The sequence below is a fragment of the Centropristis striata genome, chromosome 5, assembly GCF_030273125.1.
Source record: "Centropristis striata isolate RG_2023a ecotype Rhode Island chromosome 5, C.striata_1.0, whole genome shotgun sequence".
In the NCBI taxonomy this organism is placed as follows: Eukaryota; Metazoa; Chordata; class Actinopteri; order Perciformes; family Serranidae; genus Centropristis; species Centropristis striata.
Genome location: NC_081521.1, coordinates 21,349,047 through 21,483,765, shown reverse-complemented (window position 1 = coordinate 21,483,765; position 134,719 = coordinate 21,349,047). Strand labels below are relative to the sequence as shown.

Sequence of the window (134,719 nt, the reverse complement as noted above, 5' to 3'; positions counted from 1 at the left end):
ATGTTTACTGAGGTAATAAATAAGCCGGAGACCAACTCCTTATTATCCCTGCTGCTTTCAAGAAGAATAAGCTTTAATGCACAAGCAATATGACCAAGGACAACAAAGCTGAACAGAGGTAACACAAAAAATTATTTTAAAAAGAGTGTACAGTCTAAAAAGCAGCAACACAATGTGGAACATATGTAAATGGAAATACAGTAGGCTTGTGCAATGTGCAGAGGGAGCTGGGATAAATATGTAATATTTAATGTAACAGGTTGTTTTTATATATTTGAGCTAAGTGGATATGACCTGTGGTGGAAAGTAACTAAGTACATTACTCAAGTACTGTACTTAAGTACAATCTTGAGGTACTTGTAACTTTATACTTCTGCTTCACAACATTTTGAGGCAAATATTGTACTTTTTATTCCACTACATTTAGCCAACAGCTTTAGTTACTTTTCAGGTGGAGATTTAACACAAAAATATGATAGTGATGTTAAGAATATAATTCTTTTATGCTTTCATATCAATCAATAATAATCATCAAATAATATATATGGAATATATATAACAATCTGAGTGGGTCCATTCTGCATAACGAGTACTTTTACTTTTGATACTTTAAGTACATTTTGATGCTGATACTTTCATGCTTTTTCTTAAGTTTTAAATGCAGGACTTTTACTTATAGTGGAGTAATTTTACAGTGAGATATTAGTACTTCTACTTAAGTAAAGGATCTGAATACTTCTACCACCACTGGATATGAAAGTATATAAAGTGATGCTTATGTTTATACTGATAGGGATAATAGCATGTTAAAGGAAGAGTATTTGAACAAATGCAGTTTGTGTCCAAGATGTGAAGGGTCTGCACTGATGTTACTGTTACTATACGTAGCAGTAAGATCACATCAATTCTATGGGGAGATTTTTCCCAAACAACAACCTCCAGTTTCAAGTCTTCAATGCAACATGATGTTTATTTAATAAATGATGGCTCCTTCTAGAGTAAAATAAATAATAAGGCAGGGTATGCTTTTAGGCATGGCTGCCTTGTAATTGACAGGTCGCCTGCATGGTCCACTGTGTGTTTTCATCTTTGAACTTTGACCCCTTCACTTTGAAACATTTTGGTCGCTTGGAAATGTCTTGTTCAGTGTTCGGTTGGAATTCACTGCATATATAAATCTGGAGAGACATAAATGCAAACTGCAACTGAACTGATGGCAGAGGCATACAACCATGAGGCTTTAATTTTAGTTAGAAATGGTTCATGTGCCCCAAAGTGAGAGAAAGATCAGCACATAAATCAAGCTTCCTCTGGATGCAGTCAGTGTCTGTTTGGAGCAGAGAACACAGGACAGTGTGTGTGTGTGTGTGTGTGTGTGTGTGTGTGTGTGTGTGACCTGCATGACGACCGAGAATATTGCTCAATGAACACAATTTAACTGATATTAATATTAAAAAGCAAGGCACGACACGCATTCCACAAAAAACACCAATTTAAACGGTAATGACAGATTATTTCACGCTTGAAGTGGCCTGTAGAAATTGTGCTTTATAACTCACGATAAAAATGAAAGCGGAGAAAACACAAGAATGAGTTTGAAGTTAGTGCAGCTTTAAATGTTGGGTTTTTTTCCCCAGCATTTTAACACATGAGCTGCATCAAGTGAATAAAACAGTTTTATGTAGCTGCTATCCACAAGGAAATAGGCTGTTTATTCTGCTTTATTGGAGAGAGGGAAAAACTTAACACACAGACAACTTCATAATGGGCATCTTTTTAGGAAAAAGTGTAGTTTTAATGGCCTGGAGCAATTTGAAGCCAACAAACAAGAAGCTTTTATTCATTTTTTGCATCCAATATTTATTATTGTCTGCTTCTTTTTTACCCTTATTTATTGAGGGAACATTTATTTTCACAGCCCATTTTGAAGCCATGACTAAGCCCTTTTTATGCTTAACCATGTTTACTGGCAGTTAACTTGGCCCTTCAGGAAGGAGCCCTTTTATTATCACCACTCCTTAATGACTGTTAGAAATTAACGTAAATATCTTATCACAACTGAGCTACTCGGAAAACCCCACCGCTAAACTTTTTCCTTATCTGACGCACCTAATCCAGGAATAAATAAAGGCTACTTCCTGTCCAGACCAAGGATTGCTTTGCTTTTATTGTCATGTGTTGAAGGTTCACACAGGGAGGAAATGACAAACGGCAGTCAGTAAATGACGCCACTGTTTTGCAGTTTCACCATGAAACTAATACTTTACTTTTTAATTTGCAATCAAGCACGTCAAGAGCTGCTGTTGAACACAGATTAAACCACTAACCAGTGCTGCACTAAATTTAGTTTTTAAAAGAAAGTTCATGACTTTTTCTGAGCAGACACTGTGGATGTTGGACTTTTAGATAAAGAAAAATGTAATGTACTTATGCGTAGTTAGCCTATCATTGTTTGAAATTTTTACTTTCTTACTAAATTAATGCTATTATTATTTACCTATATCGCTGTCAAAAACCCATAGGAAATCCAGAATGATAACTAGATACTTAACAAGAAAATGCTCTCAGACTTCCCCCAATGAGGCAGTTCACTGAGGAGTAATGATTAAAAACTGTGAAACGTCATTAAATATGCTAAATACAAAAGCACATTTTTATTCCACCTCACATTTTCTGAATTTCTCCGGGCTGGAGGCTTTGGCCTGCATGTGGCCCGTTTGCTGCCAGTTGATGATCGCTGACCTAGGAGATCCTCTAAAACAGCTCGAACATGGTCCTGGATGTGGTTACTTTGTCTTGTCTGTTCTAAACCATCTGCAGTGCATCTTTGTGTTTCCATCTTGCGGGTCCTGTAGACTCCGCTGTAGCCACGGTGACCAGGTGCCAACAAGCCAAATGTGGGACAAAGAGTATGTTTGTGTGGGACAATGTGGGACATGTTACCGTGATACCAAGAGGTAGTTTAGATTTGCCTTCATTGCCGTCATTTTGTTCTTGATCCATAATCTGGGCAGAACTTTGTTCTTATCTGGTGTCCAAGGATCATTGTGTGCTTGGTCAGAAATTTGAATTTGAATGAGATGTATGCCGCCCTATTAGGACTTCCCAGGGGTTCTGCAGAGAAGTTTCTCGACAAGCATGAAATGTCCTGGCCAAGGAGAACTTTTGTCTTGTTCTTGCCACCTCAAGAACAAGAACAACATTCTTGTGGAGTATGTAAAGGCACAAGAGTCCGAGACCTCCCTTTCAAAGTCTGACAGTAGTAAATATTAGTGAGTCAACCACCTGTGTTCAAGGCAACGGGACAACGAGGATAGACATGCAAAAGAAGATTTCATAGGTTCTTTATGTTGTAGAGAAAAGTAATTTGACACAGTGTTGAGTGGCTGTTATACTGCCCCCTGGTGATGGCTTTTGTACGTTGTTCTGTTCTGAATAAAAAAACACGTGAGACCACAATAGGTTATGGGCCCAGAGCGTCGCTAAAAAGCCTTGTTGTGATATAAACAGTGTTGTGGGATTCACAATGGAAGATAAACTGTTTATTGACAAGCTGAGCGGACCAGAGAACTGGGCAACATGGAAATTTCAGTTGGAGCACTTGCTGAAGGCAAAAGGACTGTGGGGCATGGTAATGGAAACGGATGTGCTAGCAACAGGAGCTAATGCTGCTGCACAAGCTGAGTTTCAACGACGGAAAGAAAAGGCATTTTCCGTCTTGGTGCTGAATGTAAGTACACCCCAGCTGTACCTGATAACAAGCTGTCAGACCCCAAAAGAAGCGTGGGATACGCTCAAAGGACATTTTGAGAGAGACACTCTTGCAAATAAACTGTTCCTAAAGAAAAAATACTTCAGATGTGAAATGAAGGAAGGAGAAAGTTTAATTGAACATTTAAAACGAATGAAGGAACTGACTGACAAGCTTGGAGCAATAGGTGCTGTAATTGAAGAGGAAGACCAGATTGTAACTCTCCTGGGTAGTTTGCCATCAAGCTATGCTACTATTGTCACTGCATTAGAAACAAAGATGGACAATTTGACACTGCAGTTTGTTCAGCAAGCATTAATAAATGAAGAACAAAAGAAAGTGCAAGCAGATGATAATGGAGCTGCATCAGGTGGTGCATCAGCCATGTCAACGCAAGTTCGTGGAGATATGCAGCCTAATTCTAAGGCAGTCGGAGCTGACACATCCAGCTCATGGAGATGTTACAAATGTGGAAAAGAAGGTCATATAAAGCGTGACTGTCCAAGAGGAAAAAAGAAAAATAAAACCCACAAGGCCAAAAGCATGATGTGTGAGGATACTGAAGAGAGTGCTTTTGTAGTTAAAGAGACTAATCAGAATGAGATGTCACAACAGGCTCAGTGGTTGATTGACTCTGGAGCATCAAAGCACATGACTTGCTACAAAGAGTGCATTCAAGACTACCAACAGTTTTCAGAACCACAATCTGTAAAACATGGTGACGGCAGGGTGGTGGATGCACTAGGACTTGGCAACATCAAACTCAAAATGACATTCAAAGTCAGTGATGTAAAAAATATCACAATGTACGATGTGCTGTATGTTCCCAAGTTATCCGGAAATCTTTTCTCAGTGGGAGCTGCTACAAGAAAAGGAAATACAGTGCAGTTCAAGAAGTCTCGCTGCTACATACGTGGAAAAGATGGAACTCTCCATGGAATGGGAACACAAAGATCTGATGGGCTGTATCAGCTGGACGTCGAGGGAAGTTTGCCTGTGTGTCACGGTGCATCAAGTGCATCAGTAACAGCCAGCCTGTGGCATCAGCGCCTGGGTCACACCAGCAAATTAAAGGAACTCAAAAATCTGGCAAGTGGAGTGGACTTTACTGCAGAGAAAGAAGCTACCTTCTGTGAAGCCTGTGTGGAGGGCAAGCTGTCTAGAAAACCACACAAGCCAGTGGGAGAGATTCGCTCCAAACGTAAGTTGCAGTTGATTCATAGTGATGTCTGTGGTCCCATGCAGACTGAGTCAATAGGTGGAGCAAAGTACTTTGTGACTTTCATTGATGATTATTCCAGATGTTGCAAGGTCTACTTCCTGAAACAAAAAAGTGAGGTTCTCAGCAAATTCAAGGAATTTGAAAAAACATTCTCCAATGAGTGTGGACACAAAGTCACAAGGCTGAGAACAGATAATGGTGGGGAATACACATCCAGTGAATTCCAAGAATACTTGAAAGCTCAAGGTATCCACCATGAGATGACTGTACCTCACACACCTCAGCAAAATGGTGTTGCTGAAAGAAAAAACAGAACACTGATTGAAGCAGCCAGAAGTATGCTGTCTCATGCTAAGTTGCCAAAAATGTACTGGGCAGAGGCTGTAGCAACTGCAGCATATATACAGAACAGGTTGCCCACATCTGTTCTGAAGAAAGCGACACCCTACCAGAGATGGAGTGGCAAAAAGCCGGACATGAGTCACATGAGAGTATTTGGCTGTGTTGCGAATGCACATGTTCCAGACACAGAGAGAAGAAAACTGGACAAGAAAGCTGTGAAGCTTCGCTTCATGGGATACGCAAACAATGCAAAGGGCTACCGTCTCTTCGACGAAGAAAAAAGGAGGATTCTCATTCGTCGAGATGTCATCTTCAATGAATCTGACTTCGGCTGGAAACAGGAAGTGGATGTATCCTGTTCAGAGAAGGAAACATGCATCAATACTGATGAACGGGAGACATCATCTGACGAAGCCACCGTCAGTGAATCTGCTAGAGAAAGCAGCAGAATCAGGAAGCCTCCAAAGAGATATGGATATGATGAGTTTGCTGACAAAGTAACTGTTGATCATATTGCCAATGTGTGTTGTGTTACAGAGCCAAGCACACTAAAAGAGGCATTAATGAGTCCAAATGCAAAGGAATGGCAGGAAGCGGCTGACTTGGAATATGAGTCACTGCTAGAAAATGAGACGTGGGACTTAGTGGATTTACCAAAAGATCGCAAGGCAATAGGATCGAGGTGGGTGTTCAAAGTCAAGCATCACAGTGACGGACGAGTGGAGAGACACAAGTGCAGACTCGTTGCTAAAGGCTACTCACAGATGTATGGTGCTGACTATGATGAAACTTTTTCACCTGTGGTACGATTCAGCTCGATTCGTACATTACTGTCTTTTGCTGTCCAGAATAATCTACATGTACACCAGATGGATGTAGTAACTGCGTTCCTAAATGGACATCTGGAGGAAGAAATCTACATGGAGCAACCAGAGGGATACATCAAAGCAGGACAGGAACATCTTGTGTGCAAACTGAAGAAGTCAATATATGGACTGAAACAGTCTCCTCGCTGCTGGAGCAAGGCTTTCACAGAGTTCATGAAAGACATTGGCTTTAAACAAAGCACATCAGACCCATGTGTGTTTGTGAGATCTCGACAGGAGCTGGAGATTCTAGCTGTGTATGTTGATGATCTGATTTTGATCACAGAATCAACAGAAAGCATGGATGAGTTGAAACAAGCTCTGAAAAGGCGCTACAAAATGAAGGACATGGGGGAGCTGTCCTATATCCTGGGCATCTCTGTTGTTCAAGACCGAGCAAAGAAGTGCGTCTTTCTGCATCAGAAGCATTACATTGAAACCATTCTCCAGAAGTATGGAATGAGCAATGCTAATCCCATTTCAACCCCTGCTGATGCAAATGTGAAGCTAAGAAAAGATGATGGTGTCAGTAAACCTGTGAACCCAAGTACTTATCAGTCCATGGTAGGTAGTTTGTTGTATGCAGCAATGGCCACACGGCCAGACATAGCACAAGCAGTGAGTGTTGTGTCAAAGTTCAATGCAAATCCAAACACTGCACATCTGACGGCTGTGAAGAGAATTCTTCGATACTTAAAGGGAACAGTGAATCTTGCCCTCAAGTATGAGCAGTCAGAGTCAGGAACTTTGATTGGTTTCTCAGATGCTGATTGGGCCGGAGATCAGGATGACCGTCGCTCAACAACTGGAAATATGTTTTTCCTGAGTGGAGGAGCAGTGAGTTGGTTCAGCAAGAAACAGTCAACAGTTGCACTGTCAACAGCAGAAGCCGAGTATATTGCACTCAGCCAAGGAGCTCAAGAAGGTACCTGGCTGAAGCGATTACTGACTGAACTTGGAATGAGTGATTCGCCTGCAGTGATCCTAGAGGACAATCAAGGAGCCATCGCAATCGCAAAGAATCCAGTCAATCACTCAAGAACTAAACACATAGACATTCGCTACCATTACATTCGTGAATGTGTGCAGAATGGGGAAATACAAGTACAGTATTGTCCAACAGCTGATATGAAAGCAGATATCTTGACCAAGCCACTGACAAGACAAAGGTTTGAATACCTTAGGAGAGGGATCGGACTTTATCCTGTTTAAATCTGTGTAACATGCTTACTGTACTGTCTATTGTTCAATATGTTATGAAAACAGTACACAGGGTAACAGATAATAAGAGAAAAAGTAATAAGAAAAAACTTTTGCAAGTTTGGAAGGATTTATTATTTTTGGCATTATTTGTGAGGTTGAGCACTGATCTTAGTTATGGAAATTAAGTGCTTTAATGCCAGTGTAAAATTAAGTGGGAGTGTTGTAGAGAAAAGTAATTTGACACAGTGTTGAGTGGCTGTTATACTGCCCCCTGGTGATGGCTTTTGTACGTTGTTCTGTTCTGAATAAAAAAACACGTGAGACCACAATACTTTAGTGTCTTTTGTAGTCATTTTGTATGTCTTTGTGGTTGTTTTGCCTTATCTATAGTTGTTGCGAGTCCCTATGTGTCTCTTTGCAGCTTTCTGTCAACTCTATGTGGCTGAGATAGTCTTGGTTTAAGTGGCTTGTCTTAAGCAAGTAACCTTGTCTTTGTAACCTCAGATCACACCAGACTGACACATACCAATAACAAATACTCAGTATTTTTCGAACAGGGACTCATGCATTCTGGACTGGCTAATAGATCAACAAAACAATCTGTCATGTCCAAAAAATGAAATTACATTATTCAACACTAGTGTTTCATGTTTCAATTCAGTTGTCCAATGCGTGGCCCTTCACTTACTTTATCTAAGTCAGTGTGGTAATTTTGCGTCTCCTCCTGGTTGGCCTGTGTCTCTCTGAGTGACACGTTGAAGGTCAAGGCTCAGGAGGCCCACCCCTGATAGGCTTGTTCAGTAACCTGTCCATGTTTGGATGAGGTCGAGTTCAAACCGTTGTCCTCAGTTGACATCGTTGTTTGGGCAGTGTCATGCTATGCACCATGTGTCTTGTGCATCATTTTGTGTTGTACAGTTCCTGAATGTTAATGCCTGGTTTTGTTCCCTGCCTTACTATTCTAAGAGAAGGTCTGAGGTACCAGATTGTGGAACCATGAGAGGGAGGCATAATTTAGTGATAGACTGAGAGTTTATTCATAATCAGTGTAGTCTGTATCTAAAAATCTTAAAAGAACCCTTTCCTGATATTGTGACTACTGTTTCCTGTGTATTCACAGTGTGTACTGTGGTCATTTTTGTTCTCCCCTATATGAAATACCTCCCTGTTCCTCCCTGTTCTTGTGGGTTGTGACGACCCCTCCTGTGTCCGTGCTCTGCCTGGCCTGTTTGTGTTTTCTGTCCTTGCATGTAAGGGGCTGCTGGCTCACTTGCTCTAATGATCTCACAGTTACAAAACTCTCAGTCTTGAGGGAATTTATTATTTTGGGTATTGTCTCCCAGATTATATCACAATAACGTTTTTAATCAAAGTCCACGGATGTTTGTACATGAATGGATAAGTCAGAGTTGGTGCGTAAACCTACTTAACCATGTGTTTAAAACAATAATCAAGGAGAAACTGTGTTTCCCTTAGTTGAGAATAAAGTTTTGTTGTATGGAAACATAATTTTTAGGAGACAGGAATGCCCGCTGGCACTCAGTAGCCTGGTTTATGGCTTTATTGACAGTGGAGAGATAGAGAGAGACAGAGGGGAAGACGTGCATTCTGCTTGTGAGGACAAAACCTCTGTGGTATGCATGCTACCAGGTCTGCCACTTGGAAACTCTTTTTGATAAAACATTTTTTAAAAAGTGCATAAAAGTTCTTAAGCTTGCTTGAGGTGTTTTTTGTCTTTTTCTAAAAAATAGTTGAAATAATAGATGAAAAAGCTTTTTGCCCTCTTTTTTGTTGTTTTTTTCTCTCTTGTGCAATCTCTTCTTCTCCTGTTTACTGATGGATTAGCCTACAGCAAAACATTGCACTGCCATCTTCTGACAAAAGTATGTCACTGCAGCTTTGTTTATTCACTCTAAACCAGCTGATGAAAACGTCCCTAATTCACATTTTCTTCAATGTGACATCTAAGAATTTTGCTTCAGAATTCGCTTCGACCATGAGCCTGTTCAGTACATGACAAAAAAATCACAATCAAATTATATCAATCTAAATAATAAGGTTTTCGTGCACACATGTTCAGTTATACCCCAGAAACATCAACTGAGCTGATGTCTCACTTTTTTATTGTGGTTCTGTAAACAAGGACATATCAAAACACATAAATCAAATGTACAATATATAAAGTTTGAGTTAGCAGTTGGCACATGAGGTTTACATTCACTTTCTTTTTTGACAGAACTTTTTGTCTTTCTATGAATTGTAATGGTTTTTTTTTTTACACCCAATTGGATATTTGCAAAGCAAAGTTCACATCAACTTCACTGTTCACAACGGTGAGTTTTTTACACAAATCAACCCACTCATGTTCTCTGTTATTTGATACTCTGCCAAATGTCAGAATATGACAACATGTTCCATCAAGCCAGTTAGACCAGAAACTCCTGTCTAATGTCAAACTACAGGTGTTGATTTAAGTGCAAAAATGAGATTTCTGTGCCTGTCAGAGTTCATCTCCATCTTCAACTTCCAGCTTTTTAGAGTTAAAGTTTATCTTTATGTGATGTTATATTCTAATTTTAAAAAACAACTTAATTCAAATGAGTCTGATGGCATATGACAATATAATGCAATATCCAGTGAAAATTGGTGCAGACGATCACTCTAAGAAGTCTACATTTAGTGGCTTTAATGTTTTTAAAGTGGTTAAAAGTCTGAGGCGTTGGTCGTTGTGTGTGGCAATAACATAGACTTATAAAAGCAATTATAAACAAAACAAAAAAAACAATGTCAGAGATGTCATATACAATATTATATACACTTTGAGTAAAGTCCAGTCAGTCTGTAAGGTTACTCTGTTAGACCAGGTGGCTTGCTGAACGTGGTGGTGGTGGTTGGTGTGGTACTGGGCTGTGGGTGGACGCTCTCTCGCATACAGCGCATGTTCCCAGTGCTGAATACACACTGCAATGGCCACAACACAACTACAACAAGCAGCACCATGAGCAGGACGAAGAGCACCATCCTCTTCCAGTCCGCCAGCCGGCCCATCAGGCTATAAGTCTGGGGCTGCGTCTGGATCGGAGGGTCCACCACCTTGCTGGCCCCAATGTCAATGCAGATGCAGAAGGCGGGGGGGCTGTCAGGGGCGTCGGAGCCGGCGTCGTCCCTGGAGCTCTTGTAGCACAGCTTCTCCCCCTCCAGCCACACGGGCTCCTCCCGCTGCTGGTGGCTGGGCAGCTTGCAGAGGACCTCGCGGCTGGTCGTCAGAGCCGGGGGTCCCTCCTCGGGGAGCATGGTGGGGTGACGGCAGAAGGGGCAAGAGAGGCGGGTGCTGCCGGCGTTACCGTCACGGTCAGCCAGCGAGACTGCCATAAGGCGGGAGAGACACTCCAGGCAGAAGGTGTGGGTGCACTCCAGCAGCTTGGGTGTTTTGAAGACATTGTCATAGGTGTTGTAGCAGATGGAGCACTCCGGCTGGTTCGTGACTGACACCTTCTTTTTGACCTCTCCAGCAGCGTCCTGGCAGTCGACCTGCATGTGCCAAACCTGCGGCTGTTCCATCTTCAGAAATATAGGCCTCCCCTCTCCTTTGTTGTCTCCTTTGGCCTTTTTTTTGTCCCACTTCCTGGTCTGTCCTTAACTTCTGGATGACCTTAAAGGAGAACAGATGACAAGTAGAGATTAGTTTTCATACAGATGATATCACACTGCTTGGTTCATGCAAACTGTGCAAGCAAGTAAGACATGCACAATCATAATCCCCACAAGCTAACAAGATTTCAGTCAGTCGGTGCACATTTTATACAGTCCAGTTGAACGTTGAACCTTGAACTATTTTCACACTCGCATGGAACACACGTAATATTGCAAAGCTGACAGGATTTAGGTCTGTCAATGAGTAATTCAGTCACGGATGGATGTGTTGCAAAAATGGGACCAATGGGTTTGAGTATTGTGGATTTACTGAGGCGACAGCAACAAGCACAAACAAATGAGTCAGTGAGTGGCATGCCCAAATAGGAACAGAACAAGCATTACCCACCCTATCTATAGTGTGGGCAGCACTGATGAAACACTTTATATACAAACTGAACGAGTGTTATTGCTTACATAACACAAATAGAGAGAAATATTTGCCAAGCATGATCACATTTTACACCCTGATTGCTAAAAAGTTGTCTAAAACATAAATTAAACAGAAATAATGATAATTTGCTCAACTGTACAAAGGTATATTTAATGTTCAAACCAAAACTTTGTTTTTTTGTAAATATTAGAGGTGAGAATCATCAGAGGCCCCACGATACGACTTTATCCCAATACTTGAGTCACGATACGATATTATTGCAATTTTGCGTGATGGTGAGTATTGCCATACAATATTTTGCAATCTAATTGTTTAACTACATTTTGTGTCCTCAAAATTAAATTTAATCAAGATTTTTTTGTCAAATAAGAGAAAATTCTCAGTTCTGAATTGGGAGGTAGCCATGTCTGTAAAGAGGAGACTTGTGTGAACTCAGAGAGCCAATTTTCATTTAGATAGCATGACGTCAGAGGTCACTTGACAGCTTTGAAAATCACCTTAAAACATCAAAAAATAGCCTAACTTTACAGCATTTTTTCGACAAATTCCCGGCACGATATCCTGACATGGTGCCTATTGATTCCTTAGATCTTCTAGTTTCATATGATACCATATTATCTCCAGTATATTCCTAAACGTGACCCGCTACGGCCTCCAGAACGGTGAAAACGGCAGGCTGTCGGAACGCTAAATATCGATACTTGGCGGCCATAAATTGATACAATATTGGTACACAAAATATTGCAATATTATGCTATATCAATTGTTTTCCCCACCTTTAGTAAATATATACTCTAAATCTTGAATTTGGAACAAGAAAAGCCAACTGAAGCCATGTTCAAGACCCTTGATTCAAGCATAAGCTATAAATATGACATACCTCTGCTGACTAACAATAAGAGCTCCTGTTGGTACAAATTTGTGTTGTAATGTTTCACTGGGGACTGACTGTCATATCGTATCTCTTATTTGCTGAGCATCGTGTCAGTGCTCCATGGATCAGCTGATTGAGCCTATCAATATGAGCAGGTCATTGTAAACATGGTCACACTGGACGATTTGTGCTCCACCTGAGCAAAGAGTTAATCAGAGTGCAAACAGTCTCAGGCTACGTAGTTTAATAGATGAGGAAGGATACATTATGTACAATGTATTGTTGGGGTCAGATAAGCCTCAAGAGGGAAAGCTTTACATTCAAATATTTCTCTGTCAATGTAGGTGGTGAAAACTCAAAAATCTATGTCATCAACAATTCAGCAAGTTTTGTAAAATAAGAGTCTAGGCCAAGTGCTATCTTGGTAGCTATTTAAGCTATGTATATGTTCACTGCCTCTGTTAACCCTGTAACAACCTGCTTATTAGATTATTTTTGAAGCATTTTTTTTGCCATTATTTGATAGTACAGCTGAAAGTTGACAGGAAAGGGGGGAGAGTTGGGACCAATCTTTCATCAGCTGTTCAATGCAAGAACAAGGACAGTCTGTACGAGCTGCTGAACGTTTCTCTGGTGTTATAAGCAAACTTTAAAACACTGAAGTCTTTTGAATACCTGTAAACAACACAAGCAATCTGTTGGAGAAATGCTGTCAGTGACTGCTATTTAGCTGCTGAGCAGTATGTGAATGTGCCGATAGATTAGACTTTTGTATATTCCTTCATTGTGTTTATTAAAAAGAAAAAGATCATGGTATCAGGGGATCCCCTGTAGCTCATCTGGTAGAGCATGAGCCCTATATACTGAGACTGAGTCCTTACAGCAGGGACCAGGTTTCAAGGGGATACTCCAAATTACTAAAAATGACAAAGAACTATATCTACAAAACTACGAACTTAAAAAGATGCAAACAAACAGACAAAAGATGACTACAAAACAAAGTGACCCACAACAACTACATAGACAAGAGACTCAAATAACTATGAAAAGGGGTGATACAACCACAAAGAGACACAAAACAACAGCAAAAAAGGCTTAACTATTAAAATCTATAAAATCATGCCACTTTTTGTAGTTGCTTTGACTCTTTGTGATCATTTTGTGTCTCTTTGTTGTTGTTTTCTCCCATTACATAGCTGTTGAGAGCCTCTTTTTGTACTGTTGTGTCTCTTTAGAGTTGTTTTAAGTTTCCCTGTGGTCATTTTCAGTCTCTTCCTCGTCCCTGGTCCCTGCTGTAAGGATTCAATCTCAGTATATGGGGCTCATGCTCTACTTAGTAGAGTCTACTGGGTGAGCTTCTTGTTTTTTTATTTGAAAGTCTGATCTATTGGCACATTCATATTCTGCTCAGCAGCTAAATAGCATTCACTGACAGCATTTCTCCAGCAGATTGCTTTGTGCTGTTTACAGGTATTCAAAAGACTTGGAGTGTTTTAAAGTTTACAGTCCCGTTTGCATATAACTGTAGTCAAACGTTCACCAGCTGGTGAACAGTCTGTCCTTGGGCTCTTCCTGCATCAAACAGCTGATGAAAGATTGTTTTGAGGTAGTTACAGTACGTGGCCCTACCTGGAACAGAATCAGCCATAAACACAGGCTGCTTTGTTAATGTAACTTTTTGAGCGTGTGTGTTTAAATCTGCAGAGTACAGGAGCTGCAGAGTTTAGAGAAGCTAATAGAGCAGGTTTTGGAGGTCACCACAGCTAGGTTTGAGGACTTGACTTTTTCTTCTTAGTCGGGTGTTTTTGTCTAATTCTTTTAGCATGATGAGGATGCTACATGGCAATAAGCCACCTGCTGCTGTTGTGGGTTTGGTATTAAAAGCCCCTAATGTGAACTAGACTGTGTTGTTGTGTGTTAGGAGTGATGGATAGCCGGAGCACAGGTGTTCTCTATGCCCTCAGGACCGGTCCTGCCCCAGTGCTCCCATCGACACAAAGTCCCTGCTTGTTCTCCGTCTAATCGCTCCATCTACCCTTGAAATTCCTGCTCCACCACCAGCTCTCTCAACTCTCTCTCCGCTTTAGGAGGATGAGGACGGATTTTTCTGTATAATTACACCTGTCTTATCGGTCTAAAGCCTCCTCTCATCACTGATCAAGATTTCCGTCATGCTCAAATTGGAATTCTATAACGAGGTGTGGTCATTTACTGGAGCCTCTTGTACAGAAGTGTTCTCAGATCAAATTTAACCAATAACGATGGATTATTTATTAACCCCACCTCACCAGCCACTTAGAAGGAAATACCTGTAAGGGAACAGCTAACTGAAAAAATTCAAGGAAGTGCTCCAAGCATTCAAATATTTACACAGTGGCCTCTCTTTTTCAAAGTGCTGTAAGTGTACTACAATGGATAGAGGCAAAAGAGAAGAAAAGAGATATAAACCATAAAAAGGAGCATACCTTTGACAAATATTACATTTTTAACTTTAATAAAGTACTAGAAATGCACACAGTCAGGTGCAGCTAGCATTACCTTTGTCTCTCTAAAGCTACGCTGTTGTCATTCTGGACATATTCACAGTATTGTCTGAGCCGGTACAAAGTGTTCATTCACAGCCATAAAGGTTCATATCAGGTTATTCAGTATATGTTTCACATCATTCACGGGACACACAGATCAAGCTCAAGGTGTTTAAAAGGACTGACTTTTTCACAAAGCCCCGGGCCATGTTACCTGTAGAACAAACGCTAAATAAATAGCAACCAGCCGAGCACAGAACAACAACACATTGTGAAAAGCCAATGAGGTGAAAGCCGTTTTAGAGGCAGCCTCGGGCTGCAGTTTGTTGTGCTCCTAATGACTCTACAAACAGAACACCAGGCTCGAACGTAACAGAGTTAACTAAAATATTTTTTTTAAACTTGTAGGCTCAGATCCCACATCTTATTTAATGTGCTTTATTATGACGTCTGGTGTTGATGCAGTAATTTCCCATGTTGGATGATTAAGTAATCTTCCTCTTAACCTCTCCTGTGAAGCCGAAATTTATCCCCAGTGGATCTCCATGTCTAGTTATTTGGTAACACATTTGGCTTGTATCTAATTGAACAGTTTTTAATCAGCTGGCTGCTCAGAAAGAATGCACCCAATACATTGTTCCACAGCTCTCTATCTAAAAACTTCCTGCCGATCTTATTTACAAATGTATAAAATATGCTGCTGGCATCATGGTCTGACCCTCTGACGATCTTTTACACATTCCTCCTGGCACATTTGTGAGAACTGTTACTAAGTTATTAAATTATTTCCCTCCAGTGGTGAAATATATCCCCCTAGTTTTCAGAAGATTAAGAAATGGATAGTGTTGTGGCTGTTTGTAAGATAGTTCTTTCATTTTTTAAAACTTGCACAAAAGACCACTGATGCACCAGTTCGATTAGTTTGTACTCAAGCAAAGAGAAGTCCATTGTCGGGGCAGGATTCAAATTTCGGTTCATTTTATTTCCAGTTTGAAGCAAACAAACATTTCATGCTGCCTCCATTTGTTCTATTATTTAAAAAAAAATGTTTCCCTTCTGGTGCATTACCTGTCATTACCACATGCTACCTTTATCAATACCCAATACATGTTTGATCTGGTGCTTAGTGCCCCTAGTGTACACAAAGATAAATGCAAAATAAACAATAATTATATAATAATCTAACTACTGAAATAGCTCCTAGAGTTAGTCTAAATTATAGTGTTGGTGAAGAGATACTTGTCTGGGAAGCAAGTGTAGTTTCAGACTGTGTAAGTTTTGAAAGTTGTCAAGTAATTTTTTCAAATTTAACAACATTTCTGAAATGAGCAACTAAATGCACCCATGCAAGAATCAATACACTCAGGGGTTTTACTGCTGCAGCCTTGTTTGGTCAGCTATGACCCGTAAAATTTAATTGTACATCTTAAGCAAACCTTTGACATCCCTCAGCTGGTTTGGTGCGATAAAGAAGGCTATGGCTTGGTTTGGTCAGAGGCTGGCGCTGTGGACAATGTACAGAAGACTGTGACAGTATCTAGAGGAGAGGAAGTGGAGGTTGTAAACTGGAAACCAAAGAAAAAATTTGCCTTGGCCACCAGAATTTAGTTAAACTGGGAAAGTTTTAAAGTTGCAGTTTGGAAGAAGGAAGGAGAGGAAGGAGAAGAAGAATTGTCTTTTTTCCCAGGTCATCCTATACTGATGCTTTGGTTGATGTATTAGACAAGACTTCAAAATGCACAAATAAGTAGGTGAATGGAAACCTGAGATTCTTTCTTTTTACCAATGAAAAGTTAAATTAAAGGTATTAAATGGACACATGCCAACCCAGTCATCAGAATGAATGTTGCTATTTTTACGTTTCTGCAAACCACAGATATGTTGAGTCAACATTTCTGAAATGCTGCAAGCCCTCATTTGCTTAAAACACATTGTAAACAGGTGACAATCGCTGTTTTAAACAAACAAAAAAAAACTACTTTAAAAACACTTGAGTTAAGGTACAGGTTAGACTGGTCTCCATATTTAAATCCTGGATCGGTTGGTGCTATCACAGTGCTTTGTCCCCGGACAAAAAGAGGTTTCAGGCCAATTTATCTTTGGTTTGCAGAAATGTAAAATGTGTGCTGTTACTGCATGTTTTAGCATTTATTATTATCTAGTAATTGGCCAAAGGGGACACTCTTTAGTTAAAGTTAGTCTTGCTCTAAGGGAGGGAAGGTCTAATTTCCTGAACTGCCCGTTTACACAACAACAGACTGCTTTAAGAGAAATGTTAAAAGCACATGGAAACCTTGCTGTCATATTTAAAGAAATATACTGTTCATAGTCCAAGTAGAGAAAAGGTAATCCATAAGGCTTTGGGGTCAAACTAAAGGGTCGTACACTGTACAACAGCAGAGTCAAATATTAACTCAGACTTGCTGAACCCAAACTTCAAACATGGGAGAGGTCATTTTATTGTCTTACAGTATTTAGTATAGTTTATGGTCCCTGATCGTTATCAATGGAATGCGTTTTTCTCACCTGTCCTACTGACCCATTGGTACAAATCATGGCTCGTCTGTCACGAGACTTAATTCACAATGAAGTGCTCTTTTCAAGCTTCATTTAAATATCATAGCTTTCAGCCTCTTTGTGTCAGCTGTGTGTATTTTTTCAGCTCAACCGTCATCCACAATGCCGCCCCAACCTGTTCTCAGTTTGAAAAGTCAATGAAACCTGATCTCTAATGATCTTCCTGCCGTTTGTATCAGGGTGGGAGTGCTGTGGACGGTTTAACTGAACGTGAGGCGGGCGGCATGTTCAGATTGCACATGTGTAAACACAACAGAGCATGCAGGAAACAGCTTACGCTTCAGAATCTTAACTGAATATGAACGGAAACTACTCATGATTGGGGTATCTATCTGCACTAACACATTTATATTAAACTGAATAAAGTTAAAGAAATAAGGTAAAGATAATTTAAAACAGATGAATCCAGTGGTTCTTAAAAAGAGTCAGGTCTTTTTAAATTCTTCACTTCAAAATGAACAATAGTTGCAGTCAAACAGGTTTTAAAGTCATTCTAACTTTCATTCTAACAACAGTAAGCCACAAAAATGGTATAAAAAGCACAAAAAGTTCAGTTTACCTGTGAAGATGTCAGATGATCCTCTCTTTATCTTTCTCTCAGCTCACTCCCTTTGCACACAAGAATGCATTTTTCTGGAGTCAAAATCAACTAACTTGTGAAACGCTGGGTTGTTATTGTGCCTCTCCCCTGCCAAGGTCCTCCTCCGTACTGGTCTGCTCGAGTCACAGGTGTGTGAGTGTGTGTGTGTAACAGCTTGCTGTGTGAGAGTATCAGTTCTGGGTCCTCCTTCCTCTGTGTCCGTTGGCCGCTATCACCTGCCCTGCTCTGTCAGCTCCCTTTTTAGCACTTCATGTAAATGTGGTCAGACAGCGCCTCGGCCTTGAAGTGGTGTCTGGAAGAGGGGGAGGAGGAGGAGGAGGAGGTGGGGAAAGGAGGAGGAGGAGGAGGAAGGGGGAAGAAGCCTCAATATTTCAAGGAGGGTTATACACATTCTTGCCCTCTCATCACCCCTCCCTATTTCATTCTATCTTGATATCTTTCTATTTTTCCTCCTCACCTCTTTCTTTTGTCCCCCTCCCCCTCAGAAAAACACACATAATGCAAATACCCCTCAGCTACACCTCAGTAAACAAACACATGCAGGATAATAGGTTCTTTTAACTGACAGCTCCAGTTACTTTCTTCTCTGGAACAATGTATTGAGGCACTTTTCTCCAATTCCAACATTTTTTTTAAAACTCTCCAGGCTGCACCTTTTTCTGTGCAAACTGAACAAGAAAGCCGATGTGGTGTAACACTGGGCTGCACTGGACGTTTAACACAAAAGACACACTAACCACACAGCCTTTGCATCCGCCAGTAGGCTGCATCATACAGTACATATAAATTTCCATTTAGTGAGTGATAAGGTAACAGGTGGCGATATGGAACTGTCTTCCCACTGGAGCGACACTCTTTGTCTGTTGTTCCACTTCCTTACTGGCATACAGTGTTGCCGGTCAGCTAGTCACATCAGCACAGGCCATTTTGTTCCCAGAGTGTGGAATCTGAGTAGTAACTTCTGATTTACTGCTTTATAATGCTTATTTTTGAAAACTTTCCCAGCAAGGTTTCACAAGGTAAAGAGTTGGTAACACTTTATATGAGAGCCTAAAAACACACTTATAATACATTTTAATCGGCTTTTACCACTGTATATTGTTTGTGTACACTGTAAAAAGATATTTGTAGAAATTGCAGTAAAACAGTGTCAAACTGCATCAGAAATAAGGCGTGAAATAAAATATTGAATTTACCCTTAGTAGTAGTAGTAGACACTTTTAATTACCATAAATCAAGGAATAGCACAAAACTTTTAAACTGAAAAATGTAAAATTAAAGGAGAAATACCATACATTAGTTATTCACTCAAAATGTCACATACAATAAACATAGCACATTATAATGACATTATCAACTGAATCTTATATTACTATTCTCACTTTGCCATTGGTTATAACACTAATTATAATGCAGTATAAAAATATTATAATGTATTAAAACTATGAGTATTATCATAAACTATAACAATCTTTATCCAGTATTATGATACTTGACTTTATGTCATTTTTCAATGTTTTATTTATTATTTTTGTTGAAATTGTTATAATACATTATGAATATTTGAGTGCTAGTTACTATTGGCATACAGCACTATAAGCAAATTATGATGCGTTCATATATTTATTTGTTTTATGTCTATTGTGTATGTTACAAAAACACTTTTTGTATTTTATATTTATACTATATTTATCTGATATTCCAGAGTACAATGACTGTGAGGCAATGCAATGGAAATTCATAAAAATGTGCAGATTTTTTATGTATAACTGAATGACCATAAAGTCTGTCCATTTCTGTCTATTCTAAGTATGTTTATAATGCATTATAGACATAGGTGTCATAGAAAGTGCTTGTAATGACAAGAATTATGTCATATTTTTCTCTTGGATGGTGACCATTAAGCAGAAAGGAACATTTTGTGCATTTCAGGGACTTTTTTACAATCGTTCAATATTTAATTCTGGAGATAAACATAAAAATAACAAATGTACATCCAGCAGGAAGAGGCTCCTGCTCATTAAGCCAACTTGAAGTATGTGTGTTAGACTTTTTATTTGACTACTCATTTTATTTTATGGTAATGACTAATGGCTCCGGGCCATTAGCAATAGCATGTCTGTGCAATAACAGCTGCCTAACTGACTCGGTTCTTTAGTAACCCCAACACAAATACTGCCGTATCATATCAGCAAAGTAATTTATTGGGTGTTGAGTTGTGAGTGCTTTGAGGAAGGAGATGGTATACAATCAAAAGCTGTTTTATTCCCCTTCCTGGAATCCATGAACTTGGCTTTATAATAAATATGTCAAAGATTTAGTGTCTTGCTGGGTGAAAGTAATAAGCTACGGTAAGTTATCTTGTGGGATGGAGGGTTGGGTAAAGCTGAGGCTGGGGAGGGGAACACGTGAGCAGGAAGATGTGTGTGTGTGCTGGCAGGCTATAAAATGACACAATGTTGACTGTCTCTCCACGCTGCACTAGAGACTATTAACGCTAGAGAGCAAAGATGATATTTTCAAGGCCATTTTTTTCAGGGTAAAACATACAATGTTTCGTCTGGGGCAGCTGTAGAGTTTGTGTCCTGTTTAACTGTAATATTGACCAGAGTTTGGTCAATATTGTTTACTTCTGATATGATGTTTTTTGATTGACATTTTTAAGAACTGATCAGTACTATTCTAGCACGTCTACATGGGCATCATTAGTTGCACAAAGCACATCAAAACGGTAACTGTTACTCGGTTTATTGTCATGTTCGCTGTAGGGTGTCAGTCTGTTATCCTCCCTCTCGCTTTCTACCGTCAACTCCAAACACCATCTCTCTCTCACCGGCTCCCGTGAGTCAAACTGAGGCACAGAGATGGAGAGAAACCGTCCCGCTGTGATTTTGTTTCAATAAACCATGATATACACTAGGTGTGTTTCCATTTGTTACTTTTCCCTCTGGTGAGCCGCTATGGGTGTGACTTGGGAGAGAGGATCCACCCAAGATCCGCCCAACTACACTGGTTAGCGGCTCAGAAAGTACCTGCTCCGGGTAGGTACTTCTCTGAGCCGCTACTAACTAGTCAACGCTGATTAGATACGATTGAGCCGGCAATTTCGCGCATGCGTAATTATTTTTTAATTTTTAATTAGACGTAATTATTAGACTAGACATTCCTCTAGTGCCACTGCAACTTTCACTTGTACAAAAAGAAGATCAAGTGACATCATGATAGAATACTGAGCACATCCATCTTCCCCCGGAGAAGAAAAAACATTTCCTAGCATAGTGTTAACTTCTTGTGTTAGTTGTCTAAATATGAACTTTGCTCTGAAGATGCATCTTTATATGACTTTTTTTCCCTACAGAAATGACCTAAGGGCAAGCTTCACTTTTTTGCCCTAATCTGATAGAATTCAGAAGAGAATTTGACAGAAAATGTGACTGCAAAGAGAGAGGTCAATGACATCCAGCAAAGATCCCCAGCTAGAGTTGAACTAGGGTCACTGCTGATATGTAATGTGTTATGTCTTTGACCACTAGGTCACCTCTAAACTTTTGACATTTACTCTTCATTCTGAAGAGTCAGCTTTTTCAAAAACCAACAAGGCTCAGGTCAAATTTCTTTTCAAAACATAACTTCTCATTTCTTCTCTGACATGATTTTGACATCAGATAAATGCTACCACTACACTTCATAGTGATGTTTGTTCAATGTATAAAATGAAGGATGTAAAAAAAAAAAAGGCATGCCTTGTGATTAGTCGAAAAATCAGACTTTTCCAGAGAGATTTGTAGCTTTGTGGAGTTCATCTCATCTTTTGGGGGGATTCTCCTCCTTTCTTGCCTGCTAAACATAACATAACTTCACCTACAAGCTAAAACAGTGCTGCTTTATGATAATAGATATTTTATCAATCTAAAATCTCTATAATATATTTTTGTTGTGAAGCATTTATTCTTGATGTTCTTTTCATTAGATGATAGTTAAATTCTCACTTGTAGGAATAGTGTCTTTACTAATACATTAAGGAAGACTGGGGACAACAACTATAAGACTTTTTTTGTGATTTTCCCAGAAATTCAAAAAACAATTTGCTGTATTATAAATATCAGTGTTCCAACTACTGAAACAATGTATCTAAGTGGTTTTATGAAATGTGTACAGGTTGCAAAATTTATTTAAATGCAGTCAGTCCACTGTTACAATTGTACAGAGATGGTTGCAACACATTTAAAATATACATAACTGATCAATCAGATACCAAATATTAAGATTATTTATCATTTACTTTATTGAAACCATTCATTTCTTTAAAAACAACAACTAATGATGACCTTTTTTCACACAAGGCTTACAGTGGCTTGCAAAAGTATTCATACCCCTTGGATGTTTCACCCTTTTGTTGCTTTTACATATGAAATCATGGTCGATATAATTTGGCCTTTTTAAAAAGAATTTGCAAAAAAAACTCTCTTTAATAAAAAAATAGTATAAATGAATTAAAAATCTATAAGTTAAAATAAATGATTGCATAAGTATTCATCCCCTTTAAAGTAACTGACCTAATTCAACAAAGTTCCAGCTAGTTGATGCAGCAGTGTCACAGTTAGTGAAATGGAGATCACCTGAGTACAGCTGATGTGTGTCAAGTGATCGTAGTATAAAAAAACATGTGTCTGGGAGGTCCAGTCTCTGTTCATCACTATTCCTGCTACAATTGTACCATGAAGACAAAAGAACACTCCTATTAACTCAGAGAAAACATCATTGAACAGTAGAAGTCAGGAGATGACTACAAAAAAATGTTTTAAACTCACTGGACATCACAAAGAGTTCAGTTAAACCATCATTAAGAAGTATGGAGCTTGTTTAAATCTGCCTAGAGATGGCCGTCCTTACAATCTGAGTGACCTGACAAGAAGACACACACACACACACACACTCATATATATATATATATATATATATATATACATATATTTATATATATTTCTCATAGACTTCTATGTAGAACACACATCCAGGTTTTTGAAATATAACTGACTTGGTTCAGAGCATTACAAATGTCCCAGTATAACCTGCCATGTTTTCACCTCATGTGAACCAGCACGTCTGCATGTCTGACACATTAGACATGTGTAGTGTTCGCTTACACAACATTGATTCTAATAATACATGTTTTGATTCCTAGGTTTCCAAACTGGGCGTGGGAACCCTCGGGGGAGGGGCTCGGAGATATAAAAAGTGGGGCGCCAGGCTAAATATACATAATGTCTAGTTCTGCACTGCAAGCAAGATTCTGGAGAAGTGAGGAGGAAACCGGACACTTCAAGGTGGCTTTTCACCGTCCAGTACCCATCTGCCTCTTTACACCCCAGCAGCATTATGTCACTTTCTATTCCCTCGGGCCGGCAACAGCCAAGGCAGGGCCCGGGGGAGTAATGTAGTCGAGTTGCCTGTCTGTACCACTTTTGTGAACGCGACATCTCTGGAATGCATGAAAATTTCTGCAAATTTGGCACAAATGTCCGAACTGAGTAGATGTTGGAGGTCAAAGGTCAAAGTGGCTGTACTGTGAACCAGTGTCTGTCCCATTCTCATGAAGCTGATATCTCACGAAAATTCTTTACATTTGGCTCAAACGTTCACATCGACTCACAGGTAAACTGAGTAGATTTTGGAGGTCAAAGGTCAAGGAGTTAGACCAAAACGTAGTTTCAGTTTTTAGCCACATGCTTAACAAGCAAAATTGTAGAAGATATAACCTTTCAAATTAGAGGCGGGAATCAGCAGAGGCCCCATGATACGATTTTATCCCGATATTGAGTCATGATACTATATTCTTGCGATTTAACTGCATTTTGTGTCCACAAAATTACATTTAAATTAAGAATTGTTTTGTTAAATTTGAAAATTCTCAGTTCTGAATTGGGAAGCAGCCATGTATGTAAAGAAGAGACTTGTGGGGACCCAGAGAGCCAATTTTCATTGAGATAGCAAGACGAATATCACCATGAAACATAAAAGATTGCATTGTTATTTCGACAACTTCCAGACACGATATCCTGACATACTTGGCAATGTTTCTTCCTTAGATATTCTAGTTTCATATGATACCAGTATCTCCAGTATAGTCCTTAAAGTGAGCCCACTACGGCCTCCGGAACGGTGAGAACATCAGGCCGTCGGAACGCTAAATACTACTAATACTTGAAAACCATTAATCAATATGATATTGATACGCAAAATATTGTGATACTATGCTCTATCGATTTTTTCCCCCCACCTCTATTTCAAATGCATTTTGGCCTTACAGTTCTTCTGTTGTAAGCTTTGATTCTAATCTTAACCCTTTTCTTACCCATCAACCTACAGGGCAGGTGGGTTTTAAGGGGTTGATGTTCAAACTTCCAATATTTGTAAAGAATTATATCAAGTCTTTTTCCTTTTAAGACAGCATCCCAACTTCTCTGAAATTGTGGTTGTACGTAATCTCTCATCTGTTGTTTAGATGTCTATGCGAGATCTAGTCTGCAATAAATCACAACTCTCAGAAATACAAACACATTAGATTGTATATTACATTTAGTTCCTGTCTCCTATTTCTCAGACAACCGGGAACAGAGTCATTTCTTTACTAGTGATGTTCAAAGGACTGCAAAACCAAACAGGTAATCACAGGAAATATTGGTTTACACGTTTATGAGGGTCTGTTTTACAGTTTACTGTACGCCGTTTGAGGTCATATCTTTATTGCCCACAACTGCTAAACAATCACGTTCTTCTTCAAAGAATCTTTGGCCCTGCAGCTCTGACTGATTTCTTGCCAAGTAATGTATAAAGGAAGAAGGAAATGTTATTTACTATCATAATAAATAAATTAATAAAAGCTTACCAATCTATGTAGAGCGGGTTACCAAAAGGTTATCACAGTTCTAAAAAGTCCTTGTGGTATATTCCTGTTACACTGACCTTCCCTGTCAACATGTGGCTTTTATGGTTTTATTCATGCTGAGTCTATTTCTTTTGCATAAATGCATGCAGGCAAAATGACAATTGGAAAATGATGACAAAAAAACCTGTTGTCACACACTTCCTGTCACATTGTGGACATAAATATTTGACAACATGGAGTGGATGCAGCTTATCTTTTTTTCAAGAATATTTCACTAAATCTTTAAGTGTGTTCTTTCTGTCTGGAGATGAGTGAAAGACTCCCTGGAGTTTGCTAAGTCACACTGCAAAGCCCCATATTAGCTTTTATTAACTGAAGTGTAAGATAGATTTTTTTGGAATGGGAAAAGAAAAAAACATTACCAAGAGAAAAGGTGCTCCAGTGTACTTATGTTCATGTCAACTCATCCTTTAAAGCAGCTTTTTGATCAACTGAACAAGGACAAATGGAGATAAATGTTAAATTTAAATTAACTTTTCAGCAAAGTGGGGAACTGCCCCGAAGCCTCAGGTGATAATTTGTTTCTGTAATTTGATTAATTTGTGTGGTGATATGCACAAATAAAGCTCAGTGTTAACCAGTTGTGGAATGTAACTGAGTACATTTACTCAAGTACTGTACTTAAGTACAATTTTGAGGTTCCATTTTATGTAACATTATACACATTTTGAGGCAAATATTGTACTTTATACTCCACGACATTTAGCTGCCAGCTTTATTTACATTTCAGGTTGAGATTTAACATAAAAAAGATAATAAATTTAAACTGACATTTTTTTTACATCATAACAGTATATTAAGTAGTTAAATCAGCCCTGTCTTTACAAAATTAAAGCGCTTACTTAAATGCTTCAATAATAATAATCTAATAATATATTTAGAGTATATAAAACAATCTGTGTGGGGCCATTCGGCAAAATGAGTACTATTACTTTTGATACTTTAAGTACATTTTGATGCTGATACGAGTAATTTCACACTGTGGTTATTAGTACTTTTACTTAAGTAAGAGATCTGAATACTTCTTCCACCACTGGTGTTAACTGATTTGGCCTTGAGATGGTTCTAACAGTGTTACCTACTCCTAAGAAAAGTTTCAAGTTCTTTCAGTCGTGCATACTGCTAAAAAATAAATCAATAAATACGTAGAATATTATAGCGATGGCAGGACAATCATAGGACACAGTGTACTGCTTGGTTCCAGTACAGCCATGCACAGTGCCTGGTGAGTAAAGCAACATGGTACATACAGTTCACAGTGCAGAGACAGTGGGAGGAATGTGTGGGCAGGTCATGAGAGGCCAACAGATAATTTCTGCCAGGAGACCCAACAGCAGTGTAATCCAGCCTTTCAGTCTCGCTTGGAAGCAGCAGCAGAAAACAAGTGTAGTAGTTGTAGTATGTGTAGTAGCAGTTAAAGTAAGTAGCAGTATTTATGTAGCATTTTCTGATATGGCAAAAATGGATATAATTGCAGTAAAACAACATAACATACATAAACATAACTTAACTTCCAGGAACTCTATATTTGAAAAAATGCAGGTTATTTCAATATATATATATATATATATATATATATATATATATATATATATATATATATATATATATATATATATTGAAAGAAATAAATAAAATATTAAAATAATTATGCTATAGTAGGTCTTTATGTCAAATTTTTGACATCTCAAAATATGGTGGTTTTTTTTGTTATTTCTGGACAAGCCACCCTCCTTTCCTTTTTTTTGACAAAAATCGACAGTATGACTTTTTTTGAGGGGGACATTTTTGGACATCCCATAATACGGTATTTTTTCACTATTTTTGGACAAACTATACTACGACATGTATCAACAGACTATAATAAGACCATTTGAGAGTATCGGGGCATTTAAAAATGTTATGACTTTTAAATAGTATGACTTTTTTTTTCTTCAAATTTTGGACATCTAAAAATATGGTGTTATTCTGTTATTTCTGAAAAAAAAAACATAATGCTACATATATTAACAGAGTATAATTGACCAATTTTAAGCATTTTTAGGAATTTTAAAATTATAATTTTTTTTGACAAAAATCGACAGTATGACTTTTTTGGAGGGGGACATTTTTGGACATCCCATAATACGGTATTTTTTCACTATTTTTGGACAAACTATACTACGACATGTATCAACAGACTATAATTGACCTATTTTAAGCATTTTGAGGTATTTTAAAAGTTGACCGTTTTTGACAAAAATTGACATGCCATGCCAATGGACATCCCATAATATGGTGACTTTTTTTTTAAGCCACCCTCCTAAAACAGACTATAATAAGACTATAATAAGAAGATTTTGAGAGTATTGGGGCATCTAAAAATGTTATGACTCTTTCACAAAAAAATTCGACATGCTATAGTATGACTTTTTTGAGGGGATCATTTTTGGACATCCCATAATATGGGTTTTTTTGTGTTATTTTTGGACAAACTATGCAACTACATGTATCAACAGACTGTAATCGACCCATTTTAAGCTCTTGAGCTCTATATTCAAAATTGCATGTTCTGCATATTTATGGCTTCATTTTGATTCATATTGTAATATGGACAATTTCATGTCTGGCAATGTTTCTCACAGTTTTGTTCAACTGTTTTTCTTAATCAAACTGTAGTTTGAAGCATAAGAGGGCAACCATCTGGTAGGATCGCACCAATCCGATTTTTTTCCAGTCCTGATACCTATAACTGGGCTTCTGATACCGATCCAGAACATATAATTAGCCGTATGCCTCACTGTGTAGAAGACTGGCATTGTTAGTTTTTACGTGTGAGAAAAAATAAGTTTTCAGTTCTCACTTTTTAAAACAAAATGTAATAAATAAATAAATAGAGATATACACCCCACATTCCAACAAAATTGGGAGAGTGTCAAAACTTAATTTGCTAATCCTTTCTTGACATTATGTTCTATTGAATGTTTGAACTGGAAAACTGTAAATATCCAGTCTGAATTATGAATTTGATGCATTATATATATTTACGTTTTACACAGTAAACGTAATCACAGCTGTTTTGGAATCGGGCTTGTACATATACTGAATTGTTATTTATTATTAAAATGATAAATCATGCAACAAGGATTTGGTAAAAGAAAAGAAAATTAACAGGAATTATAATTCAAGTATAAACCTTTGAAATGCTTTGAAATTAGTCAAGACTTAAACTTAATTAAAATTCCAGTATATAATGTATAAACATAGAATATAGTTTACCAGATGGGCCCTATTGTCATCCATGCGAGCTATTTGAGTCAGAATCGTCCTGATATCAGTATCAGATCAGTGCATCCTGGTCAGGGGCCCTACACTAAATAAACAGGTGATATGCTGTACTGTACTGAAGGTGGGTGACTCTCTCTGCACTGCCCCCAGAGGACCAAGAGACTGTTATCCCAGCATGACTCCCCTGATTAGATTAAGTGACTCCAGGTGTGTTCAGATGAGCCCTAGACCAGGGTCTCACTCCTCCAGTCCCAGCTCCTTCAGGATCACTGTTAGTTTTCCTTTTTTATTGTTGATTTGTTATTGTCTGAATTCCGCTGTGGTTGATGTACACCTGATCTAATTTCCATCTTATTTATTGATGAAACTATGCACTGAGTTCAGTTGAACCAGAAAAATGGACCAGTGATTTTTCTTTTAAAAACTCTTTAATGAGGCTTTTTAAGCCACCAGATCTGATACACGTGCCTATTTAACAAGCTGTATGCCTCATTGTGTGAATAATAAGGGCAACATCAGGCTCGACTTAAACATTGTTTTCCATATTTTATAAAAATGTAACAAATAAATACATAGATATACACAACTGATTAAAATATAACATTATTATTATATTATATTAATAATGATAAAAAGAAAAAGTTGTGCACCAGTAAACTGGGTAAAATCGTTTTTTTAAACAGGCATTACAATTCAAGTACAAAACAATAACAAACTGAAGAAGCTTAAACTTAAAAGTACCATTACAATGATGTAAAAATACTCCACCATAAGTAAAAGTAGCAGAAGTATTATTGACTTAGTCAGTCAGCTGTAGGTCTCTTTAACTCTCCTGTTGATAAATTAAGATTAATGACTTTATTAATCCCACAATGGGGAAATTCAACCTCTGCATTTAACTGATCCTTTTTTACACAGATTTTTGCGATTTTGTGGGCAATGTGTTACTGGAATAGTTAATGATACTGTCTATGATGTGAATATTTTGGATATTAGTAGTTATTTTGCTTTTGTACCTGTAATAATACACTAAATGATATAATAAACCTTAGAGGTACAATAGCACCTTTGCACCACTTAGTGTTTGGGCCCTAATAAATTAAGTTTACTGAGTGAAGTAAAAGCTCTGTCCTTATGCGGTTACTGACAACATGTTTGAAAACAGGTGGTGGATGAGCAGCCCCGCCCCCTGAACAAACTGACCACAGTCACACATACACACCCGTGTGTAGGGCTGTCCTCGGCAGTCAGCCAAAAACTTTCTCTGGATTTTAATATACAAGAACCAGGATTTTGAGATTTTGGTCTCCTCAAGGTTAAATGCTGTGAATGTCACAGTTGCATGTTCACTGGTAGTGTTGCCTGTTTCCACCAAAAAATATGGGAACAGGTCATTCTGTGAGCACCAAAGAGTCATTGAACACCTTAAAAAGATCAACTTTGAAATTGTTGTACAGCTCCATTTTTTTACTCAGTAGACACTATAACAATATTTTCCACAAACCTGTCTTTATTTATTGGCATTGAATTGAGTTGCTATAAGTAAATCATCAGGACTTGTGTAATTTATCAAATCTCTCCTAAAGGCAGGCTCCAGCCATTCATCAAGGGAAGTGAGATGAAACTGTCTGTCTCTAAGGGTGAGGCCTTGGCAGATAATAAATGTGCGTAAATTTGCATTAGGCCTCTGTGACTCTCAGTTTGGCAGTGTTCTGTATTTTTTGTTATTGTCTACAAACCAACAACAAGCCTTTTTTACGGCAGACACAGAGTTTTCAAAGCAGGAAAGACACAAGTGAAGTCTTTAAAGCTGGCTCAGTTAAATTACTGCCTTAAATAAGATAAATACTATAAACACTATTAATTATTGTACTTCATAAAGACTAAATCGTTTACTAAAACAGCTGGGAACAGTAGTCTCTAAGCAGACTTCATTAAATTCAGCAGCAGATTATATCATATCCCCAGATTTAGGGACAGTTCACCCCAAAAATCAAAAATGTTTTTTTCCCTCTTACCTGTAGTGCTATTTATCTACAAGATGTTTTTGGTAAGAGTATGAGCTGAGTGTTGGAAATATTGGCTGCAGGTGTCTGCCTCAAATATAAAGGAAGATAAGGTTTTAAATCCACAGACCTCGTTGCGAGCAGTTTCATGTAGGAACTGTCTAGAGAGAAAAGAGTTCCTACAGGAAACTGCTCACAACAAGGTCTGGTGATAATCTTGAGTAACCAGGTCATGATTTCTGATAAGAAACATTGCTGGTGAGCTTTTAAAATAAATTGTTTTGGCACCACAAGCCGAGTGCCATCCAGTTACATTATATTTGAGAGATGGGCGAAATCTCTATGGCACATCAAATCAAATACATAGCACAGATAAGAGGAAAAATATGTATTTTTGATTTTGGGGTGTAGTGTCTGTCGTCTGGTGGCCCAAGGTCATAGTGTAAAATTTTAAACCAATAATTTTTTTTTGAGGGGGGAATTTTTGGAGATCTCATAATATGGTGTTTTTCTGTAATTTGACCCATTTTAAGCTTTTAGACATTTGAAAATTTGAAAAATGTTGACAAAAATCGACAGGCTATAGTATGACTTTTTTGAGGGGATGATTTTTGGAATTCCCATAATATGGTGGGTTTTCTGTTCTATTTGGACAAACTATACAGCTGCATATATCAACAGACTATAAATTACCAATTTCTACCTTTTTTTTTTTTTTTTAAGGGCTCATTTTCGATAACTAAACAGTTCATACTAGTAATAGTTTTTCTTCCTATTTCTAGTCTAGGTATAATTGATTAAATACCAATCATATAATATCTGAGATGCTTATGTTGATGTACTGAAACAGAAAAGTTGCAGGAAGACTTTCAGGGCTTTGGACTGAAGACTCGACTGTGCAGGACTTCTTCTGTCAGTCACATGGAGACAGTGCCCCCATGTGGTCACCTTGGATAGTCTTCTATTAAATGATAGAACTTAATAAGAGAGGTGATTTTATTGACCTGAAATTAGCCTCTCAGGCTGAGCTTACTCTTGTGTTTCATTTCGACAAGCTCCACCATTTATATATTTGTACTTTGGTACAAACTGGTCTGGTAGGGGCCCATGTTTTAGGTTTAAGGATCTCAGTAAAGGAAGTGAGAGATGATGCAGCACCGGCCAGAGAGGAAGTTGTGCCTGGGAGGCCTAACGTAGGGCATAAAAACCTCCAGTTTAAGAACTCGTTCTGCAGGAATCCTTCATCCCTGCTCTGCCAGGGTGTGTCTTTCAGTCTCAGCAGACATTGTTTTCCAAACTAAATTAGTCAGGTGACTCCCTTTTTTCGGTTTCAGGTCCCTAATTCTATGAATTGGACATAATAAATGGGGTGAGGTCAGAGATATATGCTGAAGCAGCACTTTCAGATCATCTGCGGGTAAATGTAAATATTGGAGGCAATGTGTAATGCTTTGAACATCACACTTGCCAAATAGGTATGGCAAAAGATACAACAAGATATAACTTTATTTATCCAGAGGAACTCTAATAATTGGAACCTGTAAAAATTAATCAAGTAACTTTTCACAAAACAAACTACTAAAGTTAAACAAATGAACACAATTCAAATGACATAATGAGAACATTTGTATAAAACTAATTTTATTACACATAACAATCCCAAACTGAAACTTTTCTCAGTATATATAAAAATCTCAAAACATAGAATGTATGAAAATATTCAACAAAACTAACACGTCTCAGGGGAGAATGTATTTGTTTGTTTATTCTTATGTGTGACGAGGAAGAGAAGGAGGAAGCTGATGTCCCCAGTGTTGTTCTTCCTGCCGCTCTTCTTCTATGACCTGTTGTGCAATTGACCCATTATTAGTAGGTATTTTAAATTGGACCATTTTTGACAAAAATGGACATACTATACCATAACTTTTTTGAGGGGGGCATTTTTGGCGATATTATGTATGTATCATCAGACTATAATTGACCCATTTTAAGCATTTTTAGGCATTTTAAAATATATATTTTACATATTTTGACAAAAATGAACATACTATAGTAGGACTTTTTTTGACGGGGTGACTTTTGGATATCCCATAATATGTTGTTTTTCTGTCATTTCTGACCATATTATGCTCTAATATATATTAAAAGACTATAATTGACCCACTTTAAGCATTTTAAAATTTGACCATTTTCGACAAAAATCGACATGCTAAACTATGACTTTTTTTTGAGGGAGTAATTTTAGGACATCCCATGATATGTTGTTTTTCTGTCATTTCTGGCCATATTATGCTCTTCTATATATTAAAAGAATATAAATTACCCGTTTTAAGCATTTTATGGCATTTTAAATTTTGACAATTTTTGACAAAAATCGACATACTAGTATACGGTGTTTTTTCGCTATTTATGACAAACTATACTGCTACATGTAACAACAGACTGTAAATTACCCATATCTATCATATCTATCCATTTTGAGGCATTTAAAATAAAATTCCTCCCTCGGCCTCCTGTCGCCTCTCACTGCTGCCCTCTTTGCTCTTTCTGCAGCTTTCAGTTTGCTCTCATGCCGGCTGAGGCTGAGGAGCTAAAAGGGTTATAGTGTTTGTTTTTTTAGCTCTGGCTTGTTTTTGCTGTTTCCAGGCGGCAGCAGGGGTGGATGAGACGACCATGGCCTGTTCAAAGTGGGAACGCACCTCCTTTGACTGGAGCATGTCGTCCTCGTGCTGCTATCACAGCCCTGACCCCTCCGGTCAGCTGGCCATGGGAGAGGCATCGGCTGGGCTGACGAGGTCGATTACATCTACTGCAGAAACAGGTAGCCTACACTTTCCTCAGGTAGAAAGCTTTGCCCATCTGCACAAGCCCAAGGTCGGACTTGTTCACTGTTCATAACACCTTTTGATGACAGTACACTGTGACTTTTTTATTATTATTTTTAATGATACTATGATTTTTTTTACTATACCAATTTCTTCCTGATTTATTATACAGTGATTTCATTTTAATGACATACTATACTATGACCTATTGTTTTATATTTCTTATGGCATGCAAAACTATGACTTTATTCATTTTTTGACATTTTTTTATTGACATATTATACTACTGGTTTTAGGTTTGTTATGATGGGTCATGACATACTCTACTATGCCTTTTTATTACTCTGTACTGTGATTTTTTTATGGTACTCTACTATGATGTAGGTTGGTTTTTTTATGTCAACAGTCTAAAATAAGACCATTTTGAGAGTATCAGGGCATTTAAAAATGTTATGACTTTCACAAACAAATTTCAACACACCATGTTATAACTTTTTTTTCAAATTTTGGACATCTCAAAGTATGGTGTTTTTTTGTTATTTCTGGAAAAACCTACTATTACATGTATCAACAGACTATAATTGACTCATTTCTAGTATATTAAGGCTTTTTAAAATTTTAATTTTTGACAAAAATGAACATACGTATGACTTTTTTTTGAGGAGTTAATTTTTGGACATCCCATAATATGGTGTTCTTTCGCTATTTTTGGACAAACTATACTACTTCATGTATCAACAGACTGATTGACCCATTAAAGCATTTGACCTTTCTCTCTGAGGGGTGTTTTTCTGTCATTTCTGGTCATATGATGCTCTAATATGTATCAGAAGACTATGTTGAAACATGTAAGAGGATGGCTTTTCCAAAAACAAAACAAAAAACACAATATACAATAACAATAACATTTCATAACATTTTTAAATGCCACGATACTCTCATAATGGTCTAAATATAGTCTGTTGATACATGTAGGAGGGTGGCTTTTCCAGAAATATAAAAAAACACCGTATTAAGGGGTATCCAGAAATGACCCCCTCAAAAAAAAAGTCTTACGCGTGTCCATTTTTGTTGAAAATGGTCAAATTTTAAAATGCCCAAATTTGGTCAATTATAGTTTGTTAAGACATATTACTGCATAATATGGCCAGAAATTACAGAAAAACAACCCATTATAAGATGTCAAAAAAAAAATACCCATACTAGTATGTCGATTTTTGTCCGAAATGGTCAAATTTTAAAATGCCTAAAAATGCTTATTATTGTCTGTTAAATGTTGTCCTCTGGAACCCATTTATTTAATATCAGACAGATCATGCTTTAATACAAAAATATTCCAAATACTGTACACTGGTTCTCAACATTGTGCAAAATGTAAAAAAGAAATATTTACAATTCCAGTTAACAAGGAGAAAGTCAAGGACAGAAGAAAAAAAAAAACTTAATTTCAGAATGTAAATACTTGAATTGATTGATGAAGTTAACACCGTGAGATATTTTCATCAGTTAATAGACATCTACTTGATTTGAAATGTAAACAAATAGAACACAGTAAACAACTCTTTTTTTTTTTTTTTTTTTTAGAGTTTGTGCTGAAGTTAATGGAATTTTACACAGGGCCAATTTTAAACAGGTCAGATTGGAACCACCAATAATTTCCAGTTGTAAAGAACTTAGAAGTTTGATAAATCAGATTTGCATTTCCTTTGAAATGGTCACATTGTAAACAAGTTTCCAGTCAAGGAGAAAACAGTTGCAAAAGACACAGTGCCTTGTCCTCAAGGTTTTCATAAAAACAATGTAAGAAAAGAAATGGCCTTTCCAGTCTTCGTCCAATAAAAAGTGCATTGCTCTGACATGCATACATGGCTATAAGATCAACCTGGTCCTCTCACACCCAAAGTCTTCACCATCCCATTCACATCCAAACTCTTTTCCTCAACAAGTGTTCTGTTTCTGATACGTCTTTAATTGTAAAGTCAGGCTGTTGGTCCGTTCTCATTTTATTTGTAGGAGCTTCATCTTGTTTCCTGAAAAAAAGGAAAAACCATTAGCCATTGAAGAATCAAATCTGAAAGTGAAGATTTGATGAAAGAGCAATGCTTACCCAGTCCTTTGAGAAATTTGTTCACACCACTTGGCTCCGGCTCAGGGTACGACTCTAGGTACTCAGACACTCTGAGTTCAAAGAGACCTGGGAGAAAGTTGGAAATGTTTAGCCACAAGACAGAATTTGCATGCACAGAATTATTTTTATGTTTTAGGTCACGTCTGGTTTGGTATGATTGAATAACCCATTAAATTAATTAAGTGGAAACATCTGACTTCTTTTTCTCCAATTTTAATCTTTTCTATGTGTATAAGCTTTGTTTGCACAGCATTATAAGAATATTAAAAGGTGGGGACATTTTGAGCAGCAGTGACATCTAATGTATCTAAAACTCACTCATAAAAGTCATTATATTGTGAAACTCAAATGAATGACTTAGGCGAAGGTCCAAACTAACATACTATAAAGTATGCAAACAACACTACACTGGCATAAATATCCCACAATGCAATGTGGTGCTGTTGACAACATTAATAATAGATAATGGCAGGCAGCAACCAAAGCTTTTTTTTTCTATTCTACTCTAGATTTTTATTAGTTTGATACTGCTTATGGTTTTGATGTTTTCTAAGGTCATACCTCTCCAACCTGCCAGGAGGCTCTCAGGAAGTGGCATGGTAATTGCTGTTCAATTACTCAAAAGTGGGTTGAACGTGCACAAACTGAGTATTTAGTGCAGCGCTAGTTACATAAAAATGAGAAATACAAATTAAAGACTTGGTTCTAGAATTATTGAGTCAGTTATTTAAAAATATGATTTTAAAGCCCCCCTCCAGCAAGTATTCGTTCCTGTTTAATGGTTAATGTTCTCTCTCAGACAGAATTGTTAATAATCATCCATTACTCTGGCACACAGAGTTAGTTTTTCCAACTGACCAGCTATTCACAGTAGCTTGAAAGCAGCTATATGGCAATAAATCTTGTGAATTTACAGTTTATCAGACCATTTTTTCACTGTGTAGGAACACATGGTGCAAACCTCCAACACCGCAATCAAAACAGCAGACCTCAGCAACATCTACCACCGGTCGCTCAGCACCAACATAATGATAACTTTCTTTGAAAAATAAGTAATTGAAGATGTCATTCATTTCAAAATAATAGCTTTCAAACATGTCAGTGCATCTTATTTGAAGCAGAGAAAATATTCCCTATCAGATAAACCCTTATGGACTGTTGGCACGGTTGCATCAACACAATTACCTCTTCCTCCTCCCTTGCGCAGCTCTTTGTCCTGAATAAAGCCGGCGAACATCTGAGTATCCATGAAGAGCTGCAGGAACTGGCGAACTCCACGTGAGGGGTGAGATTTACGGAAGCTGTCACGCTGGAGCTCCCTGCTTCCATTGGAGGACTCGGCCATGTGCAGAGGATAGTGGCCTACCAGCTCCACGAAGAACCGCACGAAACCTTCTGACAGCAGAGAGCTCAGATCAGCCTGCAGACCTGCACAGGACACAAATGGGTTGATTACAGACTCTCAAAACTGATGAATTGTACCATAGTTTTAAGACCATCTAACTGATGTATTTGCTACAAGTTCTGGAACATGTTAAAGGCTTTGCTTACACTATGACTTAATATTGAAAACATACTTACTGTGGCTATTATTAAATAACAAAAGCATCAGATCATTAACTGCAATACACAATGGAACATGTGATGTCAGTTTATACCAACCTCCACAACTGTCTCCAGCCTCCTGCCTCAGGATATCTTCCCTCTCCTCCAGGATCTGCTGCAGAGCTGCCTGCAGTTTACTGGGCAGGATGCAGTCTTCATCCCCCAGCTGTGGCACATCACAGGAAGGGTCAACAGGAGTCACATGATGCCATTCACAAACATTCATCTAAACTGTCCCGCACACTGTCAAAACACACATTTCTGACATTTTTTTGTCCTTATAGGTACCTACAGTATTTGACTGAGAGTGTTGGATTTCTGGATGTATTGATTAAATTTAGCCAATCTGTTGTGATGAATTAACAGCTGTATATTTTTGATTAGGAATTATATTTTGTGCTGTGATGCAAAAATATTAATTTTAAATCTGCTGTACAAAAACAAACACTAATGCTGTTAAGCACTAAAGTCAGCTAATGTTGGAGTGGCAAGTCAATCACTGCATGTCCCATTAGCTTAAAGTTAATAGAGAAAAAGACTGTGCCTGAAAGATAAAGTTAAATGAAAATGTCAAATAGGAACCCAGTCAAATTAAGACGTAAATATAAGCACAAGCAAACAAAAACTAATTTGTCATTAATTAAATAGACTGACTTCTGTTGACTGACAAACCCACAGCTCTGAATCAGCTGCACAACAACCTTCGTGTTTGCATCAGGACATTTTTTGGTCTGGGATTACATCCTATATTATTTCGTGTCAGCAGCACTTGTGGGCGTAACATAATTTACCATGTCACTCTCAAAAAATTCTGCATGCAAACAAGGGACAAGTGTAGGCAAAGCCATCTTTCCCCACTGGGGCCACACCTATCATTCCCTTTATACACTGCTGTGTACACACCTGAATGACAAACTTGTCTGCACACAGATCCACTATGAGCACCTGGGAAGACAGCGAGAGGGGAAAAAATGACAGTTACTGACTGCAGGAGTTTACTGTTTCGCAACAACAGTTATAAAAAGGTGAGGTACAGTCTCTTCAGGGTGTTTCTCCACTATGACTCATACACAGTGGAAGTTACTATAGAGCCCTGACTGGTTCATTCACAATATGCAGTCAAAGGTTGGTACTAACACAACTACAGGTAAACACAATAAATTAGAATTTCATAGAAAGGTTTGTCAGTAATTCAATTCAAAAAGTGGAAATAACACATTGTATAGATCCATTACACACAGAATGAAACATGTCATGTCTTAATTTATTTGTATGTCCATCTATATGCACTCAGTACTTGGTTGGGGCTATTTGACTTGAACTACTGGAAATGGACCTTTCCATTATATTCTATATTATTGAGATGCACCTGTATGTAAACCAGTCTATTTCATTCAAATAGAACAATGACAAAACACTTGATGACCGACCTCCTCGATGGGCAGCTCCAGCAGCTCTGGCAGGCAGGGTGCCAGGACCCCAATGAGGAACGGGGTGGGGGAGCAGCTGATGTCCAGCATGCTGGCCGGTAGCACAGGCACAAATGTATGCTGCCAGGTGAAGGGGTAGAGCAGCGCCAGCACTGCATGGCTACACCGAGACAACACACTGCAGTGAACAGGGGAGGAGAGAAACACAAAAACACTATTGAGTTCTCACACAGATCATATGACACAAAGATATCAATCATAGCATGGTCACACTATTATAATGTTTTCCAGCAGGTTTTTCAAAGTGACCAATTGCAAAAGCTTTCAGCAAACAGTAACAGTAGAAAGACTCCTCCCAAAATGCATCTGGCCTATGTTCACACTGTAAGGCCCAGGTCACACTGCCTGTGTGAGCAGTGCATCTGCGTCACTGAACCTCCTGAGTTTTATTTCTGCAGCGCAGCGAGAGATCTAGAGATTCGGGGTCTCATCTATTTTTTCTGTGTGATGTGTGTGGTTCTCAGAAACCTTGCAGAATCTGTTCATTTGTTAACACAGGGCTTTAAAATCTGAAATATTTACAGGGAATTGCCGGACTCCATAACTTATTAGAATACCAGTTTAAAATTGTTGAAATATGATGGCAGAAATTAAATGATACATTCTGTTATTTCAAAGTTGATGGCAGGCAGCACAAGGGAGCCATCACTGCAGTATCTACGACTATGTCAGAGAACACTTCTTGTCCTCTTTAGATGAACATTTCTTGGATCAAAATTCAAATTCTCAAACTATTTGTTCCACTTTCACAATGTTTCATCGCTTTTGCACATACATGAAAACGATTACGTACAATTGTCTGCCGTTTCTTAAGATAAGATATTCCTTTATTGATCCCCATGGGGGAAATTCAGGTGTTGCAGAAGCACAAGTACATTACAAGTTTCTTATTTCATACTGATCAAAATGTATTATACTGGTTCTCTGTTAAATAGTCTTACCACCATAACATCTGGGCATGAGTTGGTGAACTTGACTTTCACTTTTCAAGATCAAGATCAACCACTGATCAACCAGTTCTCTATAAATAGCTCAGAGGTGCATTTGATGAACCTTGAATCGGCGAGCTTTCATAGACAGAGTACAATACTGTGTTACAACTTTTAACAAAGAAACTGTAATGCCCTAAACAGCGTTGCATGTCCAACTCTGCCTAAAAACCGTTCTCTATGTTCTGGTTAAATTACAAACAGTAAAAGGCATTAAATGTGAATCCTGTTCATTCTCTTGCAATCAGTCTCCTACATAATGGAAACTGTTGAAATTCATAGATGTCACACAGTAAAAGTGCATCCTTTGATTTTCATCACTGAAATTGATGATATTATACTGATATTGTTATATAATACCTTTTAACTTTCCTTTTACAAAATTAGCAACCATTTTATATCATATCAACTGATGATAATGTCTATTTGTTGACCTTTTTTTTAATCAGTTTTAGATTACTTTGCAGCACAGACGCTGCTTTAACATACATGCATTTAACTTTTATAATTAAAGATACAAATTTAAGTTTATTATTCAACTGAGAAATGTTCTGCCAAACAATAATCACCTTGGGATCAGGTAGGACATATTACTGTGGACCTGTGGATCCCACTGACACACTGTAAGTGATACTGGGCTGTACAAATAACCTGACTTGACTTGCCATTGGAACTTTGCCATAGCTTACCATTGAGGCCAAGGTACACAAATAAATGACTCTGGCACTGGGTCTGTGTGTTGTCATTAAGCATCGATAACAGCTGACACACATTAAGGGTAGTCTATTTTTTAAAACTGGTGATATCATTATTTTTTAAATTGGGACTATATATTTTCCTTATAAATGCTGAGGGTTAAGTGGCCCTGCAGTGTACCTGAGTTTGTCGGCGATGAAGATGACCCTCCTCTCAAGCAGAAGGGAAGCAAACACCTGCAGGAGATTCCCGACACTGAGGCACTGCAGCAGACTGTCAAAGTCCACGTGCTCCAGTCTGGAGTCCACTGGTCGGCACAAAGTCAGTACCTGGCAAAGCAACAAGATCACATGGAGTCAGATAAAGTGTAAATATAGTGGTATAACTTGTAGTTTTTTTACACTGCGTCACTCATTATCGTTTTGATATCAGGGAAAATGCTTTGGGTTCTTCGCTCCTACAGCCATCAGGCTGTCTAATTCAGAGCCAACAGACTAACTGAATTTCCCCTCGGGGATGATAAAGTAATTTTGATTTGATTTGATTATTTCTTTGAACCAATTTACAATCATCTTGGGCGGTGCTAAGCCCAAAAGGGAGTGATTGTGCCTCAGCAAAATAGATAGCAGATGGAGAGGGAAAATGCTGCGTGAGAGACTCAACCAATGGCTACATCCGGCTGTGAGTCAAACAAACCTCAGACTGCTGATACATTATCAAATTGACCATCATAACGTTTTCCTGGAACATATTAAGCTGTGATGGAGTAGAGGACGTTGAGCAAACTGTTGTCTATCATAACCTATCATAACCTCAACCACCCTCTCCACCGCTGTCACAAGGACTGCTATAGGAAGTCTTTCCTCCCACAAGCAATTAAACTGTATAACACTTCACCTCTGTCTGACAGATGACACTGGACTCTCATACAACTGCACTTACTGATTATTTATGCTTAGTATTTGGATTTGTTTGTTGTACAGTTATTTTTGGATAGTCTGTTTTTCATATTCTTTTATACTTATAATATATTGTATGGTGTGTTTGGTGTTTTAATTTTTGCTGCTACTATAACACAGTTATTTCCCAGTTTGGGATCAATGAAGTCCAACTAATTAACTAACTATCAATATGTACAACTAAATTGTGCTAAAATACATTTACATTACATCAGAATCACTAACAATCCCCCGGGGGGAATTGCTTTCATTACAGAGACTCTCTTACAGAGACAGAGCGAAAATATTAAGAATTATGAGATACATTAAATTAAATGAAATAAAATAAGAATAAAAAAAACTAAAAACAAATATACAATTTGGATACAAAGAATATACAATATGCACACAATATAATATATACATATATACAGTTATCAGAGTCCAGGTAAGTCTACTGACTGAGGGTGTCAGACTCTCTGAGGGAGGAGTTGGAGATGGACCAAATTTTGTCCAACAACATTAGTATCTTGCATCCAAAGCCAGCCCAAACATTTGTGACGGACTTTAAGTTTACATGTTTACAAACGCCTGAGACCAAATATACAAATTATAGGAAAATGAAATAGAATATTCTGTATGCCCAAATACATACATTTAATGAAATAATCTCATATTCTATGCCTGTGTTATATTGTGTCTTGTTAGCCTAAACTAACATAAATATCTTATTCATGTGACCTATTTTTTATTATGGTCCTAACACAAGCAAATCATTCCTGACCACCACCCATGGTTTTAACCCAGGGTCATTTAATCTATAACAATGATTCACTTGTATTCAAAGAACCATGGCACTCTCATTATAACTGCTGTTTATCATAAAGGTGTGATTTAATGTATAAGATGCTGTCTTTCGAAACTAATTCAGACAGTGACATTGCAGGTGACTCGATGATGAACTAGCTAATGCTGAATACGAGTTAGCAAACCTGTTAAAGTTACACTACTACACTACCAGCGCAGACTACACTCAAAAGCTAGGACAAGGTAAAGTTACCAGTGGCATTATAAGGGTCAACAGCGATGTATATATAAGTGTGCAGTGAACGGGTCGCTTGAGGCTTGTTTACAAGGGAAGTCTGTGTATGTTAAGTTCGCTTGTTTACAGTTAGCTAGCTAGTATATTCCACCCAATATTTCCACGGCATCTTATGACTCTAATGCAAGTATTAATGGATAGAGCAAATAAGTTACCTGCATTATTTGTACAAAAACAACATAACTTACCCTCCATCTGTGGAAAATATATTCACATGCATTATGAGCTTACCCAAGTGTGCGTTTCTACTTTGCTACATCCTGCAAAAACATGCCCATCCAGGTAAATAAGACCAGAAATACGTCATCGGCATATGTAGAGGCTGAAGGGTCATTATGGCAATCAAACTGAGAAGAGATCAGGTTCAGCTAGGTCACAGATTTCTTTTTTTTATTATTAAACATGTCTATAGAACAAACGTTTGTTTAAAAGGAGATAATACAAACACGGTGAGTGCCTGAAATCTTTGAATTAAGTGAAACATTTTTTCTTTTTTTGATACATCCAGGTGGAGGATGGAGTTCAGAGACACATAAGTGGAAACTTAAGTTGGCATCTTAAGAGGGGAAATACTGCAAAATCACTACTTTATTCTGTTTCAGCAGTTAGGTGGGAAGGTGAGTTTTGGGAAGGGTCATTACTTCACTTCTTGAGTCTGCAAACAGTAATGACTAAACTGATTATTGTTGACTGCTATAATACATATAGCTGTCCCAACATGAACCCTTAAAGCTGAAATAGCTATCCCTGTTGTTTACTCAGATAACCTCCCATTCTGAGTCACTCTAAGTCTGCAGAAAGGAGTGGTTAGCAGGAACAAAACTACTAATTAACATTTCCTCTTTTGGTTTCAGAGTTACCTCATTCCCAGAGCCAGGGAGGAAGCTCTTGACGGTGACTGTGCGTCCGGGGGCTGGAAAAGGGGCCTCCATCACACTGCGCATAAAAGGGTAAACCAGCGCTGGGGAGATCTCCCTGCGCCTTTCAACCTCCTCCAAAATCTTGACAGACAGAGACAGGGAAATCACCATGTGTGTGTGAAGAGAACGAGTGTTGATTACAGTACAAACAATAGAACAGAGCCAAGATGCAGCTAAGTGATATTTTCCTGGCCACATTCACACTTAGTGTTTGTAAATTTCACTTGGCCAACTGGAAAATGGGTGTGACATAAGCTGCATAGTATTTCTCTTTTGAAAAAAACACACCCAGGGATTGCTCAGGATTATCTCCTATAGTGGCTTCTTTCCATGCTAATGCATGCAAGGAGTTTCAAGGCAGAAGCTTTCAAACACTTCAAGAGGATACCCATTGAACTTTAGCAAGTCCAGCTCCTTTCATCTCCCTAGAAACATGTCTATCGGCAAAAAAGCGGGACCAGAGGCATTGTAGAGTTGCCTTACCTTTGCAAAGAGGTTGAAACAGCCCAGCTTGCTGACAATACAGTGCACCTCAGGAAGCCTTTTCCCTTTTCCAATGGGCTTAAAGACACACATAGTTTCACACGTCATAAAGCATGTAACAACAGAGATAATAATGCCAAAAAACACATCAGGTTCTCATCAGGAGCCTATTTTCCTTTTTAATGTGTTTAATAGTATTTTCAATGAGAACAGTGTCATTAGGAAGAGAGAAGAGTCTTAAGTCTAAACTTTTATGATAGCAGCAGTGAGCTTATCTACTAAGAAAACTAATGATAAAACTCCTCATGTTAGCTTTGGCCTAACTGTCTACAATAAAGATAGAATATGACCACATTACCTTCACAATAGGAACAAACACACACACACACACACACACACACACACACACACACACACACACACACACACAAAACGATAGAAAAAGTAGATATACCACATAATTTCAGCCTAAAATAATGTGTTTCGAAAATTGTCTTAAAAAGGCCCAAAGCAGCACTCCTTGTGAGGCAAAAGAAAGAGGGGAATTATGAAATTCTTCTTGCTTTCCGTCATTGATTCAGAAGTGGTTTATGGTCTGTGATTCACATGTACTGATTCACATCTCCTCCGAGATGTTGAGTAAGCATGTGGCTGGCTGCCATGTCATCACACACACAAACACAGGCGCTGGAGTCAATGATTCAGATGTTAACACATCCAAACTCACTCACCAAGATCTTACGGCAGTAACAAAACCAGCGGCTGCCATCCTCTCCAGTCAGGACAAAGGAGAAGGTCTCACTGTAAACATAAACAACATTTCAATTTACTTTATACTGCCTTAAAAATGTAAAACTGTCTATAGTTTCCTTGCAAAAATGCTAAAACCCCCCCAGATATTTTCCAGGATATACATGATGAAAAAACAAAACATCAAACAAAAAAACTATGTGGGTGATTAATATCAAGACAGTCTAATCTATGAAGATTCTACGATTCTATGAGTGTAGAGTGTATATAAACTAGCTAAATTAATGACTTTTGAATATTTCCACTACTACAGATAAGTGTTTAAAAGATAGGGAGGCAAAGTAAATTGAGATCATAACCCACATTACAACAATGAGCCATATCTGGTCAGAAAAGAAAGAGAAGAATGCCAAATGCCCCTGAGCACTCAGAGATTTAATTAGATCAGTTGAAATTTTAATGATCCCCGTGGGGAATTTGAGTTGTTGTAGCAAGAATTTATGGGTTATAGCTGAGGATATAAATAGGAAAAGAGGAAATGGGGGTAAAAAAACCAACTATTAATTAGGGTGCTGGAACTTAGCTGAATACTGTACAGGAAAGAAAAGCCAGACATTTGTTAGAGCATGTGAAATTACCGTACATAATCATACAGACAACAAAAGAAAATACCAGCATAAAAGAAAAAAAAATACAGTGTCATGTTACTATTGTGTCATTGTCACAGCCATTGAGATCCAGTTACATCTGTGTACTGTAAAAATAGCATGCTTTAGAAATATTACTGGAGTGTGTGTGCAGACCTTGGCCCATGTGAAGAGGGTTTCCAGTCCTGTGAGTCGGGGAAGCAGAACTTGGGAATGACCTTCAGCTGATCCTCCGCCTCTCTGGAGAGCCGGGATGACTTCTCAAACTGAAACAGAGGAGCTACAGTTACAGCACTGGTTCTCCAGGAGGACCCAGGTGAAATCAGCAGTAATTTAATTGCATTATAATATAATTTAATAGAACTTATCTTAATTAAATATGAAATAGTAAAAATGACTCATGCAAGGTAAGGGAATACACTTTCAAATCTGACTGGGCCCCAATTCTCAAGCTTCAACTATCTTATCAGTGTCTCCCATTTCACATAATTCCATTGTGTTTTATGATTGTCTTTTGTGAATATAAACACTGAACTGAACTTTTACTTGTCCTGAGCATTTTTGCCTAATCACTTGTTCAAAGTCACTACCAAATATCTTCCCATTTAGATGCCTGAAACAAAACCTTTTCTTAAGAAAAAATGGCCAAATTTTATCATCACAACAACATAACAATATTTTGAAGTAACTAAAAATAAAATAATAATAATAATAATAATAATCAGGAAAAACCAAAACCAACAACATCTTCATGAAAGCTCTTGAAAAAAATCCCCTTGAAATGATTCCTCATCACAATATAGAAATAATGTTCTTTAATTTTTGCCAAACAAGATCATATTTGGGGCATGAAATTGTCCTAATTGCACAAAGTACCATTCAGTTAAAGCACAATGATCAAAGAACAGGTCTGTCCTTTGCCTACAAAAAGGGTGGGGTTATGTTAAAAGCTCCTTCTAACCAGTTTGGGGAACTGCTGTGTGATTTCAGGCGAGTAAGTGTTTCCTGGGGAGCCTTTTCTCAGCGACACCACCACAAAGATCTGGAAAAGCTGCTGCTGCTGCAGCTGGATCAGGTCTCTCTCCAGGGTGCGGTAGCCTGGCCGACGTTTCAGTGTAGACTGGATGTAAACTGATCTCCTGGAGCCTGCTGGACACCACACAATGAGACTATATGGTGAATGCTTGTCCTGGTACAAATCCCACCCAGCAGCACACTGGAGCAATATGAGGCATTTTAAGATCAATATACAGGATAATTGTGAAGTTAACTTAGATTACACAGAGATTACAGAGTATCCAAAACAATGTTTATGGATATCATGTAGTCTGAATGTTACAGCAGTGGTATTATTTTAGTTAAAACAACATTTCCTAGCAGCCTCATTGTTATTGCAAAGATGATATTGCTTGAATGTGCCTTTGTTTTAATTGACTTTCCTTGGGAGGCTAAAAAATCTGTACTATTCCTTTAAGGATGATAACATCAGTCAGTCAACCACTTTGGTCCAGAGTAATACATCTGAAGAAATATTGTATTAGATGAATTTACATAAAATCTGTTACCAACAAATGTTCCCCAGATGATGAAATGTAATAACTTTGGTGAATCTAGAAATGTTCTAGTGAATCTGCAAAAGTTTTATTCTGTCAAAAACTTTGGTTTACGGCCAAATACCTGCAAAACTGATATCCCCATTAGCTCAGATCAGCTGTACTTATTGAACATCAGTATGTTGTTATTTTGATTTGTTTTGAATGTTGTCAACTAGCTCAAAGCTTCTTAGGGCCCAAGTACAGCCTCACAGAGCTGCTAGCATGGTTGTAGACGATGAACAGAGATACAGCAGATCCTCACATTGGATGGGCTAAAACCAGTAAGCACTTGGTATCTTTTTATTAGTAAATGACCAGTTGTTTCATCACGTATAATCAGGTTTTTCTCCCACTATGGTTGTTTGTCACTTGATTGGACAGAAATATGTATTATGGTTGGCATTAACAATAACTTAAGAGCCATACTAACTTCCTGGAGCAAATAAATTCTCCAGAGATGCTATGAATCTTTCTTTTGTTTTAAGCTGCTACATGTCAAAAATAAATACCGACTGTCAAAACTAAGACTTCATTTATCTAAACATTAAAGGCATTCTATGCAGGAATTGCCGCTCACAGTTTTGTTTCATTTTGCCTCGCTATGTTTGCAATTTTTTTCTGCGCTGTGTATTTGCTTGGCTTTATGCACAATGGGTGAGGCCCAGAAATGTCCCAAACACAGCAAAATGAAAAGAATCAAGAAAATTAAAGCAGATGGCAGGGTCTCTGCAGCCACAGACATCACAACTCACATCTTTTGGGTCATAAGTGATGATTGAGAGGAACCATTTTTGTATGTTTACAGCTGTTAAAAACTGCTTAAAAACCAGACTTAACATAAAGGGACGTCTCAGACAAACATCACTATGGTAATACCTTTTGTGTTGTCCTCAGGGTCACTCTCTGTCCCACTGGTGTCCTCTTTTGAAATGAATTAGAGGAGAGAGAGATTAGGGAGAAGCAGAGGAATGGAAAAGACTTGAGAAGCCATAATCAGATGCAGACAGTCAGCCTTTGTTTCATAATCAGCGGCTTCGCCTGCTGCAGCTGGCCGTGTGTACCATCAAAAGCTGGGTATTTCCACCAAGAGGCTCAACTTAATCTTATTGAAGTGTTGATGTGAGTGACATTTGGGAATCTGTGACAGTCTATGCGCGTGTGCTTTACCTCGAACTGAGACTCCTTGGTTCTTTACTCTTTTCCTCCCTCGCTTGTCGTCAAAGATGGTCTCAATCTTGTTGACGTACTGTGTAGTAGAACACACACAGGTACTTGTCATCCCCGTAATTTCACAGCCATTATAGAATCATGATTACAGGGAATCATGATATAACAACCACTAAGTACATAATTGTATTATAGATTTTCAGCATTTTTCAACCTCACATTCCTGCATTCTTCTTGTTAATGCCCTCACAAAACACAGTTAAATATCTATGCACAGAGTTTTGGGCTCAACACATAAACAGACACTCACAGGAAGCTGAAAGTTATCTTTAAGAGGACACAGTGTACTGCCAGTTGAGGAGTCAAACTTGTATGACAGTGTATTGAAAGAGTAAAAATCCCCTGCTAAGATAATGGTACTGTTGTTAAGCAGAAAAACGCATAATGATGTGTTATTATGCCTTTGCCCATTTTTTGTGTTTTACCATCAAAGAAAGTGATCTAAAAAAGTTTAAAGGACAGCATTACAACTAAATGTTATGTTTTATCATTACTGTTTTGTTGGTCTGCTGGCTTTGAGGCGATAAGTCAACTGATTGGTTGTTTTGGTCTTAGTCAACTAAGATTTATTTAGGCAAGGCAAGTTTATTGGTATAGCACCTTTCAACAACAGGGCAATTCAAAGTGCTTTACACAAAACATAAAAGCGTTTAAAAGAGACATATATAAAATGACATTCAAATATAAAAATGTAAGGCAAATAAAATATTTAGGAAAAAAATATAAAAGTAGATTCAAATATTACATTTTAAAATGGAAAGCGAGCTGATAAAAAACATTTTAAATATCAAAGGAATAAAAGTTACAGTGCAGTAAAGGTAGACAGAAACGTATTTAGTCTTGATTTAAATGAGCTGAGAGTTGCAGCAGACCTGCAACTCTGGGAGTTTGTTCCAGATATGTGGTGCATAAAAACTGAACACTGCCTCTCCAGGTTTAGTTTTAAATCTGGGAACACAGAGCAGACCAGTCCCTGATGCCCAGTTCTAAACTGGTTCAGAACCTACCTTCAGGACAGACAGTTTTACGTTTCCATCGGTGAATTTCATTCAAACAAAATGAACATTACATGCGGGGTACCACAAGGGTCAATTCTAGGACCACTACTGTTTAATCTCTACATGCTTCCACTCTCACATGTCATACGCAAACATAAAATAAGTTATCATAATTATGCAGATGATTCACAACTTTACATTTCACTACACCCCGATGACCTATCACCCATAACATCCCTCACTCAGTGTATCAAAGACATTAATCAATGGATGTCACACAATTTTTTACAACTAAACAAAGACAAAACAGAAATACTCATCTTTGGTGCACAGGCTCATAGACTGAAAATTGCAGCACACCTCAACTCTCTCTCCCTTGACAGCAAAACTGAAGCAAGAAATCTGGGTGTAATTATCGACAGCAATTTAAATTTCAGAAGTCATATCAACCACATCACCAGATCATCTTTCTACCATCTCAAAAATATCTCTAAATTGAGAGGCTTTCTGTCAAAATCTGACTCAGAAAAATTAATCCACGCATTTATAACAAGTAGACTAGATTACTGTAATGGTTTATTCACTGGAATCTCCAAATCAAGCATTCAAAGGTTACAACTAATTCAAAATGCAGCTGCACGTATTCTCACTGGCACCAAGAAATATCAACACATCACACCCGTTCTTAAGTCCTTGCATTGGTTACCCGTTAGAACAAGAATTGATTTCAAAATACTGCTCCTGGTTTATAAAGCACAACACGGCCTTGCACCTCAGTACATCACAGATATGCTCATCACCTACACCCCAGCAAGAACACTTCGGTCAACAGGCAGTGGCAACTTACTCATCCCTCACACCAGATCCAAAGAAGGAGAAGCAGCTTTTAGTGTTTATGCCCCAAGAAAGTGGAACACCCTGCCTGACACAGTTAAACTTGCCACATCAGTAGCCATTTTTAAAAACAGATTAAAAACCTATCTTTTCTCTACAGCATTTGGTTGAATTGTGTGCATGTGTGGTTGTGGGAGTGGGTGCACATGTGTGAGTAAGTAAGTGTATATGTGGTGAATATGGCATGGCTTGTCTACCTGCACTCTTCAATTAATTTGTAATCGATTTGTTTGATTTTTCTGTGTTTTTTGTTGTTGTTGTTGTTTTAAACTGTAATTATGTGTATTGTGAAGCACATTGAGTCTGCCTTGTGCATGAAATGCGCTCTATAAATAAAGTTGAATTGAATTGAATTGAATTGATGATCTGAGAGTTCTGGGTGGTTCATAGCCAAGCAGAAGATCAGAAATGTATTTCAGCCATAAACCATTCAGTGCTTTGTAGACCAACAATAGTATTTTTAAATCAATTCTTTGACAGACAGGAATCCAAGGTAAGGACCTCAGAACTGGAGTAATATGATCTACTTTTTTGGTCTTAGTCAGGATTTAGTTGAAGTCTTTTTTTTTTCATGCTGTATAAAACTTGATTGCAAAAAATGTATGAGCACATATCTGGTAAACACAAAAGGTTTAAAGCAGTGCTCCTGCATGACTGTTTGTGGAGAAACTCAGTTGTAAAGATCTGTTGATTAAATCAACCAATTGACAAAATCTTACAAGTGTTAGTCGACTAAGCTTGGTTGAGGACAGCCCTACTATTCTAGCTATTTATTCTAACAAATAAAGTTACATAATGGAAAAAAAAACAGGTCAACAAAGACATCTAGCTAAATTCCATCCACAAATAGCTCTGATTGTCAAACCTGCTGGTACACAGAGCACAAGTGTCATGGAGGGTTTCAAGCTATAATTCTTTTGCAGTCATCCTCTTAACAGAAATCTATGTTACACCTCGGTTTAGTTATTGTACCTCATCAAAGTCCCTCAGTGTCGCCGCTCTTCCCTCTGCCATGAGTCGTATGTTCAAATTCATGTGCTCTATCTGAATTGTCATGGAGCATTCTTACATGTTGCTCTACCACTATCTATTGCTTTCAGCGTCCTCTCCTTCCTGCTCGACAAGTCACGCCCCCTTCTGTGCTTTCCAACGTGACAAATGATTCACCATTCAGTAGAGTGCATAACACTTAGTTTGTCTAGCATAGGGCATTGTAAAAAAGACAAAACCTCTCAGTCAGCCAATGTATCTGAATACAATGACTAATATAATTTACCTGAGGTGGCCGCTGTATTTTCTGAGTGCTTGCACGTCGGGGTGTAACTGATTTTGGAGCGAGTGTTGTGGATTTGGATGGCGTTTGGAACTTCTTCCCCTGCACTTTGCTAGTGTAGCCTTGCAACGTTTGGGGTTTAGGAGGCAGCTGGAAGACAAGAAGTGTGGAGTCACAGCTTGGTTTTAGGTAATTACATGGTATCATCAAACTACAATACTTCCTCCTTCCTTCCCAAGAATCTCAGGTTAGGCAGGGCTCATTTGATACATCCGTTAACAACTAATGAAAGCACTTGTGGAGTTTGAAAAGGAGACATAATTGGTATATCTTTCAGTACCTTTGGGCGGCTTGCAATAGGGAGACACATGGGAGATAGCTTGACATCCTCATAGGGGTTATCTCTGGTCGCTTCACCTGGGGGAGGAGAGAGTGATGGGAGAGATAAAACAGGCTGACTGGATGATTCATGAGATAAATATTTCACCACACCAAATGCTTACTACATAAGCAAATTAATCATAGTTCCAAATCATTTCCATTGCCACTTCAGTGAATATTGATACGTAAAGGTCAGGGACTAGCAAATACTTCAATTATTAATTAAATAGTAAATTACTATCATGATTAATCATTCTGCCCATAAATATTTAGCCAGGTATCGCTGGACGAATTTGCAAATGTGTATTAGTCTGGAACCACCAAGTTAATTTTTGATTTTAAGGGTTGTTATAAGCAAGCACATAATGAAAAGGATAAACCTACAACCAATCTCAGCAATAAATGCTGACCGCCCCCCCCCCCAACAAATCATAGCAACAAAAGGTATGACTTCGCGCTCAGTGACACATAAGTTAAGTTCGTAAGTTGGGGCTGTGGGTCCGTTTTAAAACAGAAAAATACAGCGGCCTGGTCACAAACAGTCTCAAGTTACAAATTAACAATACAACAAAATGTGTTCCTGAAACATTTGAGGAGAAAAAAACAGCTTCATATTTAATCAGCACTGTATAGTTTGTAAGTAAGTAGTAGTAACAGACTGATCTAAGTTTGGTGAGATTGGCTGGACAACAGTCAGCAGAGGTGGGACCAAATCATTGTTTTGCAAGTCACAAGTAAGTCTCAAGTCTTTGCCCTCAAGTCCAGAGTCAAGTCCCAAGTCAAGACAGCAAAGTCCCGAGTCAAGTCCCAAGTTCTACAGTTTGAGTTTCGAGTAATTTTAACAACAGAGTTATAATATTTACACAGATCATGTATGCCGTTTTTTGATAGTTCTTCTTCATTGGTTGTCCTGCAATTTGATTGGATTGATGATGTCGGATCAAAACAACGTGGATCGAATTTGATTGGATGTGGTGCCAACAGCACACATCACACACACACAGACAGACACAGTGAGAGATGCACACATTTAAACTAAGAAAGATAGAGCGGTCCTTAGTAACGTACTTCTTAACCTTTGTGTTTTAGGGGAAAGTAGTCTTTTCAAGTCAAAAGGCTCAAGACCAAGTGAAGTCACAAGTTATTAGTCCAAGTCGAGTTGCAAGTCTCTTTACATTTAATCAAGTTTAGTCAAAAGTCATCAAATTCATCACTTGAGTCTGACTCCAGTCCAAGTCATGTAACTCGAGTCCACACCTCTGCCAGTCAGTGTATCAAATCATCAGCCCCATATGAGATAAAGTGTTGTGAGTGGACCAGCGAAGGCCAGGCCCTCTGGAAATTATTCTGAATGATAAGAGCATCTGCCAGAGCAAGAGGATTGACTGGTTTCCAGGCTACATAATAGCGAAAGATGCTGTGTATAATTATGCAAGGACCAAGGTAGTGATGTTTCAGATCCATCAACAGTCCAAACCCCAAATATATTCAGTTTAATATCAGATATAACAAAGAAAAGCACATGTGAAAAGCTGCAATTTGCAATGTCAATTATTTTTTGCTTAAAAATTACTTGATTGAATTGATTATCAAAATAGCCAAATATTTTTCAGTTGATCAGTACACCTCCAAGTACAGATACATTCAATGTCACTGCACTACAATGTGTCTAGTTTCTACCATTGGAGGTTACTAAACTGCAATGGCTTATGCAGATGCTTTCTGTCCAAAAAAGCAATATTTTTTTTATTACCTGTCCTGATTTATTACAAATCACTGTATCCATCTTGAATATAACTCTCAAAATGTCACAATATTCCAGAAACTGTGAGACCTGTGGGGAATCAGGAGTAGGAAACAGGCCCCTTTCCCAAATGCTCTACAATTACTTTTCCTGATTGTTTCACTAGTCCTCTATGTAATTGTAATATATTAAGTTCTAAATAGGGAAATTAAAGTATCGGAACTGTACCAGGCACCCAACAGTCTTTATGATATCCTGTCTTTGTCTAGTTTTAAACAAAACCTGTTCTATGTTAAGTGGTTTTAAAATACATGACAGCCAGACAGTCAGTGTAATGATCAAAAGCTCCAGAAGTTCATTCACATCATCATCAGCTTATATGACACAGGGAGTTTAACTTACAAACGATGTCCTCATAAATATTGTCGTCAGAGTAGGCATGGTAGAGGCCTGAGTGTCTATCCTCGCCTCCCAGTGTGCCTTGTTTCGCCGTCAGACGCGCCGCATCCTCATACTCAAAGGACTTCCTGTGGCAGGGAGGGAAGGGAAGGAGAGGCAGTGAAAAGAGAGGCCTGGATGCTGTCCTAAAGATAGCCACCATGCTATTGTCTCACTCTATTGTCTTTTGTTCAGTCAGCGTCCCGCCACAAAATTCCTTATGTTGATATCAAATACAGCAAGACACAGAGAGTGTGATAAACTTTCATGAAAGGAAATGACTGAGCATATGGCACAAAAGGGTTTTTTTTAAAGCAAAACCAGGAAAAGACTATGACAAGATTTCGACACAGATAGCAGTTGGCAATATAACAATGCCAGCTGTCCTAGTAAAAATTAGGTCACAGTGCAACTCCACTGAAAATGAAGATATGGCTTCATTTTATTTTATGTTTTTTTATATGTACTTTTTTAAGTTGTATCACTAATGCACATGAGTGCTGAAACAGAGACTGTTAAAGCAGTCACAGTTCAGTGTGATGTAATACCGATTCCCATGGAGGAATTTCATAATACACTGAAATGAATGACAGTTAGAGACAGACTCTGAGGTTGGTAAACAAGGAGACCTGTAGGATCATGTTAACTGTGTGTAGACATGGCAGACAGGGTATTGACTTCAACAAACGATAAAAGTGTGGACCACACACTTGCAACTTAAGAGGTATAATGGCAATACTGTACTGTAGGTATTTTTATGGTATAAAAGAGTATGCTTAATAAAATATAACTTAAAGCAAGTGCTGCAAGATTTGGCTACTTTTAATGAATTGATTGGGCTAAAATTGTGATAATTTGGCTATCTTTTTGTACCATTTGGGCAGTTTCCCACACTAAAAGTCACGTTTTATTCCTATAACCGGCCTCTACTCTCCATGAGTAGTATGACTGAAATTGACAGGGCTCTGAGTTTAATGACTGATAAATATATTCTCTATATATTCTAATAAAGCTGGGTTCATGAACTTATATTCATATACACAATATGCCCCACCCTACCAGCTTTAAATTTGAAAACCAACCTCATAAATACTTATTTAGCTGCCAGTTTATTGGGTACATTGTGTTAAAACGAATGCGGTCCAATAAAAAGCACTGCAACACATCCAACCTTTTTGAAGGTTATAATGTTCCGTTTCAGAGAGGTGCTAATTCAACTGTATGGTTATTTCTTAGTGTGTAGTTTGTTGTGCAGTTGAACCGCATGGCATTATACTGACAGGTGTTTCCATTATTTTGCCCATCCCATTCATGTAAATGAAAGTAAGTTAAATAACAGACTCAAAGGTCAAAAATATTATGAGGCTTAAAGTGTTTTTGTTTTTTAAATTTTGAATTAAAAAGTGTGATGATCAATCAACAAGTTCTAGACAATGTTTAGATGACAGTTACAGAGAAAAGTCACCTATTAAGTCCTGAGCTAAATGTATACATGGGTACCAAGTTATGTCTTGTTTTGCTTTACATTTGTGAAAGAGCGAGTATGAGAGTGCGAGTGTGTGCATGTCTGTAGAAGATGACCCTGGACCTGTGGCTAGTGAGGAACTAGGCCACATCCAGACAATAGAGAACAACACTGCCAGATATCATGTGACATCACACCTGGACCCCAGCCAACAATTAGACTTGGTATCCTCCACAAAACTCCCATAAAAACACTGCTGATTCTCAACAGAATCTCTGTTTAGTGGAAAGCAGAATGTTTCATGTTATTCTATCAGCAGGAGCTGTTTTCTTAAAAAAATGGTTGGATAAAATAAAGCACTGCAAGAAATCCCATTCCCTTTCAATTTGTATTAATGTTTTCAAGTTAATGTGCTATGCTTTTAGTGCATTGCCTCACCTGTTCTTTTTATGCCTTGAAAGCCCATTGGTATTTCCTACTGGACACGGAGGAGGTGGGAAGCTGGGTGGGTGGGCCACCCTCCTACTCCTCGTGTTGGAGTGGTTCTTATGAGGGGCTCTGCTGTCTGTGTTCCCTGTGTTGTTGTTGTTGGCTCCCTGATACTGGAATGTCCGCAGAGGTTTGGGAGGAGGCTGGGCTTCACCTGAAGACTCCCTGCCTTTCTCCCACAGCAGCCTGTCCCCCTCAAGTTTGCGCCAGAAACCCCGCGAAGTGTAGAAGTTTCCAGCAGGCATGTTGTCTTCTTGGTCGTCAGTTGATAGAGGTAGAAGTTTAGAAACTACTTCAACATCCAAGATGCAATTTGTTTTTTGGTTGCCATTGGCAGTGAAGATTTGTTTACCTGTAGAGTAAACTGTGTTAGCCTCCACTTTGGGAGATTCAAATGTTTGTGCTGTAAGTGGTTTATTTCCTGGGGTTGTGGTTGAAAATTGAGTGGAACATTTCTGAAGAGGTTCTGACTTCCTACTAACCACACCATGTCCAGCTTGTGCTGGGGATTCCCGAAAATCTGAGTCCAAGCTCTTAGCTTTGGCGAGGCTGGGTTTTGCCTGAAGCCTCCCTCTCGATCCCTGATTGGAACATCCGTTGCCCAGAACATCTCCCGACAGACTCCGGGATACGGTCGAAGGATGTGCTTTCACCCCGGCGGCATCCTGGCTGCTGCCCTGCTGGCTGCGACCTTCCCACTGGGAGATCTTCTCCCTGATGCTAATGCTCTGCTCCTGAGCAGACGGCCTCCCTGACTGCCGGCCCTGCCGAGCCACAGTGGCTCCTTTCTGCAGGCGATCGACTTCACCGCCTCCTCGCCTGCCCTGCTCTAGCCTCAGAGCCAGCATGTTGAGAGGGGGCAAGTGAATGCATCGGGGATATCCTCAAAACGACAGACAGGCAAAGCCACGTAATCTGTGGCCAATTAATCCAGAAATAATAAGTAAAAGCAGGAGTGTCACGAGGTTTATGGTTGTAATAAATCCTTTATGCGTCTTCTTGTGCTAGCAGAGTGTCATTTCCGCCTTGTCTCTTTTTGTAAACAACCTAAAAAGAAGGCAAGACACAAAAATTACTCATCAATCACTGCACTTAAAAACAAGTCCAGACAGCACATGGCAGGGTCAAAGGGAGGAAGAGACATAGAGATGGTCAGGAAGGACGTGCTATGTCAAGGTTGGTTTCCAAAAATAAATCTGGTAAGAATAAGGAAAGCCAGTGACAGGAACAAGGTTACCACAATTTTTGGCTGTTGTGTGTCTGTGTCTTGAGCTGCCCCAACCCTCCTCAAGCCCCAGGGGAATTCTGTGTTCTTTGTAGCTGTCGCTCTAAACCGCAAGGCTGGCTAAATATGAAATGCCAGCCATACAGCAAAGCATTAAATCTAATTTAGTATTCTTGCCAAAGCTATCTCTCAGATGACTGGGAAGAATGCGCATTTTAGACAATTTCAAAGAGCTTTAGAGACAAGAAAACACATGACTCTCAAGGCGTATAGTAAAGAGCGAGCGACAATTAGGTGAATTATTGAAAACATTTTAACCGCACCTATCTACGCAGTGGAATAAAAGATCCTCAAAAGGTTTAGCCATTTATCAGATGCAAGATAAAAACATACAGAATTATAGAATCTGATTATCCTTTTGCTAGGATTAGAATAGGTATGATAGAGCTATAATTTCTGGTCTTGCTCCCTCTCTCCAAATGCTATCAAACACTGAGAACTGATGCAAAGTTCTGCACTGGCATCCATCCAGACTCATATGCCCTGAGTCGACATCAATGCAGTCACTGTGCAGCTCCTGGCTTGCTGGAACCAAACCATTTGGACACGTTGCACATTAGGACCGAGGCTGAGAGAATGTGGAGTAGGGGAGACATGGTAAAATTCCACTGACTGCACAGCTCATGATCATAATAACTCTATGAGCTGCATTCCTGCAGAGTTGTACAAGAGGGTGGCGGGGTGGGGGGGTCGGGGAATAAATTTAACTAGAGACAGTCGGTCAGTCAGTCTTGCAAGTGACGCCTTTGTTTGGTTTGACCTAAATCAAATGTATGTGTATGCACTGGAATGCTGCTCGATCATTACCAGACCATGCAATGACAATGCGACTCCAAAACTGACCCACTTGCATTATTTGTCTGTGTGCGGTATGTTGTACAGGAAGGCATGAGTTGCACTTCCTGAACTGCAGGAAGAAGGATCAGCAGACTGTCCATAATTATGGTGTGGAGAGATTTTGCACCCAGTGGAAACCACTGATTTGAGTTATTTTGGATCATCTATATTCAGATCCTGTGACGGTAATCAAACACTGTCTTTGAAATGCAGTAAATCCAGAAATACGCCAGCTACTAACCGGTTACAGTAACATTTGAAAACATGTCTAAAACTGTCAGCTCCCCAGGATATACAGTCAAAATTAAATGTTATTGCCAGTGAGGCACACCACGAGGTGCTATCAAGTGACAAAGCTAAGGCGTCAAAATTAATTTGACTGACATTTATTAGGGTCAGACTGTCAGCTCTGCAGAAAGGTATCCCTAGATTTTCTAGTGAAACTCACTGACACATCTAAGTAGAAACCAGACAGAGGACCCATAAAGCCCAAATACCCCGTCATCACTTGGCAGGTAAATCAAACCTAATTGCACCTTCACAACCACGACTAAACGCCCTCCTTAAGAAGTGTGGCATGACACAACATGTTGTAGGTGAGGTATTGTACAACAGTGGTTCACCCTCAACAGTGACAGTTAAAGCTATAATGGAAGAAAAATGTGGGTCTGCTAAATGCCAGAGTAAAAGGACACACCAGGATTAAGTGCCTGAAAATGACTGATTCATCACCAGCCACCAGAACAGTTTGTGTGCAACCAAAAAGATTCATTTGACAGCACTGTGAGTGATAGACACTTTAACACGGCAAGTTCCATCATTTGTTGCCATTTTTCGTGGATATTATTTGCTGAAAATGTCTCCAAAATATCTTATACACTCAAGACTTGTTTTGTCTGAGTGTTTCTGGTGTTGATTTGACTGTTTTAAGTGGGGGGTTAGTGCAATATACTTCTCAAATGCTTTTAATTATAGTCAGTTATTCATTAACTCAACTGCTTTTCCTACAGTTGACAACACCTGCAGAAGATTTCCATACAGTCGCTGTACTCCCTGCATTGAAGTTCAGTGACCTTAGCCAACTCTGCGACCTGAATAATAATTCTTGGTATTGCTGCATAACATGTGCAGATAATAAATTACTTAACTGCAGAAAAATGAGAATAGATGCAGGAGTAGAAAACAAATTAGCCTCTGCAAATCGGCATTCTACAAAGAAATACGAATTCAAAGCTTTTACTTTAAAATAGCAGTTTTTCATGTAGTGCATTACTTAGTGGTTGTTTGTTATTATGTGTCCTCAGTTTTGTATGTAAATTGAATCATTCGTTCCAAGTAATATTCACTAAACCAGTTCATTGGCTTAATCAGTTGATATTTCCAAGTAAAATGTAATTGAGGGACATCAGTGAATCTGAAATTTACTTGTGTATTTTCATTTAAAAAAATAAGTGGTTATGTTAAATAATTATTACTTAGAAACAGCCTGAGTAAAGATTACAAACACTTTATGTGTGGAAAAACTTGCCTAGCTTATTTAAAGTAAATGTCACTCCAATTTTTTTCAGTGTAGTAAACTGCTCGCTTCCTACCGCCACCAGTTTCAGCTGTCTGTTGGATGGGCGATACAGGATATATGCTACGTTTTTGTTACCTCTGGAGATTTAAATTGCACTATAAAGTAGAGTTTAACGCACGGGGTAACGTTAAATAAAATGTGTTTGATACTTAAATTGAACTATAACTATGACTTTTCACTGTAGGGGGAAAACCGCAAGTATTGTGGGGAAATAGTTGAGCTAACTGCACATTTTATGGACAGCAAGCTAGGTAATGTTAAATTACTGGAGGAAGCCAAAACACCCGTAAACTCATTTATTGCAAGCTCGCGTTTAGTTAACGGTAGAAGATAAAGTCAGAAGAGTTGTGCGATATCAAAACAACACTAACGTTGGCACACTAACACCACATGGGAAGATGTACAAACCGCACTTACCTCTAGCAGTTTAAAATGACGAGAAAAACTAATGTTCTTTCCTCATTTTCCTTTCGATAAAATAAAAAACAATTAAAATCCGAGTCGCATCGCTCACACCGGAGAGGTTTGCAGTCTGATTCAGCCGTCGAAGTCCGCGGACAGTTATTAGTTACTAATTACCATTATAAAAATGACTTTTATGAGACATACAAACGTCTCTCTTATACAACATAACAACACACAACAACAAAGAAAGTGTCCATATAGCAGAGAAAAATAAAGCAGAACACTCCTCGGCCTCCCTCAGGACGGTTAGCTAGTGTCAAGTCAGAAAGAAAATGTAGGACTTCCGGTTACAACTTCCAAAATAATATCCTTAGTAGACTAAAGCACTGTTTAAAGTTGTCCGACGTTTTATTAACTTTTAAAACGAAATTAGTTGTATCTTTGCGTTTGAAATCTCCGTTTTGTATTATTTCCATTTCGATATTTTTATCAACATACTTTCAGAGTTCATCTGTCTGTATGTTGTAAAATTATATGCAAATGTGGTGGTAGGGGGTATTCTGGTTTAGTGTCTTAATATGTGATGATTAGCATATTACCTGCCACTGAAGCTTGGGAAGGCCTAAATTCCCATTGTATGTCAAATGGGAAGGGGAAGACGAGAAAAAAATATGAAAAAAATTGTAGATTTCAATCTGCTACATCACAATCAATAGAGGACAATGGTTTACAGCACACAGTGTTGTAGTCTAGTAAAAAAAAGTACACATCAATTCAAGGTAAACCGGCACTGCTGGAGGTGATCAACAATAGTTGGTGGTTATGCCTTTTAATTCGATTTATATTTATTTATTTATTTTTTAAACAGAAATTCAATTTACCGTAAACTAATTTCATGTATTTTTTTTATTTTTTATAATTTAGCTACTTTAATTTTCTAGGCAAATCATTCAATTTCCGGTTGTACTGTGTGTTTCTGTGGAGCTTGACGCAGCTGTGACTGTGAGAAAGTTTGGTTGAATCCTCCCGATCCAAGAGGGAAGACGTCATCACATCAACTCCTGCAGCTGTCAACGATGAATAAATACTGTTGTCTTCAAGTGTCCTGGGAAATATAGATACTGTTTTATGAGCTGCACCTGCGCGCATCCACGAGTAAATTAATATGACGGGGACTTAAATTTAATTTATAAAGTAAGAAGATAAAATGTGATGTTTTGGTGCTGGAAAGTGCCGAAACTGTTGTGAAAACACACTGTAACTTTGATGTGTTTATTCAGTTCACCTAACTCCAACTAATTTCAAAGTCAATTTAATGTCTATTTTGCAGCAGGTGCTATTTATAAGCAGAATTTTGAAAATATACATCGACGCATATTCTACATAGTTCAGTTATTTCAGACAATTGCCATGGTAAATAGCACATATTGGAAGGCTCTGTCAATAACTAATGGTAAATGTGATGCATTTTCCAAGCACAGTCTAAATCTGCATACATTTGCATGACTCTTGCACATTTCCTCTTTCACTCTGATGATACAGCTAAATATCTATAGAGTTGAAGTAAACACAGCCATCAGAAAGGTCAGGGATTATGAGGAACATTTGAACGCAGCAGCGGCTCTGCCAGGTCACAAAATCAACACAACTAGACAAGATCCTGCTGCCAACTAAATAGTGTTGCAATGTAAAACTGATTAAATCATGAAATGCATCAACAGGGCAGCTCCCACACAAAGACACTTGTTATTTCACATTTTATTTCCTTTTATTCTCATACGTGATGTTTCCACACATGAATACACATGCTATAATGTAAACGTCAATTGGACAGGGTGTGCAGATGATATACAATTAAGGTTGCTTCCTCCAAAAGAGAGTACATCAGTGTGTAAGAAGGTCAGTTTCTTTAAGATTTAATTGTTTAAGAGTTACTAGTGAAAAACAAATGTAGAAATTTGTTTACGTCACAATAGAGATGATCAGGTGTAAATCGGATTGGAGTCTTTACTCGGACTTCAAACCCTCCTTGATGAGGTTGAGCTCGTAGCACAGGGTCTCATAGCGGTATGCCATGCGGATCTGGGCTACGTTGGTCTTACGGATGTCGTTGCCCTCTGGACCCTCCTTCAGGTAGTCCTTACCCAGGAAGTGTTGCTTCTCCTGGAACACAGAGCACACCAAGAGCATGTGTTGGTGTGAGTATAAAATCAACTCTCTGCATGCTGTGACGATGAAACAATGTGCTCATGCAAAAGGCCACAACAACCAATCAATACACACAGACTTTAGAGTTGTTTAGCTTCTTTTTGTTGTTTGTGTCTGTTTGTGGTAAGTTTGTGTCTCTTTGTAGTTGTTTTGTGTCTCTTTGTGGTCAATTAGACTATTTTTGTAGTTGCTTTGTGTTTTTTTCACGTCATGTTGTGTCTGTATGGTTGTTTTGCTTCTTTCACTGTCGCTGTTAGTCTCTTTGTGTCTCTTTGCAGCTGTTTTATTATTATTTTTTGTTTGTTTTTGTCACTTTGTAGTCATTCTGTGTCTCTTTGTGGTGATTTTGTGTCACTTTGTAGTCATTTTAAGCGTCTTTGTAATTGTTTTGGTCTCTTTGTGGTATTTTTTGTCTGTGGTTGTTTTGTCTCTTTGTAGTAGACTATCTTTGTAGTTGCTTTGTGTTTTTTCAAGTCATTTTGTGTATCTTTATGGTTGTTTTGTCTCTTTGTAGTCATTTTGAGTGTTTTTGTAGTTATTTTGTGTGACTGTAATTGTTTTGCTGTTTGTTTTTGTCTCATTTTGTAGTCATTTTTGTCTCTTTGTAGTTGTTTAATGTCTCTTTGTGGTCAATTAGATTTTCTTTGTAGTTACTTTGTGTTTTTCAAGTCTTTATGGTTGTTTTTCTTTTTTTCCACTGTCCCCATAAGTCTCCTTATGTCTCTTTGCAGCTGTTTTGTATTTTTCATAGTGGTTTAGGTCTCTTTGTAGTCATTATGTGTCTCTTTGTGGTAATTTTGTATCCCCTTTTAGTCATTTTGTGTCTCTTTGTGGTCAATAAGACTATTTTTGTAGATGTTTTGGGTCTCTTTGTAGTTTTTTTGTGTCTCTTTTTGGTCGTTCTGAGTCTCTCCCTGGCTGGTGTGTGTCTCCTTGAGTGACATTTTGCAGGTGAAAGCCTGATAGGCCCGTTCCATCATTCATCCATGCCTCTATGTGGGACAAGATGTATAATCTCTTTGATTCAAAAGTAGCATGTACAATTCTGGATAGGATCTGTGTGTCTTTCAGAAGATTTAACAAGAAGCTTCTAAGCGTAGAAACACCCCTACAACTGCTGCTTTTCACCAACAATGTGGCCAATAAAAAAAATTAAGACAAATCTTGCAGATGACATATCAAATGAGGTAAAATGTCACCAAAGCATAACCACATTTAAAGTTCAGTATTAGACGTGTTACCTCGTTAGACAAGGAGCTCTGTATAACACTGTTCCTGGAGATCTCACACATGTCGCAGGTACTCAGTTTGAAGACCTGGGCTGCAATGGCGTACTCTTCCATCAGAGGTTCCTGTGGACATAAAGCCAAGAAGATAAAGCTGCCACCAGCTATAAAATATATGAGTATCATTAACTGGCATTTGTGTAGTATACAGGATGTGTATATGCAATTCATATTATAAAACAGCTAATTTTGCACATAAAGACTTGTTTATATGCTCATTCTCTGCATCTGCTACCAAATACCTGTTTGAGAGTGCTATAAATAACTTTTCCTGTACAATGTGACTACAAAAATGCATTATTCTGTAGATGTTCTGTACATAATACAATACTCATTATACACAGCAGTATGTGCCATTGTCTGCTCCCTCCATGTGCTCAGACCTTGGTGTAGTGGAACTGCATGGGGTCGTCAGTGGACAGAGAAACCACCAGGCCTTTCTTGTGGAACTCCAGCAGAGGGTTCTTGGCGTACTCCAGGAACAAGCTGTTGTTGCTGAGAGGGGACATGGCGATGGGGATCTGGGTCAGGAAGTACAGGTACTGCAGCACAGGGCCCTGGTGGTGAAGATTGATAGATTGGTTTATTTACAAGATCAGTCAACTGGTGATATGAGGGGCCGTATGGGCCTTCCCTCTCATATACACAAAAATACCTCTCACATTCACAATTTTTTGTATCCTCCATTTGCACTACTATGTATATATTTATATAAAAATGTGTGTATATATGTGTGTATGTATGTATATATGTGTGTATATGTATGTATATGTATATATATATATATCTACTTGCAATAATGTACAGTTAGATCTGCATTTATTATTTCTATACCTATATATATATATATACTGCATTTTTATACAATTCATTCCTGTATATATTGCAATATGATGGTTAGATGCTATCTGCATTTTGTTGCTTTGTACTTGTGACATGTGCAATGACAATAAAGTTGAATCTTATCTAATCTAATCTAAATTTACCTCTCACATACACAATTTTACCTCTCACATTCACAATTTTACCTCTCACATTCACACTTTTACCTCTCACATTCACACATTTTTTGTGAATGTGAGAGGTATTTTGTGTATGTGAAAGGTGAATTAAGAATGAATGAAGGCCCTTACAGCTCCTGACGTGATGACATTAATTGTCAAAGCCTGGCATTTTCCTCTTGTTTTTTATTTTTAACAATAAAGCTAACTTAATTACTTAACAGGCATTAAGTGACGTATTAAGTACAAGATCATACTCATAGGATGAATCTCAGATCTGAGATTGCACTTGACATTTTATTTTCAACTCTACAGTAGATATCCTCTTATAGACTGAGCCTGAAATCACTTAAAGATTGTTGTGATAACTCATCAGCAGCTAATACAACTAAGGTGTTGAGAGCAGTAGAATATAATAAGGAAGATTTGGGATAACCACACTTTGATCTGCTTTCAAACATTAAAAATATATTTCCTCCCTCTGGCGCTTTTGCCTTTTAATCAGATATAAGACAATCTAATATATATCAAGTTAAAACATCTTACTGTACTCTTAGATACGAGATATTATCAAGAAAAAAAATCTTTGTTAATTGGTTTTCATGCTTCCAGTGTAGAGAAGCACTATCACACTATCCATACTATCTTACAGTTTAGACAGAATACTGGGTGTAGAGATTACAGAAGATGAGGTCATGGTCAAGTATTTTTTCTTCCTTTTCTTTTGTGTGTTTTTATAGTAATACATAGTGTATATGTTTTCTTACAGTATATTTTTTAACATAGCTTTGTATGTAGTTCTAAAAAGAAATGTAAAAATATTGAGACAATCTGACAGTTATTTAGTGTTGTGTATTGTAACAGTAAAGACTGTGCTCTGTCTCAAAAATATAATTTAATGTATCATCTGCTGACAAGTGAAACCTGAGCAGGAAGTATTCAGATCCTTTTCTTCAGTAAAAGTACTAGTACCACACTGTAAAATTGCTCCAATACAAGTAAAAACCCTGCATTGAAAACTTACTGAAGTAAAAGTACATAATTGTCAACATCAAAATGTTTGCATGCTATGCAGAATTGCCCCACGCAGATTGTTTTATATATTTAAAATATATTATTTGACTATTTGTATTGATGCATTTATGTAAGCAGTGCTTTAATTGTATGTAAAGGTAGGGCTCATTTATCTACTTTATATACTGTTAAATTTAAATTTAAATGAAATTGGGAAAAAAGTATTTTTTATGTTAAATCTCGACCTGAAAAGTCACTAAAGCTGTCAGCTAAATGTAGTGGAGTAAAAAGTTCAATATTTACCTCAAAATGTAGTGAAGTAGAAGTATAAAATCACATAAAATGGAAATACTCAAGTGAAGAACAAGTGCCTTAAAATTGCACTTAAATTCAGTACTTGAGTAAATGTGCTTGACAAAATGATCCTACTTCTCACTTGATTCATTACCTCAGTACACATTTGTCTAACGAGTTTATGGTCTCTATTGCTAATTTCAAGTTTCAATAAAACATGATGAAATTATGATCCCATTTAGAGCAAAATAGACCATAAAGCAGAGAATGCTTGATCGTGTGTAATGGATGCATGAGTGCTGCTGAATTAAAGTGTTAATTAACAGGAGGAGGTGAAGAGAGGACTGACCTTCTTGAGGTTGAGGCCGTGAGAGATGTTGTCAGCAGTCATGAAGGCAGCCAGCAGATGGGTGATGGCACCGGCCTCGCCGCAGTGAGGCCTGAACATGAATGTGTTCATCCCCCTCTGTCTGGAGAGCAGAAGGTAAACAAGCATTTTATTATGGAGAGTAGTGGTGGAAGAAGTACTCAGATCTCTTACTTAAGTAGAAGTACTAATACCACACTGTGAAATTACTCCACTACAAGTAAAAGTCCTGCATTCAAAACTTACTGAAGTAAAAGTACAAAAGTATCAGCATCAAAATGTACTTAAAGTATGAAAAGTAAACATACTTGTTTTGCAGAATGAACCCACCCCACTTGTTTTATATATTCTAAATATATTATTAGATTACTTTTATTGATTTAAGTATGCATTTATTTAAGCAATGTTCAAATTTTGTAAAGACAGGGTTCATTTAACTAGTTAAAATACTGTTATGTGATTTAATTAAATAGATGTCTAATTGCTTTGAATTGAAAAAAAAATAAAAAAAATTGTATGTTAAATCTCGACCTTAAAAGTAACTAAAGCTGGCAGCTAAATGTAGTGGAGTAGAAGTATAAATATTTCTATGTTATTCTACTCTTTCTGTACACAGTGATGGAAGAAGTATTCAGATTCCCCACTTAAGTAAAAGTACTAATACCACACTGTGAAATTAAAAGTAAAAGTCCTGCATTCAAAAGTACAAAAGTACCAGCATCAGAAAGTACTTAAAGTATTAAAAGTAAAAGTACTCGTTATGCAGAACTGCCAGACTCAGATTATTATAAATATTCCAAATATATTATTAGATTATTATTATTATTGATGCATTTATGTAAGCAGTGTTTTAATTTTCTCAAGGCTCCTTTAAACTACTTAATATACTGTCCTTATGAGGTTTAATTTGTATCATGTTTTTCATGTTAAATCTCAACCTGAAAAGTAACTATAGCTGTCAGCTAAATGTAGTGGAGTAAAAAGTATAATATTTGTGGAGTATAAGTATAAAGTTACATAAAATAGAAATACTCAAGTAAAGTACAAGTGCCTCAAAATTGTACTTGAGTAAATGTACTTAGTTACATTCCACCACTGATGAAGAGGATACATATTCTTAGAGGAAATTATTGTTCTGTCAGACTTATCATCCCATAACACTCACTGAGAGTATTTACAGAGATAAAAAGAAACACAAAATGGCAGGAATCTCTCATGAAAAAAACATTAAATAATCGTATTCGTGCACTACGAGCTTATACTAAAAAACTGTGCAGGGAAACAGAGTTACTGACCTGCGGAGCTGGTTGAGCACAGCGATGTTGGCATACATGTAGTAGATGTAGTAGGTGTAGGAGGGGTTCTTGCTGATGTCCCACTCCTCTGGTTTGGGGCTCTTGGTGGAGAACATGTGACCACTGTGCTTAGACTCATCATCCACACTGTCGAAACCTGTCACCTAAACACACAGCACAGGAGGCAAACGCTTCATTAACCCTGTCAACCCCACCAACACACCGACAGGATTGAAAAGTATGTTTTCTTACAGAAATCACCAAAAATAGAACTTATTTACCGTAGAAAGAAACACTGAATACTGGCATTATCAGAATTTCAGACAGTCCTTCATAGTTTACAAACGTTTCCGTTGGAAAAAGGAACCAAAACAAAGCCTAAAAAATGTTTTTGATATTTCTGTTTGGAATAATTAGATCCTGTTAAAATCATTAAATTCTGCTCCTCAGAGACACTGTGAAGCCATTAATTGATTCTGCTGAGATGACCGGTCACGTGACAAATATTCACTGAAAATCAGACAGAACAGCAGGTTGCTTACACAGAGCAGAGAGGAGAGGACAGGAGAGGTTGTAAGTAAAGGTTATAGTAGTTATTTAGTTCAATATGAAGAGCACACGGAGACACAATTTTCAAATAAATATCACATTCGTCATGATGTTTGCTAGAAATATATTATTGTTTGATATTTTTGGAAGGTATGGGAGGCTTTTTTTAAAGTCCTTAATTCATGGCAAAGAAATCTATCCTTTAACCAAGATGCGAGCTGGTATCTTATGTGTGTCCGAGCTCTCATGATCATTCCAGTTACATGTGAATGTCTTTTTGTGTTTCTGACTCACATGCTGGAGGAAGATGCTGAGCTCTGGGTTTGAGTGTGGGTCGATGGTGGCCTCGAACACGGGGAGGAAAATGTTCTCCAACATTTTGCCAAAGTGGGGCACAAAGTTCCTGCCTCTGAAGATATCGCTGAGATAGAAGAGGGACAAAACAAACACATTTAGATATGAATTCAAACCATCTTTTCACACCGTTTTATATATTTTACACTTGACTGAATAGCATTACTCACTAGATCCTTGGGACTTGAATCATCCATTTGAGCTGTGGGGAGAAAACTCTGTTTTTGACGAACCAGCTGGCGAGCTTGGTCCACTCGGTGGGGTTGCAGCCGTAGATGGACAGACGAGGCTCGGCATACTGGTACTTGGCATCTTCCAGGTCGTTGGCTACTTCCTGGTTTACACAATGGTCAAATCATTCCAAAATCACATGAAGTGCAGCAGATTAAAGGTTATCTATTTGGCAGATCATTCAGCTGCTTTATAGAAAACAGAAAGCTGTAAAATCTCTTTTAGTTTTTGTTTTTTTTACACCTACTGTATTTGAATATTTGTGCATACTGAGGTCCCTAAACAGGCTTTGAATGACATAAACTGGGTATCAATGGAAAGCTGAGGCTCTTGTGGATTTAATGAGCCCAGTGTTCTTCATGTGGGATGATGTTGGTCATCAGTAGTAGCCAGTTCATTGCAGTGAGGGCATTTCTTGAGTCTTGACCTCACTGTATAAAATGAGCTGCTGTGACCTCGAAGATAATCACAGCCTCATGAAATTTTACAACCATAGACTAGAGACCTAGAGCACCCAGAGATTGTGCAGCTTTCCTATGTATGTTGACAATAAGGGGGTTTCTAAGCAGTTTAAAGAACAGAAGTGCTCGTCATCCAATCGCTGAAAATACAGAAATCTCCGAAATGACTAAAGTTTTTGAACCCAAATCACAGCATGAATTCTTCTATGTTGTTCCAAAGGTCTTGATATATTGATGTAATATTCTGGAGGGTTTTTTGACCATTTTTATCCATTCTCTATATGAATAAAATGTGTCAACAGGATGTCACGCTGACCTTGATGATGGTGGCAAAGTACTCTCCACCGATGTGGTTCTCTGTCTTCATGTACAGGTCACGCAGCTCGCTGGCTCCCACAGGGTTGTACTTGGCGTTGAACTTATCAAAACGCTGGAAGGTTTGTCTTCCCTTCAGAGAAACAGCAAAGAAAAGAGATTTAGATCATGGAAGGTTGGCTGCAGGGACAACAGAGACAATAAATGCAGATGTTGCAATTATAGCAAATTACTTTAAGAAGTCATTACCCAAATATATCTTTAAAGGTGTCCTTTAGAGGTTAAATTGTGGCAATTTTATGTATTTATTTCATTGTGTTCCATTGAATATAAAACCCTATAATTTTAACAAATTCTGAAAAAAAATTTGATTTTTAATATATTTATTTTTCCTGAAAAACTTGGCCCCCTTTATAGAATTTGTTAAGAATCTATATTTTACTTTATATCGTCATAACATTTTTTTAAATTTTTTTTTTACACATGTGGGATATCCAGCTGGATCTAGGCTGATGACTAATGATTTTATTGTTTAATGATTCACAATGTTGTGTTGTGTAGTGTCCCTTTCATGCATTTTATATATAATATTAAGCTCATGTTACATGTCTAATTATTAGCCCTCTTATTAGTATTTTATTGTATTTTATTATTATGATTATTATAATTATCATCACAATTATTGTTATATTATTAGCATTATAATTAGCATTATCATTATTATTATTATTATCATCATTATTATCATCATTATTATATTTATTTAGATCGGTGGGGTTGTATCATTGATGTTTATCTGTATTTTAATCTGAAAAACTATAAATAAAATCTAATTACCTACAATAAGAAATTGAATACAATATATACTTCTGAGAGAACGGAAAGCAACTAAGTGTCTCCTTCAACATGGTAATAAAATTCATTGTTATGCATTGTTATTATTCTATCATCTAAAAGAACAAATGTTTTAATAAGTGAGTGACGTAACGTACAGCGTGCACATCCAGGGAGTCCACAGTGAGGTCATAGGGATGCAGGTGGAGGGACTCGAACAGCTCCTTCATGGTGACCTCTTTCCCGTTCAGTTTGTGCACGACACGGTCGGCGTCCACGCGGTAAGACTTCTTGATGAAGCGCAGCAGGTGCTTCTGGTTCATGCAGGCAGCAGCGTGGATGTGGGTGTCCACCTGAAAAGGCAGAGGAGAAGAGAGAATAGTGGATCAGTCACTCTGTTTTATCACAAGAGGGAGCTAAAGACACGCACATAGTGCACGGCAGGGACACCAAACTGAGTGGGAAATAGAAATGTATACAACAAGATTATACTTTTGGATGTGTTGTCACATATGTGGCATAAACTGTACGGAGGAGGATTGGGGCCTGGTAGGAGAAAAAAATAAGAGGATGAATTTTTTTTCCATTATGCAGTTCGAGAATACTTTTTGTGTTCGGTAAAGTTGGAAAGATAAAGTCATAAATTAAGCAATAACAACAATATTTAAGGGTGTAGTAGTACTACAATCCCCTGAAACATAAATTTGCTGTTCTTGGTAGTAGGCTACCACAACTATGGTTCCGGGAAAATCCTGACATGCTTTTATGTAATTTATGTTAATATTTTAGACATAAATTAAACATTTTAAGTAAAAATCAGGTTGTAGCTTTGAAAAAAATAATGAGAGGATGATTGTTTCACCATTATGCAGTTTGTGAATAAAGTTGAAATGACAAGAATAAAGTCAACTTTTTGTGTTCGGTAAAGTTGGAAAGATAAAGTCATAAAATAAGCAATAACCACAATATTTAAAAGTGTAATTAGTACTAAAATCCCTCTACACGTAAATGAGCTGTTCTTGGTAGTAGGGTACCACAACTATTGTTTTGGGAAAATCTGCTTTTACGTAATTTATGTGAGTTTTTTAGACATAAATTAGACGTTTTGAGAAAAATCAGGTTGTAGCTTGAAGTCTATTTTACCAAACTCAAAAAGTTGACATAATTCTAATTATTTTTAGGTTTTTCTCGACATTGTTGTTCAACATTTTTTCTTGAAGTGCATAATTTATTTTTTCCCCCTCCTCTCATTATTTTTTTTCTCTCCTACCCAGCCCTAATCCTCTGCCATAAAGCTGAAGTAAGACTGAAGTTGGTTGAAGAAAAATCATAGTGAAAATGGAAAATAATATATGTATGTATATAAAATAATGGTAATAATTTACAGCAGTTTCACAAAGGAGACATTTCTGTCCTCTAAGGTCATTTTTTTTTTAAATTGACAATAAAATGTAGCAAAAAAAATGTGGCTAATCACTGGACTATCCAAGATTGGGAATACAATACAATTTTCTCCCATAAATATTCATAACAACAGTGGTGTTTCATAAACAAACAATGAATATTTGATGGTTATGGTCAGGACTGATGCTGATTAAAAAATGTAACTCTACTTGCAACTTTTTGAAAGTGAGGCACAAGGGTTGAATTTTTAAAAAATAATATTTTTTTTAAGCATTTATGTACATATGCATATTTGAAATGGAAAAAAAACTAGTAAAATGATTAAGTACACTGAAAATGTTGATATTCAGATTTTCCCTCTCAAATGTTTTGGTTGTCGAATTGCTGTTTTTAATTTTTTCCCCCTGCATGATTTTAATGTATGTTTTGTGTGACATACAATACCAAGCTCTCCATTGAAAATCAGTTTTAAGATTTGTCTAGAGTATGTAGGTTCATTAAGATGACTAGAAGTGTATGATCTTCAGTTATTTTTGTGCCTTTCGTGTTTTAAAGCCAAATTAAAAGCAGTGTTTGTGCTCTGTGCTTTTCATGGCTACCTTCCTGCAGTTGTAGAAGTCCCTGTGGGGGTTCAGCTTCAGCTCCTTCATCTCCTCCATCTCATTCAGCATCTCATGCACATTGAACTTGGACATGAGGAACTTCAGACGGCGGTGAGTGTAAGTCTTACTGCAGGACAAATAGATTAACACATGAGCTGCACGGTGAGGTGATAAACATGCAGCTGTCAAATAGCATACATTTGTCAGATACATTTCATAAATGTTTGTCAAAAAGAAAATGTTTATTTAAAGCTTCTGTTAAAAACAATAAATTGCACTCTTTAGTGCAACTAGGAAAACATGGCTGATTTTGCTGAGATGAATAGTCACGTGTCAAATATTCCCTGAAATTCTAATAGAACTACAGTCTGTTCACACAGAGCAAAGGGGAGAGGACAGGAGAGGTTGCAACGGAGGCTGTAAAAAGGCAAATATAGCATAAAGAGACCCAATCCTTCTTTTTTTTAAATATTCATGATACTTGTCAGTGTTGCATATGTAAATTCCATATTATTACAATTTTTAAAAAATAATTTACCAGAGAAATATGAACTTGTGTTTTTCTTTTTTTTAATGACATTTATGTCATTATTACTGTGTAATTCCGCACAAAAGACACTTATGAGAGGTTTCCACTTCTAGCCATGACTGTGCTGGTGCAGGACTTAAATCGACTTAATTCTTGAAGTGCATATTACATATAAGTACATATAAATGCATTATATATATATATATATATATATATATATATAAAATTTACAGCAGTTTCACCAAGAAGACATTTCTTTCCTCTAATGTCACTTTTTAAAAATTGACACTCAATAAAGATTGCGACTTATATAGTGCAGTGAAATACAAGGCCACAGTGAGTAAAATGAGCAAAAAATGCCCTGAAATGCCTTGTTGGGGTTCAGAGGGTAAACAATTCTAGATTCTGGATTATGCAGAAAATTGGAAATGGACAAAATCATGCAAAGTTAACAGAAATCTCTTTTCATAGGACTCACGTTGGGCCCTGTGCAATGAGAGCGATGAGGAAGTTCATGTCGTCGATGAAGGTGTTGTAGTCGGGGCAGGGCAGGTCTTTGGGCTGATGTTTGTCAGCAGCTGCAGCGTCGTTGTACACGTAGATGAGACCGTCCTTCATACGGGCAACGTAGCCCAGATTCTTTGGCAGGTTCTTGGTATCGAAGGGGTCTTCTCCGTTCTTTGGAGGAGCTGTGAAGACTGATGGGTGGATATAACATATGAAATTATCAGAAAACATGTTGGATAATCCCAACTATTTAAGAGAACACGCTCCAGGCAAAGACGTAAATTTTTACATCCACTGGTCAATTTTGAAACTTTGACCTATTTTGCCTCCATAATGTTTTCTTTCAAACTAGTGGAATGAAAACATCCAAAATACACATTTAGGTGTATACTGTATAGTGTATATACTACACTATTTACATCTGTAGATTTCTCAATTTACAAAAAAATATGCATTAGATAATGCCTCTTTTGCATATTTGAAGAAACATTTTTAGTAAACTTGAAACAAATAAATGATTTTGAAAAATATATCATAATGTAAGCAATCAGATGGGGAAGTTAAATGTTGATATCTATTTTATTTTTATGATTTTATTCTTTTTTTAAAAAATGTTTTATTATTATTATTATTATTTTATTTTTTTTATCGTATTCACATGTAAAAAGTATGGAAGGATGTTTTTTTCAAAATAAGTTTTTTTCAAAAAAATATTTTCTCATACTCTGAACCAGAAATCTCCACTTCAGCAACACTGGTGCTGGTCCCTCCCCTGTGACTTCCACACCGAAATGAAGTCTACAGGACTAAGTGATAAATAGCAGTGTACATTTTATTTCAGGGATTGTGTTTTGTTTTGCTTTGTTTTGTTTTGTTTTGTTTTGTTTTGTTTTGTTTTGTTTTGTTTTGTTTTGTTTGAGTAGTTTGGACATACATGTCTATTAAAATACCAAAAAAAGGTTTAAAATTTGCTCACTTAAACATCTGCAGTCTGAAAAATAAGGTTAATGAGTTAAGCTCAATATTGCATGACAATGACATCCACATAATGGCCATATCTGAAACCCATTTAGATAGCACAATAGCAGATTCAGTAGTTTCTATACAGGGGTACAACTTGTTTAGACTGGATAGGGATAGATTTGGTGGTGGCACTGCTTTCTTTCTGAAAGAGCACATTCCAGCGAAGATCAGAAATGATTTGAGTAGGAATGGTGTGGAGGCCTTATGGCTTCAAATTCACATTCCTTATTGTAAACCAATATTAATATGTTGTTGTTATAGGCCACCTTGTTCAAATGTGGAATATTTAGACAATATATGTAGTATGCTACAGAATGTGACTGACAAAAACTTTGAGGTCTTTTTTGTTGGAGATATGAATATCAACTGGTTTAATTGTAATTGTGCTTTGAGGAAAAGGCTGAGTGATGCAGCTGCTGTATGTAACCTTTCTCAGATCATAAATATGCCAACTAGAATTAATATTAATAGGCAAGGCTCACTGTCATCAACTTGCATAGATCACCTCTTTACAAATAACCCAGAGAAATGTTCGAAAGCAGTGTCTGTACCTGTAGGATTCAGTGACCACAACATAATTGCACTAACGATAAAAACAAAGGTACCAAAAACTGGACCAAAAGTAATACTAAGAAGAATTTATAAAACTTTTTCAGAAAAAGACTTTACAGATGATCTAAAAAATGTAAACTGGCACACTGTTCTGGATTGTTTACACCCAGTAAACAATTGCTGCATTAGTCAATTTTATGAAATTATTCTCAGGGGTTTGTGATAAACATGCTCCCATTAGAAAGCTATCAGTGAGATCAGTTAAAGCACCCTGGATTGACAAAGAATTAAAAACCTATATTAAAGAAAGAAACCTACTAAAGAAGTCTGCTATTGAAAATGGAAACCCAGAGGAATGGCACGCTTACCTTGCACTGAGGAACAAAATCACTAAAATGAACAAACAAAAGAAAAAACAATACTATAGAGCTAAATTTGCAGAATGTAGGGATGATAACAAAAAAATGTGGAGAATACTTAATGAAGTTGTGGGTAAAGTAAAAAATAAATCTACATTTATTGAATGTGATGGTGTATTTATAACAAAACCAATGGACATTGCAAATTATTTCAACGATTATTTCATTAAAAAAGTTGACGCAATCAGATCACAAATGCTGCCTAGGCGTGGCACGCTATCAGATTCCATTATTAAAAAAGAGATTATGTTGGGCTAGGAATGCAGCTTGAGTTTCAGCATGATCAAGGAAGAAGAGCTAGAGAAATTTCTGTTATCAATTAAATGTGATAATCCCTGTGGCATTGATAATCTAAATGCCAGACTATTGCAGTTATCGGCTAGAATAGTGGTAAGGCCGATCTTTCATATTTTTAAGTTGTGTTTCGATGTATGTGTCTTTCCTCAGCAGTAGAAAATTGCAAAGATTACTCCATTGTCGAAAAAGAATAGAGAGCCTCTATCAGGACCTAACAGCAGACCAATTAGTATTTTGCCTGTTTTAGGCAAAATAATGGAGAAAATCATGTTTATTCAAATTCAGAAGTATTTTGACAAAAATTGCATTAGTTCTGAGCACCAACATGCTTATAAAACAGGCTATTCGACCTGCTCAGCCTTAACATCGCTTACGGATGATTGGTTAAAAAATATTGATAAGAAATTAATTGTAGGTGCAGTGCTGTTAGATTTCAGTGCAGCTTTCGACATTATAGATCATGAGTTGTTACTCGGAAAGCTGTCAGCTTATAAATTAAATGATTCAGCACTCAAATTATTAAAAAGTTATCTGTCGAACCGACAACAATGTGTCATGTTTAATGGCACACTCTCAAGTACTGCAACGCTGAATAGTGGGGTTCCACAGGGGAGCAGCCTTGGACCGCTACTATACTCAATATTTGTCAATGACATGCCGTATGCATTAAAGTGTGCACGTGCTGTTATTTACACTGATGACACAACATTGCATGTCTCTGCAGAGAACATTACATCTGTAGAAAAGTTACTGCAACATGAATTAATGCTAGCTTCTGAGTGGGTTTTAGAGAATAAACTAAAGCTGAATGTCTTGAAAACTAAATGTATGGTTATTGGCTCTAAGCATGTAATGAGATCTGAACCCAAACTGTGTCTTTCTATCCAAGGCAGTGCTATAGAACAGGTCAAAGAAGCCAAACTGTTGGGAGTAACAGTGGATGAAACTCTATCTTGGTCAAATCATATCAACAATATAGTGTCCAAAATGAGTTACAATATCTCTAACATCAGAAGAATTACCTACCTGCTGAATGAATCAACTGTTAAACTATTAATTAATTCCTTAGTTCTGTCTCATCTGGATTACTGTCCAACAGTTTGGTCCAGCGCCTCAAAGAAAGACCTTTCTAAACTGCAGCTCACTCAAAACAGGGCAGCACGCCTCGCTCTGCAGTGCTCTTTTAGAGAAAGTGTGCACAAGAGACTCACATGGATGCTGGTGGAGGAGAGACTGGCTTATAGTCTTATAATGTTCTTGAGAAAGACTTATACCTCACATAAACCTCTTTCTTTATTCTTACAACTTCAGTCAACAAATGTGAAACATAGTCATAGTACTAGACAGGCCTCAGGAAACACCTTCACCTTGCCTTTACCTAGAACCAATGCACTAAAAAGGTCAGTTATGTATAGAGCTGTAGCTCACTGGAACAGTCTCCCACCACACTTGTTCATTACCAGTGGTGCGTCGAGTTTTAAACTGAAACTGAGAGAAGCAGTGTTTAATCATAATCTTATGCTGCAATAGTCTTCTATGAAAATATGAAATATGAAATCATGTTAAGTTGAACTCAAATATGTTAATACATCTGCATTGAACGTCATGGTAAAATTTATGCTTACCTCGTATACTCTTCTATAATCATGTAACTCTTTTTATAATCATACCTTGTACTACTTAATTTATATTATAATCATGTTAATATACATTATAATCATGTTAGGATGAATGACTTCATGTTATTATCTGTGTAAATGCTGTAATGATGTAATTGTGTAATAATTGTTTGATTTAATGTGGACCCCAGGAAGAATAGTCTTCATCTCTATGAAGACTAATGGGGATCCAAAGGATACAATAAACAATAAACAATAAACACTAATACACAAAACCTTCCAGTTTAATTTTTTCGAAAGTTTTTAAATATGGCTATGAATGATAAACAATATATCATTCATAGCCTGATTTATAGAATATTTTATTAAACATGGGGATTTTTTTATATAGCTGTTGACAGTATTTTCTGATTCATTGAGTGATAAAGAAGTATTCACTCTGTGTAAACCTTTAACTCTAAGATGTCAACAAAATGAAACAAGAGTGCAACATGCAACATTCAGATTTCTGAAAATTCTGCAAATAAGCACATATAATATCTCATTTGGATATTTAAACATAAAATTACAGACAACCTTTGGTACAAAAAGTTATTTTCTTAATTAGTATATAAGTAATATCTGTACATTTTTATCCTGATTATTTGTAGTGTTCCCCCTTTAACCCCAGAGCCACTATCTCATTGGGCCTCAGCTCCGTTTCTCCTCACCTGGCTGCACCTGATCTTCAGCTTTGAAGCCCTCTCCCTCGATGTCACGCAGGTACTTGGAGGCTGTCTGTGGGAAGCGCTGGTAGGCCAGCCTCATGTACTTCTCCCTGATGGTCAGGGCGCGGTACAGACCCTTACAGGACAACTCGAAGTCATCCATGGTCACCTGAATGGAATATTTAATGGATGGTTCAGATTCTACAGTTAAATTACACACACAAAATATGTAAGCTTATAATTACATGTGACAAAACAAGACAAACCTTATTATTATTATTATATATCTGTTATATGAAAAATATATATATAATATAATTAATATATATATATATATATATATATATATATATATATATATATATATATATGGCATGCCTTACAGGAACTTATATATAAAGCTGGGAATATATATTCTCAGGTTTTTATATATATATATATATATATATTAATTATATTATATATATATTTTTCATTCATTGTTCATATCACTACATGCAACAACCTATTTGACATGCTATCTATATTTCTCTAATGTGTAATCAATATCTTTGAAATACATAAATATTTTCAGGAAAACAACAAAACCCTAAAGGCTAAAACAGGGATAACAATAAGCTCCTCCAAAGTGTTTTTCTCCCTGTGAATGTCAAACGTTATGAAACCTAAACCCTGGCCAGCTCTCAGATGAGTTCCATTCATGGGACTCTGTCAGTGGGAGGGCGGCTGTGAGGCCCCTGACCCACAGACACATATAGTCGGTGAAACTCAAAATATGCATCCAGGTCAACTTGACCCAGGTCAAGTTTAGGAATCTGTTGTGACATGCAGTAAAAGTGAAACCTCAACTAGGCTACTACTGCTACTGCACTGTAAAAAAAAAACATACTGGAACTCAGTAAACTACAACGGAGTATTAAGGGCCAAGTATGGAAAAAAATAAAAATACGGACCCGGACGGAATGGGGTAATATACGAGAAAAAAGTTGCAGATTTATTAAATTAAATTAAAATGGCAAATCTAGGGGGAAAATTGCAGATTTATGAGATGAATCTGGCAAATCTAGGAAAAAAGTGCCACCAAAGACCATGACTTCGGTCTTTTTTTTTTTCATTAAAACTCAAGAAATTTGAGAACATCCAGGCTTTAATGTCATGTAAGCACCTTAGGAGTGGGTCAATAGAGTAGGAGTAAGCTTTTTTGAGGGGGACATAGATCTGGCTGTCATCCACATAACAGTGAAACTAAATACCATGTTTCCTGAGAATGGACCCAAGTGGGAGTAGATAGAGGGAGAATAGAAGAGGGCCAAGCACAGAGCCCTGCGGGACCCCACATGAGAGAGGAGCAGTGGAGTACACAGAGTCACCGAGGCTAACACAGAAAGTCCGATGTGACAGGTAGGACCTGAACCTTTCCAGTGCTGTGCCACTGATGCCCACCCACTGCTCCAAACGAGCCAACAGGGTTTCATGGTCCAATGTATCAAATGCTGCAGACAAATCTAAAAATACCAAGACAACACAATGACCAGAGTCAGTAGATAAAATGATGTCATTAAAAACTCTTAAAAGTGCCGATTCTGTGCTGTGCAATGTTTTAAAACCGGATTGGAAGATCTCAAGAATATTTTTTGCATTTAAAAAGTCCATGAGCTGCGAATAAGCTATCTTCTCTAGGATTTTAGAGATGAAAGCCAGTTTAGAGATTGGTCTGAAATTTGCCAAGACAGTAGGATCCAGCCCAGGTTTTTTTTTGACACACAATCTCCTGCACAAAGGTCAGAGTCACTCACTCTCAAAGGTGTCAAAAACAGCAGAGCAGGGTACAAACACTGAAGGATCAGAAGCAGGAGGTGGAATAGGTGCTCTGGTAGAGGTGACCTTATTAGTGAAGTAGTGAAGAAAGTTTTCCCACAGAGCAGGAGAGGCTTCAAATCCAGTATGTGGTGCATTCAGAGCAGAGTTAATGACTTTAAGCAACACACGAGGTTTATGACTCTTTACCATAACAATATCAGAGAAATATTTTAAGACACTTGTAGTTTGACTTTTTCCATTTTCGTTCCGCTCTTCAACTCCTGTCTGGCCATGGGGGTAGTTTCACTCAGCCAAGGCTCTGATTTAGTTCTCTGTTGCCTGGTCTTCAAAGGAGCCGCAGTGTCTATAGCTGTTTGACAGGTGTCCAGAAACCATGAGTTGAGAGCCTCTGTGTCCTCACACACAGACTCAGGAATCATGCAGCTCTGACTGAAGACTGCAGAGAAGTGAGCAGCAGTGAAAGAGTGAATGACTCGACATCTGCGAGCAGCAGCGGAGGTTTAACTGTGTTACGGCAAACAGCAGCTTCAAAAAGTACAGGCATGTGATCCGAGAAAACAGCATCACAGACCTCCGGGTTAAGAACAGGCAAACCATGAGATAAAACCAGATCAAGTGTGTGACCACGTTCATGTGTAGGCCCCAGTACACACTGCATGAGATTAAAAGAGTCAATGATGTTTAAAAAGTCACTCGCCAAAGGGTTTTCAGGGCAACACACATGAATGTTAAAATCTCCAGCAATAAGGACCCGGTCATATTTTGGCATGATATCAGCCAAGAATACAGAAAAGTCTGTTAAAAAGTCTCTGTTATATTTGGGGGGCTGATAGACCACCGCACACAGCACCGTGTACGGATGCCCCAGCTCAAACAAGCTGAGTTCAAAGCTGGTGAATGTGGATGACGGCGATAACTGTTTACATTTAAAGTCAATCTTAAACAGTCGCAACTCCTCCTCCTCGGCCAGACGTTCGAGGAGAGTTAAAAAAAGGAGCAGTCAACGGGTAAAAGTTCTGAAAAGACACTGGACTCACCAACACTCAGCCAGGTCTCGGTAATAAACAGGAAATCCAGTTCCCGCGACATGAAGAAATCCTTATGGATGAATGATTTGTTCCCAGTTTTCCTATCCTCATATCCTTTATGAATTCATGAGATTAAAGTGGCAAATCTACAAGAAAAAAGTTGCAGATTCGAGAGATTTAAGTGGCAAATCTAGGGAAAAAAAGTTGCAGATTTATTAGATTAATGTGGCAAATCTAGGAGAAAAAAAGTCACAGGTTTATGACATTAAAGTGGCAAATATACAGGGAAAAAAGTAGCAATTTTAAGAGATTAAAATCTACGAGATGGCAAATCTACGAGAAAAAAGGAAAAAAAAGTGGCATCGATGTAACCAGCACTATCCTTGCATCTGTCCATTGCGTTGAAGTTCCTGATGCAGAAAAGCTATCACCTCATCCAAATTAGTACAATGTTTTCTTCTGAATAGACCCAATTCACAGCAATGTCTCTTCAAAGTCCTGATAATTATGATGATATAGTGATTTTGTGCTAAAACCATGAGTGTTTCCTTATTGCTGAATCCAATTGCAAAGTATAATTTGATTAAGTCACTAATGCAACATCTTCTGTGGTGATGTAAAAAACAAAAAAGTAGCCTAATATTCTGACTTTTTTTCTCATAAATTTGCCACTTTTTTCTAGAATTTTACCCCCTTCCCCCGGGTCCGTTTTTTTTTTTTTCATAGCTACTTGGCCCTAATACGCCTTCGTAGTAAACCAAAAATATTTTATCATGAACTTTTTAATATAATGGAATAGGCCTATTTACACTCTTTATGCTAAGCTAACTGGCTGCTGGTTGTAGCCTTACATTGAAAAGACAGATATGTGATGTTTGTTTTACTTTTCCCAAGGCAGAAAAGCTCAGCCATGGCATTGACTGCTTCATGACGATCATATAGACACGTTAACAGTGTTAAAAACTAGATATTTTTGGTTGAAAGTTCAAGTTCACCGGTTAATATGAGAAGTTTCAAAGGAAAAGGAACAGTACCCCGGAGGCGTAGTCTCCGATGATGGCCACTCTCTGGAAGTCCGGCACTTCCAGGTAGGTGGGTGTGTCCACCTCCACCGCCACTACAGGGGCAGCACCTTTCTGGGCAGCGCCTGCAGGCACGGCCATGGTGCGGGAGCGGTGGAGCCTCTTGCTGTAGAGAAAGACAGATGAGGTTCAGGCTGGCTTCATCCATTGTCAATATTTCTCAAATGTTTGTTTTGAAGACTATAGAGAAATGTATAAATTTTTTGCCATGTGTTGACATGATTTTAGTTGCTGACAACACATAGTCAGTGGTAGAAGTATTCAGATCCTTTACTTCAGTAAAAGTACTAATGCCACACTGTGAAATTACTCCACTATAATTAAAAGTCCTGCATTGAAAACATACTGAAGTAAAAGTACAAAAGTATCAGAATCAAAATACTTAAAGTATCAAAAGTAAATCCTTATGTAATCCTTATGCAGAATGGCCTCACTCAGATTGTTATACATATTCTAAAAAATATTGTATTATTATTTTTGATGCATTTATGGAAACAGCAGGTTGATTTTTTCAAGGCAAGGTGATTTTAACTACTTAATATTGTCACATGATCACCTGCTTGGGGACTGTTTTTGTTTCTCACCTGTTCATCTGCCTGTCATTAACTCTCCTGTCATTGCAGTTCTTGCCTCCCTTCTCTGCCCTGCAATCCTATGGAGTAAGACCGCTGTCAAAAAGATGTGTCCATGTTATAAGCATTCGTATTTGTAATGATAAACATTTGTGTGTAAATAAAAAAGTTGTACCCAAAATTCTGCTGTCACACACATGAGTCTGATAAATTATTAGGGTTAGGATTGTTTTTATGTGAGTATGAATCTAAAAGCTGTGAGTGCAAAGTCTTGTGAATACAACTCTAATTTCTACGACTACGAGTCTTCACTGTGAACACGAATTCAAGTTTGTGGGTACGAGTCGAAAAACTGTTGAAATGACGTCACAGGCAGGTCACAGGGGAAAGCAATCGAACCCCAAAAAATGCGCCGAAGGATGGCTGACAACATGGACACCATCGGGGAAGCATCATCATCATCATCACAGGTAAAGTAAATAACACATCCAACATTTATTTATTTTTATTTAGTTGTTTATTTCATGAAATTGTACTGTTTTAAATAATATGAAGTTTATGGACGTTAAGACATTCTGCTTTAGCTTACAAGCTAACGACCGGGATAAATGCTTCCCCGACGGTGTCCATGTTATCAGCCATCCTTCGGCGCATTTTTCGGGGTTCGATTGCTTTCCCCTGTGACCTGCCTGTGACCTGCCTGTGACCTGCCTGTGACGTCATTTCAACAGTTTTTCGACTCGTACCCACAAACTTGAATTCGTGTTCACAGTGAAGACTCGTAGTCGTAGAAATTAGAGTTGTATTCACAAGACTTTGCACTCACAGCTTTTAGATTCATACTCACATAAAAACAATCCTAACCCTAATAATTTATCAGACTCGTGTGTGTGACAGCAGAATTTTGGGTACAACTTTTTTATTTACACACAAATGTTTATCATTACAAATACGAATGCTTATAACATGGACACATCTTTTTGACAGCGGTCTTACTCCATACAATCCCCTCATTCCCCCCACTTGTGCTTCCCCGCCCACTTCCACACCTGGCCCTCATTATCCTCATCAGCCTCCCATTCAGTCTCCCATTCATATACTACCCATTCTCATTCATCCTCTGTCAGATCATCATGTCACATGCCCTGCTCTTGTCTTGACATTATTTTTTTTTGCTCTGTTTGTTCTGCTAGAGTATTTTTTGTGGCTGCCCAAGTCTGCTGCTATAAATAAACTTTGTTTTGGACACTTTGATTCATGCTTTTGGGTTCAGTGCTTTCTGAGTCATGATAAATATACCTTGACCGTTTAAAAAAAAAAAAAAAAAAAAAAGTTATAATAATTTCAAATCAATCATGTTTTTCTTGTTAAATGTTGACCTGAAAAGTAACCTACGCTGTCAGCTAAATGTAGTGGAGTAAAAAGAACAATATTTGCCTCAAGATGTAGTGAAGTAGAAGTATAAAGTTACATAAAATAGAAATACTCAAAGTACAAGTCCCTAAAACTTGTAATTAAGTACAGTACTTAGTAAATGTACTTAGTTACATTCCACCCCTGCTGACAAGACATAGTGTCCCGTCTCACCGTTTCTCAGCATCGTCGTCAGTGTGCAGATGATGGGCCATCTCCTGGTGCATGATGGGACAGTCCTCAGCCACATCAAACATGGAGATCTCATCGCGGACGTCCTCGCTTTTGGTCTCAGATGCGAAGACCTGTTCCGCGAAGGCCCGCATCTTATCATCGGTCTCTGTCCGGCACAGCAAAGGGTTGTTACCATAACAATAATACATTCTGCTTCTATCACGCCATGCAGCACTAAATTAAAAAAGTATGAATAAAAATATGACTGCAGAATGATGCAGACTCATGATGAATGAATGGTGCACACAACATCCTATATCTATGACATAAAAAGGCACATACATTACCTAACCTGACATGTACAGACTCTAGCACATGCGTTGTAGACTATACATGGCCAAAGATCGACTAATCGCAAGTTTGCAGATCTGACCTCCAGTTTGGTCCCATGCACATATAAAGATACAGGCAGTGGTGGAAGGTAACTAAGTAGCCTACATTTACTCATATACTGTACTTAAGTACAATTTTGACGTACTTGTACTTGAGTATTTCTATTTTATGTAACTTTATACTTCTACTTCCCTACATTTTGAGGTAAATATCGTACCTTTTACTCCACTACATTTAGCTTCCAGCTTTAGTTTTTTTTTTTTTTCAATTTAGAGTTATTAGACTTTTTTTTTTTTTTTTTTTAAATTAAACTCATAACAGTATTTTAAGTTAAAGACCCGGTCTTTACAAAAATGAAACACTACTTAATGATGCAGAAATGCATCAATACAAATAATCTAACAATATATTCAGAATATATATATAACAATCTGAGTGGTTCCATTCTGCATAACAACTACTTTTACTTTTGATACTTTAAGTACATTTTGATGCTGATACTTGAGTAATTTTACTTCAGTAAGTTTTGAATGCAGGACTTTTACTTGTAGTGGAGTCATAACACAGTGTGGTATTAGTACTTTTACTAAAGTTGGGGATCTGAATACTTTTTCCACCACTAGATACAGAATAATAAAACATTTTTAAATGTATAATTTTGACTCCAGACCCAGTTTTCTTATCATCTCTCACATTGTAGCATGTTATTATGATAGTAACGCCTTCAGTCATGAGATTAGTGGCTATGGATGTAGATGCAATGATTTTGATCAGAATGTATTAATATGTTGGAGAAATGACAGGAAAAGGGGGTTCCAAAATTACTGGAGTTATGAACCAACAGTTCTTCAACAAGCATTCATAAGAAACATAATGTAAATGCACAGCAGGATAACTATTCTCTAGATCAAACTACACTTGCTACATGCACTTACTAGCCAAGAGCCAAGGCTTTCTACTGTAGATACTACGATCTACTATGTGCAACATAGGACTAAAGTGATTTAGGGTTCTACGTCTCACCCTCCATACTTACTCTGTTGACCTGATTATGACCAGCATCACCCGGAATAAAACCCAAAAAAGAGAGTGTTAGAAAAGCAATGGTTAGAAAGGTGTTACATGGAATACAATCATTTAGTTTGTTTCACAGTGTATGCATAACACTATATAACTGCATATGCATAACATTTAAGAAGCACCCCTTTTTCAACCAAAGCAGTTTCAGGGCCATTTCGGAGCCGGTGCTCGTGCTGGTTCGCAGTTGGTTCAACTTGCGAACCAGCTCGGAATCTGTTTGCTTTTCCACAGGCTCTAGAGCCACGTCATTTCTTCACAGCTAACGTTTGTATCAGGCGGCAATCTCCGTGTCTGAGCATGGATGCAAACCAGGAAGCGCCTTAAGCTGCATTCTAACGAAAATTCCAATAGGGGGTGCTAAGTTTGGCTGCAAAAAAAATCTGTCCATTCATTTCAGTGGAAAATTAGAAAACTTCTCCCTTGATTTATTACCTCAGAATTTTTTTTCAGGACAACACTATGGTCTCAATCGCTAGTAAAAAATCTTCTTCAAGACAATTTGATGTTAATAGTTCTAATAATGGCACCATTTAGTAGAAAATAGAAGATAAAGAATCGTATGATTTGGGGCGTGGCTACCTTTGATTGACAGGTTGCTAACAAGGTGAGCCTTCATCAGGAGAGAAGCAGAGCAATGCGTATCCATGGCAATGTGTCAATAAAGTTATATATAACGTTATATAGATAAAAAAAAGGACGTTTACCGGTTTGGTCTCATAACTTATAACAGACACTCCAAGGAGCCGCCTTTTTCTGAGGTCAGTAACATACATTTTGTTTTTGTTTTTTTGCCAAAACTAACATCCCAGTTAATGCTCCAGTTAATGCTAACATGAATTAGCAGTGGCTTTGTTCAGTCAGGTTGGGGTGTAGAGAGGCGTATAGTCAGTGTCGTCAGATCCTTCTCGCTCCTCCACAGTCCAAATATGTTCTGCTCCCAGTATTGGAAACAAGATGGCGACACAAGATGGCGACGAGTGTAACGCTGAACTCGATGCTTCCAACGGGCAGTCCACAAACCAATGGGTGACGTCACGGTGACTACGTCCATTATTTAAATACAGTCTATGGTCTGTATCTCCACCCTCTCGGCACATATAATAACAACGGCAGACTACATGTCTCTACAACACATCTGTGCAGCTCATCTTGATAACTATGGATGCCGAATACATTGTTATTAACACTGAACGTAAGATGTTACTGTTGGACTTTGTTGTAAGCTAAGGCTAGCCCGCTTATGAACGATAGGGATCGCCGGCTAACGTCAGCATGCTATCGATCGGCCGCTAACGTTAGCATGCTATCGATCGCCCGCTATCAATCGCCAGCTAATGTTAGCATGCTATCGATCGCCCGCTATCAATCGCCAGCTAATGTTAGCACGCTAGCTCGCCTGTATCAATTACATTGCAGTTAAACAAATCAAATGAATGAATGATACACGTTTTAGTTGGTCTCTCTAACAGCAATGAGTTGGTCTTGTTGGTCAGATAGCCCCGCCCCAGCCTCCTACGTAAGCTGTTTGTGGTTCACGAACAGCAGAGAGTTGGTGCTGCTGTGAAACCAGTTTTCCATGCTGGGAGCCGATTCTTTGGCGATGGAAAACCAAAGAACCGTTCGCAATTGGGCACCTGCAGGAAACCGGCTCTGGTTGAAAAGCCCTAGAAGGTACCTGTACTTATTAACTTAACTGTACAGATTAGAAATGCATGCAACAGTAGATGTTGAGAATATGAGCAATGGAATGAAACTATTGCATACACTTTATGGTAAATGGATAAGTGGGATTAAGGTGAGGATGAATAATGGAGAGGACACATATCTGTACTGAACTGGTAATTGCATCCTTATGACACATGCAGAGATAATTCTGTGTACTCAGGACAGTCAGGTGATGTGATTCCATTAACGCACAGCTAACATTTCTATACATCTCTGTGCACGTGAAGATGAATTTCCTGCAGTTTCCCTGGTATTCTTTTGATGGTTCAAGCAAGTCTGAAGGTCAGAAAAGTCTTGTTTGTGTGCTGCCTTGCTAACTGATAAGCATGCTACAGAAGCCTTGAGAGGCAAGTGAGAAAAAAAACATTCTGGTGACCAGCCTTTTTACCTGTTTTGGGTTATTATCAAGAAAACCATGGAAAATGACTAGATACCAGCTTTTAAATTAAACTCTTATGCGCTATTTTGGTTGCTATCATTATATTTGTCCAAACAACTGTACCTTTAATTGTACCAGGCATTAAAATGAACAATAAATTGAAGAAAAAGGGTGGTTTAATAATTTTTTCCATGATTGTATGTAGATTAATGACAATAACAAATGAATGACAACGATGTTTCACAGAATCTAGAAAGTTTATTCTGGCTAAATCTATTTATTATTGTATTTTTTTAAGTCATGAAGAGAATAGAGAAAACAGTTTAGATCACCAGAATTTTCTTTTTTCATTTGCCTCTCTGGGCCTCCGTAGAATTCCCACAGTGTGAGAGTCATTGGGCAACCTGGGAAAAGTCATTTATTAATTTAAATGTTCACATTAATTTCAGTCTTGGTTGATGGTGCTCTGCTAGAAAGCTTCTCACACAAATACATGATAACAAACCAGCAAACTGATAATGAATGTGAACAGTAGATTAATAAATGGTGTCCGTCTACACTCTATTCCAGTACTTTCCATTTCAAAAGGAATAGAAGTCCATTTTCCAAGATCTATAGTCCAAGTTTGCATTCAAATGCGCTTTGGAAAAACAATATCTGGTGATGTGACGGTCTCACATCCACACAGTAAACCATGCATTTGAAATGCCTCAAATTAAAAAAAAAAATCCCCAGGAAGTTTCTCCACTTTATACTCACTTCCTCCCTCTGTGGAGTAAGAAAAAAGTCCCAGGCAGGGTAGGAATGTCCAGGTTAAAGGGAAACAAAACAGGTGTGGTTATGATTTAAAGCAGAAAAAGGAGGGAAAAAAACTGCCTCAGTGTCCAGGTTATGTTTCAGCAATCTTTTTTTTGTGATTTGGGTAAACTGGCCCTTTAAAGGTTCAGTGTGTATGATTTAGGGCCATCTGTTGGCAGAAATTTAATATAATATTCGTTAGAGGTGGTGGGGGGGGGGGGGGGGGGGGGGGGGGGGGGGTCGATACAGCATAGTATTGCGATATTTCATATTACAACCTTGCTCTACAGAGGGTGTTTTGTATTTTTATGTTACCTGAAGACCAAGGCAGTTCTCCGACACGCTTGTAAAAAGGGAGTTGTGAGCGGAGGGATATTCAGTTAGTTGCAATCTGCAACCTCACCACCAGATGGATCTTTAACATCAGACTCATCTTAATTTGATCAGCTCAATCATTTGCACATTTGCTGTCGACTCTCCACACCTGCTTGGGCAGATTGTAAAACCTGCATGCCTGAATTGCATGAACGTGGGTGTGAAATCTCTGCAGTTACATGAGAGTATGGCAACAAGTTGAAACAGTCTCAGACATATTGTCCACCCTGCTACACATTACAACAACTTAATCCCAGTAGAAGTGAAATCAAGCTCTTCGGACTGCAGATGGTCCGACTGTTGCATTTCTATTTTTCACCCTTTGAAAAACTCTTAACATGTCACCATACTTGCCAGTTGCGCAGGCCCTGGTGGAGGTAAGGCTATAATTAGCAACCATTACAACAGCATTTATAATAGTACTAGTCAAACTACAAGTAGGAGCATGAAAAAACCTATAAAGTGAGGTACATATTGAACATGATCTCCTGTGACCGAGGAGATTCTTCTGGCAGTTCACCTCCATCAAACATCCATCCGACATTTTCACAGCTGATAATGAATCACATGCTACATTGTGCACTCATACACAACCCTTTTGTTTAGTTTTATGATATGAACTTGAAAAATTAAGCTCAGGAAATGTATTCAGATGTTGATATCACACAAATCACAAAGGTAAAATGCCTGTCTGAATTAAAAAGATGTTCAATTCTATGAAGACGATGACACCTTGTAACTATACATTTGTCAGTATGGACTTCATATTGGAATTACATGATTCTTAACCCCAATGAACCTGTCATTAAAGCTGTCAGTACCATTAGAGTGACAATGAAACACTGGCAAACAGATGGGAATTTATTACCTTAACAGCTGTCGATATTACACACAGTAAGGAGTGTGACCCCTTTGACATGCATTCAAAGCATATTTGCTAAAGTTTTTAGAGTCCACTCTTTTCTCAACAATCACGCAAGGGTGGCATTTTGACAGAAAAGTCCTTTTTTTGCAGTATGGGCCATAAAATTCAGTTGAAAAACATTACAAAAACCAAAAGGGTACACTCTTCCTCAGTTTATCTTTATGTTTCGGTGTAAATTAACCTTCTGCTATCCAATTGCTCTTTCTATAGACGAGTGCCGTTCAAGTCTTTCACCCATACTCACCTGGCACTAAGACTTTCGGCATGGTGACGTTCTTCCAGTGAAACGCTCCCTGAGGACTGGTAAAGGCTGGTCAACCACTGACCCACTGTAGTAGGGAAGTGTGAAGCCCTGTGCTGGGTCTGTGCAATATTAAGCTCCTGCCTCTCTCACGTGTAACCAGAACCCGCTATGCCCACACAGAACACGCCATCACGTAACCGGGGAACGCATATGTGTCCAACTCTATTTTAAGTTGTCTATGTGCACCCAGGACTCCCTTACAGGCGCAGGGGGTAGACAAAGGGTATGTGTGTGTGAGGGAACTTGTATTATATAACACCGTGATAGCTCCACAAGTAGCTCTGCACATGCTATGTGGGCTTTAATATGGCTGCACTGTAACTGCAACAGGTGACAGAATTGTTACTGTTGCTTTGGGGTTAAAAGGTGAAGTTTGAATGTGTTGTAAAAAGTTTTGAAATTGACACTTGATACTACTTATAAAAGGGATTTAGAGCACAAGTAGAGTGGATTCTCATCCCATTGTGGCTTTGGTTGATCTCAAAACAGGCAAATCCCTAAATTGGACTTGTGATACAGGGTGTGCTGAAAGAGGTGGCACATGCTAGTATTGCCCCCCTCTGAAACATAGCTGCCCAACACCCCCCATTCACATTTTGTGAATGTGAGAGGTATTTTTGTGTATGTGAGGGAAGAAGAAATTTAGGCCTTTACGGCCCTTCATATGACTCTGTAGAGACTTACAAACCAACTTCGGAGACTATTTTTGCTAAATAGATCCCATGATGCTGTTGGCTCTGTGAGGCTGTGCTGAGACACAACACTGCTTTGAACTACATGCTTACATCTGCATGCTAACATGCTCACTATGAGAAATATTCTTGTAGATAGGCTAATAATGCCACCTTGTTAACCGTCGTCGTTTAGCGTGTTAGCATGCTAACATTTGCTAATTAGCACTAGACATGAAATATGTCATCAGTTGATGGCCTTAAAGGAAAAGTCAGGGGATTACCAAGGTCTGTAGGATCCATTCTCATGGGGCAATAGTTATTGAGATGTTTCAGTCCGGACCAAAGTGGTACACCAACCAACGCCTGCTGTTAGCTTGGCTAAAAGGTGTCATAGTAGTATCTACTGCAAAAGGGCTTCTTGACAGGTGGAGATGATGTTCTCACAAATAAGATACCCTGAATTTGCAGCTAAAAAAACATGTTGTCAGCAGTTACTTAGATTTTTTCCCTTTAATTGAAATTACTGTAGAACCTTTTTTAATGTCATTTTTGCAGCATTGAGCGCCAAAACAATTCCATTCATTGTATCAGGGTGAGGCCAGACATCTCAGACAGGTATTTCAGACACTGCCTGCATGGCTAGATACCAGAAGAGGTATACTGTAGGCAGAAAAATACATCTATCTTTGGGTTGTTAGGGAGAAAAAAATCCTCATCACACAGACTTTGCCATTCACTTCAGTAGCACACTTCTGCTTCTGAGTTCATCCTAAGACACTGTGCAGCCCAAAGACACTTAACAAGCTGTCTATTTTTAGGGAATGTGATCCTAAATGTCAACGTTCCTCCTCGGGTGCAACTAGTTAAAGAGATCAAGTTAGAACTGGGCAGGCGGTCAGTTGACCTGTTTATTATATTATGCAATTAAAAAATGCAAGACAGAATTTTTTTTCAGACATTTAGTAAATGATAACCCTTTTCAATTAATATATTTCATAATCATACTTTTTAAAATATTTTAGGATCCCAGCTAAAACTGAATTTAATAGTGACTCAGCAGAACGGAAACATTATCATGACCACTGGAGATTAATTTAATCTTCTCATGACTTGCACTGTTTGGACAGCATGTTCTTAATAAAAATACAAGTATAATAAAGACATAGAAGGAAGTTCCTTTAAACAAACTGGGGCAATCCAGTGTTTTTTGGTTGAACATTACCTCTGTGTGTGTGTTTTTGTGCTAGATTTCCACAGCTTTCTCCAGGTTGCCACATGAATGTGATCTTGAAGGACAAACGCCCACCGGCACGTTCCAACAGATGCACAGGCTGACATGTTCCCTGAAGAATTTATTTTCGGTGGTCTAGAGATCTGGCTGTTCCTCACCATGAACCTGAGAGATTATCAGCAGCTGGACATGTGGTCTACATGGGCAAGAGGGAGCAGGGAGTACAAGTTTCCCTGTCTCATATTACCCCTATCATCATCACCCGGACTGTCAGACACTACCAAATTACAACAGGTGCTCCCCTGTCCAGTTTCCAGTCTGGGAGTTGTTTGGGTGGTGTTTGGCCCTACAAACATTTCTTGTGGTTTTCACTTTTTTTCTTAATCTCAAACGGTAGAAAAAAGCATGCCGTTAACACCAATATGAGACAAATCCAAAAGACCTGTCTCCATATTTCCAATGTATAAGTCAGTCAAGTTGACTGATGAAAGAGCCTCCCTGCATATGGGAAGGCATCTAAAAACTGTGCAATTCCTACAGCCACAAAGATTTTAGTCACCTTTGATCTAGATCCTCTCCAAAGTTTAATGGGGTCTTCCTCGGCCCTAGCTGCACCTTTCCAACAAGTTTAATTAAAAAAAAAGTCAGTGGTTTTCACATGATCCTGCTGACAAACAGGCAAAGTAACCAAACCAAAAAGCTCCTTGGTGGAAACAAAAGCATTCATAGCCATAAGAATTACATTAGCTTTAAGTAAAATAGTCTGATATTAAATAACCATGATTTAAATGAATGACAGTTCAGAATATTTAGCAGCACAGACTCACTGAGGAATGAGTTTGTGGTTGATAGTAATGGCTCACCAGTGCAGTTTACAACTTCCGCATGTTTACATGTTCTGTTTGGATTATAATCACCCTTCCTGTTAGAAAGATAAAGAGGAACACCCAGATCTAACAACGACAAAACCACAAAATCACTGGCAAATGCACGTACACACGACCTGTTTGTTTTCAGAAGCAGCAAGTTTCATAAGACTGATTTTACTCCAAGAAAGCAACGCCTTCATCCTAGTTATAAACTTTTAAACCACACTGCACTATAAGGAGTTATGGCTGCGAGATCACATTTTAAATAATCCCCAGTTTAGTAGTTAATAAAAAAATACCTTGTTGATTGGGTTTGTGTGGTGTGTAAATGTGTGTGTGAATTAATTGGAATCACATAGGTAGGTGTATACATTAATAGAAGCTTCATGAGGATGCACACATAGCTGTAATAAAACACACAGTAACTGATTCAATACACTTTGCAGCTACAGCGTCACACAGTCTCATGGTGGCTAATGTTAGCTTTAAATGTAGATACCGGTAGATGTTATGTGTTATGTTCATTGTCGGTTCACAGACCTCATGACTCTTTGCATGAATTGCTGTCAAGGCCTGCAAAGATAATTTTACAATCTAATGGAAAAACCCAAGTGGTCACACAATTGTGTTGGGCCGTGCGAATTAAAGCACTTACAGTGCTAATAAAAAATGAGTTGAAAGGCAAATATATGTGCGTTCATTCCAAGGCTGTATGCCTCTAATGGACTTACGAAGGAGAAGGTTATGAAGAAAATTAATTTGAAAAAAGCTGGACTTGTTTGATGGTATTACACAGTCAATGTGGAGGTTCAACATAGTGTCAGTACACTTAGTTGGAGGCTAAAAATTGTAGGACTAACCAAAGGCAAAACTAGCCTCAACTAGGTTGCTACCTAGCTACAACTTTTGCTAATGACAAGGTGGCTAGTTAGCATACAGCAAATATCTATACAGTTGGGGGTAAAACATGGACTGCATAAAAATAACCCTCCAGTGATGACATTAAATTAGCTCGTCTTTGGTTTTATATTTGCAAAAGTTGTGGATAGCACCTGGTACTGTTTTTGTTACCACCTTGGTCCAAGCAGGCTGATACGTAGGGGGGGAAAACAATACAGCCTTGTATCGTGATATTTTGCGTGGCAATATTATATTGATTCATGGCCGCCAAGTATCGATATTAAACGTTCCGTCCGTCAGTATATTTGCTGTTTTTGTTTTTTTCGGGAGGCTGTAGCACGCTCACTTTTAGGAATATACCGGAGATACTGGTATCATATGAAACTAGATGATCTAAGGAATCTATGAGCATTTCAAAATATTGTGTCTGGAAGTTGTCGAAATAATCCTGCAAAGTTAGGCTTTTTTATTTATGTTTCATAAAAATAAAAAAAATCAGAGCAGTGAAGCTTAAAGTTGAGGAAAGTTAAAGGAAATACTGTAGTTGTTGTCGTCCATACATGTTTGATATCAGTTCAGTTCAGTTTGACTGAATACTTTGTTGGTCAGTCTGTGGGTTTGACTCTCATTGTGGAGAAATAAAAAGACTGAAGTGAGATGAATAGACTGAGAATTTTCTCTTATTTGACAAAACAATTCTTGATTGAATTTCATTTTGTGGACACAAGATGCAGTTAAACAGTTAAATCGCAATATATTGTATCGCAATACTCACCATATAGCAAAATGCTGAAAATGCCAATAATATTGTATTGTGACTCAAGTATCAGGATAAAATTGCATTGTGGGGCCTCTGCTGATTCACACCTTTAGTTAGAAGATGGTTATTTACCATCAGCAACGCCACTTTTCTTTTTCACTCGACCGAGATTTTTAACAAATATGACAGTTCCAAAACTACACCGTACACTATTTATACTCTAGGCTACTCTATCTGCACTGGAAAATGAAATGGAGTAAAGCACTTTGTACCAAATGTGAGTTGAGTTGAATCATGCAGTGGAAAGGGCAAATTACATGTATTATTTATTATCTTGTTGTTGTCTTGTGGCTGTTGAAGAAAATAACAAAGCTGCAGACACAATTAATTTGGTTTGAGCAATGAGAATACACATACAACCCTGTCTTATATGTGATTTAGACCTCCTCAGTACTGTCAGCTCTATGTGTATTTTTCGCTCATACTTTTTTTACATAAACCTAGAGAAATTCAATGTTGCTGTGTGTCAGGAAATGGAAACTATGCAAGATGGGTGGGATCAGAAATTGTCCTCTGGTGGTAGGTGACTTCAAGAATCTTAATTGCTCTTAATTGCTCAAGATTTCCTCCCAACCAGAACATTCCTCCAGAGCAGGGACGTCTGAGCATTTCTACAAGAGACAGAACCGAGAGGTAGGTGCTTCTTGTATTTTGTAATGGATAGGTCTTTTACGGTCATTAAAGTTTGTTTTCTGTTAATTTATTTTAACTATTTTGGAGACTCTGTCACTGTAGACCTACTAAAATGCTTTAAACTGCCAATGCATGATGGGCAGACAGATTACAGTGGATGTTAATGGGACTCATTGTCACACATTGACTAAATTTAAATTGTATGTCCTTTTAAAACCACAGATTGGGTACAATGGAAGTGAAGGTGTTGGTGGACGGTATCCCACGTGTGGTTTGTGGAGTTACAGAGGAAACAACGTGCCAAGAAGTTGTCATAGCTTTGGCTCAAGCCCTGGGTATGTACTATCCCTGAGGCACTGCATATTAAAAAGATGTTTTCACATGTTGACCAAGCTGGTGTCATCCTTCTTTTTAGGTCAGCCCGGGCGCTATGTGTTACAGGAGAAATTTAAAGACTTTGAGCGGTGCATGGCGCCCAATGAGCACCTTCTGGAGACTCTTCAGAAGTACGGTGAGCAGACCAGGGATGTCAGACTGACACTGCTCCACAACGGACCCTCAGTCTGGGACGAAATGAGCCGGACCAAATTTGGCAGGTACCAACCCTGCCCGCCACTGAGAAGAAAAGATGCAGGCACCAGAATGCGGCGGGGTAGTGGATCATTAAGTTTGCATCGTCAAAGCTTGCCACCGCTGTCCTGTTTTAAACAAGAGGCTGAGCAGCAAAAAGAGGAGCTGAAAAGGCCTAAAAGGAAGTCTCTGACGCTCATGGAGGAGGCCTGGGAATGGCTGGAGAGTCTGGGGAAGGGCAAGGTCTATAGTACTGCCTGTGATAAGGAAAGCAGTAAGAGGACAGATAAAAAGAATCGGACATGTTTGGCAGTTTCTCTCACTGTTGACGAAGGTAAGCAGAGTAGCAGAAGCAAAGCCAGAGGTCAGAAAAGTGTAAAGCCAGACTTAGATCGTCAAACGTCCTGCTGCATGGGAAGTCAGACGAGGGGCAAAGAAAGCAAACACACTCAAGAGATTAAATCCAGTGACCGGTCCAGTTCAAACTGTGCTACAAATGGAGATGAGAAAAACAGTCTGAGAAAAACCATAATATATCAACTCAGCTGTTTGCAGGATTTACAGGACCAGATAGCAATCATTGACAAACAGATCTTGGAGCTTGAGGAAAAACAGAGAGCCAAAAAAGCTGAGCAGGAAGCCCAGCAGACAATGGTTGAAGAGGAGCTGGAGCAGATCAAGTTTTGGGAGAATGAATTAAAGGCGGAGGAAGGTTACGAGAAAGATCTGCAGGGCCAGTTCCTTGAGATGAGGGCTAACGCTGCTGGGTGCAAGGTCAAGCTGGAGGAGTACAGGATCAAAATGAAGGGGCTTGATTTCTTTGCCTCTCAAAACTTTGACAAAAAGGATTCAGAGCGTTTTTCCAAAGCTGGCACAAATGCTGCCAGGGAGATTTCAGCCATTTCCACTGAGGACTTAAATCCGCAACAATCTGATCCAGATGGGGATGTAAATATTAACAGGAAGTTCCCGCCCAGAGACGGCTTAAAGCCGCCTCATGCTCTAGTTCCTCCCAGCCAGATAAAGGAGCGGAGGCCCACAGGGCCCACAGAGCTGAGGGAGTGGTGGTCACGCTGGACTCAAGCCCAAACCCCTCAAACACAGACTAAAAAGAAGGTGATCCACCGCTCTGAGCTCACGATATATCTGGGCAGTACCAAGGTTTAGAATGAAATTTATGGAGGATCCCAAATATTAAGTTGTTAAGGTGTTTGCATTGCATACAATCTTTTGTGTACAGCATATTTTAAAATCAACACTTAAAGATTCACAACCTTTACATTTTAAATGATATCTGCAGGTCTGATTCATTACCATTGTGAGTATTCAACCCATGCAGACTTGTGTTTTAGTAAATTATGCAACTGAACTTACTGAAGAAAAAAAACTGAAATGGAGTTGAAATGAATGGAGTTGTGATGCTGAAACAATGTGCTGTGGATGCAAGCAAAGAATTAGTCCTGAAGAAATTATAGATGCATTTACTGTTCTCTGTAACAAAAAAGTAAATAAAAAAATGACTGCACACCTCAGGAGAGCTGGTGTAAGTCTTCATTTCATTTTGGTACTGGTCTAAAAGCTTTCATTAAGTCTTATCTCTGATGAATTTGTAAATTCTATCATCTACTGAGAGTCCTTAAAGTCTGGGTACAGTGAACATCAGATATTTGTACGAAAAATATAATAAACAACTTACAAAATAATTGAAAACGTAAAAAAAAACTTGAAAACTATATATGACTGAATTATGGAATTAGACCATAAAACCATTTTCTCAAAGCAGAGAAAACAGCTTTTATTTATTTATTTTACAATTTCAAAACCTACATTTTTACACTTGCAGTAATTTTCTTAATTAAAATTTGGCTAGGTGTTTAATAACACGTTTGTCGGTGGTGTGGAAAACTTAGATCACATATATATTTCTGCTTTACCTGGACATTAAAGGGGAATTACGCTTTTAAAATTCAAGTTATTTTTATTGTCTAAGGCAGTCCAAAAAATATTAAACATGGGACAGCTCTCCCAAATCCAAAAACTAGAGTGATACAACTCAATTTGTGTCATCAAGCATAAAGTATGGACTTGCTCTTTAAAAAATTAAAAATGGTTAAGATATTATAGACTCTGACACTGGTTTGGGTAGATTTTTAGTTTCAGATGAGACGACAACAGAATAAAGCACATATGGGTAAAAAAAAAGAAAAAATCTGGCTGCACCTAATTAGTCTCCCATTCATTCTAATGCCCACATCATACTATTTAGAATTACCAAAAATTTAGCATGTCAGTGGTGGGATGTAACTAAGTACATTTACTCAAGTACTGTACTTTAACTTTGGTAGTTTTGAATGCTAGAACTTTTACTTGAGATTTTAATTTTTCCCCCCTACATCTGACCTAATTTTTTATATCAAAGACTTAATTGATTTTTTAAATACTTAAACCTTTATATGCCAGGTGTCTGTCATGACGCCACCATTTTTATAGACCTGGCTGCAATCGCAGCTGTGTAAATAACTTTTGTTGAGTTTGTCATGTCTCTCTAGATGGCTGCATCTTTGATGTGATTCAAGATGATACATTTTTATTTATTTATTTGAAGCAGTACATGCTTGTGTGTATAAATCTCAAATTTCTCAAGTGGTCAAAACGTCACCATCTAGTGGAGTAGTAAAAATGATAAATTCCAAGGCTAAAGCCCAGACTGACACCAAGATTAAAATGCATGCATTATGCTTTACCGTAAGTGAGATCAAAAACTGCATTTTGAACGGGTTTCAATGGCTCATTTTACGTGCTCAATGTGTAACTATTGGAGCTGAGCTGGAAATAACAAGATCGAATAAAAATACACAATCTTGCCAAAATGCATGCCAAATGCATGAACACAGCCAAAACTATTAACAAATGAAGAATGAGAAGCACGTAAAATGCCCTGAGGGTTAAACCAGTCATAAATACAAGCGGACTTTCTCTGGGAAAAAAAAAAAAAAAAAAAAAAAAAAGAAAAAAGACAGAAAAAACAGCTCATGATTTTCATAAAACTTTAATTCAATTGTTTCATTCAAGACCATTAACAAAAGTACATGAGAACCTCTGTTTGTGGTTCAACTGAAACCCGGTGATCTCCAAAGTTGAAATTAATTTAGACTGTAATTAATGTGCAGAGGCACAACAGCTCGCCCACCATGTCTCCAAGCGCACAGTAACTGGTATCCTGATTCTTAATGCTTTTTTTTCTCTTTTTTTTTTTTTTTTAAACTGAATTTCTAATACTTTTCTCCTTTAAGTTAAATTTGTTTTGTTATATCTGAAGTTTCAATGAACTTTCACTAAGCAAAAAAGCACACATTACATACAGTATAGTTCAACCCACAGGTTTGGGATGCATATCAGTATTATTTCTACTAGAAAAGAAAGCCACCCTAAGATTGTTCTCAATGTTTTGGCGGTTGGCTGGGAACAGAGGATACATCTAATTTCTTATTTTCTTTTTTTTTTTCCATTTTGCTTGTAGTTTTTAGGCACCTTATTCTTACTTAATTCAATATTAGCAGATTGAGTTTCAATGGAAAAAAGCAAAAATATGTGCAAGAAGAAAAAAAAAAAAACATAGTATAAAAGAACCGCAGATATAAGATGCCACAAGGAATTCTGCACCTGGGAAAAAATTGCTTAAGTGGAGCATGTGAATACCAAAAAGGTATCTAAAGGCTCCAGATTGGTAAAAGTAAATCCCATCAGATTAACTACTTTGACATTCACATACATCACACATACACACACACCATGCTTTCACCTCAGCTCTTCAATAAAGCGTTTTAAAAACTGCTCAAAAAACCGAGCAGAGAAGAATCCTCAGTTTAAGCTCGCACATGAGATATATGATCCTCCTTATGGAGGGAACTTTGCTTTGCTTTATGCGTCTTTTAGGAAAGCATACAGTAGTGGAAACTCGACAATGAAACCATTTTTAGTTTCCAGGGGTAAAGGAGCAAAAATATGAGAAAAAACATGGAGCAGATGCTCAAAAGACATGCCAACAGTCACACTCATTCACCCAGGCAAAACACTGGACAGATTACAGGTGCAGAATTCCAGACAAAGCAGATTCAAACAATAGGGACATAGACAGCCACACAGTCGTCACTCTGATTTAGAGGGACAAGACCCTCAGAAACAAATACCTCCGTTACACACTATAATCACTTCTAGGATACATCACACACGCACACACACGCACTCAGAGACCCCATGTACACTGCAGTGTGGAACTCTGTATCAAGTACATCATACATGGGAGGCAGGGAATGAGAAAAGTTCCCTCGCAGGTTATCGATGGGGACGAAGATTACACATGCCGATTATTGTATGTGTGCGTATGTTTTGTGTATGAGTTTGTGTGTACAAGCATGTGTCAAATCAAATTCCCTTATCCCCTGTTGTTGCCCTTTGGGACAGCATCCCACCAACACCAAACAGGGTTGGGCTCTGTATTGCTCAGTCAATGACACCGGGCTGGCGAGTCTTGCGCTCCACATTGAAGCCCTGCATTAAAAAAAAAAAAAAAAAAAAAAAAAAAAGGTGTAATTAATGTTGTAGCTTACATAGATGCAAAACAAGTATTTCAATAAGGATTAACTTTACTTTTCCCACTTGTGCTTCTCTGGCACAAGTGGGAAAAGTATTGAGAATATACAGTGCTCAAATAAATAAAGGGAACACAAAAAATAACACATCCTGGATCTGAAGGAATGAAATGTTAATACTTTGTTTTTACATAGTTGAATGTGCTGACAACAAAATCACACAAAAATTATCAATGGAAATCAAATTTATTAATCCATGGAGGTCTGGATTTGGAGTCACTATTTTAGTAGAAAAACACACTCCACTCCTTTATTGGGGGTGTCTTGCTAATTGCCTAAAATTTTCACCTGTTGTCTATTCCATTTGCACAACAGCATGTGAAATTGATTGTCAATCAGTGTTGCTTCTTAAGTGGACAGTTTGATTTCACAGTGTGATTGACTTGGAGTTACATTGTGTTGTTTAAGTGTTCCCTTTATTTTTTTGAGCAGTGTATATCTATCACGTCAAGGCTAGGAGCTACATTAATAGCACAGACAAAATGTGGCGATACCTTTGAATTGTCAGGACCGCGGGGCTGTCTTACAATCACCAGACGGGGAGCACTGGCATCGTCGAGGGTGATGCTCTTCAATCTGTTTACCAGACGATCTGGACGTGGAGTCGCCACTGGTTTAGGCCCCTCGCTGTAACATCGGGTACATAAATGAGCATTTAAGATCAACACAGAGCAGACTATTTCAGCATACAACTTGAAAATGTTACTATACTATATATCTGACAGTCCTTGAATAATATGCGAAAGGCGCGACAGCAAGAGTACCAAAAATAGTGATATTTAATCAAAATCACTTTACATGTCTTACTTAAAATAAACCAATTGCACTGACTATAACATGTAAAAAACTGTGCTCCAGTGCGACTTGGACACCATGATTGACTTGACTGAGAACAAGTCATGTGACAAAAGTTCAATATAACTTGGCCTGAGCTGCAGGCTGTTTTCAAAAAGCAGCAGTGTTGTCCATTTTGCAATCCCAAATGGACACGTTTTCCGTCGCGCTTACTGAAGCTGTCTGTCTGCATAGAAAGACGTCTAAATCACACAAACATTCTGCTGTATGTGTGTTTTGAACTTATTTACCGCATGTTAATTATTCAATCAAGGCTCCTGGTGTTTCTCTGCAGGAGCTGAGAGGCAGCGGCTGGTTGAACTGCCTTCAGCAGGCTGACTGACAGCAGAAATGTATTGAAATTAATGATTTGCTTAATAGTTTTCATGTCGGCATCTCAGAAGGAAATCAACAATGTATACATTGATTATATTTCTCAATATAATTAATATAATATTTCTATTCCCACTGTTGCAAGCGAGGGGAATCTGCGTGAAGTGAAACAGAAACACAGGCTGAGTGGCAGCGTTCATCAATGAACGTAGATGTGGTTAATTAAATCACACAAATATCCGGCAATGTGATTTTAACTTTATTCAGCTGTATTTGCAAAAAACGATTCACTAAGTCTGATAAAAATAGACTCTGCGAGTAAAAAAAACTCTGGGGGTCTCCATGAGACGCACGTCGACACATTTAATAGACTGTAATCCTATTTGATCTGTGAGACGCCCGTACAAAACGCTTCTAAAAACGCGTCCAGTGGGGATTGCCAGTTAGGCGCAGCACCTAAGTCAACTGAATAAAACATCATTGTGATTTATTCCTAATCTGTTTGAGCTTTTACAAACTTTTAAGACTTGAATATTGCTTTGAGTAAAATGTGACAGGAGCAAACAAACTGAAGTGTAAACCAGGTTCTGAAGTCCTTACCTGACTCTGCGTACATTGCAGGCACTACATTTTCCTGTGCGTTGATTGAGGACAACCGAGAACTCCACCTCATCCCCGGTCTGAAGCTCTAGGCCATCTTGCACTTCTTTAACATGGAAGAACAGCTTCTTGCTCTCACCAACTTCATATGTGATGAAGCCAAACTGGAGGAGATAAAACACAACTTCAAAATCACGCCATTGAAAGTCATTCACTGCAGCATAACCTGTCCTACAGCAACAGTCACTTTAACACTGAGGTTTCTGATAAATGTGTTGCAATGAGCACCAATGAAAGTGAAAACCAAGAACTGAACCCTACCTGGTCTTTGACACACTCCACCATGGCTCGACGCTGAGGGACCACATTACAGGCCATCTTCTTTCCAGTTTGGGAAATTGTGCAAACCTGGAACTTCACAATTTCTCCTTTCTGCAGACAATCGGCTTTGTTCGACATACCCATGATTCCAAAGGCATAATTCTGGCCTTTAGTTGCACCTGGAACAAATCAAGAACGCAGAAGGTGTGAGATCATCTTCCTAACCAAAAACTGGACTTTAAATGTCCCATCATAACTTGACACCGACCTTCCTCTGTGATTTCAATAAGCCCTTGGTATTCTGTCTGGGAGGGGTCCACACTGCGCAAGGGACGGATGACTTTCCCCATCATCACTGTCGCACCAACATCCTCACAAATGCCATTCACTAAAAGTGGAGAAACCGTAGTTTTCACACACTTTATTGGTAGGCAGCCCCACCTACACTAAAATGCTACATCAACATATTATACATTGGAATTAAATGGTTCATACCTGCAGCCACTTTGGTAACCTTTTCAGCACTGACTTTGTTTCCTTTTCCCTTAGAGAGGGTGTACTCCACTGTGTCACCCAGCTCCAAGTTATCCAAGTCTCCACACATTTCACTGAGGAGAAAACAGATATACACTGAGATGTGTATTTTAATTGACAGATCTTTGGATGCTATTAACAGGAATGAGTTATAGCAACCAACTCATTCAAAAGTATTCAACCTTTACCTGTAGTGAAAGAAAATCTCCTGGTCATGATTTGCTGTCTCAATGAAGCCAAAGTTGTCTTTCAGTGTGGCAACAAATCCAAGCAGTCTCTTTGCATTGGATATATTACGGTTGAGGACTCTAATGGAGACGGCGCTCTGCTGGCCAGTCCGCTTCACCTCGTTGATGGAGAACTCCACCTAGAGGTCAAACATTAATAAGTCACAATGAGAAGCAAACACTTAAAATCTGAACAATATAAATCCCCACCGCAAAACACAGACAAAAGTTGGGTAAATATTAGCAGCTCTTGTCTCCCATAGAAGCGGGCCTTATGTTGCCCACGTCTCCAGCAGTGTCTCAAATGGTTGATTTCATTATCAGGATCAACATATGTTTTTTTGGGGTCCATTACGATACTTATTATTAGTAATAAAAAAAAGTGTATTTTAAAAATGGTATTTACAACAGATACATTTTCCGTAAAAATAGTAGTTTTAGTGGCAAAATTTACAATTACAGAACTTAATTTAAATGCCTTTAAACATATGTTTAATTGAATGCTGCAGAATAGAACTTTTACTGCACTTTGAGACCTTTACATAAAGATCCTATACAGGACATCGAGCCAGACTACAGACAAAGAGAAACCTGCCAAAGTAGTGCATTTTAAATTATTACACCTGCAATTTAATTTAAGAGGTAAATAAATAAAAAATATTTATTTATTCGCTGCGATATTCAGCATTGTTACATAATTCATTACTCCAATGTGCAACACCTTTCAATAAGAAGTTTGCTTTTTAAAATTTCTCTATTTAATCTCGATCAAAATGACTGAGTGAAGTGTCTTTCAGTAGATACCTTGTCTCCGACCTGCGGGTATCCCCCTCCCTCTAGGTCCTTGTTATGGTATGGCACGGTGAGCTTCACTCCGCAGTCTTCATATGCAATCACTCCTTCCTCAGCTTCCTACAGAGATAAATAAATCCGCAATGAATCACATTCTTACCATCATGAGCTTCACCAATGCTTGATCCAGCCGAGGCTGAGAGTGTCATCAATGCTACGCCCGTTTCTTAACAAAACGGGTGTAAGCTACCAATGTCTCAAATTATTCAATCGGATGATTTAAGAGTATGTAGTGTATTAGAAGATGGTGTGCAGATAACCTGCAAAGTGTGTGCAATGTATTATTCTGTAGCAGCCTAGTTGGTTAGTGTTAGCCTCAGCCTAGTCTACTGTGCCAGCTCTGAATTACAGCATACTATGAAGCAAGGTTGTCATGATACCAGAATTGAAAACGTGAATACAACACTATTAGCAGTATTATGTGCAGCCTTGGGTTTATTATCTGATTGCGGATATGTTTTTTATAGTTTGGGTTCTTTGATACAGTTGAATATCTAATTAAAGGAACTCTTGTGGTTTTAAACATGTGGTATCGGAAAGGTATCCATGTATCAATACCTCTGACAACTTTGCAATACTGATGAGGAAATAATGCAGCCCTTCATATTCACGTAATTTATTCTCCACTCAGTTATTCACAGTAATTGCCTGAACCAATCACAGCATGCAACTGACTGGCATTATCATGTTAAACCATGAGACTACAAATTCAGCTTGCCAGGCTGCTTGATCACAGAAAATGAGCAGACTATTTTATGCTTCTTAATCTGTTGTTTTTTTTTGGGTTCTGGCTGCAACTATGATCACTTCAAGAGCAAAAATATTTATCAACCGTCTTAATTTGAAGCACCAAAAATGTGAGCACAGAGTAAAGGATTAAATCAAGGTGCTGCTTACATCATTTAGAAAGGACCAAATGCAATATGTTACTGAATAATCACATATGACTTGTTTCATAACCATACTAGAAATTGGGACTAGCGTTTTATTAATTGTGCAGCCCTACACTGAATAAGTTCAACATTCAACAGTTTGAGTGCAGGTTTCTAAGGGTTAATTGGTGATCAAACACCATGCTGTCAACTAAAGAGGTAAAGGATCTGTGGGCGAGAAGCCTACAAAAGACCAACCTTTTCTACAACTTTAGCCTTGAAAAATGAGAAAGAGATACCTTTTAGACAAAGCGTGTCAATATCACACTTGTGAATGCAGTATTCTTACACTGCATAACTTTTCAGATTTAAGACTGTTCATATAAAAAAGGTTTAGGAATCAAATGTTAGTGAAATGCATAGATTATAAGTCTGCTAGAATACACATCTTTATCAATCATTTGTGAGAATTTATTCTTGTGGCTTCATGCACAACGTCTCAGTCCTACCTTGTCCTTTTTCTAACCAACAAGGAGCAAGAACAGGAAGTCGTCATTGGACAAGAAAGCAAAGAGGAAAATTAGAACTAAAACAGAAATTGGGAAGAGGGGTTTCTGTGATGTGGGTTGGGATGGACTATAAGACTACCGTTTTTAATGTATTGGGTGTATTTTCATGTACAATGAAATGTGTCATAACCATCCACTATTGTACCTTTTCCTTGCCCTTGGTGGGACTGGCATTCTTGTTTGCTGCCACAACTTCCTTCTCAATCACACCCATAAAGCGCTGCTCAGACTGGGTATGGAAGGACACGGTGCCCTTAGGCAGCTTCTTGATGCGCACTGCATGGTTCCTCTGGGCTGACAGCATATCCTGGTAGCAACAGAACATTTACTTTAGCTTGTCATTATCAAATGATTAAAATGTGCCAGATTAAGTAGTAAGACAAAATACATACTTTTGTATAAAGCTTATAAACAGGACCTACAGGCACAACAGTGAACTCCACTTCATCTGAGATGTGCAGTTGGCTTTCCTCCAGGACTTCACTGAAATGGAAGAACATCCTGGCATCCCGATCCACACACTTAATGAAGCCAAAGCCGTCCCGTATAGCCGCAATCACACCCTAGAAGAATATTGGATGGCACAAAGTTAGTCTGTTCAGTTCAAAGAAGCTGAACGTCCCTTCCAATCAGTTGTTGTTTTTTTTTCCCCATCTCTTCAATGATGCAATACATAAATCAAATAAAAATTGCTACTTCTCAAAATATAAAATGCGTTCTTATGTGATCCCCACCATTTCACGAGTCTCCTTGGTGAAGTCGAAGGTATCTGGCAGGATGTCGATGTTGGTAGCCCTCTCTAGCTTGTCTCGACGGTCGGTGGAGATGTTGAACTGTATGTGGTCTCCCTCCAAAAGGGTCACCTTGGACTTGGTGTCCTTCTCGCCAAATGGCAGTTCCTTGTCAGTGAAACCAATCCGAGAACTGATACGGCCTGGTAGAGGGTCATTCTGTGGACACAAAAAGGAAAGATTTGTCAAAGTTGTAATTAGAGCTCTACCAACAGTTTGAAGCTTATTTCATAACACTGACTATCAAATTCTTAAAAAAAAACAAGTCAAAAACTTTTCCATAATCCGCTGCATGATTCATTCATATTTTTTTGCATTTAGCCTTTCATAAACAACATTTTTACTGCACTCAAGAAACTGCTCTCGTGCTAGCTGCACTCAAAGTGAGGCACTAATAATTGATGAGTTGTTAATGAAACAAATTTAACCCAATTAATCACTTTACAAAATACATTTTAAAAATCTCTCAAAACATCTTCTATTTGAGCAGAGTGATGACCACACTTGTAATCTACTTGCCTGGTTTTTGGTGGGAACCTTGGGAATGACCTTGACAACAGTGCCTTCAAACTGCTCAATGCTGATATCCTCAAAGATGACTGTTCCTTGGGGGAGCAGCCTCACATCTGTGGCTACCTCTTTACCCTATGACCACAAGAACAAAAGTTAGTCAAGTTCAAACATTATGCTGGCATTTCTGGAAGGTGGAGTCAAACCTCAACACCTACATTTCTATCTTTGATGGTGAATTCGACATCATCTCCAGCCTGCAGAGCCTCCAGATCACCCTTGAACTCACTGTAGTGGAAGAAGATCTCTTTCACCACATCAGCCCTCTCAATGAATCCAAATGCCTCCTGAAAAACAACACATGGTTTAACATAACAGGTACCACTCCCTACGACTGAAGTAGGAGGTTCGGTCTGAAACAGCTTTTTTTCTGGACTAAAGAAAGGAGGACTGGAAAATGTTTAGACTAAAGTTATTCTCATTAAATAATTACATTTGTGTATATATGTAATGATTATATTCATCTGTAGGGTGAAAATCATGGTATGATAGATATAATAATTAACATTTAGATACGACACTGGGCTACCCAAGATTGTATCTAAAGTAAATCTGTTTATTACAACCCTGCCCCTGTTACAAACAATCCTGACAGGAAAGTGTACAATTAGTTTTTTTTCTGTTGATAGTGCATTTAGTTTTGTGTGTTTGTGATTAAAAGATAACTTTACTTTCTCTAATCTGCGCGATAGGACAGTAATGATGCAATGATATTAGTGGCTCTTACCTTGGTAGCACACACCACACCCTGGCACCTCATTTGCTTTTTCTTTACAAGTTGAATATTACGAGCGCTGACTGCACCAGTACTGAAACACAAGAGATGAAATATAAATACAATGGCAAGCTAGGAATCATTAAGACAATACTGACATGGTGCAACGACTTACTGCTTGTTGGTTTCCATGTAAAAGCTGACTTTGTCGCCTGTGTCGAGGTGTATATTTCCTTCCACATCATCAGGAGTGTAGGTAAGGTAGAACACTTCCTGTGGAACGTCACAACAGCTTAAGTTGTTGATTTTTGAAGGGTTAGAGACCTATTAACCACATTCAAGAAACAGAACTGGTAACGACATCATGGTGCATGGAATTCAAGGTAGTGGCAGCCATGATGCATGACAAGCGCCTTTGTTTACATTTATTTATTTTCAAGCATGAACACACAAAACAAATCAGAAAAAGAAAACCTGAAATGAAACATGATCCATTAATTAGTAAAATGGTTCTGGTATAAAGGATGATAGTTCTGGGATGGATGCTAACATGTTTAAATTAAGGCCGTCAATCGATTAAAATAAACATTTGATCGAGATTAATCACGATTGTTCATAGTTAACTCGCGATTAATCACTCATATTTTATCTGTTCTAAATGTACTTTAACGGGATATTTTTCAAGTTTTTATTACTCTTATCAACATGGGAGTGGACACATATGCTTGCTTTATGCAAATGCATGTTTATTATTATTACAACAATCCAAAAGACTGACAAATACTGTCCAGGATAACTTCAAATGTACTGCTCAAAAAATGTGTGCGTGTAAACTTGTGTTGCATAAGGCAACTAAAAAGTGATGAAAGTGATGAAGAATGAATAAAACATACACAACAAAGGAAATGGCTATGTACTGTGGATACTATACTACAATTAATCAGTCGCATGCTGTGCCTGGAATGAACACATTCATTATCAATCATAACGTCTACGCAGATGCTAGCAGGCATATAGCAAAACCCAGCCAAGAATTAAACTACTGAATGCGGTCTGTCCAAAATCCCTAAGTGTAGTAGATGAACTTAGAATTGCATTGACGGCTGGCATTTTATTGATCAAAAGGTGCTGCAGTCCATGCCACTTACCCCATTTCTTTCATAACAAACGCTGCCAGTGGGCACCTGACCGGGAGCAGACTTTCCATCCAAGTGCACTGGGATTGATGAGACAACCTGCGGAAAAGGTGGAAATGACACGATGGAGGCCGTTAGCACACTGCTTTGCTGATTGCATTTCAACATCCACTGTACAGAATAATACACAAATAATTAGGGCTGGGCGACATATCGATATAAAAATAAAAGATACATTTTAAATGGGATATGAAATTAGATCATATTGCATATATTTATATAGTTTCATTTTTTTTCTTTTATATATAAATGCTGCCCTTACTAGGGTTTGTCACATTTAGTGCTTTTCTAATGTTTGTTATTCTTTTCTCATATAAATATATTTTAGAAAAAGATTGGCTTATTTTATTTCATAGGCTATTTTTATTGAAGATATTTTTTTATTTAAATGTGCACTTTATGGAGCTTTGATTTTTTTTTTTGTTAAAAAGGTACTCCTGTTATACAGTATTTATGTTCACTTAAAAAGTTTCAATAAAACTACTTGTGACATGTCATATTTGGCTTTGACTGAACATTCGCTCTCACTTTGCAATAAAAATATTGTGATATATATTGTACATCAATATTCAGCCTAAATATATCAGGCAATTACTTTTGGTCCATATCGCCCAGCCCTACAAAAAATACACAAAGCCCGAATTAAATATTTCTGGACATGTAATGGATGAAATGGGTGATTTTGCAAATGTCACAGTAACAAGTATATCAAGTCTCTTAAATGCAGTGCTCAAGGTTAGTGTAATGGCAATAAGAATGATTGTGCTTCCAAATTAAATCTGTACACTCTGCCAGGTCTCCCAATGGCATCTAGCATGTTGATAAACTTATTTAACAATACAGTGAATCAATCAATGCATCTACATGCAGAGCACAATGTGACTCCACACATATGTACTATGTGTATACATTACAAGACAAGTGGCACCACTTGTGTTATTAAATGTACATCAACAATGAGCCAAGCATCAAAGTCTAGAGTCATTGATAGACCTGTACCAGGTTTGTTTTAGTTTGGGAGACTGACCAACTGTGCTATACTAGCTGCTGTGAGCATCCACAAAGACATCAATACACCCAGGGGGCAATTACATCAATCCCTTGGCCATATTTGTTCTATGGACATTCAGCACCTTAGCAAGCATGCATGTCAGCACAACAAGCCAATCTAAAATTCAAATATATTCCAAATCTGGATGGGAGTCAAAATCAAATTGATGGGGGATCAAATTCAACACTTTACTTACAAAAACATCCCCTTGCCCAAAAAACACAATGGGCCATATAGATGTTACACTGACAGACAACGACAGAACCGAAAATAAAAATGGTGTTCCTTAACTGGATGAATATAACCATGCAGCACAGTAAAGGGATAGGCGTGCAGGTCTGGCCCCACCTGGCCCGAGATGCGCTCCTCTGGCAGCACCTCTGGCTTTATCTTAAGCAGCTTCACTGCTATGGGCTTGCCAGTGCGCCTGTCAGAGGATACCTCAAACTCTACATCATCTGAGGAAAGACAAGCAGGAGAAAAAACAAAACACTTAGCACATCTGAAAAGATACAGGGGCAACTTAAGTTTCAGTAATTTAACTCGTATTTTCTTTCCAGCAAGATAAGTTCTGGAGGTTAAGTATTTATGAGTGCTACACAGGTCCAAGGCCACTCACCTCCTATTTTAAGCTCCTGCAGGTTGCCATTGTACTGGGAGCAGTGGAAGAAGAGACGAGCCTGGCGTTCAGAGCACTGGATGAACCCGTAAGAGGTCAGGAGCTTCTCCACTACGCCAGTCTCTCTAATGCCAGGCCCTGTGCCGTTGGCGTATGCAGTGTGTCCATTGTTATGGAGCATGCCCGGGTCAAAACTCATCTGGGGGAAGAGGAGAAGAGAGTATTTAAATGCATCCAGTAGTGAATCAACATTAGGCAGCCAAAATAAAGTGGGTCACAGTTTAATGCAGTGTTTGATGTCAACCTTAAAAACAAAAAAACACTTCAAAACATGCAGGTACAGCAAACTTCAGGAAGAAGTGGGGAGGAGGGGGGAAGCAAAAGTAAAGCTACATCAGAGTCTTCTGGGGCTATCCTGCCATCAACAGTGGGGGACAGATGTTGATAATACTTAGAACTTCAAGATAGTTTATACTATTAATATGAAAAAATGATAAAGACAAATAACATTGTATGGCGCTTCCTAGTTTTCTTACATGCAGTTTGTCAAGTAATTTTAGTACCTAATCCCCTAAGCACTGACAAAACTTCATGCAATTCTGTTTAATAAAACATTAAAACAATTGTTCAACTCCATCTACCAACCATTAGTGATTATACCGTCAACAGCAATAAAATCTCACTTTTCAAAATCTGCCACTACACCCTTGTTAAACTCGCAACTACAAACCATGCCATTAGCAAAAAGTCACATGACACAACAGCAGCTCAGAGCTGTTCAAGTCAGCGTGGGCACCAGCGAACATGCCCTCTTACTGATCTCTGATATAGGGGAGTCCGCTTGTGTTTTTTACTTCCTGGGTGGGGGTGGCAAGAGACAGAAGAGGAGCGGGGGATAGGCATGGGACCAGTGGAGGTGGACGGGGCAGAGCCAGTGTTTCGAGCCACTGGAGGTTCAGAGGAGCCTCTTTCCATTTCTGACACTGGGGTTAGGACTTGGATATGCTGTTGGGAGGAGGCAACCGCTTTGAAAAAAGGAACAGTCATTGCCTTTTTTTTCCTCTTCAAATTACCCTTTTCATAATATTACACGTAGTAGAATTATTGCGCAAAAACAGTTATCTGGCAATAAAATATTGCATAATCTAATATATATACGACCATGCAACAATTTGTCTCAACATGTATACATTTCGCGATATTCCAGCATTATACTACATGTTGTATTCAGAACATTTCTCTAGTGCAATTTGATTAGTATCATAGCTCATCATAACCACCAATACTCAAACCCTGACACCATCATACCAAACAATAAGGTCACAAGGCCACTCTGTAACAACCATGACAGTCTCAGATTACAGCATCAATCAACAGCACTAATCAGTGGTTGAAAACACTTGTGTATCCGAACAGGATGGCTCTACAGAGAAGACAAACTAAACTGAAAAGATTAACCAACCTTGTTGCACCGTTAAGGTGAAGTGGAGTTTAAGTGCAGTGTCACAAAGGTTGCTTAAGGTCGAGTAAAATAAAACTACTGAAGATGGACAATCAGAAAATGCAAATGACAGGTAAACTAGCAGTGCGTCTACAGTGGACAGAGTTGGTGATGGGTTATGGGTTATGAGAGGGGTCCCAGAGCAGCCTCTTCTGCTAGGCCCTGTACTGCACTACTATAATGCGCTAGAAAAGAGAAAAGTGGTATTTTACCATTTAACGTTCTTTGACGCAGGGCATCAAAGACCTGAGTACACGTGGCGTATGCCTGAGCATTTGGTTTGGTTGCCTATGCAGTGATTACTCTCAAACATCCATGTTAAAAAGGTTTTGGTCTCAAATAACAAAAAACCTTAGTTCAATGCTGATGGGTGCGTATCTTAAATATGACCCAGATAATTCATCTCAATTTTTAACTACATACAGAGACCAGCTGTTATGTAGTTCAGCAAGACTTAATGTTTTGATGCATTATGACGCAAAGAAAAAATAAGGATGAAAGTAAAAATCCTCTTCAGGACTTAAAAGCGACAAATGTTTAGCCTAATCAGTAGAACACCCCTCACCCTGCAACAATATAACTGAGTAGAGGCTAGTCTCGGGAGCCCGGAAAAGGATGAAAGAAGTTAGGCCATTCACAGCAGAAAGATGCAGGGCAAGGTGGGTGGATGGGTGTTCAATGGGGTGGGGCACGTAAAAAAGAGGTGGGAAGGTGGAACTTACGGATCGGCCATATGGCGACAGGCTGAGTCCGACAGGGGAGGTGCTGCTCAGGTCAGCGCTAACAAACGCGGTGGGTGGCGACGCAGGCAAGGTAAACTCAACAAAGCCTTTCCAGGGGCTGCCCATATTTTCCCATAAACTCGGACCAAACTTGCTTGAGCACTTGCTGAACTTGATTACTTGTTTTGATTTTTTTTGCTTGACTGTTAAGTTCTATTTTTTATGTAACCACCCAATGATACACCGCTGGATGTCTGCAAGGGTGAAGAGAGGAACAAACATAACGGGTAAGGCAGATAGGTCAGCCAGTGTGCCAAGTGTCACAAACAAAAGGAAAATAGCTGTGGGCTTTTATCCCCCAGGGAGGGTTGAAAAGGCAAAAACCAGGGAAGGATATGACTTTAAAACGACAGAATAGGAATAAGGTGCGGGCTGGGTGTGGGAAGGCAATCAAATAATTTAACTCAATTGAATAACCAGTTTAACTGTTTGGAAGTGGTGGCGGTTCAGTTCGGCTGGCTTATGTTTTAACAAGACTTATCTTTAGTAAATGGCAACGTAGAGGTCACTGGCATGATAGAAACAAACTGTCAACTCAGTATCACTTTTCACACTCATAACAAATTTTGAATGCGTAATCATATGCAAAGAGGAATCAATGTACGAGGTTAAATTCAAACCAAGCACTGCAGCAGCTACTTTTACTCATATTTCCATATCTGTGGTTGAAGGTGTGCTTATCAGTGAAATCAGGGGCACAGTAAAACGTAAATAAATAAAAAAACAGAATGCATCAAATTTAGAATGAGCCCCAAATTTCAACATTAAATAGGTTGTTTTAGGACTGTGTTCAATTGAATGTAGGTCAAAAAGGATCTGTTAATTGTTGAATACTATTTTTTATTTCTGTTTTTTTAAATTCAGTGTCCCAACTTTTTTTGGAATTGAGGTCTAACAGTTACTGAAGATGTTGCCATTTAAAAATGGATTAGGCCACAACTTATATATTTTTGAAAGAAATAGTAGCATGTGTTTGTTTGCTTATACAACATCTGACTTTGACCAAGAGGACAAATGCATGCTTATTTGTATTTAGTGACAAAGAGAAAACAAACTTCTGCATTGCTGCCTTTAAAAACAAACCCCCAAAAAAAAACAAAAAAAAAAAACAGTGCAGCTGGCCAAACTGAATCACAATGAAGTGTGTTACTCAATTCGTGTTTGCACTTCTGTGAATTACAGGAAGACATGTACAAACTGGGAATTGACCAAATACAGTTTCTGAATTCCACCCAACTTCTTGTGTAATTTTTTCAAAATCTGAATTCTTATAACCCCATAGAGGGGAAATATTTTCAGCATATTTGGGGGGAGAAGATCATTCAAAACATGACAAATTAAATCATAAGTGACTAAACAATTAACAAGCACAGTTCTCGTTAACATTATAAAAAGGAACTACCGATCAAGACCCACCTTTATTCGTCGTCTTGAATCTTGGAATTCTCAGGATCTCTGTGACTATGCAGTTCCTGCAGATCTCTTCACGCACACAGTTGAACACACACACACTTGTTACAGGTTCCTGGCACAAGTTCTAGATGGTTGCATAAAGCAAAAAGGGGGAGAAATCTAGCGCAAAAAAAAAGGCAAACGCAGGTGCAACAACACTGCTTAGAAAAAAAAAACAATGAAAACAGTGGGAGGAGTAGAGAGTGGGAAAGATGGGGGGGACTATGGGGGAAATAAAACTAGCAGATAGCAGCCCACTCCACACCCCGGTGGTGAGTCGGTGGTGTGGTGAGGATGAGGAGGGCTAGGAGCAGCGTTGGGACGTGTGCTTTGTCAAAGCTGTTGAGTAGGCACAGACTTCTGGTTTCAGATCAGTTAGTCTTCTCAGAATATGGTTGGGCATAGGATTGCTTGTCTTCTGCGTTTCAATTGGGCTGATGGATGTCTTCTTTGGTCGTTTCAGGATTTGGTTACTTCTTGTGTTTTAAACCCTTGAAGTGATCCGTTTGTTTTTTTCTACGTGTCTTCAGTGTTGCAACTTTGCTTGTTTTGGGAGGTTGATCTTCAGTTTCGTTGTTGTGATCTGAACTTGAAGCAGTTGCGGATGGTACAAAAATTCAGTTCCGTTTCACTTCATACTGTTGGGGAAAAAGCACATTTGGTTAGTTGATGACTTTGGCATCAAATATGAAAAACATAAAAATATGAAAAACATAAGAAAAAAATATTTATTTTAACGCCAGCATATTGGATATAAAACAACAACGATGATGGTGGCTTAAAGTTTTTTTGAGGACACTAGATTCTTTGCCCACAGACTCATAAGTATATAAAAAGGTTTTCCTCAGATGCCTCTGGACACAGCCCACAAGGCCGGGCAGCTGACTAGCAAGCAAGAGCTGTGGATCAACAAGTCTCTGTGCATACCTTCAGTTAAGGCCATGATATTTATGGCACTATTTCTGAGCAGGACTGTCCATTTTGTAATTCAACTCACAACTGTTTGCACACTTGTTGTTCAGTCAATGTGCAGCTAAGGTTTACAAAGCAACTAAGTTGAACTATGTGTGTGAAAATTTAGTTAGACACTGATACCATCAGTATGTTAGTGCAGACTGTTGTTGACCCATATACACTGCTTTGAAAACAAGCTGGGTGAGCCAACCCAGGACACATGATATTATGCTCCGTCTGTGTTGCAATGACTCCCATCCCACGTACTTCCTGGAACATTAAAATATAATGCTGGCATAAAGTGCAAATGGGAACCCCAGCAATAGAGAACAGGTCTTTTGTAAAGGCACTTCCTTGCTATTCATACCTAAATTACTAAATCAGGGTTAATCAACAAGCACTTCTGTTTTTTGTTTACATTCAAGGCTTGTATGAATACTAGACCCACAGGGACTGAAGCTGCACACGCAGTGATAGTACAAACAAAGAAGTCAGTTATCACGCGTTGCATTGGTTAAGTGGGTTAAAGGTAATCAGCAATAAAAGGACCGACCATTCAGTGGAAAGACCTTGAGAGAGATGGGCCTTTCTCTTCCCCTTTTTCAGCTTTAGGTGACGCAGGAAGAGAGGAAAAAACAGTCCACCCACTAAACCACCAGCACCGATTGGCCATTTCAGCACTTTTTAATGAGTATAATACTGCAGTTTATTTCGGTAATCATTAAACAAGGAAGACTACAGAAAGGCTCAGTTACGACCGAGTGACGAATAAAAAATTCTTAGTCTCGCAAGGTTTCACACGACGGTGCTACCCTGGTTTGGGCCCAAACAACAACCGCCCTGACAGTACCAACCATGTGACTTCCTAGCAATCCGCCATCCTCAGCTAGAGCTGCTAATATGGCCTGATCCAACACGTTGCGGCATGCAACGCTATCGAAAACGTCACATCAAGCCTGCTAATGTCCAACACACGTCAAACTCTAAAATATGTGCCTAAACTTTCGAGGATAGGCTCTGTTTCACTGTTTGCTGTTCAAACTAACGAACATCGTAACAGTCATGTATAAATTGCACCATCTTAATGACCTTGTGCAGGCAAACAACCACACATATTAGCATCTCGCTAACGCCGTCAACAGCCGGGCGTTACCGACTTTTACATGTAAATTACTTCACTGCGACATTGTCAAATTAGCTGAAATAGTTAGCACATCTGGCCGTTTTTATTAGTTGGTAGGCATCGCAAGTAATTAGCTTGGGTCTGATCAGAAAGTTGGCGGAAAGTAAGCACACAATCATGTTGTTCTTGTAGACTGAGGGAAGTATACCAAGCTCAACCCAAAGAATCCCAGTTTTAATGTTCTGTGGTCAATTCCAAAATGTATATACTAATTGGTCAATTATTTAAGGCTTGTAAGAAAACCATCGGGTGTCGCGACCAATTCGGCTTATGTGTTTTAAACGAGTGACTGGTGTATTTTAATAAAATAGTGTTTTAAATAACTGGGTCCCACCGAGCACCTCCATCCGACACTTTGTATTCTGGAAGGACTTTGAGGTAACGGACAGAATGAGAGTTGATTGATTTTATTTGACCATTCTTGATATAAAAATATGAAACAGCAACCCGTGCCATACGTCATATAAATGAAAAAAAAAATAGTCAGGGATGATACAATAAAGCCCTAAGGCTTATTTCCATTGTGGTCCCTAGTTGGGAATGGTCGACATGCGACTGACTGCCGACGTAGACTTAATTATTGTGCGGGCCATGTACACTAACAACTGGCAAAAACGACAAAAACGTGGCAGTACCTAACGTTAACCGAGTTCATTATGTAGACACCACAAATAACAGAAAGATGACGTTGTCGGAGCTAACGGCACGAGGACGGGACAACAAAGAAGCCATGACAACCGATCGGAGGCTCGTGTTAAATTCTAATCAGTTGTCGGTTGTGTTTAACGCAGACATTTCTCACAACCGCTGTCTGTTTTTGTAGACGTTTTGGAAATGGAGTTGTTGTAATGTTGTGTAAACGGTTAATATTGTAGCTAGGCCGTTCACAGTGCTAAGTGGCTAATAGCGGCTAAAGTTAGCTAGCATGCTGCCAGACTGCTTGGTCCTTGTGTGTGGTGATTTATGGGGAGGAAAAATACGGCTGCCCCCACCCAGGCCCGAGGTCTGCGTATGACTAACTGCTGGATAAACCGTTCAATTCTGAAGGCTCGTTGGGTAAGAAAGATACATATCTCACTGACACATGTCAAACAAATGTTAAAAATCTTTTATAAAACGGTAAAATTAATAAAACTTACCCCAACAGCTTTCAGCACTGTCACCAGCGCCGCTTGAAGCAGCACGGCACATTACGTAGTGATTAGTGAGGCAACAATCGCGATATTTGACAACGTTAGGACAATCAAAGAGCCTCGGAGGATAGAGTGGTCTCTGCCAGGCAAACGCGGATGACTAACCTCCATAGAGGTCTCGCAATGATCCATGGGGGAGAGGACTACTGGACTACTGAGCTCAACGCGTGTCCCTCATTTAATCCACTGCCATTAACTTTTCTCTCCTGCAGTAGAGTCTCTGAGGCCACACGTTGCAACTTGGGGTTGTGTTCAAGAATAAAACTTTATTTGATGGAAAATCGTCACACTGTTAAAATAATCGCCTAAGTCATTTTTTGTCAAAAATGTTTTTTTTGTTGCCAAAATCATCTCCTCATGACGCCGGCCGCCTATGGTAAAATCGCCTATATCCTCAGTTGATCAGATCATGTGATTTTACCCCTTTAAGATCATCACTTCTTTGACAATTTGCCACATTCATAGGCATCAGATAAGAACCCAGCAAAGAAGAGCTAGAGGGAGATTGTTTAGTTATCAGTTTAGTTTATCAGTGTTTTATTGTTGACACTAATATTGGTAACACTTTACTCTAAGGTGTCTACATAAGAGTGACATGAGCATGCCATAAACATGACATGGGATGTGTCATGAACATTAATGACCCTTTGAAGTAACATTAATCAGGGTTTCCTGCAGACCTTATTTGGCCAGGCGCCCCGCCCGGCCTGAAATCTGTAGCGCCCGGGCTAGAATGTCCGGCAAAAAAAAAAAGAAAAAAAAAAAAAAAAAAAAGATGCAACGCATGCAAGCGACACGGCAGCTTGAGAACTAATCTACCAGCACACATAGATAGATGTGTGTTCTAATGAATTAATGTTGATTCTTTAGTGCTGCGCTGTCTGCCTGCAGTGCATTCTGCGCCATATCTCTCTCTTACACACACTCACACATGCCAATTGCGGCCCTCGTGACGATATTTTGTGGCCCCCACCTTGATATGAAAGTTTAATGTTAGTGCGGTCCTTTAAGCGCTCGCTATCCCGGTACTTTCTGCCATCTACAAATGTCATGATGCTCATGTCATCATGAAAGACATAAATATTGAGCGCAAAATGAAAGGCAAACGCTACTGGACAGTTTATTATCTGCAGTGTTGTTTGTAAACTATATTTTGTATGCTGGCGTAGACAGTCTGGCCTTAATTTTCTGTTAGAAAAACTGCAGCTACTCCTGATAGTTTTTTATCCTCTTTAATTGCTTCACACATGAACAAGGTACAGGACTTGCTGTGGTGAGGTTTCACGAAAATAAAACTCTGTGTGCGGGATCACGCATCACAACATGGCGACCGGTCCGGATCCATAAAAACACACATTATACAGCAAATAATAATAATCAACCTATGCAAATAACTTGTACTCACACACAACGACCACTAAGTGATAACAGTTATGATTAGGCTCAGTTTGACTCTGCCGTAACCAACGAGTATGTGCGGCAGCAGCGGCGCACTTAACTGGTAACTTTTCCTCCGGAACTGTTCGTCGTTCATTCGGGTCTAATCGGGACTAATCGGGTCTTTCCGGTGACGTTCGGCGACGTCCCGAACAGGGCAGAGCAGGGAAGTTCAATAGTACCCTACTCGGGAAGTTTGCACATTAAATAATTTATATATAAAACATTTAATCATTCCATGTATGTTATATTAGTAATATTTATATTATAATGATAACAATAATAACACATAACATTTATTATCATTATAAAAATCTGTCTCTTGTTGCCTTTCTGTATATCCGTTCTGTGAGAACATATATATACATATACATCTGGCAGCAAGAAGTAGGCAGGAGAAGCCTTTTTCAGAAGAACCGTTCATGTTCTTTAATATTCCATTCATGTTCAGGACAGTTCATGTTCAGAAGAAGCCATTGAAGTTAAATAACTGTTAATAATGGCATTTGAGAAGTTTGGATTTTTTTAGCAAAGTTTTTTTTGTGGAATACCAAGTAATTTGAGTTTGAGACCCCTGCTTTAAAGAATGCAATGTTGCACTTATGAAAAGTATTTGATTTGATTTATGATTATACAGTCTATGTAAGCTTGAAGTTGTCTCTCTAAGAGAGTAATAGCTAGAGTTGAGAGTTGCAAGTTCCCTGCAATAAAACAGATTGTTGTCAATTCATAATACTTTCTCATCTCCTAATTAGGGCCCGATCAGGCAACGACCTGCGAGGTCCCTATTGTATTTTAATACTTGTTACACAATAATTAAAATGCTTCAATTACTGTTTACGACGCTGTGATCGGAAATATTGGATCGGCCGATACTGATTTAAGTAAGATCGGAAAAAAGTGCGCTAAAGTGCCCTCTAGAGTGGTGAAAACGAAAGTGCCTTATTGGCTGCCCTTTACACGTGCAAAAAATGATTTGGTGCCCCTTCATACAATGACTTATGATGATGTGCCCTCTAGTGCAAGAAAATTTGATAACGTGCCTTAATGACAGCCCTTCTAGTGCCCTTCTAGAGCCCTTTTTCCTGTCTTGGTGCCTCCGTGGTTGAAAAAGCGCGCAAAAGTGCCCTCTAGAGTGGTGAAAATGAGAGAAAGTGCCTTATTGGCTGCCCTTTACACATGAAAAAACTTAGGCCTATTGATTGCCCTCTAGGGTTCCCCTTTATCCAATAAATGATGATGATGTGCCCTCTCGAGATTCTATAATACGGTATCACCGAACTGTGAACAATGTTATGTGAGATGTTTGCTCTCATTTAGCTCTCAAAGTGCACAAAATATATGCATTTTACTTAAAAATGTACAAATTTTCTCCCGGGGGGGCATGCCCCCGGACCCCCTAGATGGATGCCTAGTCTGTTTCTGTTTTCTGAATTTTCTGTTTGCTTTATGTGCCAAGGGTTCCCAAACTTATTAGGCCATGACCCCAAAAATAAACAGTTCGTGTTTTCCATCTTCATGTTTGTGGGTTTATTGTTAAGCAACTTCTCTCATATTTTGAGAGCCAAAAATAAAAATTGATTAAGCATCTTCTCTTTAATATTGAGGGCAATAATAATAATTAAACAATCTAAGTAACAAGAAAACAGTTCTCGGCAACCGTTCTCGAGTTGAACCCCCCGCACTCACCTCCCCCCCTGGCCAAAGTTTTTTCCTGCAGGAAACCCTGTTAATGCTCATGATAACTGTCATGTCATGTTTCTGACAGGCTTGTGTGACTCTTATGTAGACACTTTCAAAATGAAGTGTTATCATATCTTGCTTAAGTCACAAAGGCATGTTCAAAAAATTGCCTTAGTCATTTATTTCTCTTAAGTTACATTATTTACACACAGTGTTATTACTACGCCAATAGCCATCCATTGTTACATCATTTTTGAGTGAAATGATCAATAAATGTCATATGTTACACTTCTGGTGAAGTTTTTTGTGTTTCCTGCAAAACTTGAAAAAAACGAGTTAGGCGATTATTTTAACAGGGTGAAGAAATGTTATTTGAGGCCACAATATTCCTCACTTCAGTTATTGACTCCCCCGCTAATATGTGTAATATGTAATGTTTTCTTGATAAAAACCAAAATCATTCTCAAGAAAACCATGGAAAATGGCTAGATATCAGCTCTTAGATTAAACTCTCATGAGCTATTTTTGTTGTTATCACTATATTTCTCCAAACAAATGTACCTTTAGTTTTTACCAGGCATTAAAATGAACAAGAAATTGAAAAAAACTAATTTCTACTAATTTTTTCTATGACTGTATATTATGTTTGAATCCCACAATCACTCCATTTTCAACCATAGATGGGCGATATAAATACACTCAAAATCTGTACGCATTCACATGTAAAGAAACTTACACAGCAATGCTGATATAATATGGTTTATGAGATGTTTAAGGTATGGATTTTTGTTTTGTTTTGTTTCAGGACTACACAAGAGAACACAACATAAAAATGGAAAGTAAAAAACAAACTCGTTTCGAGACAGTTTTCAAGATATAGATAACATGATGTAACAATGATTACAGGCCATTATTAATTATTTGTTAAAACTGCCTGGGCCGTTTCCTCTGGAAAGGCAAGTGGTCTCACTGAGAATATTTCCCCACTGCGGGATAAAGTCTAATCTAAATATAATATTATTGATGCATTTATATAAGCAGCGTTTACATTTTCTCAAGACATGGCTCGTTTTAACTACTTTATATACTGCTACATGCTTAAATAAATAAAGAAGTCTAATCACTTTGAATTTATAATAATAATAATAATTTTTATTTATAGAGCACTTTTCAAAACGCATGTTACAAAGTGCTTTACAAAGACAAGTTAAAAACAGACATGAAACAGATAAAAATAATGTTAGAGAATGGTCTCGTTCTGTGCAATTAAAAGACAGTTCAAGGGAAGGTAAAGTTCTGGTAAAATCAGGAAAGGCTATCTGATAAAAGGAGACCTCTGTCTGAGGATCTCAAAGTACGGACTGGTGTGTAGGGTGTTAAGAGGTCAGAGATGTAGCAGGGAGTGAGGCCATGAAGGGCCTTAAAAGTAATCAGTAAAATCTTAAAAACAATTCTAAGACATACTTGGAGCCAGTGTAAAGATGCTAAAACTGGAGTGATGTGATCATATTTCTTGGTTCTGGTTAAAAGTCTGGCAGCTGAATTCTGGTCAATCTGGAATCTATGAATGGATTTTTGATTCAGGCAGGTAAAAAGGCTGTTGCAGTAATCCAAGCGTGATGAGATAAAAGCATGTAAAATGGTGTCTGTAGCATAGATCGTATTTTAGAAATATTTGATTAAAAACAGGATTGCACAAGCTTTGTGATGTGTTGTTCAAAACATAACTTATCATCAAACCAGGCTCCAAGATTCTTTGTGACAGGAGTAATATTTATCAATTAGGAAACCAGCAGATGGCAGTATTTGTGTTGCCATCTGCTGGGAACCAATAGTAAGGATATCTGTTTTGTTTTTATTCAGTTGAAGGAAATTCTGTGACATCCAGTTTTTTTACGCCATAGAGGCAGCTGTTAAATGAGTTCAGCATACTGGGGTCTGTGGGTCTGATAGGGAGGTACAGCAGTGTGTCATCAGCATAGAAATGATAAGATATGTCATGATTTTGAATAATTTGACCAAGGAGAAGTATATACAATGAAAAAAAAAATTGGTCCCGGGGCTCCTGTGGCACACCTTACCTCACTGCAGCAAATAAAGATAAAGTTATTAACAGACACACAAAACTTCCTGTTCGACAAGTAAGAATAAAACCACCCAGAGCTGTACCAGATATCCCCACCCAGTGCCTCAGTCTGTTTGAAAGGATGCTGTGATCTGCTGTGTCAAACGCAGCACTTAGATCCAGAAGTACCAAGACAGAGCACATGCCCTCATCAGCAGCCATTAAAAGGTTATTGGTAACTTTGAGCAGGGCAGTCTCAGTGGTGTGGTACTTCCGGAAACTGGATTGAAACTTCTTGAATACATTATTGTTTTCCAATGCAGACAGTAGTTGTCTCGACACAGTTTTTTCTAAAATTTTTGATATAAAAGTTAACTTTGAGATTGGTCTAAAATTTTCAGGTAGGCAGGAATCCAGCCCAAGTTTTTTTTTAGCAGGAGGTTTACACAAGCAGTTTTAAAAATAATCAGGGACGCAACCATCAGACAAGGAACTGTTAAAAACAGAAAGCAAACAGGGCCCGACAGATTCTATTACTTTTAGTAAAAATGTTGTTGGTATGATATCAAGGGGGCTTGAAGATACTCATATGTGCAACTGTTGAAATGGTTGACTGTTGATGGTTTTAATCAGTTTTATCCCATCACCTTGTCTGAAAAAGTTCAGACAAGGTGATGGGATAAAACTGATTAAAACCATCTTGTTGTTTGTGGAAGACATTAGAGTAGGTGATATTGGGGGGAATAGAAGCTCTTATTGACTCCACTTTATCAGTAAAATAAGATAAAAACACCTGACAGTCAGCATCACTTTCAGCTGGGGCACAGGGAGGAGTTGGGTTTACCAGCTGATCAACCGTCCTAAATAAAAAACTTTGGATTGTGTTGATGAGCAAAAATGAGCTCGGAAAAATAGCAACTTCTTATTATGTTTCTTATGTTAAATCTTGACCTGAAAAGTAACTAAAGTTGTCAGCTATAGTGGAGTAAAAATTACAATATTTGCCTCGACTTCTTCATCACATCCAGACTAGAAAACAAAGCAGCGTGGAGCCCTACTGTAAATTTACCTCTAAAGTTCTGGCTGCAAACTCCATGAGGCCAGCTTCAGTTTGATGATGATATACCAAGTAAAACTGGAGACAAGGTAAAATATATTTTGTATAAAATTATAGAACTGGATGTAACCCTCTTTTATGTTATATTTGCAACCTTTGTTCACATTTGCAACATTTCAAATTCTTCATTGAGCATGATAGTGTTTTGAAAGTAAAAAAAAAGATTCAAAATCACAAAAAGATTAAAGACAGACACAGACAGACACAAAATAACTAAGAAAAGACACAAAGACCAAAAAAAGACACAAAATGATTAAAAAATACACAAAATTACCAAAATTGTTAACCCTAACCCTTAAAAAATAATACCAACATGGCATTTAAACATTTTTAAGTGGTGTATACAGGCAGGAAGAAGAGGATTAAAAAATGAACAAAATAGCCCAAGACTCCATAGAGTTAACAGAACTGTACACTATTTTACAGACTAATATAAACTATACGATGTTGTACTTACTCTGGTACGGTAGGTGGCGGTATGCACCGATATACTGGTATTGTACTCCGTCAAACAACAACACAAAGAAGATCTGGAAGTGACGTTATCGTTTAGTCTCACGCGGAAACGTCATACTTGACAACAAAACAGAGAGACCATTTACTTTTTTTTTTATTTCTGTGCACTGTATTTATTCTGTGTACCGACATATATAATCCAAAGCCCCGTAACAGATTGTACACGTTGCTATAAAGACATTTCAGCTAACTAAGGCTGGATAGCCAGCGTACGCTAACACTGCAAGGTATTTCATTGTAGCTGGGAGAGTGAAGTAGGTTGTTTACGTTACATACAGGACTTGACAGTTTCCAGTATGGCCTGCACTTTAGAAAAAGTGTTGGGCGATGCCCGGACCCTGCTCGAGAGGCTGAAAGAGCACGATACGGCCGCCGAGGGACTGATAGAGCAGTCCGGGGCCCTCAGCCAGAGAGTGCAGAGCATGAAAGAGGTGGGAAATGCCCTTCCAGACAAGGTAAGGACAAATATGTGCTGCACTGCTCAGTGGCATTCACAAAAAAAGTAACAACTTACCCATCAATCCAGAATATTTGCAGTAAATTCACATTTCACAAATATTTCTGTTTGACATGACATGACAATAAACTTGAAACTTTTTATACAGTAGGGTGCCAAGTAACGTATGGGCTATAATTCATTATTCCCTCTCAAATACACAATTTTATCTCACATTCACAAAGAATACCTCTCATATTAAAAATTCTACCTCTCACATACACAATTTTACCTCTCACATACACAATTTTACCTCTCACATACACAAAAAAAATACCTTTCACATACACAATTTTACCTCTCACATACACAATTTTACCTCTCACATACAAAATTTTGCCTCTCACATACACAAAAATACCTCTCACATACACAAAAATACCTCTCACGTACACAATTTTACCTCTCACATACACAAAAAATACCTCTTACATTCACAATTTTACATCTCACATACACAATTTTACATCTCACATTCACAATTTTACCTCTCACATTCACAATTTTACCTCTCACATACACAAAAAATACATCTCACATGCTCCTTTATTGTTTAATGGAGTTTGGCATGGCATTTATTGATAAATTTCATTTTGCATCATGCATGTGGCACCCCTCCTCTGCTGAGACTAGGAGTTATTTGTTTGTTGTTATATTTTGCTTGTTTATATGTTTATTTGTTTTACTTTTTAAATTTGGATTTTTTTATTTTGCTTTACTAAATTATCCCATGAGTGAAAAGCAACCTACAAAATATTGTGAATGTCCCAAGCAGTATTTTAGTAGTAGTTTACATTTTGATGATGAGATTTTAATGAGTAAATAACATAATATACCTTGAAAATAGAAATTAGGACTCTCTTTCTCAAATGCAGCTATCACTTTGATCTGTCATACTCCGTTTTAGCCTCATTGTACTACTTCTAAAGTAAGGTGTCTTTCAGTTTTTAATATCCTGAGAATGTGTTTAAGTATATATATTCCCCTATGTCATGGTTGATTTAGTACTAGAACAGAGCAACACATCTTTCTATTCCTTTCTCTCTTCTTCCCTATACTGCTCTCTCCACTCAGCACACAGAAGACACTTCAGAGATTCAGGAGCTGACAAAATACAAGCCTCATGTCCTTCTGACTCAGGAAAACACTCAAATCAAGGAACTACAGCAGGAGAATAAAGGTTAAAAACCACTATATTCTGTTGATTGTACAGCTGGGGTGTTGCATGTTTGCTAACCCTCTTAATGACTGTCTCTGCAGAACTATGGTTATCTCTTGAAGAACACCAGTACGCGCTAGAGTTGATCATGGGTCGTTACCGCAAGCAGATGCTTCAGCTGATGATGGCCAAGAAGGAGCTGGACACCAAACCCGTGCTCAGCCTCCATGAGAACCACGCAAAAGTATGCTGACTGTCACATTGTTAAATGGTTAGGATTTCAAATGGTTGTATAGTTAAATATGCACTGACTTTGGGAAATGCGTCCAGGAAGTGCAGAGCCAGGTGGAACGGATATGCGAGATGGGCCAGGTGATGAGAAGAGCAGTGCAGGTGGACGATCAGCACTACTGCTCTGTTCGAGAGAGGCTGGCTCAACTAGAGGTGAGTCAAACACAGTGCTTCGGAAAAATCAGCAACAACTGGATATTTTTGTTAAGAAATACAGATTTTTGTGAAACTGTGTCTATAAATTGCACACTGATAACTCTCTTTGTAGCTTTGGTATCTTTCCTAGGTAAGCCAAGGTTAAAATATACATATTAATACTAATACAAGTATAACTTATATAACTTTTTGTATTAACTTCTTATTCTATGTTTAATTTATAGAATCAGGTGGTCAAATTCCAGCGTATTTTTATGCTTAGTTATAATAATATGTAATCATGCAGACAGTTTTGCTTTTATGATATCCAACTCTGAGAAATGTAAAATGCCATCTAAATATTAACGTGAGTGGAATTACATTAGTGGCATCCACAGCATTGAAAATTACAATTACAGGTAGTATAACTTAAGATTCAAGAATTCATACACAAAAATATGTCTAATAAGATTAAATGATTAAGTAATGACATTTTATATCCACACAGTCAACTTCACTTGGACATAATAATTTTGTTCAATAACATAAGTCAGGAATAGAAGTGGAGATTGTGACCATATTTCACATTTAGTCAAATACTGAATTGGTGATATTAATATTGTTGCTGGGTAAAAGAAGTGTGTGAATTTTTATTTTATTTTTATTTATTTTTAGAATTTTAGCTTCTTTGCAGCAACATTCATATTTGAAGTATTGACTGCTGTCATGGGAACATATGAGTCCTGAATGAGACATGGATGCAATCTGCAGCTTTGCTGGTGGGCAGATACATACAACCACAAGACTAAACCTTTTTTTTGTAGAATATACAGGGTATCTGCAGGGTCCTAAAAAGTCGTAATATGTCTAAAATCCACTAATTTGATTTTAAGGCCTTAAAATGTCTGAAATTCTCTGAAAATCTCCTAAAAATGTCTCAAATATGATTTTGAAAGGTCTTAAAAATGTATTAACATTACTTTTATTTAATACAAATGCATAAACATCAGTCTCAATTTAAAATGTTTTGATTTTTGAGGACGCTATAACATAACTACAAAACAAAACAAAGGACCTGTGCAGCCCAGTCACAATTTAAACATTCAGAATTAAACAGTCAGAATTTAAAGTTCTAAACAAATATTAGTTCACAATAGAGAGGCTTCTGGTGTTTTTAGTTAAGCATTTTTTATTCCAATGCGAGAGAGCTGTGAATAAATTCATATACTTTGCAAGTAATTCTGGGCCTCCGATTTTCCTTCATGTCTTTTGTACTTTTTTGACAGTATGGATATTAAATTAGTCTTAAATTGTATTCGTAATGGTCTTAAAAATGTATTAAAACATCTTAAATTTGACTTGTTGAAACCTGCAGAGACCCTGAATATAGTTCCAGTGAAAACTGTTCACAGCAATTAGCTTAGAGTAGTAACAGAGAGATTGTTTCTGAATGTACATGCAACTGTTGGATTTAAAAATAAAAGTTTGTAGGTTTTTAATGCTGTGAGTGCGTGAAACAAATGGAATTCCATTCATCTCAACTATGCTGGAGCAGAGGCAGAAGTTCCAGCAAACAGATATTTTAACCTGGACTAATAAAACCCAAACGTGGCTTCTAGTGCCATGTAGCAATAGACATACCATTGCTACATGCCACTAGAAGCCAATTCACACTCTATATTTCATCTGGACATTTTTCCTCAAATATGTGGTTATTCCGTCTTGTTTAGATTGAGAACAAAGAGCTACGAGACCTCCTGGACATCAGCAAGAGCTCTGTGAAGGCAGCGAGAGAAGAAACCAACCAGCCAGCAGCAGCAACAACGCAAGAACTGTCCCCTCAGCCAGAGTCCTACGAGTGATCAGAACAGCCTGGATCGTTTGTGGCAACAAGTCAGGAGACACGGTTGATGATCTCTTTACCTGTGTCAACCACATAATTATTTTTTTTATTAACGTAAGATGCAATGCAGCAAATCACAGCATTTTATTTGTAGCAAAGGCCACTTAATCACAGCATACTGGCTATCACATGCATTTTAACCTGCAAGTATATCTGGATGATGGCTGTTGTTTTACATAATGTGTATAATCACTGCAGTCATGTTGGAGTGAATTTAAGATAGACACGTACTGGAGCAAAGGCAGTAAAAGCAAAGGGGATTTATTTTATTTTCGGCCAAAGATACATTTATTTTTAAAGGACACAATTTCTACCTCTTTGGTGCCCCTTTGCTGTTCACACATACACGCACACAATGTTTGAAATGCTCATGACCACACCTGCTATGAGTTCACTTGAAGTCCATTAAGAAGCCAAGTTGTTTTCTACACCGTTTTAAGAGGCTGTGCTTGATAATCACTCTGCCAATAAGATGATGACTTTTGGCTGTTTCACAGTTTGCCTGCTGAGGAGTGACATTGGATCATTTGTATGTGATTGTCTCATTTAATGAATTTGATACGTTTGTCGGTCTGTTTTGTAGAATTCATATATAACATGATATCCATGTTTAGTACTGTGTGTTAAACACCTGTTTTGTAGTTTTCAGATTTGGATGCAGGTGTGTCCCAGCTAGTGGCACATCTTTATTTAATGGTAACAATTTCAAAAACATGCCAAGTTTTTGTGTAATGGGTATGAAATGTTTGCGCACTGTATGTGTCACAATTTGTATATTGTCATCTCAGGAAATCAGTGTTAATAAGGTGAACATGCTGTAAAGACTTCATGACGGTGTACTGATCTGTGTCAAACTAAATTTCATTCAGAAATTTTAAAATAAATTTGCAATAAAAAAAAAATGTGTAAGTATTTTTTGGTGCCCGAACATACATTTAGAGACTGATTATATGGAGGTGAATTACTGTCCTATTCTTAACGCTGGATGGCGACAATAAGCCGCGTTGATTTTAACACATCGCGAGGTTTGCAAGAGGGCGTTCAAGGGAAAAAAGCATAAACCAGCTTTCACCTTTTAATCAGTTTTTCCTTCAGATATATTGTATCAACAACATAGAGCTCATAAAGTTAAACATATTTGTAACTTATGCGGCGTAAAATAACAGACCTGCATAAAAAAAGAAAAACCTGTTTCACGCTGTCTCGTTCCCCCTTGCTAAAAACCGCAAGATTTCCATATTTCCAACAGCACCTGAATGCAGCACCAGAGCTGCATTTGACACTTCAGGTTGAGCGACGCTAATGTTCAGCATGTCTGAAAAGGAGCTGGGAAAAAAGTGGGACCGATGCCTGGCAGATGGTGCCATTAAACTCGGTAAATATTTCAAAGTATTCCCAGTATAACGACACTCTTGTGTCCCGGAATAAGGACAAATTGAGCAGCGGGTTTTACTGTAGTCCACAGCTGTCATTGACTGGGCGAGAGGCTAACTAGCTAACAAGAAAGGGCTTGTAAAGGACAAGTGAATGACCAGTGATATTTTGTTAGATACAATTAGGGTTGATTCAATAGTTTAATCAAAGAACGCAACCATTTGGCAATGTTGTCCTAACGTTAGTCATGAATGTTTGCTTTTCTTAGATTTTGGCTGCAAAAACCCTAAATAGGAGCGCCATTCAGATTGTGACATGATAAATTGATGTTTTCTTGCTTGTCTCAACGCACACCTTTTCTAAATAAGACATGTAACCACACAGCAGTGACCACTCTTGGATTCGGCTTACATACAAAACGTTTATTCTAAAACCATGTAAACTTTCCATTATCTCAGCTCACAACCTCTCAGTTTTTCCCAGAACGAAGATTACGTTAGCTGACGTTAACGTTATATGCTAATTGCGCCAGACAGCGGGGTAAAGTTGAGTTTATTCAGTAAAGTAAGGCATTGCTTAATCAATAAGTGCAATTACAGTCCAGTATATCCTGAATTCTTGCATAGAAAGTTTTTTTTTTTTTTTTTTACCATGTACGTACTGCAAATAAACAACGCACCATAAATCGGCAGATTTTTGAATGGAGTTTGGTGCGATGTCATTGACATAGCGTCATTCGAGGCTATTGGTGTGAGGTTTCTTTTAAGAGGTGTGTGTTTAAAGACTTTAGATGTTCTTTGAAACAGTGACAATCAAATATATCACATTATTGTCCAGTTTCAGAGAAAATATGGGGATAATACTTTTACGTTATTTGTCACTGAACTGTATTAATAGTTTAAAGTTTTATTGCCATGTGTATAAGCAAAATTGTGCTATAAACAATATATAGATAATGTACATTATAGATAGAGACAGTATGAGACAGCACATGCACACAATAAATTAAGGGTTAGCAGCTGCAGTATTGTATTTGTTTTGTAATAGATTTAAACACATGTATTTGATTGTTCTTTATTTGTTTTCATAATTTTAATTATTTTCGTATTGTTTAGATTTTTTGTGTTGGAGTTTTTATATAAGCCTTTACAGGTTTCTACTGCACCCATGCGTGTACTTTTCTGTGCTATCATCTATGTGTTATATATTGTTTATATGTGAAATAAAACTAAACTAAACTAAAACTATTAATTAAATGGTCAACTAAAGCTATACTGTCATAATGAAACTTTTTTTTGTGTGTGTGTCTTTTTCAGGCACTGGACTGGGGTTAGGAATCGTGTTTTCTGTTCTGTTCTTCAAAAGTAAGTAGTTTCAATGGATTGTTGCACTACTGCACCTCAAACCTTTGATTTTGCATAGAAGTCCTTGACAGGAAGAGCAGAACTAGGAGTGATGTTATGTAGCTACAGGTGCATCTCAATCGATTAGAATATGATGGAAAAGTCAATTTCCAGTAGTTCAAGTCAAATAGCCCTAACCAAGTATTGAGTGCATACTTTTCAGAGACCATTTTTAAACATACTTTTTAAAATTGGTCTTTTGTAATATTAAAATTTTTTGAGACATTGAATTTTAGGTCTTCATTCAATGTAAGCTATAATCATTATAATTAGAGGAAATTAAATTAAGACATGAAATGTTTCATCCTGTGTGTAATGGATCTATATAATGTGTTATTTCAACTTTTTGAATTGAATTACTGACATAAATATTAATCTTTTCTATGATATTCTAATTTATTAGATGCACCTGTATATGCAGCATGTACCATGTATATGTTACTGCAAGCTGCAAAAAAAGCTGCAGTAATAGTCCTTTGAGTTTGTCAAACACCTCTTATCAAACTGAATTCATTATTCAATGTTAATTTATAATGAGAGTATTTGGTGCTTTTATTGTGGAAGGAGCACCAATGACACCCACACAAAAGCACACAAAGGAGCATGTGAATATTAAAGTTAAGTACAGAGGAGGAAAACAGACAAGGTGTCACAACAAGAGTGTGAAAAGGATTTCACACACCATCTCTGGTATGTTTTTAATAACACTGTGACGTGCGTGAGAAGAAATAAAGTACCTGTTTCATTTGCAGGGCACACTTGGCCGATTTCTCTCGGCTCAGGAGCGGGACTTGGCATGGCATATGCCAACTGTCAGAATGACCTGAGGTCCCATTATTTGCTGCACAGAAGCGAAAAGGTTTGTTTGTGCAACAAAACACATATGGATCCAATAGCAACTTACAGAAAAAATTAAAATCTAAATTAATCTCTATTATCAGAATAACAAGTCTGTGTCATTGTTTATGTAAATCAAGGTTTTCGTAACTGATTTCAATTTTCTTTTAACAGGAGCAGTAACTGCAAGTCAACGAGGGACTGTCATTTTTTAAGGTTTTTTTTTTTTGTCTTCTTGTTTTGTTTTGTCTGTGGGAGAGTCGCCATTTGCACTGTTCTGCAGTTAGATCCTTGTCTCCCTGTTGAACGATCCATCCTCGTATGACTCTGTATGATTTATATGTGCCTGAACAGGACAGTCTGTGTATATTTAATAAAATAATCATGACGACAAAAATGATGACCTTGTGATTATTTTTTCCTCAGATATTAACTAAGCTGTTCAAAATCCAACCACATTAGGCCTATATTAGGCCTTCTGTATTTTTTTATTTTAAATATATTATATCTCATATGCCACTTATATATTTCAATATATTTATTATGTTTATTCTACTACATGCAACAACCTATTTAATCTATTGAACATGCTAGAATATATTTTCTCCAATGTGTGATATCTGTAAAAAAGCAAAGTACTTTCAGGAAACAAACACAAAAAATATGTATTAATAATAAATGCCAAATAGCAGAAATGTGTATATAGAATGTATGTATATGTAAAATATATAAAAAATAATATATGGAAAAAATATTAGACCACCCTTGTTTTTTTCAATTTCTTGTTCATTTTAATGCCTGGTACAACTAAAGGTCAATTTGTTTGGACAAATATAATGATAACAACAAAAATAGCTGATAAGAGTTTCACTTTAGAGCTGATATCTAGCCATTTTCCATGGTTTTCTTGAGAATGATTTTGGTTATTATCAAGAAAACCATGGAAAATGGCTAGATATCAGCTTTTAAACTAAACTCTAATCAGCTATTTTTGTTATATTTGTCCAAACAAATGTACCTTTAGTTGTACCAGGCATTAAAATGAACAAGAAATTGAAAAAAACAAGGGTGATCTAATATTTTTTTCCATAACTGTATCTGTCTGTACCTTGAGCTGCTGTGACAACTAAATTTCCCCACTGCAGGATAAATAAAGTCATATCTTATCCTATCTTATCTCAAAAACTGTAATTATAACAGCTAGATTCTCTGATACTTGAGGGAGGATAGGAGTCAAGTGTTAATGCAGCTTTGAAAAGGTGTGTTTTCAGTTTATTTCTGAATGCGAGTGGGAGTGATTTTTCTGAGACGGTGTCATGGAGGAAGGTGGGGAGAGCAATGCAAACGCTGTCCCAGAAGGTGGTGGGTGAGAGGGGGTCAGAAGGTTGGCAGCAGCTGATCTGATGTGGCAGATGACAGGGGCGTAGTGATGGAGGAGATTAGTCAGTTCTGAGGGGGCATGAAAATTGAATACTTTGCATATTAAATTTAGTATTTCACAAGGTTATTGAGATGCTTGAGTGCGCATTATTTTACCCCCATGAATAACATGTTATTTTGTATTCAAGTGCTCTTGTTGGGAAGTAAATAATTATTGTTTGGTTTGAAAATAATGTAGGAACAAGGTGAAGTGACTTTATTGTTTTCTGAGTTGTTGTGAATTTGTTCACAATGTTAAATGTATGAGTCACTGGAAAATATTTCATCAACCTGATATATTGATTTATTGTTTAAAAGCACTGAGCCACAGTGAAAGCAACTTTTTGACACTGACAGCAGAAAAAAATGAAGAATGAAAAAAAAGGATTATGAAAATTAGATGCAATTATAAAATACAAAACATCTGATTGCACAATTATTCACACCTTTTACTCTTCCACACCTAAATTATCATGACTGGTCACATAATTTGTATAGAGCAGTCATTTGAGGTGAAATCCAGCAATTTCTCAAAGGGTCAGCAGTCATCATTGAAAACCCCCTCCACTCAGAAATGTTTTTCTTATGGTTATGTTCCATAAAAGGTCTTGCACTGACTAAACTGACTACGATCTGTGCAAAGTCTGTCACCAAAGAGATGTTTTCACATTCCTCTATCGCAGCTATTCTCAACCTTGGGGCCCTGACCCCAAATGGGGTCGCAAGATGATTTCTGGGGGTCGCCAAATCATTTTGGAAGTCAGCTCTGTCTGGTCATTTTGTGTCTTTTTTTTAATCATTTTGTGGTCAATTTGTGTCTTTTGGTCATTTTGTTTCCTTTTTTTGGTCATTTTGTGTCTATTTTTAATCATTTTGTTTCTTTTTTGGGTGATCTGAACTGTGCGTGTGAGATTGTGCTCAGTGAGCGGGGGTCGCGGACAACATGCATGTTAAATTGGGGGTCACGACTCAAAAAGGTTGAGAACTACTGCTCTATCGAAGGAGATGTCTGTGCCAGTCCCAAAACTTTAAGATTCAAACATACGTAGGGCAAGCTAGATTTAGGGTGTCACAATTTCAAAAGCCATGCAGATGTATGCTCCACAATCACTTGTGTCAGCCACAGCTAGCTATAAGCTAACAAACAACAGACAAATCAAAGATACTAACTACACTTAGTAGAGGTGTGAATCAGCAGAGGCCCCACAATACAATTTTATCCCGATACTTGAGTCACGATACGATATTATTGCAATTTTAAGCATTTCGTGATATGGTGAGTATTGCAATACAATATATTGCGATTTAACTGTAACTGCATTTTGTGTCCACAAAATTAAATTCAATCAGGAATTGTTCAGTCTTTTTATTTCTCCACAATGAGAGTCAAACCCACAGACTGACCAACAAAGTATTCAGTCAAACTGAACTCAACTGATATCAAACATGTATGGACAACAACAACAACTGCAGCATTTGATCAAACTTTCCTCAACTTTAAGCTTCACTGCTCTGAATTTTTTCGAATGAAACATAAAAAAAAGACGAACTTTGCAGCGTTATTTCGACAACTTCCAGAAGTCATCATATTTGGAGAAGGTGGAGCTGGGAAGGAGGATGCTAAGTTACCAGCCAATGTTGGTGCTGGGTAGTTAGCTTGGTTAGCAAGGTGCATCCATAATTAAAAATGAACAGCCTACTCCTTAGAGTGTCTTAGTATATACTGAAAAAGGCATTCTTTAGACGACCAAAATGTTAGAATTTACCTTATGAACTGGAAACACACAAGTGTGTGGTGGTAGTCACATGTCAATCACAAGGTAGCCAGAGCATTCCCTGCTTTATGGTCTGTTTTACTCTAAATGGAACCATCATTTATAAAATGAAAATCATGCTGTATTGAAAAATACTTGAAACTAGTGATTGTCATGGGAAAAATCGTAAGAAAAGACTTCACAAAAGCAGACGTCACACTTACAATGTAAACAACCCTAAC

The 134,719-nt window shown here is 38.0% G+C and overlaps 7 protein-coding genes across 15 annotated transcripts; 3 read left to right on the top strand and 4 right to left on the bottom strand.

The window, feature by feature from the left end:
• Positions 1-9,497: 9,497 nt before the first annotated feature.
• LOC131971915 (RING finger protein 223) lies at positions 9,498-18,122 on the bottom strand. The gene is made up of 2 exons (XM_059333587.1): positions 18,007-18,122; positions 9,498-11,036 (listed from the first exon to the last, which is right to left on the bottom strand). Exon 2 carries the CDS (start codon positions 10,943-10,945, stop codon positions 10,232-10,234), a length of 714 nt encoding a protein of 237 aa, XP_059189570.1. The 5' UTR covers positions 10,946-11,036; positions 18,007-18,122; the 3' UTR covers positions 9,498-10,231.
• A 16,254-nt stretch (positions 18,123-34,376) lies between these two features.
• Positions 34,377-59,777, bottom strand: dennd2c (DENN/MADD domain containing 2C). Of its 2 annotated transcripts, none has more exons than XM_059333766.1 (19): positions 59,466-59,777; positions 55,297-56,394; positions 53,358-53,482; positions 51,171-51,247; positions 50,834-50,980; positions 47,606-47,684; positions 47,315-47,359; positions 45,805-45,992; positions 45,000-45,109; positions 44,178-44,247; positions 43,447-43,524; positions 42,904-43,044; positions 40,184-40,332; positions 38,259-38,436; positions 37,732-37,773; positions 36,886-36,994; positions 36,409-36,651; positions 35,203-35,289; positions 34,377-35,125 (listed from the first exon to the last, which is right to left on the bottom strand). In XM_059333766.1, exons 2-19 carry the CDS (start codon positions 56,193-56,195, stop codon positions 35,094-35,096), a joined length of 2,799 nt encoding a protein of 932 aa, XP_059189749.1. In that variant the 5' UTR covers positions 56,196-56,394; positions 59,466-59,777; the 3' UTR covers positions 34,377-35,093. The 2 variants fall into 2 exon arrangements, with proteins under 2 accessions (XP_059189749.1, XP_059189750.1); XM_059333767.1 differs by having other exon boundaries at positions 45,805-45,989.
• Positions 59,778-61,202: 1,425 nt separating this feature from the next.
• Positions 61,203-90,564, bottom strand: ampd1 (adenosine monophosphate deaminase 1 (isoform M)). The gene is made up of 15 exons (XM_059332244.1): positions 90,346-90,564; positions 83,412-83,577; positions 81,205-81,358; positions 77,325-77,490; positions 72,676-72,895; positions 71,666-71,795; positions 69,821-70,015; positions 68,830-68,961; positions 67,992-68,155; positions 67,762-67,888; positions 66,919-67,082; positions 65,606-65,726; positions 63,331-63,504; positions 62,903-63,013; positions 61,203-61,616 (listed from the first exon to the last, which is right to left on the bottom strand). Exons 1-15 carry the CDS (start codon positions 90,368-90,370, stop codon positions 61,461-61,463), a joined length of 2,205 nt encoding a protein of 734 aa, XP_059188227.1. The 5' UTR covers positions 90,371-90,564; the 3' UTR covers positions 61,203-61,460.
• Positions 90,565-94,719: 4,155 nt separating this feature from the next.
• On the top strand, positions 94,720-96,367 carry rassf11 (Ras association domain family member 11). Its single transcript, XM_059332243.1, is given in 2 exon segments — positions 94,720-94,852; positions 94,933-96,367. Coding segments are annotated over 2 exon segments (1,455 nt in total). The 3' UTR covers positions 96,255-96,367.
• A 1,753-nt stretch (positions 96,368-98,120) lies between these two features.
• Positions 98,121-116,993, bottom strand: csde1 (cold shock domain containing E1, RNA-binding). 8 transcript variants are annotated; one of them, XM_059332661.1, is made up of 21 exons: positions 116,835-116,993; positions 113,523-114,196; positions 112,047-112,300; positions 109,824-110,022; positions 109,496-109,662; positions 108,106-108,192; positions 107,133-107,281; positions 106,970-107,051; positions 106,401-106,529; positions 106,192-106,317; positions 105,616-105,831; positions 105,274-105,444; positions 105,027-105,188; positions 103,393-103,500; positions 102,550-102,728; positions 102,323-102,435; positions 102,096-102,215; positions 101,828-102,006; positions 101,507-101,670; positions 100,234-100,366; positions 98,121-99,638 (listed from the first exon to the last, which is right to left on the bottom strand). In XM_059332661.1, exons 3-21 carry the CDS (start codon positions 112,170-112,172, stop codon positions 99,591-99,593), a joined length of 2,658 nt encoding a protein of 885 aa, XP_059188644.1. In that variant the 5' UTR covers positions 112,173-112,300; positions 113,523-114,196; positions 116,835-116,993; the 3' UTR covers positions 98,121-99,590. The 8 variants fall into 8 exon arrangements, with proteins under 8 accessions (XP_059188644.1, XP_059188645.1, XP_059188646.1 ...); XM_059332662.1 differs by having other exon boundaries at positions 105,304-105,444; XM_059332663.1 differs by having other exon boundaries at positions 107,133-107,230.
• A 6,737-nt stretch (positions 116,994-123,730) lies between these two features.
• sike1 (suppressor of IKBKE 1) lies at positions 123,731-128,385 on the top strand. Its single transcript, XM_059332245.1, has 5 exons — positions 123,731-124,161; positions 125,277-125,382; positions 125,463-125,605; positions 125,692-125,805; positions 127,518-128,385. Exons 1-5 carry the CDS (start codon positions 124,003-124,005, stop codon positions 127,647-127,649), a joined length of 654 nt encoding a protein of 217 aa, XP_059188228.1. The 5' UTR covers positions 123,731-124,002; the 3' UTR covers positions 127,650-128,385.
• Positions 128,386-128,941: 556 nt separating this feature from the next.
• micos10 (mitochondrial contact site and cristae organizing system subunit 10) lies at positions 128,942-131,704 on the top strand. Its single transcript, XM_059333538.1, has 4 exons — positions 128,942-129,065; positions 130,381-130,428; positions 131,220-131,326; positions 131,479-131,704. The coding sequence occupies exons 1-4, from the start codon at positions 128,993-128,995 to the stop codon at positions 131,485-131,487; spliced, it is 237 nt and encodes a 78-aa protein (XP_059189521.1). The 5' UTR covers positions 128,942-128,992; the 3' UTR covers positions 131,488-131,704.
• The last annotated feature ends 3,015 nt before the right edge of the window (positions 131,705-134,719 follow it).

Excerpts from the sequence above, each read along its gene's own strand:
- ampd1 (XM_059332244.1), bottom strand. The coding sequence starts at position 90,370 with ATGAGAATGGATCCTACAGACCTTG. Across the intron at positions 68,156-68,829 it reads ACTTTGCCACCATCATCAAG|GAAGTAGCCAACGACCTGGA; the intron begins GTCAGCGTGACA and ends TGTGTAAACCAG. Across the intron at positions 65,727-66,918 it reads GTGCTCAACCAGCTCCGCAG|ACAGAGGGGGATGAACACAT; the intron begins GTCAGTAACTCT and ends TCTGCTCTCCAG.
- csde1 (XM_059332661.1), bottom strand. The coding sequence starts at position 112,172 with ATGGGCAGCCCCTGGAAAGGCTTTGTTGAGTTTACCTTGCCTGCGTCG. Across the intron at positions 108,193-109,495 it reads TGCATGGTTATATTCATCCA|GTTGTCTCATCAATCCCAGT; the intron begins GTTAAGGAACAC and ends CCTTTTCCGCAG. Across the intron at positions 102,729-103,392 it reads ACCCGCAGGTCGGAGACAAG|GTGGAGTTCTCCATCAACGA; the intron begins GTATCTACTGAA and ends TTTGACCTCTAG.
- sike1 (XM_059332245.1), top strand. The coding sequence starts at position 124,003 with ATGGCCTGCACTTTAGAAAAAGTGTTGGGCGATGCCCGGACCCTGCTC. Across the intron at positions 125,606-125,691 it reads TCCATGAGAACCACGCAAAA|GAAGTGCAGAGCCAGGTGGA; the intron begins GTATGCTGACTG and ends AAATGCGTCCAG. Across the intron at positions 125,806-127,517 it reads AGAGGCTGGCTCAACTAGAG|ATTGAGAACAAAGAGCTACG; the intron begins GTGAGTCAAACA and ends CGTCTTGTTTAG.
- micos10 (XM_059333538.1), top strand. The coding sequence starts at position 128,993 with ATGTTCAGCATGTCTGAAAAGGAGCTGGGAAAAAAGTGGGACCGATGC. Across the intron at positions 129,066-130,380 it reads AGATGGTGCCATTAAACTCG|GCACTGGACTGGGGTTAGGA; the intron begins GTAAATATTTCA and ends TGTCTTTTTCAG. Across the intron at positions 130,429-131,219 it reads TTCTGTTCTGTTCTTCAAAA|GGCACACTTGGCCGATTTCT; the intron begins GTAAGTAGTTTC and ends TTTCATTTGCAG.
- dennd2c (XM_059333766.1), bottom strand. The coding sequence starts at position 56,195 with ATGCTGGCTCTGAGGCTAGAGCAGGGCAGGCGAGGAGGCGGTGAAGTC. Across the intron at positions 37,774-38,258 it reads TGGAGCTGCCCATCGAGGAG|GTGCTCATAGTGGATCTGTG; the intron begins GTCGGTCATCAA and ends CTGTCTTCCCAG. Across the intron at positions 36,652-36,885 it reads GGCTGGAGACAGTTGTGGAG|GTCTGCAGGCTGATCTGAGC; the intron begins GTTGGTATAAAC and ends TGTCCTGTGCAG.
- LOC131971915 (XM_059333587.1), bottom strand. The coding sequence starts at position 10,945 with ATGGAACAGCCGCAGGTTTGGCACATGCAGGTCGACTGCCAGGACGCT.